We start from the raw sequence: 109,347 nt of genomic DNA on the forward strand, positions 1-109,347 counted from the left end.
CCCTGAGATTCTATGATTCTATGAACACGTTACCCCTGTGGTTTTGGCCCAGGTTAGTTGGTCTCACCCCACCAACTTCCCCGAGACCAGCGTGACAGCACTCCCAGAATCTATTAATGCTATTGTCTTAATACCATTCATTTTTACTGATCTTGTATACCCATGTGAGGTCATTGTGACCCCTACCAGGCCGATTAGGCCACATTGCTCCCCGTAATTCCCCAGATTACACTGCATAGGTTCTTCCCTGTTGGGGCATTGGGCTGCTATATGCCCCAATTCCCCACACTCATAACACTGCCCCCTTATTCCGGTTGTCACCCTCTGCCTGGGGCTATTTGGCCAGCCCCCCACCTCTCTTCCCAAACCCCCAGGTCCCTTCTTGGCCTCGAGCCATTCCTCAGTGTCTTTCCTCCCTGTTACAGATCTCCTGTAGTTCTCGACAGTCCACTGCCTTGGGTTTGGGGTTGGCTTCCTGGATGGCCGTGTCTCCCCGCCTGGGGTCTGGAACAGTTCACGGGCTGCCAGCTGTCTTTCCATGAGGGAGACCAACTCATCATAGGTGGAGAGGTCATTCTGGCCAACCCAAGCCCGGAGGCCTGGCGGTAGCCCCCTCATATACCGGTCCAGTACCAGGACCTCCATCATCTTTTTCCAGAGCTGAGGGTCTCAGGGCGCAGCCATTTCGGGGTCAGGTGGATCAGGTCAAACAATTGTGATCGGGGTGTCTTGTCCTCCATATACTGCCACTCATGGAACTTCTGGGCTCGCAATGCTGTTGTTACTCTGGATCTGGCCAGGATCTCTGCCTTCAGCTGGGCGTAATCTGCTGCAGTCTCTGCGGCCATATCATAGTAGACCTTCTGGGCCTCCCCACACAGGAATGGGGCAAGGATACAAGACCACTGATCTTGGGGCCAGGCCTCCCGCAGGGCTGCTCTTTCAAAAGCCAGGAGGTATGCCTCCACATCATCCTCCCGTGTCATTTTCTGTAGGCAATGGCTGTCCCGTATGGTCCAGGTCTCTTCACAGTTGCGGTTCAGTTCCATAAGGGCCTTCATCTGGTTCACCAGGTCTTTCAGTAGGGCTCAGTCCTGGGCAGCCTGACTCATCAACAGATAATTAGTCTCCTGCTGTATCTGAGTCGCTTCCTGTTGGGTGGTTGCTTGGACCCGGGTAGCCTCCTGCTGGGCCGTGGTGGCTTGTATTAGGGCCTTGACCACGTCGTCCATCTTAAGGACGGGAGGGTTTTGGCTAACCCTGGTTTGTCCCCAGCTCACAAATCCCACTTCTAGGACCACATGTGGCAAATTGCCGGCACTATTATGATGGGTCTCGCGCTTTTTCTTCTTTGGGTGGGGGGTTCAGGGTGCCATTTCTTGCCCCTAAATTGGAATATTAATTGCCCCACTAGTGTCCTAGAGGAGGGGAGTGGAGAGGGAGGGACCTGGGCCTGCCCTCTACTCCAGGTCCCAGCCCAGGGGCCCTGAGGATAGTGGTGAACCACTTGAACTGATGGTTCCTTCCCCTGGGCTACTTCCCTCTCCTGCCCTTTAGCTTGTGGGGGGCTTCCTGCCCTCCCTCTGCACAAGCCAGGTGCCCCTTACCTAGGGTCTAGGACTTCTTAGCCCACTGCAGCACTTCTCCAAACTGTCCTCTGCTTCCCTTCAAACTGTTCTCTGCTCCAACACCAATTCTTTCTGCTCCAACTCCTCCAAACTGTTCTCTGCTCCAACTCCCACACTGTCTGATTGAAGCAGGGAGTTTTATCATGTGACTGACTGCGGGTGCTCTAATTGGTTTCAGTGCTCTAATTGGCGTCAGGTGCTCTAGTTAATCTATAGCAAACTTTCTTCCCCTTACAGGGAATAAGGCTCCTGTTATATCCTTGGGGGCAGCCAGTTTAAGAAGAAATCACTTGAGGGCAGACAGCTAACAAAACTACCATTTTATTTACAGACACAGTGCTCACCCAACTGTCCGAAGCTGGCTGGGCTATCCCCTAATAATCTAACTCAGTAGCCATAGGAACAAAAACCATGACAACCAAATACACAACATATTCCTCCCCCACAATAAGAACATCCCCTAAATAAAACACATACTAGACTAGAGAAGGAGGGTAGACTGCCTCCATTCCCGGCTAAACCCTGGGAATTATTTTGCCCCATAACCATGGGTTCGCCCTAGCTAAAGATCCAGCCGATGAGGAGGCCTTCTGTCTTTAGGTGGATTACGGTGAACTTTTGGTGGTGTTGCACCCGAAAGTACCATGGGCTCAGGGTCCACAGCATGAACAGGTAAGGAGGTGGTATCAGCTCGTGCTGGGCAAAGGGGTATCTCAGCCGCTGGCAGTAATGGAGGAGAACAGTCAGGAACAGGTGATTCGGTGTCTCACCAGAAGAGGTGAAGTCAGACCGCTCAACTGCAGATGTGTCCTAAGGACTGGCATGACCTGGCAACAGCTGATCTACATGTCGCCACCAGGTAAGATTCTCTGCAGTCCGGACTGTGTAGGAAACAGGTCCTGTTTGAGTGATGATTGTGGCAGGGACCCATTTAGCTTTGGAAGTATAATTCCGAGCCAAAACTGGCTGTCCCAGGCTAAAGGTTGGGTCTTTTGCTCTGGGTGCCCATCTGATGACTTGATATTGCTGCTGATGTTGCACAATTTGTCGGGGTTCAGAAGGTTTCAGCAGATCAAAGCAAGTGTGCAGCTGTTGTCCCATCATTAGAAAGGCTGGGGATGCCTGGGTCGTAGCATGAGGTGTGTTTTTGTAGGAAAGTAAGAAGGTATCCAGACGCTTTTGAATGGAGTGTTGTCCCCTTGCTGATTTCAAAGCGTGTTTCACTGTCTGCACAAATCTTTCAGCTAATCCATTGGTGGATGGATGATATGGTGCTGAAAGTAACAATGCCCAACGTTGCATACGACTAGCAGCTAATGGGGGAATGCCTGTGTAGGGTCCAAAAATTGACATCAGAGGTCGATGGTCTGTGAGAAGAGTAAACTTTTGCCCAAACAGGTACTGATGAAACTTCCGAATTCCAAAAACAATTCCTAATGCCTCACGTTCGATTTGGGTGTAGTTAGTTTCTGCTTTGCTTAGAGTGCGTGAAGCAAAAGCAATAGGTCTCTCTTCTCCCGAAGGCATAATGTGTGACACGACTGCTCCCACTCCATAAGGGGAGGCATCGCAGGCCAATTGTAGGGGTAAGGATGGATCAAAGTGCATTAGAACTTCAGAATTTAGCAATGCATCCTTAGCTTTGTTAAATGCAACATCACAGGCTTCAGTCCACTTCCAGGCCTTGTTCTGCCCAAGGAGCTCATGAAGTGGTTTTAGCAGTGTGGCTAACTGTGAGATGAACTTTCCATAATAGTTCAGTAGTCCTAGAAACGAGCACAGCTGGCTTACATTTCGAGGTGGGGGAGCCTCCACAATAGCTTTAACTTTTGCAGGGGCCTTATGAAGACCTGCAGAATCAATGATGTGTCCCAAATATTCAACAGAGTGCTTGAAGAATTCACACTTGTCTTTGCGAACTCATAGGCCATACTCTTCCAGTTTTTGTAGGGTAGCCTCTAAATTCTTTAAGTGATCCTCTTCATTTCTTCCAGTGACCAGAATATCATCCAGATAGCACTGAACTCCTGACAAGCCACACAAGATCTGGTCCACAGCCCTCTGGAACAGGGCGGATGCAGATGTTGTTCTGAAGGGTAGGTGACAGTATCGATAAAGCACCTTATGAGTCACAATAGTCAACAGCTCTTGGGACTTTTCATCGACGTGCATCTGTAAATATGCTTGACTCAGATCAATCTTACTGAACTTTTGTCCCCCAGCCAGGCCTGCGAAGAGGTCATCGATGCGGGGAAGCAGGTATTGCTCTGCACACAACACTGGGTTGACAGTGACTTTAAAATCACCGCAAATCCGGAGAGAGCCATCTTTCTTCACTATTGGAACGATAGGAGTGGCCCATGAGCTATGGGTATTAGGTATTAGGTAACTGGTATTAGGACTCCATTGGTGACCAGGCACTCCAGGTCTGCTTCAGCTTTTGGCCTGATGGCATATGGCACAGTTCGGGCTTTCAGATATTTTGGTGGACTGTCAGGTTTAATGTTCAATGTCACAGTGATTCCCTTCATACTTCCCAAATCATCTCCAAAAACAGCAGCATGTTTCCTTAGTATAGGGGTTAGACTGGTTTCTTCTTTAGTCATCCGGTGCACTTCTGCCCAGTTCAGTTGAATCTTCCCAAGCCAAGACCTACCCACTAAGGCTGGGTAGTTAGCTCTCACCACAAACAGTGGCAATTTACAAGCCTGTCCATTGAGCTCCACCTTAACATCAATAGTGCCCAACATGGGCACAGCTTCTCCCGTATATGTCTTCAGAACAGTTTTTGTTGCCTTAAGCGGAAGATGCTGTAGCTTTTCTTTATACACAGTCTCGGAGACCAGCGAGACGGCTGCACCGGTGTCCAGTTCCATGCGTATAGGTTTGCCATCCAACAACGGGGTTACCCAGTATTCATGTGAGCCCATTGCCAAAGACAAAACATGCAGTGGCACTTCCTCTTGCGATGAGGTGTCACCTTGATCATCCTGGGTCTGCTCTAGGGTATGCAGGGTTCCTCTTTTTGTCGGCCAGACCACAGGCCTCTTTTTCTTTTGTTTACAGGCACACTCAATGTGTCCCTTTTTGCCACAGTGTCGACACACCAGGTCCTTACACCAGCATTCTGATGCCTGGTGACCCAGCTTACCACAGTGGTAACATGCTTCACTCTGCACAGTTTTGTGGGTCGGTTCTTGTGACACTTTTTGCACCCTAGGGGATGCACCGATGTATTGCACCTCCCTTGTAGCCAGTTCCATGGAGACAGCAATATCAACAGCCTTCTGTAATGTAAGCTGAGCCTCTGTCAGTAGGCGCTTCCGTATAGCTTCACTGTAGAGGCCACACACTAACCTGTCACGCAGGGCATCATTTAACATCTCTTTAAATTCACAGTGTTCTGCTAGCTTTTTTAAAATTGCTACAAATTGTACAACTGTTTCATCTTCCTTTTGGTCTCTTTTGTGGAACTTATATCTTTCAGCAATTACCAGTGGTTTTGGGGAAAAATGGGACCCCAGAATTTCCACAATGTCACTGTAAGATTTAGTCACTGGCTTAACAGGGTGTAGTAAGCTGCGTAGCGGGGAGTAGGTTTTAGCCCCTACAACACTTAAGAATATTGGCACCTTCTTCGCTTCTGTAATGTCATTTGCAATAACAAAAAGCTCAAAACACTCAGTATACACATGCCACTGCTCTATATTCTCATCAAAAGGTTCCAGTGGCCTGGTCAGAGTAGCCATGATTTTTAGTTTAACTTTCACAGTCAGTGTTTGTTTGTTCTTTACCTTGACTTCTACTTCCTTCTGTTACTGGAGCAGCACCGGAATCCCATCCATCGTCGCCACTTGTTATATCCTTGGGGGCAGCCGGTTTAAGAAGAAATCACTTGAGGCCAGACAGCAGACAGCTAACAAAACTACCATTTTATTTACAGACACAGAGCTCACCCAACCGGCCGAAGCTGGCTGGGCTATTCCCCTAATAATCTAACTCAGTTGCCATAGGAACAAAAACCATGACAACCAAATACACAACAGCTCCCTTCTAACCCTCTCCTGCTGCCCTCTGGCCATGCTGTATCACCTAATTCTAAACAATTTATTTTATAATTATATGGTAAAAATGAGAAAGTAAACACTTTTTCAGTAATAGTGTGCTGTGACACTTTTGTATTTTTGTGTTTGATTTTCTAAGCAAGTGAAGTGAAATTTGGGGTATGCAAGACAAATCAGACTCCTGAAAGGGGTACAGTAGTCTGGAAAAGTTGAGAAGATTTGCAGTGGGGAAGGAACTGAGATGGTGCCGGACCAGCACAGCCCCTTATGCTCTTGGTGTGGAGAACAAGGAGAGCAGGGGTGCATGTGCAGATCCTTCTAGGAAGAATTCTCCAGCCTCAGGCATATAGAACAGGTGCAATTTGAAGTGCAATATGCATAGGGACAACACATCGCAAAGACCTCCAGTTAGCACAAGATGAATAACTTTTCCTTTTTAATTTATTTCTAATATGAAAGTTTTGAACAGTTAGGTACTAAAGATCTAAAAAAAAAAAAGGAAGGGGGAAGCAAAATATCAATGTAAATGAGCATGGTGTCTGCTCTGTGAAACACCTAATGTACAGTAACTCCTCACAAGCATGTAAAAGAAGCAGAGAGAGATAAAAAGGCATCTTTTAAAAAGTGGAAGTCAAATCCAAGTGAGGTAAATAGCATAAACACTGCCAAATTAAGTGTAAAAATGTTACAAGAAAAGCCAAAGAGGAGTTTGAAGAACGGCTAGCAAAAAAATCATAATAATAAAATGTTTTTTAAGTACATCAGAAGTAGGAAGCCTGCTAAACAACCAGTGGGGCCCCTCGATGATTGAGATACAAAAGGAACCCTTAAAGACAATAAAGCCATTGCGGAGAAACTAAATGGATTCTTTGCTTCAGTCTTCACGGTTGAGGATGTTAGGGAGATTCCCAAACCTGAGCCGGCTTTTGCAGGTGACAAGTCTGAGGAACTGTCACAGATTGAAGTGTCACTAGAGGAGGTTTTGGAATTAATTGATAAACTTAACAAGTCACCGGGACTGGATGGCATTCACCCAAGAGTTCTGAAAGAACTCAAATGTGAAGTTGCGGAACTATTAACTAGGGTTTGTAACCTGTCCTTTAAATCGGCCTCTGTACCCAGTGACTGGAAGATAGCTAATGTAATGCCAGTATTTAAAAAGGGCTCTAGAGGTGACCCTGACAATTACAGACCGGTAAGTCTAACATCAGTACCGGGCAAATTAGTCGAAACAATAGTAAAGAATAAAATTGTCAGACACATAGAAGAACATAATTTGTTGGGCAAAAGTCAACATGGTTTTTGTAAAGGGAAATTGTGTTTTACTAATCTATTAGAGTTCTTTGAAGGGGTCAACAAACATGTGGACCAGGGGGATCCAGTGGACATAGTGTACTTAGATTTCCAGAAATCCTTTGACAAAGTCCCTCACCAAAGGCTCTTACGTAAATTAAGTTATCATGGGATAAGAGGAAAGGTCCTCTTAAGCTTTGACTTGAACCAGTTGCTTAATTTTCCAACAATTATTACAATATGGTAGGAATCTTTGTATATCGCTTTTATAATTGCAGTGGTCTGATCTGGAGCTCCAAAAAATCATTCCATAATGCCACTTTTTCTGGGGTGGGTTGCAGCAGAAGCATGGAGAGTAGGGAGGACCAGACCTCCTTTTTCTCCATAACAAGTTCCAGCTCCTCCTGGGGGATTCCCCAGCATTCCCAGGCCAGCCAGGAGCATGTCCTGGGTCAGCTTCGGGCCCTCTGCCCAGTGGGGGCATCCTTATCAGGTGCCTGAACCACATCAACTGGCTCCTCTCAATCCGGAGGAGTAGCGGCTCTACTCCAAGGCCCTTCCGAATAGCTGATCTCCTCACCCTATCTTGAAGAGTAAGCCCAACCACCCTGCAGAGAAACCTCATTTCCACCGCTTGTACCTGTGATCTCATCCTTTTGGTCATTATCCAAAGTTCATGACCATAGGTGAGGATGGGGATATAGAGCAACCTGTAAAGCAAGAGCTTCATCTGAGAACTCAGCTCCCACTTCACCACCACGTCTGCATCACTGCCACCACTGCACCGAACCACCGGTCAATCTCACACTCCCGCTTGCCATCACTCATGAACAAGACCCTTAGATACGTTAATTCGTCCACTAAGGGCAGCTGCTGCCCTCACCTGGAGAGAGCAGTCCACTTTCTTCCAGGAGAGGGCCAAGACCTTTGATTTGGAGATGCTGATTCTTATCCCAGCTGCTTCACACTCAGCAGCGAAAATGTTCAAGTGCGCATGCAGAGATGCCACTTCCAAGTCCCCATACCAGATGACGCCATGACCGGGCTGCACCTTGATATCCTGTCCATGAAAATCACAAAAAGGCCTAAATCGGGCCACAATCTGTTAATTACTTTCATTATAATTTTTCCCAGTATTGAATCATAGAACACATTAGGATTGGAAGAGACCTCAGGAGGTCATTTAGTCCAACCCCCTGCTCAAAGCTGAACCAACCCCAACTAAATAAGCTTGAGAATAAGCTTATACCTTTAATAATATTTGTAACCCCACAAAACATACCCAGGATACCACCACAATAGCTCACCTATTACCCCTTCCTGGATTTACCAGAGGTTCCCATCACTTGACTCATTTATCTGTTTTAGTAAGATGAAAGGGGACCTGCTTTAGAAAAATTGCCATGGTTTTGCAGGAAACGTAGGAAAAACTTCCTGCTACAGCTTAAACCTGCTGCCTTTGGGAGGACACTGATACAGCCCTCGGATATAATTGATTGACCTCCTGAGGTCTCTTCCAACTCTAATCTTTTTTGATTCTATGACACTCAGGCAGTATTCTTCCAAAACAAAGTATTTTCTTTAGTTAGTGTAACCAACCTTCCTTGATACAATTGTGACATTCTATACCTTGGGACAGCATCCTGTTACCCCCATATTGATTAAAATTCAAAATGATCTGGACAAACTGGAGAAATGGTCTGAAGTAAATAGGATGAAATTCAATAAGGACAAATGCAAAGTACTCCACTCAGGAAGGAACAATCAGTTGCAGACATACAAAATGGGAAATCACTGCCTAGGAAGGAGTCCTGTGGAAAGGAATCTGGGGGTCTTAGTGGATTGCATGGTAAATATGAGTCAGCAGTGTACCGCTGTTGCGCAAAAAAAAAAAAAAAAAAAAAAAAAGGCAAACATCATTCTGGGATGTATTAGCAGGAGTATTGTAAGCAAGACACAAGAAGTAATTCTTCCACTATACTTCATGCTGATTAGGCCTCAACTGGAGTAATGTGTCCAGTTCTGGGCACCACATTTCAGGAAAGATGTGAACAAATTGGAGAAAGTCCAGAGACGAGCAACAACAACGATTAAAGGTTTAGAAAACATGACCTATGAGGGAAGATTGAAAAATTGGGTTTGTTTAGTCTGGAGAAGAGAAGACTGAGAGGGGACATAACAGTTTTCAAGTACATAAAAGGTTGTTACAAGGAGGAGGGAAAAAAATTGTTGTTCTTAACCTCTAGGAGCATTGCCAGCAGATCGAGGGAAGTGATTAGTCCCCTCTATTCGGCACTGGTGAAGCCATACCTGGAGTACTGTGTCCAGTTTTAGTTCCCCCACAAAAGAAGGGATGTGGACAAATTGGAGAGTCCAGCGGAGGGCAACAAAAATTATTAGGGGGCTGGGGCACATGACTTACAAGGAGAGGCTGAGGGAACTGGGGTTATCTAGTCTGCAGAAGAAAAGGGTGGGGGGATTTGATAGCATCCTTCAACTACCTGAAGGGGGGTTCCAAAGAGGATGGAGCTAGGCTGTTCTTAGATGACAAAACAAGGAGCAGTGGTCTCAAGTTGCAGTGTGGGAGGTCTAGGTTGGATATTAGGAAATACTGTTTCACTAGGAGGGTGGTAAAGCACTGGAATGGGTTACCTACGGAGGTGGTGGAATCTCCATCCTTAGAGATTTTTAAAGCTTGGCTTGACAAAGTCCTGGCTGGGATGATTTAGTTGGTGTAGGTCCTGCTTTGAGCAGGGGATTGGACTAGAGGACCTCCTGAGGTCTCTTCCAACCCTAATATTCTATGATAGGACAAGAAGCAATGGGCTTAAATTTCAGCAAGGGCAGTTTAGGTTGAACATTAGGAAAAACTTCTTAACTGTCAGAATGGTTAAGCACTGAAATAAATTGCCTAGGGAGGTTGTGAAATCTCCATCATTGGGGATTTTTAAGAGCATTTGGACAAACACCTGTCAGGGATGGTCTAGATAATACTTGGTCCTGCCTTGAGTGCAGGGGACTGGACTAGATGACTTCTCGAGGTCCCTTCCTGTTCTGTGATCCTATGATTCTATATTCCTCATTTATATATAATTGTGATATTCCATGTAAAGCATGCCATGTGAGGTACCAGGGGAAAGGTTATGATCTGCTGAAAGTCATTGTTCTATCTAAATATGTATATCATTAATACATACAAAGTTATGAGAATGTTTTGTATGGTTGTCACTAAAATATGCTGTGAGTTTGGGAAGCACCCAGATACTAGCTCTCCAGAGACCATGACAAGGGAGGTAACCAACGCCCAGGTGTGTGCTGAACAGACATCACCAGCCATTGTCCCACAGAGGAGTTACAATTCACAGAAGTGACTCAGCAAGGTCCACGTGCCTGGACTCTCCAAGCACATGGACTAAGGGTATAAAACAGAACACCGTGGCCCTGTGCTTGGCCTTTCTCCTTCCCCCACCTATGCTGCAAGCAACAAGGATGTTGCCAAGCCTGCTCCCAGGGCGCGTATATTGGCTTCTTTGTGTATGTAATTGACTATTCATTTCTTTAAGTATCATGTTTCTTGTTTGGAGGCTTTTTCAGGGGTGTGGCTTCTGGGTTGTTGGTTGTTTTTTTGTTTTGGTTAGTTTGCTTTTGTTTTGTTTTTTTAAATTTCCTGCCGGAAAGTGTGATTGCGCAACTGGGAGCCAATCTGCTAAAAAAAGCTTTAAAAGACTGCTTGCATAAAGTTTAACATTCATGATAAACACACATCTTTAGTCGCACAAACATATAGACACATACTCATTAATCCTATTTCTAGCTATGTTTTACACTATAGCTAGCATGCTTATTCTTTTCCTGGCTCCCTATCTTCACTGACTTTTGCCTGCTGACTGCCTATTTTTTATTCAGTTTTTATCCGCCACTCGACCATTTCAGATTGGCTCGTTTCCCAATCTTGACATTAACATACTCTATCCTCCAATCACATTTAGAGCCTCTTTGATTAGTCCGTTCTTATAAACCAGGGGTTGGCCACTTTTCAGAAGTGGTGTGCCAAGTCTTCATTTATTCACTCTAATTTAAGGTTTTGCATGCCAGTAATACATTTTAACATTTTTAGAAGGTCTCTTTCTATAAGTCTATAATATATAATTAAAATATTGTTGTATGTAAATAAATAAGGTTTTTAAAATTTTTAAGAAGCTTAAAATGCAGAGCCCCCCCCCAGACCCGTGGCCAGGACCCGTGTAGTGAGTGTGCCACTGAAAATCAGCTCATGTGATGCCTTCGGCACGTGCCATAGGTTGCCCTACGCCTGTTATAGACCAATCATAACTGCTAAATGCCGTCTCTCAATCAAAGCAGTTGCACAACTAGCCTGAGTATTATGATCTGTTTACTATTATGGTCTGGTGACTCTTACCTAGTTTTGCACTGAGCATACCTGACTCACCTTTCCCTGCAATGGTGGAGTGACCTTTATCTGATCTCAGTTCACGTTTGTCCGCCTGCCAACAGACCTAAGGTCAAACTGCTAACTCATTTTTCTTGGCTATGCGCCAACATTCCACACACACCTTTTTCATCTTTGGACATTAGTCAAAATTGTAAAATATTCTTTCTCTGCCCTGTGCTGATTAGATGTTTGCTCAAACAGCTTCCCCTCCCTCCAAGTCTCTTTAGCTCAGCTTCACTACACACCAACCCCTCCTAAACTCTCTTCCTCTCCCCCCTCTCCTCCTTTCCTTCCCTTGTCTTGCTATTTAGCTGATTCTCACCTAACTAAATCCATGCCCCCCTAAAATCATGGCACTGACATCACATTCACTGCTATCAGATTGTTCACCCTGCTTGCATGCCTTTCTCTACCCTGTATCTTCCTTGTCTATTTAGAAAATTTGCCTCATTATTTCTTTGTACTTCTCCAGCTGCCTGTATCCATCTGTTGTCTCATACTTAGGGTTAGTCTACAGTAAAAGGCTTTGTCAGTACAGCTATGCCTCTAAAACTATACCCTAGACATACAGATTATGCAGGCTCTAGGAGGGAGTTTAGGTGCAGGCAGGGACTCTGGGGCTGGGGCCAAGGGGTTTGGCATGTGGAAGGGAGTGTGGGCTCTGGCGATGAGGGGTATGGGGTGCAGGGGTGCTCAGGACTAGGGTTCAGGGTGCGGGGTCCTAGCAGCACTTACCACTCCCAGAAAGTGGGCACCAGGTCCCTGCGGCCCCTAGACGTGTACTGCCCCTGCAGCTCCCATAGATCATGGTTCCCAGCCAATGGGAGCTGCTTAGCTGGCATTTGGGGCGCATGCACCGTGTGGAGCTTCCCTGGACACAGGGGCCGGCCACAGGGACCTGGTGGCCACTTTTGGGAGCCACATGAAGCCAGGGCAGGCAGGAAGCCTGCCTTAGCCCTGGGCCCTCCCTGCGCTGCCAACTGGACTGTAGCCATGGGGATCCCTTTTTGACACTACACTCTTTGGGTAAATTCTTCAAAAACACATCAAGTCAATGGGTCTTATGTCACTTGGGCCACTTTTTAAAGTTATAACCTTTGTTCCTAGATGTATGACCTTGCATTTGGCCACATTAAAAAAAAACCTGTTGCTTGAATGAACTCAGTTTACCAAGCGATCTAGACCACGCTGTAAATTAACCTATTTTTATAAGTATTTACCAATCTGCAAACTTTACAAGCAATGGTTTTATATATTTCCAGATGGCTAAAAAATAGCGAATAGCTCCCCGGTTCTGACTGTATTCTCTGCAGTATCCAACAGATGGTGATGCTGTATTACAAATATTTTAGTCCTTTTTTTTTTTTTTTTTTTTTTTAAAGCCAGTTTTGTGGTGACACCGGGCCGAAAGTCAGCGGGGGCGGGTTTCGCGGTGTCACTGGCGCCAGAAACCGGCGGCTTTTGCGACGACACTGGGCTAGAAGCCGGGATTTTGCAGAGACGCCGGGCCGGAAGCCGGAGGGGGGGGGAGGTTTGGCAGTGACGCCGAGCCGGAAGCCGGAGGGGGGGAGGGTTTTGGAGTGACGCCGGACCGGAAGCCGGAGTGGGGGGGGAAGGTTTTGCAGTGACGCCGAGCCGGAAGCCGGAGTGGGGGGGAGGGTTTTGCAGTGACGCCGGACCGGAAGCCGGAGGGTGGGAAAGGTTTTGCAGTGACGCCGGGCCGGAAGCCGGAGTGGGGGGGGAAGGTTTTGCAGTGACGCCGGGCGGAAGCCGGAGGGGGGAGGGTTTTGCAGAGACGCCGGGCCGGACGGGTGGGTTTTGCAGTGACGCCGGGCCGGAAGCCGGAGGGGGGGAGGGTTTTGCAGAGACGCCGGGCCGGACGGGTGGGTTTTGCAGTGACGCCGGGCCGGAAGTCGGCAAGGGCACGAGGCGGCAGCGGTTGCGGGTGGGGCGCTCCGCCATGGCGTTGCCGTTGCTGGGGGAGCTCTGGGCTGAGCTGTCCGTGGAGAAGCGGATCTTCTGCTCCGTGCTGCTCTTCTCCTGGGCCGTGTACCTGTGGGAGGCCTTCCTGGCGCGTCGGCAGGTGCGGGAAGGGCCCCGGGTCGGAGCACAGGGCGGCTGGCGCTGGGCAGAGCGGGCGGTGACGTCCCTCTGCGGCCGCCTGGAACACCGGCCGCGTCTGTCCGCCTCGTGCCTTGCCGAGTGGGGAGCGCAGAGGCCGAGGAAGCGGCGGCGATTCTGGAGGGGGGAAGGGGGAGCACACCGAGCTCCTGGCGCGGGAAATCAGGAGAAGCTCGTGAAGCTCCTAGCATGTGGTGGAAGGTGGGAATGAGGGGGACCCGGAGCTCTAACAATATGGTATTAAAGCGCTGGCTTAGGGCATTATTTAGGCCTTGCCTGTATGCATGGTTCTACTAGGGAAGTCAGTGGGATTAGTAGGCAGAATTTGATCCTCTACCTAGATTCTGCTCAGTCATCAGCATGGCTCCCCATGTCATGTTCTGTGAGACAGAGCATTCCTGGGATCTTCATAAACCGTTTTTTAACATATTGTAAAATAAGAGAAATAAATAAACAAGCAACTCCAATGTCAGCTTTTGGTCTCTGAAATAATAAATCACTCCGGCTTTACATTTGTCATTTGACAGGATTTTAAGAACAACAGTTATTCTAAAGAGTCTGTTGACATGTAGCTTTGATACATAAAGAATCACACAAACCTAGTACTGGACATTGTTTCATCTTTACTGAAATTAGAATAACAAATCTAATATAGAATTTTATTAGAGCATAAGAATGGCCATACTGGGTCAGACCAATGGTCTGTCTAACCCAGTATGCTGTCTTCTGACAGTGGCCAGAGCCAGATGCTTCAGAGAGAGTGAACAGAACAAGGCAATTTGTCGAGTGATCCATCCTCCGTTGTCCAGTCCCAGATTCTGGCAGTCAGAGTTAGGGATGCCCAGAGCATGGGGTTGCATCCCTGATCATTTTCACTATTAGCCATTGCTAGATCTATTCTCCATGAACTTATCTAATGCTTTTTTTACTCCAGTTGTACTTTTGGCCTTACAGTGTTCCCTGGCAACAAGTTCCACAGGTTGACTGTGTTGTGTGAAGAAGTACTTATGTTTGTTTTAAACCTGTGGCATATTAATTTTGTAGGGTGACACCCCCCACCCTTGGTTTGTGTGTCATGTTAAATAACACTTCCTCATTCACTTTCTGTACACCACTCATGACTTTATCCCCCCTGCAGTCATCTCTAATTCTAATGTATCTTTTTTTAGAGGGGTGACCACAACAGCATGCAGTATTAAAAGTACGGGTGTACCATGGTTTTATAGAGTGGCATTATTATATTTTCTCTCTTATTATCTATCCCTTTCCTGTTTCTAACATTCTGTTTGCTTTTTTGGCTGCTGCTGCATATTGAGCAGCTGTTGTCAGGAAACTATCCACAATGATTCCAAGATCTCTTTGTTGAGTGTTAACAGCTAATTCAGACCCCATCATCGTGCCCACTCAATTTTGTGAGATGCCTTTGTAATCCCTTGCAGTCTGCTTTGGACTTAACTATCATGAGTAATTTTGAATTGTCTTCAAACTTTGCCCCCTCACTGTTTACACTTTTTTCCAGATCATTTACGAATACACAGGTCCCAGTATAGATCCTTGGGGGACCCCCTCTATTTACCTCTCTCCATTGTGAAAATTGACAGTTTATTCCTACCATTTGTTTCCTATATTTTAACAAGTTACTGAGCTATGAGAGGACCTTCCCTCTTATCCCATGACTGGTTATTTGCTTCAGAGCCTTTGGTGAGGGACCTTGTCAAAGGCTTTCTGAAAGTTCAAGTCACTCTAGTCCTCCTGTTTGTTGATCCCCCTCAGAGAATTCTAATAGATTGGTGAGACATGATATCCCTTTACAAAAGCCATTTTGACTCTTCCGCAACGTGTTAATATTAGTATGTCTTTCTCTCTTTCAGAGGAAGGTGTATAGAACAACAACACATGTCCCATGGGAATTAGGACAGATCATGGATTCGGAAACCTTTGAAAAATCTCGTTTGTATCAGCTGGACAAAAGTACTTTCAGTTTTTGGTCGGGCCTGTATTCGGAGCTAGAGGGCACTGTAAGTACCATAGCTGCTCTATAATTTATACAATACTTTTCATTCGATCTGAATGTAAAATAATTTATATTTAATCCTTCAAATATAACTCCAGGGTCAATGCTGTTGCATGCCTTATAAGCCTCATACTGTGAGTGCAGTCTTTAGTAAGCTTTGGGTTATGTCATCACTGCCAAAAAAGTGAGTTTTTACACCAAGATTGCTATCTAATTGTCAAAAAAAAATTATTTAGTCAGTGTGAACATAGCAGTACATTACTTCTCTGTTAACAAGAAAGCCACTATGCTGACACAGAACCATGTGCAGATACAAAATTTGTATCTGCTTCTGATCCATAACCCACAGAAATGATCCATGGATATCCGCTTCAGTGGATGAAGATATCTGCAGATATAAAGTGGATATCAGAGGATTTGCTGGGCTTTAGATATAAAATTTGGATCCGCCTTCATCTGCGATCTACAAAAATGGTTTGCAAATATCCACGGATATAAAGTGGATATCTACGGATTTACAGTAAATTGCCCTGGGTAGTTTCCTTGCTAGGACAGCATGCAGACAATTGCCACATTCATCTGGTAGTAATTCATCAGCAGCAGAACTTGTACGCCTGCTAGACTTGGCGATCTTACGTTATGATTTTGCATTGTTCCTCTTTTCTTTTCCCGGGCAGTATGTGTGCATTTGTATTGATTATTTTTCCTTTTAAAAAAATACACCAAAAAAACCTAGAAAATATAATGCGAAATTTTGAATCTGCAACCATAGTTCTGTCCCCTTGTGTGGATGCACTATTTAAGTCTTCAATTACATGATCTGTTTCTTAAGTGTATAAAAAAACCACTGTAAATTTTCATATGGGTAGCATTTTGTAGTACTGTCTGCCAGTGTTCCTTCTAATTTTTCTCACCCATGTGCGGAATGAATTTTGTTATGTGCGCCAATATGGAGGTGATGTGTCACACATCACCTTCATATTGGTGCACATAACAAAATTCATGTGGTGGGGGTAGAGCCGAGGGGTTCAGAGTGTGGGAGGGGGCTCAGGGCTGGGGCAGAGGGTTGAGGTCCAGGGGTGTGAGGGCTCCAGCTGGGGGTGTGGGCTCTGGGGTGGGGCCTGGGGTGTAAGTGTGTGCTCTTGGGCTATGGTGGGGAGAGAGGACTCCCCTCAGTTCTCTCTCTCCCCGCAGCAGCCCCTGGGCTGGGGGAAAGGTGCCTCTCCCTGCCGTGGCAGCTCCATTGCTGGGGCTTCAGGATAGGCACCCCTTCCCTGGTCCCTGGGAGAGGGGTGCCTGGGTCTGCGCTGCCCCAGCTGTGCTTGGGGCTGGGCTGGGCAGTGCCTGAATCCACGCCACCGCAGCTGGGTCCGGGCTGTAGCAGAGTTGGGGACTGGTCTAGGTTGGGGCTGCGAGAGGGGCACCCCTCCTCCGTCTGGTCCCTGGCCATGGCAGGTCCACGGGCGGATTCCCTGAGTGCCTAAATAGATTGCTGCGCGGCCATGCAGCTTACAGGCAACTTAGCTGTCTTCTATGGTGGGAAAGTAGCGAGTGATGCACACAACAAAATACAATTCTACCCCGATATACGTGATCGTGGGGAGCCCAAAATCCCTACTGTGTTATAGGTGAAATGCCATTATATCAGGGTAGCGGTGGCAGGGTTGCAGTGGTGATTTAAAGAGCCTGGGGCTCCGGCCGCTGTGGGGAGCCCGGGCCCTTTAAATCGCCGTCCGAGCCCTGCTTCCGGAACCCCAGGGTAACGGCGGTAGGGCTCCGGCGGTGATTTAAAGGGCCCGGGGCTCCCCGCAGCAGCTGGAGCACCGGATCCTTTAAAGCGCTGCCCGAGCCCCACAGCCGCAGCCCTGGGGTAGCAGCAGCAGGGCTCCAGCGGTGATTTAAAGGGCCCGGGGCTCCCCTCTAAAGCGCCGCCAGAGCCCTGCTGCTACCACACTATATGTGAACCTGTGTTATATTGGGTCGCGTTATAGCGGGGTAGAGGTGTATACAGTAAAATGTAAGCAACATATAAATGCATTATAATAAAATATGATAAGACATCAGTTTTCATATGCAGTATCAATTAAAGTTCTGTAACTACAACATTAAGCACCTTAATATTTATGTAAATTTGTGTATATTTTTAGTATATTTTACTGTTCCTATTGTGCTCTGTACTTAAAACACTCCTTTACAATAATATTAACAGTTAAGCTAGAAACATACCTACATTTTAATGTCAGTTTTATGGGGTGGGATTTTAGTTTTCAGAATAATTTTAATTAGAAGTTAGAAAAATAATCATAAAGTGCAAACACCCTTCAGAGGTGTAGCTGTTTCCAAAGCAAGGTATGGAAAACAACTTACATGACATGTCTGTCATTAAAGTTATACCGCACAGTTATGATCATGAACCGTTATGTGAGAATGCAAAGCTGATCAATTATAAAACAAGATTGGGAAAAGAGCATCAGCTTGAAATAGTATAAGATCAGATAATTAGACTATTGTAAAACATACACACAAGGGAGCAGAGGTAAGAAAGTAAGTTCCATCTTGACTTGGATTTCTTCAGTGCTTTTCATGAACTTCAAGTTGCATTTGTGTTTGTGTGTATACATGTATTTTACAGTTCTTGATATAACACTCATGTTCGTGGTAGGTGAGTTAGGATTTTTCCAGCAGATTGTAAAATTGTTTTGACACAAAAACCATTTTTTTTTTTTTTGGACCAACTACAGACCTGGTTAGATTTTTTTATTTAAATTTAAAATAGCCTAATTTTGAAAACAAGAATGGAAAAAAATTGAAAAATTATTTGTTAAACTGTCATCTCTCTTTTTTCCCATCCTACATTAGTGGATTAGTGGACGGATGGTATCATGGCACCACCTACTAGAAGCAAAAAAGCAAGGAGTTCTGAAACCTCATCCTGATAATATTAGCCTCAGTCAGAACAGCCCCTCTCCAGTTTTGTGTTCTCTACGCAGAAAGTTGGAGGCTTCACTTCATCTCCTCTTTTTAGTCTCTCTGTCCCTCTTTCTTTGTCTTGTATGGACACTAAGGGTATGTCTACACTACGAAATTAGGTCAGTTTTATAGAAGTTGATTTTTATAAATTGATTTTATACAGTCGATTGCGTATATTCACACTAAGCGCATGAAGTCTGCGGAGTGCATCCTCACTACTGTGGCTAGCATTGACTTACAGAGCGGTGCACTGTGGATAGCTATCCCACAGTTCCCGCAGTCCCCGCTGCCCATTGGAATTCTGGGGTAAGCCCCAATGCCTGATGAGGCAAAAACATTGTCACGGGTGGTTTTGGGTACATGTCGTCAGGCCCCCTTCTTCCCCCCGCCTCCCCTCGCTCCCTCCCTCTGTGAAAGCAACAGCAGACAAACATTTTGTGCCTTTTTTTCCTGGGTTATCCATGCAGATGCCATACCACGGCAAGCATGGAGCCTGCTCAGCTCACTGTCACCATACGTCTCCTGGGTCCTCTTGGCAGAGCTCAGTGAGCTCGATCAGGGGTGCCTGGACAGACATGGCCATCCTCCTCTTAGAGCAGGGGTGTCCAAAGTTTTTTGGGGGAGGGCCAAATATAGAAAAATAAGGAAAGGCCCGGGCCACACACAAGAGGTGTACCGGAGCCCGGGGCGAGCGGACCTGCCGCAGGCATGACTGCGGCGGGTCCCGTCTTCCCGCGGCTCCGGTTGAGCTCCCGCCGGCATGCCTGCGGCAGGTCCACCGGAGCCGGGACGGCGAACCTGCGCCAGTCATGCCTGCGGGAGCTCAACCGAGCTGCGGAAGACGGGACCCGCCGGCAGGTCCCGGCTTCCCGCGGCTCCGGTTGAGCTCCCGCAGGCATGACTGCGGCAGGTTCGCTCGTCCCGGGCTCCGGTGGACCTGCCGCAGGCATGCCGGCGGGAGCTCAACCGGAGCCGCTGCGGGCCAATAAAAACTGACCCGCGGGCCGTAGTTTGGACACCCCTGTCTTAGAGCACTGAATGGGAGCCAGAGACTCCAGGTCATTCTCTTCTTTAAATTTCATCTCATGGAGATTCAGTCCTGCCTGGAATATCATGCGAGCTGGAGGCTTCTGCCTCAGGCTGCTCTCCCATCTGGCAGCACCGCGCGGTCGCACCTACCCCAGCCTACCCCTTGCTCCCATGGCTCATGAAGCCTGGACAGTAGTAAGGAGCAGTTCAACTATAGGCTGAGCAAGTGCAGAATGGTGGTAGAATGTGCCTTTGGACATTTAAAAGCTTGCTGGTGCTGTTTGCTGACTAGGTCAAACCTCAGCGCAACCATCATTCCCATTGTTATTGCAGCTTACTGTGTGCTCCATAATATCTGTGAGAGAGGGAGATGTTTATGGTGGGGTGGGAGGTTGAGACAAGTCGCTTAGCGTCCGATTTTGAGCAGCCAGACACCAGGGCGATTAGAAGAGCACAGCAAGGCGTGCTGTGCATCAGAGAGGCTTTGAAAACCAGTTTCATGACTGGCCAGGCTTTGGTGTGACAGTTGTGTGTGTTTCTCCTTGATGCAAACCTGCCCCCTTCGTTGATTTTAATTCCCTGTAAGCCAACCATCCTCCCCCCTTTGAAATAAAGTAACTATTGTTTTGAAACCATGCATTCTTTCTTTATTAATTAAAAAAAAAATGAGATAACAGATAAGGTAGTCCGGGTGGAGTGGAGAAGGAGGGAAGGACAAGGCCACATTGCTTATTGTAGCCACACTAAAAATCAAACTGTTTGAATGACAGCCTTCTGTTGCTTGGGCCATCCTCTGGAGTGGAGTGGCTGGGTGCCCGGAGCCTCCCCCTTCCCTTGTTCTTGGGCATCTGGGTGAGGAGGCTATGGAATATGGGGAGGAGGGTAGGCGGATATAATGTGGATGGAGCGGGGATCTGTGCTCTTGTTGGCTTTCCTGCAGCTCCAACAGACGCTTCATCATGTCCGTTTGCTCCCCCATTAGCCTCAGCATCATGTCCTGCCTCCACTCTTCGCACTCAGTTCTTTCCTGGCCTCTGCCACTGAATGCCTCCGTGCATTAAGCTATGCCCTATCAGTGTGGGAGGACTGCATGAGCTCAGAAAACATGTCATCGTGAGTGCATTTTTTTTTGCCTTCTAATCTGCAATAACCTCAGGGACGGAGATGATAGGGGGAGCATAGAAACATTCTATGTTCTATGATTCTGGTGGACTGCATGGTCACCAGTGCTGCTGAGTTCACCACGCTGACCAAACAGGAAATGAAATTCAAAAGTTCCTGGGGCTTTTCCTGTGTACCTGGCTAGTGCATCGGAGTTCAAAGTGCTGTCCAGAGCAGTCACAATGGAGCACTCTGGGATAGCTCCCGGAGCCCAGTACTGTCAATTTGGTCCGCACTACCCCAAATTCGACCCAGCAAGGTCAATTTTAGTGATACTCCCCTCGCCAGGAAGGAGTACAGAAGTCGATTTTAAGAACCCTTTAAGTCGATGGAATGGGGTTGGTTGCATGGACACATTCATTTTAAAATCGACCTAACACGGCTAAATTCGACCTAACCCCGTAGTGTAGACCAAGGCTAATGGAAAAACGTGAGGTTGTGTCACTGCATTAAATCAGTGAGTGTGTGTGGAAGGCAGAGCTCATAGCTCTTCAGCTGAGCAGTGCCCCAAATCAGGGGCTCTCAGCTGGGGTCTGCTATTCACAGATTGTGAATCCCACTGGTCAGAGGCATGCTGGTATGTCCGACCTTTCCAAATCCTTAGAAGTAACACCCCAGAAGAAACATGATGGTCATGAGCCCACCTAAGGGATGTTGGCGTGTTCAGTCTTCCCTCATGCTTGGAATTGTGGGCTGCCACAAAAGGGACACTTACAGCTCTATCAATCTGCCTGCCTGCTATCAACTTCTTCGAATGCTTGCTCATGTCCATTCCATGCTAGGTGTGTGCGTGCCATGTGCACAGTTGCTGGAGATTTTTCCCTCGGTGGTATCCATTGGGCCAGCTCTAGCACTCTCTGGAGTCGCATGCAAAGAGTGCCTCTGGCCTCACACCTTCTCAGTTCCTTCTTACCACCCAGGACGGTTGCTGGAACAGCCCCTCTTGCTGTAGCAAGGCTTCTTTCCCGGTGGTTTGGACTTTCTCTGTACATATTTTGTATAGTTATTGTAGTTAGCATATAGATCTTACAGTCAGAGTATATGGTAGTGTTAGTAGTTTTCCCTGTTGTTGAGGGACTTTTCACCCCAGGGGCTGGGCATGCTCTGATCCCTGGGCTTCAATCCGTGTACCTCCTGTGGCAAACTGATGCCAGTTGATGACCTGCACCCTAGCTGCCTAAACTGTCTCACATTAAAGAGACATGCCAGACCTGCAGAGACTTCAAAACCCACATGAGAAAGGATAGGGACATTTGGCTGAAGGCCATTCTTATGAAGGTGGCCCTCAGAGCCGAGCTGCTCTGAATCAGCACCAAGAACCTCAACATCCACGTGGAGTGCTCCCCAGCACCGCTCTCTATTCCTGGTGCAGAGGAAGAGGCATAAGAAACAACTCACCAAGAGAGGGCATTCTCCAGGGCAGAGGAGGGACAAGTAAGGAGTGACTAGCATAGTGAGACCCGCATCGGGCCACTCGTCCTCCCCCAAGTCTCTGATGGCGCTGCAAACTCTGCCTAGAGTGTTGAGTCCGGTATGGGACCGGCCACCGACATCCAGGAGCAGCTGTGGGATCAGACGTCTGCTGGTTCCTTCAATCCCAGAGGCTTTCCAAGCGGCAAAGTACCTGCTGTCACTCCCGATCCTGCTGGCCCCTCAAGCACCCTCATCATCCAAGACAACCAGGGACAGAAAGGAGCAAGGGTCAACAAGCTCCATGTGGCACCGTCCAGAGGCAAGCCCTCCAAGGCCCCGATGGACCGGTCACTGGCCTGTCCCCGGTTCCCCAGCACGCCTGGAGATAGAAGCAGGTATGGCACTGCTATGGTCTCCAGGGGAAGAATCCTCTTCTGAGTCTGAAGGGGAATCCTTGGCTGCGCCCAAAACCTACTGGTACACAGCCTACGTGCCAGACTTCGGTACCAGTCCTCCTGCTGGCGCGTGGCCACTGGGCCACTGGCTAATACAGTGACAGTATTGGAATCCTTTAGGGTTTCCCCTGGTACTGGGCCCCCCTTCCCAATGCTCATACTGAGTGGTGTCAGAAAGGTGAGCTACTCTCTCTTCCTATCTGACATTGGACCCTGATTTCAGTACCGACCCCGGTAAATGGCCCCAATGGCTCTGGTGGAAGGTGGAGTAGGAGGAGGGAGCCCATCCTCTGGCACAGGCCGCCTCCTTGTCATCCCCGGCAAGGCAGTTGCAGGCCCTAGTAACCCACTCCTGCAGGATGACGTCAGGGCCCACCAGGAGTTCCTGAAAATGGTCACTGCGAATTTGGGCCTGGACGTTGAGAAGCTTAAGAAGTCAGCACACAGCCTAATCAGCATCCTGGCTGCAGCTGCTTCCTCCAGAGTGGCCTTGCCTGTTAACGAAGCGGTCGATGGGCCCCATCAGAACACTGTGGCAGACTTCTTCTCTGCCTCTCACCTCAAAAAGGACAGAAAAGAAATACTATGTCCCAGCCAGTGGGTTTGAGTACCTTTACTCACCCCCCTTGCTGCCCACCGGGGTCTCTGGTAGTGTTGGCAGCAAATGAGCGGGACAGATGGGCAGTCGAGTGCTACCCACAAAAATAGAGTCCAGGAGACTGGACCTGTTTGGATGTATGGTTTCGACAAGCAACCTTTAGTTACATATCTCCAACCAGCAGGCCCTGCTGCGGAGGTACAAATTTAATCTGTGGGACTCATTGTCCAAATTTAAGGAGACTCTGCCATAGTAGTCAAGGCAGGAGTTGTTCACAGCCATCCTAGAGGAGGGCTAGACTGTGTCCAGGAGTTCCCTCCAGGCAGCTCAATATGTGGCTGACTCAGCAGCCAGTACTATAGCATCGGCAGTCATCAGCAATCATGTGGTTCTCCCTCTTGAAGTGCAGCAGTCCATCCAGGACCTCCCCTTTGAGGGCTCCTCCCTGTTCTCTGAACAGACAGACTCAAAGTTCCACAGCCTCAAGAACTGGAGGGCCACCTTTCTCTCCTTGGGCCTTTATACACCTGCAGCTTCCAGGAAGCACTTTAGGCCCCAGTAGCCTCTCAGGTTTGCAGTGTCTCCCAAATAGGAGCCCTACAAAAGAAAAGGAAAGGGTTAGAAGGGGCGCCAACACCTCACTCCTAACACAGCCTCCCAAATGGGCTCTCATAGATATCCCAGCAGGGCCAGGCAGACATTTTCAAGGTATGTCCGAGAGCGATATGCCAGTCTTGACTCCAGATCGATCTCTCCTTTTATTTTTGGACTGCCTGTCACCTTTCAACCCTGTGTGGTCAGATATAACGTCAGACCATTGGGTACTGAGTACAGTAACTGTCAGTTACGCTCTCCAGTTTTCATCCACCCCTCCCTCCCACCCTCCACCCCGTCTCTCTTCAGGGATGACTCTCACAAGCTGCTTCTTGTCCGGGAGGTGCAAGCCCTCCTATATGTGTGGTTCGCTCAGTTTTGCCTCAAACTATTTAGACACATGATGGCATGTACCTGCCTCGTGCAGTGTGTAAGGTTGTGCCTCATACCCCTCCAGATATGGCTGGTATCGGTCTACTCCCCGAGCAGACACCACCTGGATTCTACTCACAATTCTGCCTCCGGTCTTTGCTGACGTGATGGGGAGACCCAGGATTCGTAATGGAAGTGGTACCTTTTGCTGCACCTGAACTGTCGATAACCCTAGTCTCGGATGTGTCAGACCTGGGATGGGGAGCCCACCTTGTCAGTATCATCTTCCAGAAGTAGGGGCCTCCTCAGGTGGACCTGTTTGCCACCATACAGAACAGGAAATGCCATCAGTTCTGTTGGCTGCATGGGCACAGCCTGGGTTCCCTCTCCAATGCCTTCCTGCTCTCATGGGCAGATCACTTACTGTACGCTTTCCCACCGATCACCTTGGTTCATAAGGTCCTCCTAAACATCAAACAGGACAAGGCGAAGATTATCCTGATAGCATCGGTGTGGCCGTCCCAGCATTGGTTCGGTATGCTTCTGAACCTCTCAGTGGCAGAGCCATTCCTGCTTCCACTCCTCCCAGACTTGATTTCACAAGACCATGGCTAGTTGCTTCACTCAAACCTCACCTCGCCTTCCTGCTCCTGACTGTATGGTGGTTGTGTGGCTGAAGCCTGAGGAGCAGGCCTGTTCAGATCAGGTTTGACAGGTCTTGCTAGGTAGTAGAAAGCCTTCCTCCAGGCTGGCCAAGTGGAAACGTTTCACTTGTTGGGCCTCTGAACAGAATCTTTCTCCATTCCAATCTTCTCTGCAGTCTATCTTGGACTACCTGCTCCACCTAAAGCATCAGGATCTGGCTCTCTCATCTATTACGGTTCACTTGGCAGCCATCTCAGCCTTCCACCTGCCTGTGAATGGCAGATCAGTGTTCTTCCATGAGATGACGGTCAAGTTTCTCAAGGGGCTGGAAAGACTTTACCCTTAGGTTCATGAACCAACCCCCCGCCATGGGACTCACAGGGCCACCCTTCAAGCCATTAGTATCATGTCCCATACTGCTTCTCTCTTGGAAGGTCACCTTCCAGATAGCGATCATCTCAGCTAGAAAGGTCTCTGAGATTAAGCCTTATGTCAGAACTCCCTTATATAGTGCTCTTGAGATTAAGCCTTATGTCAGAACTCCTTTATATGGTGCTCTTCAAGGACAAGGTCCAGCTGTGTCCCCATCCGGCCTTCCTACCAAAAGTGGTGTCGCAATTTCACAACAACCAGGACATTTTTCTACCTGTCTTCTTTCCAAAACTTCACAATACTACTGGGGAACATTGGATGTTAGGTGGGCCCTCACAGTCTATAGTGAGAGAACTAAGCCCTTCAGCAAGTCCACACAATTCTTTGTAGCAGCAACAGAAAGGATGAGAAGGGTACCTGTGTCATCCCAAAAAAATCTCATCCTGGATAATTGCCTGTGTCCAAACTTGCTACAAACAGGCGAAGGTTCTGCCTCTGGCCATAGTGATCACTCATTGCTCAAGAGCCCAGGCTTTCTAGGCAGCATTCATCACACAGGTACCAATCCAGAACATCTGCAGAGCTGCTACCTGGCTGTTGGTTCATAACTTTGCTTCCTGCTACTCCATCATCCAAGAGGTCCGTGATGATGTCAGTTTCAGGAGAGCAGTATTGCAGTCAGCATGTCCATGAACTCCAAGTCCACCTCCAGGGGTACTGCTTGTGAATTACCTAGTATGGAATGGACACAAGCAAGCACTCGAAATAATTAAAAAAAAAGTTACTAACCTTTCGTAACTGTTCTTCGAGATTTGCTGCTCATGTCCATTCCAGAACTGATCCTCCTACCCCTCTGTCAGAATTACCGGCAAGAGGGAACGCGGCAAGGAGGCGTGGGGCTGGTGGTGCTCTTTATACCAGTGCATAACTGCACAACTCAGAGGCTGCTAGAGCTGGGCCAACAGATATCTCTGAGGGAAAAATCTCTGGAAGAACAACATTTATGAAAGGTTAGTAACTATTTTATCTTGCCTCAGCTTGCAGCTTGTCGCCATAGCTAATACAGCTCTGTGGTAGCATCTTTGCATCCACAAAGTCCAGAGCTGCAGTTCTGGGCTCTGTGGTAGCATCTTTGCAACCACAAAGTCCAGAACTGCAGTTCTGGTAAGTCCCACTTTGGGGAATAACTGACTAGATGGTAGTAGCGCTGAAAAGGATCTGGGGGTTAGAATGGGTCACAAATTGAATATGAGTCGTCAATGTGCAATTGCAAAAAAGGCTGGTGTCATTCTGGAGTACTGTGTTGAGTTCTGGACACCACACTTGAGGGAAAAATATGGACAAATTGGAAAGAACCCGGAAGAAAGCAAAAAAAAAAAAAAATTTAGAAAACCTGACCCCACTGGAATGGGTTGCCTAGGGAGGTGGTGGAATCACCATCCTTAGAGGTTTTTAAGACCTGGCTTGACAAAGTCCTGGCTGAGATGATTTAGTTGGTGTTGGTCCTGCTTTGAGCAGGGGGTTGGACTAGATGACCTCCTGAGGTCTCTTCCAACCCTAATCTTGTTTGATTCTATGACCTCTGAGGAAAGGAAAAAAACACTGTGGTTTAGTCTTGAGAAACAGAGACTGAGGGGGTATCTAATAAGTCTTCAAATAGGTTAAGGACTGTTATAAAGAAGCCCGTGATCAGTTGTTTTCCATGTCCATTGAGGGTAGGATAAAAAGCAATTGGTTTAATCTGGAACAAAGGAGGTTTAGGTTTGATATTAAGAAAATGTTTCTATTGATAAGGATAGTTAAACTCTGGAATAAGCTTCCAAGGGACGTTGTGGAATCCCCATCATTGAAGGTTTTTAAGAACAGGTTGGACAAACACCTGTCAGGGATGGTTTAGGTTTACTTGGTCCTGCTTCAGCACAGGAGCCTAGGTTAGATGACTTTTTGAGTTCCCTCTAGACAGACCTGCATTTCTATCATTCTGAGAGTTCCTTCTGTCAGTATTAGTGTGTCTTAAAGACCAGTGATTCATCTTGGGATCCCTCAGTATGGCTTGATCTTCATTAACAGGCTAGGATATGTACCTTTCTTTGACACTTTAGGGCAGACTTCTTTCCTTTAAGATACTTTCTTTGTTGCAGCAATCTCACAGTGATGAGGCAGTGAGCTCATCTTTAATCATCCCTTCTCCTTCACGCTCTGTTCTTTCCAGAAAGTTTTATTATTAGCTTACTCTTTGTCCCCAAAGTGAACACCCAGTTCCATGTGAGTGAACCCGTTGTTCTTCATCTGTCTGAATCCGGTACCCCCTTTGGACAATAGGCTGTGTTTTGTTAAGTATGTTCTCAAGTTCAATCTTAATAATTCTCAGGAATTTAGAAAATCAAAACAGCTGTCTCTGTTTTGAGGGTTTTAAAGGCTGCAACTAATGCCAGTGTTGCTTTTTGTGCTTTAGGCTGCATTCTTGCAGCATATGACCAGGTTGGTGGGCTGGGCTTGGCTTGGATTTATCAGGTGCTACTTGGCTAGAAAAGTCTCCTCTTTATGGGCAGTGAGCATTCATTTCCTAGGTATATAAGGTGGCAATGTGATCATCATCCTGCTTCTTGATATACCTCCTCATTAACTGGGCCTCTTTGCTTCTCAGGCTGTCTTTTGGCTCCAGGGCACTGCTAGCAACATGGTAAGGTAGGCCCCCTGCACCTCCTGTGACAACTGCTTGTTACATACACTGTCTGTCCAGTAATGCACTTTCATAGGTGGGAGAAGTGAGAGGCATATGACAAAGGAACATTACTTACTGGTAATTCTGTTTGTCATAGTTTCCTCTTCTCCCCTCCTCCCCCCCACCCCCTCTCTTTACAAGGTGCTTGCCTGTTATTTCTCTTGGTGTCTTACAGACTGACTTTGGAAGTTAGACTAGAGGGAGGCTTTCTGGCTGAAACTCATGTAATCAAGATTGGGTTTCAGAACTCTTTGACTCCTTTCTTCCAATAGGTGAAACTACAGCACTGTCTGGCCATTAATCCTGTGTAGTAGAATGATAGAAGAGGAGACTGCAACTAACAGAATTACCAGTACGTGATTTTAGTTTTTTTCCCTTTCATCTCGCTTTATTCATGATCTTTTACCGAAGAGGGTTAGCAACTTGTCTTTATATTACCTTTAGTCAATAACTAGAGTTCTCGGTGTTAGAGGCTACAAAAGGTTAGAGGGAACTTGCAAGGGCAGAAACCGTTTTTCTTGTGTCCTTTTGCCATCTTTTATGATGTCTAAACTTCAGCCTGAACGTTGTTTTTCTTTAAATAAATATATACATCCGCTTGTTAGGTCCTATCCAGGCTGGAAGATGCTCTAATGTAATGTAATAATTGGAGATATACCAATCTCCTAGAACTGGAAGGGACCTTGAAAGGTCATTGAGTCCAGCCCCCTGCCTTCACTAGCAGGACCAACTTTTGCCCCAGATCCCTAAGTGGCCCCCTCAAGGATTGAACTCACAACCCTGGGTTTAGCAGGCCAATGCTCAAACCACTGAGCTATCCCTCTGATTTTTGAGATCTAGTGCAAGGTGATATCACACTAGCTAAGGAAGTAAGTCAGACTACACCTCTACCCTGAAATAACGCGACCTGATATAACACGAATTCGGATATAACGCGGTAAAGCAGTGCTCTGGGGGGGCGGACCAGGGGGATGCACTCCGGCGGATCAAAGCAAGTTCGCTGTAACGCGGTTTCACCTATAACACAGTAAGATTTTTTTGGCTCCTGAGGACAGCGTTATATCGGGGTAGGAGGTGTATTTGAAAGTCTATTTTTATTTTTTATCAGCTATTTAACTTCACCGGTTGTCATTCTGAATAAGGAAGCCTTTGTTAAAGATGTATCACAAATCTTCAATTAAGGTAGTAGAGGCCACAGTAAACATGCCCTGAGATGTCCCAGCGTTTCCCAAGCAAAACCAAGGAAGGTCTGACTCGCTCTTCCTGATGTCTAAGGTTAAAGGGGGGAAGGGGGGGCAGCTTTCAGATGTTCTTTATATATTGTAAAGAAGCAAAAAGATGTTTAAAAAAAATTCCAGGTCACTTTTCAAAATTGGTCTTGTCCTTTTCAGTTGCTTTTTTCAACACAGAATGAATTGAATCTATTGCATGCTTTTTGTTGTAGTTGATTCTTCTCTGTGGAGGAATTCCTTTCCTTTGGAATGTATCTGGACAAATCTCTGGCTATGCTGGTTTTGAACCAGAATACGAGGTAAGCGTTTTTAACTGTTTGTGAAAATGATGGGTTCCTAAAATGTGTGTATAACAGAATTTATGGTAAAGCTCCCATTTAGTTTTATTGTACTGTAGAGTAAAAAAAATTATATATTTATAGTTAATTTTCCGATATGGTTAACTGGATGGTTCTGAGGACTGATAATAGTATATGAAGCCTTTTGTTACTAGGTCACTAATTCAAATCCTGCCTGGTCTCTGGCCATCAAACAGCTTTTTGTCACACAAATCAGTTGAGATGGTTATCAGTTTTTTAGTGGCATCCTTTTGCAGTCTCAGAATGGACACAAAGAGGGCTTACTCCTAGATGTGGTCTTTCCAGATCAGAGATGTGGGGAGGAAGTGTGAGGCTTCCTGGGTGATGTCTGTTTGGTGAATGAATTAGTGTTATTCTCAATGCTGGAAGCCCTGACAAGTAAGAAAAATTACTTACAGTGAATAATTTAAAATGGAAAGAAAAACTTTTTTTCCTTCTCTCATTTATTGCCTTGGCAGATCCCCATGTAACCACCATAGAGGGGGTAAATTACCTTTCCTTACCCATCTCTCAGTTCCTCTCTTTTCACTGGCCATGCTAGTCATGGATCCCAACCTCCCCTATACATGGTCTAAGGCTATTGCTACACTATGGGCACTATAGTGGTACAGCTGTAGGGTAGATGCTTGCTGCTGTTCCATAACTGTAGGAACCCACCTCGTCGAGTGATGATAGCTAGGTTAATGGAAGCATTGTTTCATCAACCTAGCTCTGTCTGCACAGGTAGGTTGGCATAGCTAGGGAACTTGGGATGTTGGTTTTTTCCCCAAACCCTGAGCACCATAATTACGCCAACTTAACTTTTAGGTGTAGACCAGGCCTTATTTTTACTGCTAAAATTAAACACTATGTAAAACTTATCTTTTGTTGAATAGTTCTTAGTATAAAAACTGATCCAAACCCATAGAAGTCAATGGGAAGACTCCCGTTGACTTCTGTAGACTCTGAATAAAGCCCCTAGTTAAGATTTGTTTTTGTAGCATTTAGGAGTCAGAATTTGCTGCTATAGTAGACAGAGAGTGCAGAATAGGAGAAGAGACTTTCCTCTTGCTGTTCAAGTAGGTCACGTTCAAACCAGCAATGCAACTTTAGCATTTTGTTTAGAAACATTTTAAGCTACAGTCCCACAATCAAGAAAGAAGGCCATATTGGATAAGAAACTTACCTGGTTTAGAGGGGATTTGAAGGAAGCTATTAAAACAGACAAAAAAGCAAATGGAAGAAAAGAGAAGTTGATAGTAATAAACATAAATCAGAAGCTAGGGATTGGAAAAAATTGATGAGGGAAGCAAAGTGACACAAGGATGAGACTACCTACTATGGCATTTAGCCAATCTGTCACTGCTAGCAGCAAATATCTACAGTGACTGATGATGGTACATTAGATGGGGAGGGCTCTGAGTTACTACAGAGACTTCTTTCCCGTGTGTCTGGCTGTGGGTCTTGCCCATGTTCTTAGGGTCCAATTGATTGCCATATTTGGGGTCAGGAAGGAATTTTACCCCTGTTCAGATGGTAGAGACCCTGGGTTTTTCACCTTCCTCCAGAGTATGGGCATAGGTCACTTGAAGGTTTTAACCTAGTGTAAATTGTGGTTTCTCTGTTACTTGAATTCTTTAGTTCATGATTTGAGGACTTCAGTAACTCAGCCAGAGGTTAGAGGTCTATTACAGGAATGGGTGGGTGAGATTCTGTGACCTGCAATGTGCAAGAGGTCAGATTAGATGATCATGATGGTTTCTTCTGACCTTATAGCAGAGGGGCCAGGGCCATGACCACCCCGCTCTTTAACAAAAGAAATCACCTTGGTGGCCAAGGGCAGGTAGTGCCGGATTTGCTCTGCTCCAGAGAGGCACTGCGTTCTCCTCATCATCAGCCCCATATCACCTGGGGCTGCTCTGCCTCCTACCTGCATCTCATGGGCAGGCTCCCTGTGTGGCTGCAGTTCACAGCCTGGCTCTGAAAGCAGCAGGTGCGTCCCAATCCAGGCAGAGGACGCCCAGCTCAGACTGAGGGTGGGTGGGGATGCCCACTGCAGTGTTGAGAGCGGGGAGGGGAGTCCATGGGTGCAGTTTGGGGGGCAGCAGGGGGTCATTGGCTCCCCAAACAGCGGCAAAGCGTGGTGTGTGAGGGTGCATGCTGAGTCACTGCCACAGCTTCCCCCTCTCCCCCATTTTTGTGAGCACAGAGCAGCTCTGCCTGAGGGAAAAGGGGGCTCTGTCCGTCTCACTCTGTGTCTCCCTACTCTTCTGCATGTTCCTGGCTCACTTAGTCCCTCTCCCCAGCATCCACGTCACTGCCTCTTGCAAGCTGGGGGCAGTGGGGAAGGGGGAAGGGATAAGGCGGGGTGGGGAGTGAAGGGGCTGGAAGGGGAAGGGCTGGAGCAGGGAGAGGGAAACTCAGAGCTATTAGGGGAAATCTTCTGGGCAATTATCAGAGGGTTAGCCATGTTAGTCTGGATCTGTAAAATGCCACTACATGCATCTGACGAAGTGAGTATTCACCCACGAAAGCTCATGCTCCAATACGTCTGTTAGTCTATAAGGTGCCACAGGACTCTTTGCTGCTTCCTGGCAATGCGATCTCTGCCTTAGGCTGTGGAATAGTCTCCCTTGGGACTTTTAAAAGGAGACTGGACAAAACATACCGTAAGGATCAGCCCTGCATTGGTAGGGGGAGAGACCGAGCCGGTATGATCAGAGGGCTTTTTTTCCCTGTAACTTCTATAATTCCATCCCACTATTCAGGGAGTACAAATTCTGGTACTAAAGGCCTGGGTGCCTGGATCCCATTGCACGGGGATTGTGAATTAATACCTTGACATGCAACTCCTACTGGGCCAGTAGTGCAAATCCTGCTGCTAGTAATGCTGTTTGCAGGTGCCCTTGTGTTTAGCTGAACCCTTGCACTCAGGAATTGAGTGTATCCCTACTATACTGAGAGCGTGCATTGTGACACTGCTGTCTTGCTGTGTGGCTCTCTATGTGCTTATACTGTGAATTTTCGACATGCTGCTATATTAATCTCATTGTGCTGGTAGTACTAGTTCTCTGGTGTAATGATGACATTATGCTAGGAATATGAATCCTGGAAATAGTGCCCTGGTGTGATGGTCACTCTGGGCTGTTAATGTGAATCCTCCATTTTTGTATGCAGTATGGTGAGAGAGACAAAATAAATACATAATTGGAGATATACCTATCTCCTAGAACTGGAAGGGGCCTTGAAAGGTCATTGAGTCCAGCCCCCTGCCTTCACTAGCAGGGCCAAGTACTGATTTTTGCCCCAGATCCCTAAGTGGCCCCCTCAAGGATTGAACTCACAACCTTGGGTTTAGCAGGCTAATGCTCAAGTCACTGAGCTATCCCTCTCCCTAAGCTTCTGAGCTTATGCAGAACTCTTCTTCAGGTCTGTAAGCCGAAAACTTGTCTCTCTCACCAATGGAAGCTGGTCCAATAAAATATATTATATCACCCACCTTGTCTCTCTAATATGAATCCTCTCATTATGGCCCTTTTGGATGCACCCTAACATACTGAGAGCATGAATCTTGGCTACTAGAGCAGGAGTGTAAATCTTGATGCTAGAAGCCTGCTGTGTAGCGCTCATGCCACTCTGAGCCTTGGAGTTTTAATTTTGGCATGTGTATCCTGATGCCAGTCCATGAAGGCAGTGGAGTTTGGAAATAAGGTGAACATGGGACCAATCTTATGGGGTGGGCAGTGTGGTCAGGGGGGCGCTGTGGTCAAGAGGCAAGGAGAGGGTTGGGCTTGGGATGCAAGGTCATGGAAGGGAACTCAGGGGAATGTGGGGAGGCAGCGGGGCCTGGGAGTGATGGGGGAGGGATTTCTCCACCACTTTGACTTTAGGCCCCCCCCCCCCGCACACACACACACTTTTACAAAGGTTCAGGCACCTTACCTTAAAGTCAATGAAGCTAATGGACGACATCAATAAGGCTGAGGTATTCAATGCCTGTTTTGCTTCAATCTTCACTAAAAAGGTAAATTAAAACCAGCTAAATAACACAATGAATATTAATTACCAAGGGAAGAAATGCAAGCCAAAAATATGGAAAGAACAGGTTAAAAAATATTTAGATAAGTGAAAAGTGCTCAAATCATCAGGGCCTGATGAAATTCACCCTAGGGTACTTATGGAACTAGCTGAAGCTATATCAGAACTGTTAAACCAGGAGTAGGCAACCTATGGCACGTGTGCCAAACACGGCACACCAGCTGATTTTCAGTGGCGGCCACACTGCCCTGGTCCTGGCCACCGGTCTGGGGGGGGGGGGGGGGAGGAGGGGGATCTGCATTTTCATTTAATTTTAAATGAAGCTTCTTAAACGTTTTAAAAACCTTATTTACATACAACAATAGTTTAGTTATATATTATAGATTTATAGAAAGAGACCTTCTAAAAACATTAAAATGTATTACTGGCACACGAAACCTTAAATTAGAGTGAATAAATGAAGACTTGGCACACCACTTCTGAAAGGTTGCCGACCCCTCTGTTAAACTAAGAACTTTTAAACTAAGAGAGGGGGATTGCTGCAATGGAGCATGTGGATCGGACAGAGACTTCTCTTAGAGGAGAGTCTATTGATAGAGATTCTCTAGGTTCTAGTCAGAAAGAGAGGATGGAAGAGGATAAAGTATGGGCCTGATCAGACAAGAAACATTCACATAATAAAGAATCTGACACATCAAAAAAGGGCAGACAAATAAACAGGGACAAGTTTTTAAAGTGCTTGTACGCAAATGCTAGAAGTCTAAATAATAAGATGGGTGAACTAGAGTGCCTTGTGTTAAAGGAGGATATTGATATAATAGGCATCACAGAAACCTGGTGCAGTGGGGACAATCAATGGAACACAATCATTTTGGGGGTACAAAATATATTAGAAGGACAGAACAGGTCCTGTGGGGGGGGGGGGGGGATGGCACTATATATGAAAGAAAATGTAGAATCAAATGAAGTAAAAATCTTAAATGAATCCACATGTGCAATAGAATCACTGTGGATAGTAATTCCATGCTCTAATAGGAATATAACATTAGGGATCTATTATCGACCACCTGACCAGGACAGTGATAGTGCCAATGAAATGATAAGGGAGATTAGAGAGGCTATCAATATAAAGAACTCGATAATAGTGGGGGATTTCAATGATCCCCATATTGACTGGGAACATGTTACCTCAGGACAAAATGCAGACACAAAATTTCTCAATACTTTAAATGACTGCTTCTTGGAGCAGCTGGTACAGGAACCCACAAGGGGAGAGGCAATTCTCAATTTAGTCCTGAGTGGAGTGCAGGATCTGGTCCAAGATATAAGTATAACAGGACCGCTTGGAAATAGTGACCATAATATAACAACATTTAACATTCCTGTGGTGGGAAGAACACCTCAACAGCCCAACACTGTGGCATTTAATTTCAGAAAGAGGAACTATGTAAAAATGAGGAGGTTAGTTAAACACAAATTAAAAGGTATAGTGACTAGAGTGAAATCCGTGCAAGCTGCATGGACACTTTTCAAAGACACCATAATAGAGGCCCAACTTAAATGTATACCCCAAATTAAGAAACACAGTAAAAAAACTAAAAGAGAGCCACCGTGGCTTAACCACCACGTAAAAGAAGCAGTGAGAGATAAAAGCATCTTTTCAAAAGTGGAAGTCAAATCCTAGTGAGGTAAATAGAAAGGAGCATAAACACTGCCAAATTAAGTGCAATAGTGTAATCAGAAATGCCAACAAGGAGTTTGAAGAACAGCTAGCCAAAAACTCAAAAGGTAATAACAAAATGTTTAAGTACATCAGAAGCAGGAAGCCTGCTAAACAATGAATGGGGCCCCATGACAATCGAGATACAAAAGGAGCGCTTAAAGATGATAGTCATTGCGGAGAAACTGAATGAATTCTTTGCTTCAGTCTTCATGGCTGAGGATGTTAGGGAGAGTCCCAAACTTGCGCCGTCCTTTGTAGGTGACAAATCTGAGGAATTGAAGTGTCACTAGAGGATGTTTTGGAATTAATTGATCAACTTAACAGTAACAAATCACCTGGACCAGATGGCATTCACCCAAGAGTTCTGAAAGAACTCAAATGTGAAATTGCGGAACTGTTAACTATGGTTTGTAACTTGTCCTTTAAATCAGCTTCTGTACCCAATGACTGGAAGCTAGGTAATGTAATGCCAATATTTAAAAAGGGCTCTAGAGGTGATCCTGGCAGTTACAGACCAGTAAGTCTAATGCAGTGGTCCCCAAACTTTTCGTCTGGCGGGAGCATCCGCCGAAATCGGCAGCATTTCGGCGGCGACGCCTCTTGATTACGTCACTTGGCGGCCAGCGGCGTCATCCAGAGGCGTCGCCGCCGAAGGTGGTATTTCGGCGGATGCTCAACCGACGGCCAGGACGCGGGTGCATTTAGATGCCCCCGCGGGCGCTATGGCACCCGCGTGCACCGCGTTGGGGACCCCTGGTCTAACGTCAGTACCGGGCAAATTAGTCGAAACAATAGTAAAGAATAAAATTGTCAGATACATAGAAGAACATAAGTTGTTGGGCAAAAGTCAACATGGTTTCTGTAAAGGGAAATCGTGTCTTACTGATCTATTAGAGTTCTTTGAAGGTGTCAACAAATGTGGACAAGGGGGATCTAGTGGACATAGTGTACTTAGATTTCCAGAAAACCTGTGACAAGTTTCCTCACCAAAGGCTCTTACGTAAATTAAGTTGTCGTGGGATAACAGTGTGGAAGCAAGGAAAGAATTAATAAGGATTTGAAGGGGATTTTAATGCATGTTAGTCAGTTAGCAAGAGTCAGGCCATACTGTGACCCTAATGACGTGAGACTTGTAGGAGCAAAGATAGTGCGAGGCGACAGGACAAGAACTGTGTACAAAGTTATTACGACCTTGCAATCACTAACCAAAATGCAGGTTTGCTTTTCTTAGGAGTGAGACAAATAAGATAAGCCTTTCTGCTATGTATAAACAAAATGTATTTGTTGCTTTTTACTGTCTCCATGATTGCTAGAAATTGTCTGTAACAAAGGTATAAAGGCTTAATGTAATTGTTTACCAGTTGAGAGACCTGTCCAGGACTGGGGCGACCCTGTGTCCTATGGCACTCTCTCCCTCCATTGTAATTACTGGAGAAATAATAAAGTATTTGATTTTGCTGCACCCAAACAAAAAGCGAGAACTGAGTTTTTCTTCGACAACAGGGAAGATCCTCTCATGGATTGAGAACTGGTTAAAACACAGGGAACAAAGGGTAGGAGTAAATGGTAAATTTTCAGAATGGAGAGGAGTAACTAGTGGTATTCCCAAGGGTCAGTCCTAGGACCAATCCTATTCAACTTATCTCATAAATGATCTGGAGAAAGGGATAAACAGTGAGGTGGCAAAGTTTGCATATGATACTAAACTGCTCAAGATAGTTAAGACCAAAGCAGACTGTGAAGAACTTCAAAAAGACCTGACAAAACTAAGTGATTGGGCAACAAAATGGCAAATGAGATTTAAAATGGCAAATGAGATTTAATGTTAAAAGTAATGCACATTGGAAAAAATAACCCCAACTATACATACAATATGATGGGGGCTAATTTAGCTACAACTAATCAGGAAAGAGATTTTGGAGTCATTGTGGATAATTCTCTGAAGACGTCCACGCAGTGTGCAGCAGCCGTCAAAAAAGCAAACAGGATGTTAGGAATCATTCAAAAAGGGATAGAGAATAAGACGGAGAATATGCCCATATATAAATCGGTGGTATACCCCCATCTTGAATACTGCGTACAGATGTGGTCTCCTCATCTCAAAAAAGATATAATGGCATTAGAAAAAGTTCAGAAAAGGACAACTAAAATGATTAGAGGTTTGGAACAGGTCCCATATGAGGAGAGATTAAAGAGGCTAGGACTTTTCAGCTTGGAAAAGAGGAGACTAAGGGGGGATATGATAGAGGTATATAAAATCATGAGTGGTGTGGAGAAAGTGAATAAGGGAAAGTTATTTACTTATTCCCATAATATAAGAACTAGGGGCCACCAAATGAAATTACTGGGCAGCAGGTTTAAAACAAATAAAAGAAAGTTCTTCTTCACACAGCGCACATTCAACTTGTGGAACTCCTTACCTGAGGAGGTTGTGAAGGCTAGGACTATAACAGGGCTTAAAAGAGAACTACATAAATTCATGGAGGTTAAGTCCATTAATGACTATTAGCTAGGATGGGTAAGGAATGGTGTCCCTAGCCTCCGTTTGTCAGAGGGAGGAGATGGATGGCAGGAGAGAGATCACTTGATCATTACTTGTTAGGTTCAGTCCCTCTGGGGCACCTGGCATTGGCCACTGTTGGTAGACAGGATAGTGGACTGGATGGAACTTTGGTCTGACCCAGTATGACCATTCTTATGTTATCAATTATCTTTGAGAACTCATGGAGGATGGGTGAGGTCCCAGTGGACTGGAGAAAGGTACTATGTTAGCCAGTCTTTAAAAATGGTAAAAAGGGGACCTGAGGAATTATAGACCAGTCAAATTAACTTCAGTACTTGGAAAGATACTGGAACAAATTATTAAACAATCAGTTTGTAAACACCTAGTGGCTAATAGGGTTATAAATAGTAGCCAGTGTGGATTTGTCAAGAACAAAACGTGCCAAACCAACCTACCTTCGTTCTTTGACATGGTTACCTTTTTAGTGGATGGGGGGAAGCTGGAGGCATGGTATATCTTGATTTTAGTAATGTTTTTGGTACAGTCTTACATGACAAGTCTCATAAGTAAACTAGGGAAACGTATAGAAAAAATTACTATAAGGTGGCTACACAACTGGTTGAAAGACTACTCTGAGTAATTATCAATGATTTGCTATCAAACTGGGGGGACATATCTAGTAGGATCTCACAGGGTTATGTTCTGGGTCCAGTACTATTCAGTATTTCCATTGACTTGGATAATGGAGTGGAGAGTATGTTTATAAAATTTGAGGATGACACCAAGCTGTGAGAAGATTATAACACTTTGGAGGACAGGATTAGAATTTAAAATGTTCTTGACAAATTGAAGAATTGGTCTGAAATCCACAAGATGAAATTCAATAAAGACAAGTGCAAAGTACTACACTTAGGAAGAAAAAATCAAATGCACAACTAAAAAATGGGGAATAACTGGCTAGGTGAGAGTACTGTTGAAAGGGATCTGGAGGTTATAATGAATCACAAATGGAATATGAGTCAATAGTGTGATGCAGTTGTGAAAAAGGCTAATATCATTCTGGGGTGTGTTGAGTGGTAACAGCTAATTTAGACCCCCCATCATTTTATATAGATAGTTGGGATTATGTTTTCCAATGTGCATTACTTTGATTTTCATCTGCTATCCTGTTGCCCAATCACCTAGTTTTGTGACATCCTTTTGTAGCTCTTAACCGTCTGCTCTGGCACAGAAGCTGATTTAAATGACAGCTTATATATCAAAGTTAGTAGTTCTGCAATTTCATATTTGAGTGCCTTCAGAAGTTTTGGGTGAATGCCATCGGGTGCTGGTGACCTATTACTGTTTAGTTTATCAATTTGTTCCAAAACATCCTGTAATGACACCTCAGTCTGGGACAGTTCCTCAGATTCGTCACCTAAAAAGACTGGCTCAGGTTTGAGAATCTCCCTCACATCCTCAGCCATGAAGACAGATGCAAAAGAATTCATTTATTTTCTCCACAATGGCCTTACTCTCCTTAAGTGCTCCTTTAGCCTCTCAATTGTCCAGTAGCCCCTCTGGTTGTTTAGCAGGCTTCCTGCTTCTGATGTACTTAAATTTTTTTGCTATTACTTTTTGAGTCTTTGGCTAGCTTTTCTTCAAATTCTTTTTTGGCCTTCCTAATTATACACCTCTACCCCGATATAACACTGTCCTCAGGAGCCAAAAAATCTTACTGCGTTATAGGTGAAACCGTGTTATATCGAACTTGCTTTGATGCGCTGGAGTGCGCAGCCTCTCCCCCCCCCCTCTCGTGGCCCTCCCGCAGTGCTGCTTTACCACGTTATCCAAATTCATGTTATATTAGGTTGCGTTATATCAGGGTAGAGGTGTATTTTTACACTGAGGGATAGCTCAGTGGTTTGAGCATTGGCCTGCTAAACCCAGGGTTGTGAGTTCAATCCTTGAGGGAGGCCACTTAGGGATCTGGGGCAAAAATTGGTCCTGCTAGTGAAGGCAGGGGGCTGGACTCGATGACCTTTTGAGGTCCCTTCCAGTTCTAGGAGATTGGTTTATCTCCAATTATTACATTAATTTGCCAGAGTTTATGCTCCTTTCTATTTTCCTTTCTAGGATTTAACTTCCACTTTTTAAAGGATGCCTTTTTGCCTCTCAGAGCTTCTTTTACTTTGTTGTTTACCCATGGTGGAACTTTTTTGGTTCTCTTACTGCGTTTTTTAATTTGGGGTATACGTTTAAATCGAACTTCTGTTAAAAAGTTTCCATGCAGCTTGAAAAGATTTCACTTTTGGCGCTGTACCTTTTAATTTCTGTTTAACTAACATCCTCATCTTTAAGAAAGATGTGGAGAAATTTGAGAGAGTCAAGAGGAAAGCAACAAAAATGCTAAAAGGTTTCGAAAAATCTTACCTATGTGAGAGGGTTAAAAAAGCTGGCCTCGAGAAATTGACTACAGGGGTGACCTTAAGTCTTCAAATATATGAAGGGCTGTTATAAAGAGGACTGTGATCAATTGTTCTCTGAAGGTAGAACAAGAAGTAATCGGCTTAATCTGAAGCAAAGAAGATTTGTTAGATATTTGTGAAAACTGTCTAACTATACAAGTAGTTAAATTCTGAAATAGGCTTCCAAGAGAGGTTGTGGAATCCTGGTTGTGACAGATACGGCAAATTTCCTGAAATGCCCTTTCGAGATCTTGAATTAAATATAAAGAGCTGTGTGGTAACTGGTAACTCCTGGCAATTACCAGTTACCACACAGGAGAGAAAGCAAAGTATAGATGCTGGCCTGTTTAGGCAGTCTGGCTTGCTGGGGATACCACAGTATAGGCAGAGAACAGTTCAGCCTGGAAAAACCATGGCCAGGAGGGAGGGAAGAGTGGGTGTCTTCGAGGGACGAGGGAGCGGGAATACAAATGTAATTGACCTAAACTGTCACAATGGTCATTGGAAGTTTTTAAAAACAGGTTAGACAAACACCTATGGTTTTTAACTATACAAGTAGTTAAATTCTGGAATAGGCTTCCAAGAGAGGTTGTGGAATCACGTTGTATGACAAACACCTCATTCATCCAACTACACTTAGACCTGCCTTAACACAAAGGACTGGACTAAATGATCTCTCGAGGTCCCTTCCTGACCTACATTTCTATAATTCCAAGTTAATAGAGTGGCTAACGTACAACTTGATTAATAAACCATTAGAATCATAGAATATCAAGGTTGGAAGGGACCTCAAGAGGTCATCTAGTCCAACCCCCTGCTCAAAGCAGGACCAATTCCCAACTAAATCATCCCAGCCAGGGCTTTGTCAAGCCTGACCTTAAAAACCTCTAAGGAAGGAGATTCCACCACCTCCCTAGGTAACCCATTCCAGTGCTTCACCACTCTCTGAGTGAAAAAGTTTTTCCTAATATCCAACCTAAACCTCCCCCACTGCAACTTGAGACCATTATTCCTTGTTCTGTTATCTGCTACCACTGAGAACAGGCTAGATCCATCCTCTTTGGAACGCCCTTTCAGGTAGTTGAAAGCAGCTATCAAATCCCCCCTCATTCTTCTCTTCTGCAGACTAAATAATCCCAGTTCCCTCAGCCTCTCCTCATAAATCATGTGCTCCAGCCCCCGAATCATTTTTGTTGCCCTCTTTCCAATTTTGCCACATCCTTCTTGTAGTGTGGGGCCCAAAACTGGACACACTACTCCAGATGAGGCCTCACCAATGTCGAATAGAGGGGAATGATCACATCCCTCGATCTGTTGGCAGTGCCCCTACTTATACAGCCCAAAATACCGTTAGCCTTCTTGGCAGCAAGGGCACACTGTTGACTCATATCCAGCTTCTCGTCCGCTGTAATCCCTAGGTCCTTTTCTGCAGAACTGCTTCCTAGCCATTCGGTCCCTAGTCTGTAACAGTGAATGAGATTCTTGCGTCCTAAGTGCAGGACTCTGCACTTGTCCTTGTTGAACCTCATCAGGTTTCTTTTGGCCCAGTCCTCTAATTTGTCTAGGTCCCTCTGTATCCTATCACTACCCTCCAGCGTATCAACCACTCCTCCAAGTTTAGTGTCATCTGCAATCTTGCTGAGATGTTTTCTCGGTCTGAGACAGGAGTCCTCCCCTCTTGCACTCTCCTGCTTGTGCTTCCTCCCAGTATCCCATTTTCCCACTTCCTCAGGGCTTTGGTCTCCTTCCCCCGGTGAACCTAGTTTAAAGCCCTCCTCACTAGGTTAGCCAGCCTGCTTGCAAAGATGCTCTTCCCTCTCTTCATTAGGTGGAGCCCATCTCTGCCTAGCACTCCTCCTTCTTGGAACACCATCCCATGGTCGAAGAATCCAAAGCCTTCTCTCCGACACCACCTGCGTAGCCATTCGTTGACTTCCACAATTCGACGATCCCTACCCAGGCCTTTTCCCTGCATAGAGAGGATGGACGAGAACACCACTTGCGCCTCAGACTCCTTTATCCTTCTTCCCAGAGCCAAGTAGTCTGCAGTGATACGCTCAAGGTCATTCTTGGCAGTATCATTGGTGTCCACGTGGAGAAGCAGGAAGGGGTAGCGATCTGAGGGCTTGATGAGTCTCAGCAGTCTCTCCGTCACATTAATGCTAGTCAATGTGGGTTTATGGAAAATAAATCTTGTCAAACTAACTTGGTATCTTTTTTGATGAGATTACAAGTTTAATTGATAAATGTGTAATAGTGTTGATGTAATATACTTAAACGTTCTCCACCCCAAACTCTAGACATTCAAGGGCATGGGTTTAAAAGGAGTGTGGTGCTCCAGCACCTCAGTTCTTTCAACCACCATCAGCTGGATGATTACATTCATGTTGTATGGTCCTTACAGAAACATAGTAACTGGATAGTTTGTATAGTGTTATAGTTTTAAGTTGAGATTGTTAAAGGATAACATCAGATCAGATGGCTAAGAAGTCTTGTTTCAAAAGATGTCTCATGCCTGGCATAAAATTCCCAGCATCCAATGCACATGCCAGATGCTTGGAATGTTTTAGGGAATGTTATCCTCCCTCTAAAATGTCCAAACTGCTCACTGTTTACTACAGGGGTGTAGAAAGAGAGACAACACAGGCTCTTGGCAATTTTATTTCAGGAAACTCTGACAGCAGTGGTGGCTCCTCTGAGACTGGCTTTGGCTCCAAACGATTCAGCTTCTGTGTCAAGTGCAGAATCTTAGAGAGTTAAGGATGCAGAAAAGAAGAAAAGGTTTGGTTCAGTGAAAGACTCTGTTCCCAGAACTGTCCTGTTTCAGAAAGATTTGGTTGCGCTCCTTGGTGTCGGCCTTATTACAAAGAGAGGAGAATTTACAGGGACAGACTCTTATTGTAAAGCCAGACTCCTGGATCTGCAGGAGTCTAAGGATCCAATTAAAAGAGCTGATGAGAGTGCATTAAATATAACAGCTCTGCATAGTATTACTGTTAAAGCAGTAGTTCATCAGACAGACCCGACTACAGCTCTGTTGACAGTTATGCTAGGTACTGCCTCTCCGGATGTGTCATGTGTTACTACAACCAATCAGGCTGTCTACTTCTCCGAGAGTCATCAAAGAATCGGAAAGAGTTGGAGCTCTCCGTTGCTGCCTCCCCCTAAGATTGCTTCTGGAGAAGAACTCCTCACCACTTTCCTTTTTAAGGAAGTTATGGTCTCCATTTCCATCAGAGCTGTGAATGGATTGGGGCCAGAAGAGAGATGCAGATCACAGATTAGAACCAGGAAAAAGTATTATCAGTTCAATGCAGCTTCACTGGACCTGCAAACACAGAAATATTTCCAGCCGGAACCATCACTGGGGTGGTTCTTCGAGCAGTGTCCTTATGGGTGCTCCACTGTAGGTGTATCTGCGCCCCTGTGCCTCTAACCAGGGATTTTAGTTAGCAGTGTCCGTTCAGCTGCACTCTCCCTCCCTCATGGTCTGCCTCAAGGCTATCTAGCACTATGCAGGGAAACCCCACCTCACTTCCTTCTCCACGGCCTTTGGCCTGGAATGGAGTGAGCAGTTGTCTCTTTGTTCTCTGCATCATTAGCATAAATAGTAGTTGTTTTTGGTTCTTTTTTTCTTCTTAATAGTTAGTGAGTGTTTCCATTTACCCTGTTGGGTTTTTTTTTTTAAATGAAAAAGAAAAGAACTTTAGTTTACGTTTCCCTCCCTTTTGGGGGGAACTCCCGTCTGCCCATCCCCCCAGGGGCATTAGGAGATGTTCTAACTCAGGGGTGGTCAACCTGGGGCTCGAGCCACATGCGGCTCTTCAGAAGTTAATATGCAGCTCCTTGCATAGGTGCTGACTCCAGGGCTGGGGCTACAGGTGCCAGCTTTCCACTGCTCAACCCCAGGACCTGCCCCCACTCCACCCCTTGATCCAAGGCCCCTGCCCCCTCCCCTCAGCCTGCTGCACCCTTGCTCCTCTACCCTCCATCCCAGAGCCTCCTGTACACTACGAAACTCTGACATCCATATAACATGAGCTAAGAGAGGTACAGATCACTGTTGGACAGACCAGTGATTAGTAAGATCAGTCATGTATCTGCAGCACCGCAAACACCCAAAGACTAAGCAAAAGTGGTACAACGTCAAAGCACTTCAAGACGAAGCCAGCAGCAAGACTTTCCAGTAACACCTGTCTGAAACACTCTAACTTGCCTGACAACATCATTGACATTCAAGAGCATTGTGATCAACTTAAAAATACTATTCACGGTGCATGCGCTGAAACCATAGGATATTCCACTCATCGGCACCAAGACCAGTTTGACAAAAACGAGGAAATCCTAGCATTAATTCAACAGAAAAGAAATACATTTTGTAACTGGCAAAATGATTCCTCTAACCAATGAAAACATGAGGCCTATCACCTGTTCTAAGCGGAAGTCCAAAGGAGGCTACATGACATCAAAAACAAGTGGTGGCAAGAGAAGGTCTCTGAGATCCAGGGTTTCATAGACCGGGATGACATAAGAAGCTTCTTTCAAGCAACAAAAGTTATATATGGTCCAAGCTCCAAAGGCCCAACCCCCTTACGTTTCCAGGATGGCTCCACCCTCCTCAAGGGTAATGCAGCTATTAAACAACACTGGAAAGAGCACTTTGAGAGCCTACTAAACCCGAATCCATGGTCTCTTAAGACACTATCAAGTTCATTCCACAATGCTCAGCAATGGAACACCTTGCTGATCCCCCATCTTCTGAGGAACTCTGGCATGCCATTACCCAGATAAAAATTCACAAGGCATGAGGCTGAGGTTTTTAAAGCTGGTGGAACAATGCTCCAGCACAAACTTTGCCAACTCCTCGACAAAATCTGGACCTGCAAAGAAATTCCACCTGACTTTAAGAACGCCAACGTTGTTACAATATTCAAGAAAAGAGACAAATCTTTGTGTGGGAACTACAGAGGTATTGCAGGGAAGATCCTTGCATGGATGCTACTAAACCGCCTCCTTCTCTTGCCGAGGAACTCCTCCCCGAATCACAGTGTGGCTTCAGACCATCCCAAGGCACAACTGACATAATCTTCCTGGCATGACATAGTCAGAAGAAGTGCAGAGAGCAACACCAGGAACTGCTCATAGCATTCATCAGCCTAACCAAGGTCTTGGACTCTGTCAGTCGTGAGGCCCTATAAGGTGCTGTGTAAATTTGGCTGTCCACAGAAATTCATTTATATCATCAGACTACTCCATGATGGGATGACTGCCACCATTCTGTGCAACCTCTCAGAGACTGAACCATTCTTCATTCGCACTGGTGTCAAGCAGCACTGTGATCACTGTTCTCCATTTACCTTGCCATGATCCCGATTCTCATCCGCAGCCAACTTCCTGACAGAATTGGGATTGAGTATCGTACAGATGGCCAATTCCTCAATCTCCGATGTCTCCAAACAAAATCTAAGATCATGACAATTGGCAGATAACGCACACACAAAGGTCGATCTGCAAAGCATCCTAAATCTGTTTGCAGATGCCTATCACAGCCTGGGTGTCTGTCTCAACATCGGGAAAACCAAGGTACTCTTATCAGCCCTCACCTGCACAAACTACTCTTGGGACTCCACAAATTACCATCAGCAGAGATCCATTTTTCCATGCCTTGGCAACCATCTCTCACCAACAGCCAGCATTGACACAGAAATTGAATGCAGGATCTGCTGTGCCAGCACATTCTTTGGAAGGTTACTAAAACGAGTCTTCAATTATAGGTATCTGAAAACAGGCATCAAAATCTTTGTTTACAAGGCAGTTGTCATCCCCACCCTTCTCTATGGATGAGACCTGGGCAATCTACAGATAACATCTCAAGTGGCTGGAGTGGTTCCAGCAGTGCTGCCTTAGGAAGATTCTCAGGATCAGCTGGGAAGACCAATGCACTAACATCAGTGGTCTCTCTGCAGCCAACATTAGTAGGGTTAGAAGTGCAGGTCATCAACCCTCAACTTTGCTGGGCTGGCCACTGTGTACGTATGCTTGACACTCGCCTCATAGAATCATAGAATCTCAGGGTTGGAAGGGACCTCAGGAGGTCATCTAGTCCAACCCCCTGCTCAAAGCAGGACCAAACCCAACTAAATCATCCCAGCCAGGGCTTTGTCAAGCCTGACCTTAAAAACCTCTAAGGAAGGAGATTCCACTACCTCCCTAGGTAACCCATTTCAGTGCCTCACCACCCTACTAGTGAAAAAGTTTTTCCTAATGTCCAACCTAAACCTCCCCCTCTGCAACTTGAGACCATTACTCCTTGTTCTGTCATCTTCTACCACTGAGAACAGTCTAGATCCATCCTCTTTGGAACCCCTTTCAGGTAGTTGAAAGCAGCTATCAAATCCCCCCTCATTCTTCTCTTCTGCAGACTAAACAATCCCAGTTCCCTCAGCCTCTCCTCATAAGTCATGTGCTCCGGCCCCCTAATCATTTTTGTTGCCCTCCGCTGGACTCTCTCCAATTTATCCACATCCTTCTTGTAGTGTGGGGCCCAAAACTGGACACAGTACTCCAAATGAGGCCTCACCAGTGCTGAGTAGAGGGGAATGATCACATCCCTCGATCTGCTGGAAATGCCCCTACTTATACAACCCAAAATGCCATTAGCCTTCTTGGCAACAAGGGCACACTGTTGACTCATATTCAGCTTTTCGTCCACCGTAACCCCTAGGTCCTTTTCTGCAGAACTGCTGCCCAGCCATTCGGTCCCTAGTCTGTAACAGTGCATGGGATTCTTCCGTCCTAAGTGCAGGACTCTGCACTTGTCCTTGTTGAACCTCCTCATATTTCTTTTGGCCCAATCCTCTAATTTGTCTAGGTCCCTCTGTATCCTATCCCTATCCTCCAGCGTATCAACCACTCCTCCCAGTTTAGTGTCATCTGCAAACTTGCTAAGGGTGCAGTCCATACCATCCTCCAGATCGTTAATGAAGATATTGAATAAAACCGGCCCCAGCACCGACCCTTGGGGCACTCCACTTGATACCGGCTGCCAACTAGACATGGAAGCATTGATCACTACCCGTTGAGCCTAACCATCTAGCCAGTTTTCTATCCACCTTACCGGCCATTCATCCAGCCCATACTTCTTTAACTTGCTGGCAAGAATACTGTGGGAAGCAAGTACTCCCGAAGCAAGTACTCTTCTCTCAGTTAAGTCAGGGAAGAAGGGCTTGCAAAGGGCAGTGGAAGCACCTCAAAGACATACTGAAAGTACAGCTTCAAAATGGAGGTGTCACTCCAACAAACTGGGAGGACTTGGCACAGAGCAGAACACAGTGGCTCCACACCATACACCAACTCCCTTAACAAACACCATCCTTGTATTGAGGGATAACCGAAGAAGAAGAGTTTCCTGCCGATCCTCTCATCCAAACTTCAGTATTTATTTCCAGTATGGATCCCAACTGTACCGCCCCTCTGACCACCAGCTCCTTGGTATGGGCAGGTGTGGTACCAACCTCCAGGGCCCTTCCCACCCTCTCAATGGCTTTACTGTGACCCATGGCGCAGGCACATAGATATCATTCCTTCCGTGGCTCGAGCTTGGCTTATCAGGAGCCAATGATACACCTCCCTTTGGCTGCTGCATCAAAGGCATTCAAGCCCCTGAACAGTTAGGAGAGGGTACAGGAGGCTGAAGTTGAGGAGGAGATTACCCCCCCCCCAGACTAATTTCTTGTCTTCATCACCAGACTAGACTATTGATGTCCCCTCCTCTGTCATAGGCAGGCGACTTCAAGCTTTTCCAGGAGCTAGCTCAGAGAGTGACAGATATGTTACAACTACCAGTACAAGAGATGAATGAGACACACCATAAACTTTTGGACATTCTACACCCCTCTGTCTCATTCAGAATGGCCATCCCTATTAACAAGGCCCTCCTAAACCCTGCCAAACTCATAGGGCAGACCCCGGCATCAGTCCCACCAACATGCAAGCAGGCCAATAAAAATACTGTGTGCCAGCAAAGGACACGGAATTCCTCTTCTCCCACCTGCCCCCTAATTTGATCATTCACATTCTAGCATATTATTCCAAGCCTTACCATGATAAAGGGGAAGCCATCTTCCATGTGCTTGATATAAGGAAACCCTTGGTCTTTTATTTGAAAATCTGAGACACTTTCTCTCCATCGTGGACAGAGTTAGGGGCACAGCTGTTTCTGCCAAAATACTCTCTAAATGGGTCTTGAACTGTATCAAACTCTGTTACGAGACTCGCAATTTAGCATCCCCATCCACAATCTGCACACATTCTACGAGATCAGTTTCCTCATTTATCGCCTTCTTCAAGGGTATTCCTATATCAGAAATCTGCAGAGCAGCTACCTGGGCATCTGCACATACCTTTGCAGAACATTATGCCATCCTGAGGAACTCTGCTGCAGATGCCAGATTCGGCGCTATGGTACTATCTATCACAGACTCAACTCCAAAGCCCCAGTCTCCAGTGCGGGATACTGCTCCAGAGTCACCTACAGTGCAGCACCCGCAGGGACGCTACTCGAAGAAGAAGAAGAGGAGGAGGAGGAGGAAGTTACTCACTATGTGCAGTAACGATGGTTCTTCAAGGTGTGTGTCCCTGTGGGTGCTCCACGACCCACCCACCTTCACTCTACTTTGGAGTTCTCATCACACACTATGTGGTAGAGAAGGAACTGGGGAGGTTTTGCCTGTGCAACATGGACTAGTTTCTTGGAAAAGCATGGTGGGGTCAGCTGAACCAACACTGCTACCAAAATTCTCTGGTCAGGAGTGCAGGGACGCCGACACACTCTACAGTGGAGCACCTATAGGGGGACACATCTCGAAGAACCATCATTACTGCACAAGATGAGAAACTTTCTCTTCCTTAAGGGCATTGGGAATTTCTTCCCACATGTAAGACCATCTGCTCTGACCTGGGATCTTAACCTAGTTCTCAGAGCTTTGACTAGACCTCCCTTTGAGTCCATGGCAACTTGCTCCCTCTTACACCTGTCCATGAAGACAGCATTTCTACCCCCCCCCCCTCCTTTTTTTTTTTTAAAAGACAAAGTAATCCTGAGGCTTCATCACAAGTTTCTCCCTAAAGTTGCCTCCACCTTCTATATGAATCAATAGCACCTTCTCCCTGTTTTTCCCCCCAAAACCACATTGTGACAACAGCGAGACAATTCTGCATATGCAAGATGTTCGAAGAGCACTAGCATTCTCCTTGGACAGAACTAAGGACATTAGGAAATCCCCTCAGCTCTTCCTTTCATTTGTGGAAAACGCTGAAGGCTCTGCAATATTGGCTCAAAGACTATACAAATGGGTCTCGAGTTGCATTAATCTCTGTTAGCAAGGATGCAACCTGTTGTCTCTGGAGTCCATACAAACTCCACAAGGTCAATTTCTACCACAGTCACATTCCTTAAAGGTGTCCCTATCTTGGAAATCTGCAGAGCAGCGACTTGGGCCTATGCCCACACTTTCGCAGATCATTATGCAATCACTGGAGATTCAGCTTCCAATGCCATCTTCAGCTCTTCAGTACCTTCTGTAGTAACAGACTCCATTCCTGAGTCCCAGCCCTCCACGGGGGATACTGCTGTGAAGTCACCTACAGTGGAGCACCCATAGGGACTTGAAGAAGATGATGACAACTCTGAAGAAGTTGTTACCTTGTGCAGTAACGATGATTCTTCGAGATATGTTCCCCTGTGGGTGCTCCACAACCCACCCTCCTACCTTCTACTTCAGAGTTCTCAATGTAGGACTCCGCAGTAGAGAAGGAACTGAGGAGAGTTTTAGACGGAAGGAATTTAGACTGAAGGAGTGAATGTTGCTAAGCAACAGTTGAGAGCACCTTTTGACTCCTCAGATACTTAAGCAAGATCAGTAGCTTTGGCTGTCTCACAAAAGAGACACACATGGTTAAGATTGGTGGAACTCCCTTGTGACAGACTCATAGACTTTAAGGTCAGAAGGGACTATTGTGATTGTCTAGTCTGACCTCCTGCACAACACAGGCCACAGAATCTCACACCCACTCCTGTATCAAACCCCTAACCTATGTCTGAGCTATTGAAGTCCTCAAATCTTGGTTTAAAGACTTCAAGGTGCAGGGAATCCTCCAGCAAGTGACCCGTGCCCCACGTTGCAGAGGAAGGTGAAAAACCCCCAGGGCCTCTGACAATCTGCCCTGGAGGAAAATTCCTTCCCGACCCCAGATATGGCGATCAGCTAAACCCTGAACATGTGGGCAAGACTCACCAGCCAGACACCCAGGAAAGAATTCTTTGTAGTGATTCAGATCCCACCCCATCCAACAACCCATCACAGGCCATTGGGCATATTTACCGCTAATAGTCCAAGATCAATTAATTGCCAAAATTAGAGTATCCCATCATACTATCCCCTCCATGAACTTATCAAGCTTAGTCTTGAAGCCAGATATGTCTTTTTGCCCCCACTGCTCCCCTTGGAAGGCCGTTTCAGAACTTCACTCCTCTAATGGTTAGAAACCTTCGTCTAATTTCAAGTCTAAACTTCCTGATAGCCATTTGTTCTTGTGTCCACATTGGTACTGAGTTTAAATAATTCCTCTCTCTCCCTGGTATTTATCCCTGTGATATATTTATAGAGAGCAATCCTATCTCCCCTCAGCCTTCTTTTGGTTAGGCTGAACAAACCAAACTCTGAGTCTCCTTTCATAAGACATTCCTTGGATCATCCCAATAGTCCTTCTCTGTACCTGTTCCAGTTTGAATTCATCCTTCTTAAATATGGGAGACAAGAACTGCACACAGTATTCCAGATGAGGTCTCACCAGTGCCTTGTATAACGGTACTAACACCTCCTTATCTCTACTGGAAATACCTCGCCTGATGCATCCCAAGATTGCATTCGCTTTTTTCACGGCTATATCACATTGGCGGCTCATAGTGATCCTGTGATCAACCAATACTCGGAGGTCCTTCTCCTCCTTTGTTACTTCCAACTGATACGTCCCCAGCTTCCATTTGAAGGAGAAGGTCTGTTTAGTATTCAGACTGATGAGATGCTGAAGAAGTATAAATATAAGATCTACTACTAGATCTTTAGGTTTCTTTAATACAAGGAAGAGGCCATATTCAACTCCATTAAACAAATATTAAAGAGCATACTCAACTTCTTAGTCTCCTTCAGTTCACAGGGGGTTGGACTAGATGATCTCCTGAGATCCCTTCCAACCCTGATATTCTATGATTACAATTATCAGAGAAGGGCATGTGATTTCCAACCTCAACGTTACACCCCAAAACACCAACTACAACACAGGAAGAAAATCAAACCTCACAATAATAAAAGGAAAGTGTTTTGTCTTTATCTTCTACAGTTCCTCCAAGATATCAGATTTGACATAAGGGCATGGAGCTTCAAGTCAGTCTATTTGCACATTTTGTCCATTATTTTGAAACTGGTTGTCCTGTTTTTATTACCAATGGGAGTTAATAACATCAGACAGATGGATTTTAAAAGTTTTCATATGTTTTACATAATTCAGTTCAAACCCGCCCACCCCCTCACACACACACACAACCAACCCACCTGCTTCATATCGGGACAGAGATCTCAATTTGTTAAAAAACATGGTTAGGTGCAATAGAGGTAGCCCTGCAAGATCAAGGGGGAAGGGTTGTACTTGTGTTGTTTTTCTAATTCCTCGTTCCCCTCCCAAAAGTGGGAGCCTTTGCCCTATTTTGGATTTAAGGAAATTTAAGAATTTAAGAACGTTTGGATTTAAGGAGAGACTTCTATAAAGAAATTTAACTTCGGCATTGTTGTCTCTAACTTCTGTAATACTGTCTCTTCCCCTCCAGGACTGGTTGCAGGTCTGGACTTAAAAGATACACATACTTCCATATTTTTATAAGACAGTGTAATTGGAAGAATCTGCATTTTGTTGTTAAAGAGGACTGTTTTCAGTACAAGGTCCTCCCTTTCAGGTTGTCCCTTGCACCCAGGATGTTTACAAAATGCCTCTTGTTGCAGCATATCTAAGAAGGCAGAGCATGTATATTCAGTAGAACACTAGAGTTATGAACTGACCAGTCAACCACTCACCTCATTTGGAACTGAAAGTACGCAATTAGGCAGCAGCAAACACACACACAAAAAAGCAAATACTCTACAGTACTGTGTTTAAACGTAAACTACTAAAAAAAGGGGGGGAAATGTTTTTTTAAAAAAAGGCAAGGTAAGGAAATTGTTTCTGTGCTTGTTTCATTTAAATTAAGATGGTTAAAAGCAGCGTTTTTCTTCTGTATAGTAAAGTTTCAAAGCTATATTAAGGGAGGGATAGCTCAGTGGTTTGAGTATTGGCCTGCTAAACCCAGGGTTGTGAGTTCAATCCTTGAGGGGGCCACTTAGGGTTCTGGGGCAAAAATCTATTGTATAGAACATGATATTTATCTAGTAGTAATTCACATAACAGGGGAACAGGACCCTCTTGCAGATCATCTAGGCAGGTCCTCAGGTCAGATGGACGAATGGTCTTTGAAGGATGAAGTGGTGAGTCACCTCTTCAGTTTATGGAGGAACCCAATAATAGACCTGTCTGCATCCAGCAACAACAGGAAATGCCAGAGATATTGTTCCAGGGCACGCAAAGAAAACAAATCTGTATTGGATGCTTTTCTAATACACTGGGGTCAGGGTCTAATGTATGCTTTTCCTCTGTTTCTCCTTATTTGGAGAATAAGATAAAACCGGACAAAACCAGGGTGATTTTAATAACACCAACATGGCCCAGACAACAGTGGTATCTGGATTTGATGCATCTGTCAAAAGGATTAGTTGAACCTCTACCACGGACACTGGTCTTATCATAACAAACAAGAAAGGTCTGTCATTTGGACCTTAGGTACCTTCACTTGACTGCATGGGGAATAGACCTTTAGATGAGCTAGAAGAAAGCCTTTCATTAGAAGTACAGAATTTACTGTTATACCCTAGAAATGAACCCAAATTAAAGTTCTATAGTCTTAAATGGAAAAGGATTTTGTTGTGGATTGCCATGTATAATGCAACTCCTTATATGGCACTCATTCCAAATCAAGACTCAGGAGGATATCCTGTTAGAAATTTGTGTATGTAAATTCCCTCTGTATCCTGGGCTCTAATTAGGGCATCCTATGTCTGTTACGTTATTGGGCTTAACATATTCGCTTTTTGCCCTTTATATTTCTTACCTTATCTTCAAATACTAATAAATGTGTGTTTATAGATTCATAGGTTTTAAGGCCAGAAAGGACCATTATTATCATCTAGTCCAAGCTGATGATTAGCATAAGCCAAAGAATTTTACCCAATAAATCTTTCATTAAGCTTAAATGTTGTGGTTAAGATACATCATGTTTTTGGAAAGGTGTCCAAACTTTATTCAGTCACTTGGAGTCTTAACCTGCTACATCTCCAGACAAGTTGTTCAATTGGTTAATGACCCAAGCATTAAAAATTTGCACTTTATCTCTAGCCTCAATTTATCTAGCTTTATCTTTCAGCCAGTTCCTGTTATACTGTTTATATAAATTTGCTTTATTGGCAATAAGATGTCTAAATTATGTTGTAAGAAGTTTATAAGTAGGAACTCTTTTTCTTGTGTATAGATTGCTCAGTCATTGGTGTTCCTGCTGCTTGCTACACTCTTCAGTGCGGTGACTGGCCTACCATGGAGTCTATATAATACCTTTGTCATAGAGGAGAAACATGGCTTCAATCAGCAGGTACTGTGAAATATACCTGTACAGAAATAGCTTTCCAAATTAAAGATAGTTTATGGAAAATGCCAGATGGACAAATATCTGTAAATACCTCCTGTTTGCCAGTAGTATTTCTTTTACCACATGCAATGTGACATCAATGTTTCTGTGGTAATCTAAATCTCTGAATGTTTTGACCATAATTCACAGATATGTCAGCTTCTTCTTTCCCTTATATCATCAGATCACTTTCTGTTCCAGACCACGAATTCTTAGTACTTAGTTCTTTCTGCAGCTGCCTTCACACAAACATCACACCAGCACCTACGAATGGGTCAGTCATGTCTTACATCAAGTTGTTCAGGGAAGATGGTGGCAGCTGTTGCAGCAAAGAGAAGAGGAAATATATACCCTAGGTGAGGCAGGAGAGATTATTGGCTCCACATCGTTTCCATTGTCAGGTCTTGTCTCTGCCTCGTACAGCCTGGTTCTCCTTACCAGTCCTGTGTTGAAGAGGTCTAATGAGTGTTCCTTTGCCAGGCGGCTGCTTACCCCTCCCGAGTCCTGGCACTTCATGTAGTTGATTGATTGGGATTGAGAGCACCATCTCTGGTTTACCTTCTTAATCTGCTTCATGAATTCCGCCTTCTGCTAAACCAGAAGAGTCACCTCTTCATTCTCACCTCCTACAAACTACTCACTTGTCTTGTAACAGCAGCTTCAGTTTCCTTAACCTGCCCCTTCCCCATCACCTGCATAGGTCTCCCTCCTACACTGGCAGGACCTTTCTCTTCAAAGAGCTTCCCCTTCTCAATTTCTGCCTTAGCTCTTGCTCAGCTAGGGATACCTCCTCAGGGTAAATCAGACCTGGTTCCTTCCTTCCTTCCTCCATGGCCCTAGTTCTTTTCAGTTCCTCTGAAGAAAGGGTTTGCTTCTGTGAGAGGGAAACATTCCTATCCTGATCATAATAGGCAATTTATTTCTGTGGACTTTGAAGCCTTGGCTGTAGCTGTCTGCACAGCACTATATCTCTCCCGGAAAAGACTGTAGGGCCCAGAGCCCACCAGAAAGTTCCAGTTTAACACAGGCTGAAAGTTGGGAAATGAGTCAGAGAAGCCCTTTCTCATATTGTAGACAATTTATCTGCTTCACTTGCAAGAGCACAGTACCAGATGCCCTGGGATTTTCTCATTTCTATTTGCAGTTTCCTAGGAACCAGGAGGACTGGGTCAAAGCTAGACCTAAAGTAACTGAGCTAGTTGTTTGTCACTTCTAGACATTTCCAACTAGAGCCAGGGTAACAGTTACTTCATCCTTACTGCAGTAGAACCAGGAGACTGTTTTGCTTCCATCAACCTACAAGGGGACTCACAAATGAAAAATAACTGAGGCTTTTTTTACTATGATGTATAAAGAAGGCCTGAAAAATTTCCTCCCATCTCCTCTCTGCTCCCCCGCACTCCGTTCTCCAAAATCTTCTTGGTTTCACACATTAGAATTACATGTCTAGCCTAGCAATTTTTTCCTGAAATTCCCTGTGGGCCATGGAGACAGTATGAACATGGCATCACAGATACTACAGATTAACTGAGAAAGGAGATGACAAATGTTCAAAATACTTAAAACTTCATGTTTTATTTCACTTCTTTCATACACACTTAAATGCCTGAGAAACATCTGAGGGAAGAATGTTGTGGGTTCAAAACCAAACCCCTTTCAGCCTTTCATTCATCTTCATAAAGAAGCAAAAAGAGGACAGACCCATTTTTCCCCTTTGCAGGACAGTATGTTCTCATGAAGCAGAAGTTGCCTGATGTTTGCTCTGGACCATGACTATTTCAATTTATTATCTTGTCCTACCATCTGCTCTGTGTGTATTCTCCAAAGTGGTTGTCATAGCAACACTATTTTGCTCACAGAAGATGCATATTGTACCAATGGCTGCTGATAGTTTCTAGATACTCCATTCTTCTTGGCAGGCAGACATCAAGTGTATAGGTCAGCCCAGTCATGGACTTTATAATCAACTCTGAGAAAAGTAATTTCCTTCTTAGCCCCACTTAGGCAATCCGTGGGCTTGTGGAAGCCTCATGCATCTAAACAAAAATGTGCCTCTCCACAACTTTTACTGGTCAGTCATTTCCAAAGCCAATGAGCAATGTTTATCTTTGGGTTGACTTACGGCACCTGGCCAAGGAGGCAAAGAAATGTATGGATTTTTTTCGAACTCCAGTCCATGCAGTTTGCCCTAATAGTCATTCAACTGGACAATATATAGTGGATTACTTATTTAGGCAAAGCAGAACTTGGAGCAAGGCACTAGTTTGTAGAAGCAGTTTTTATAATGTTTGCAAAACATTATCTTACCTCCCTCAGACCAGCTCATCTTGTAAGATTCTTACATTTCTAATGCCTTCCTGTCAAGGGAAAGGCTCCTGAACACATGGCCATTCTGCTGAAAATGGTGCTCTCCAGGTCTGGATCTGCTTTCCACAGCCAAGAACGCCTACCCAGTTTATGCTGATTTTTGTTGCGAGTTCAGAGACATTTGAACAATGGATGCCTTTTTAATCCCTTGGAATGGAGAGGGAAGAAGAGATTTGTAAATTTTCCTTACCCCTTTTTACTGAATTTGGAGGAATCTGAAAGTTGTAGAGGAAAGATAATCATCATTGATTCCCTTTAGGTGTTCGTTCTATGAATTGCTGATGCTGTTAGCCCAGGATCTGCTTGCCTTCCCCTAGTTCCATATCTACTGTCTCAAGGCCCAGTAGTTCACAAAGGCCTAGAGAATCTTCACCTCAAACCCTGTTTTGAGAATGTTTCCTTGAAATATTTTGGTTTCTTTGGTCAGGCAACTGATGTTCTCCTTAAGTTCTGCAGGCAGTCCCCTCCAAATTCTATTATAGTGTCTGGAATTTGTTTCTGCTTAGTATTTTTTTAAGAGATTCAGAACTCCCCTAGGCCTTGGATTTGTTTTCCCCAGATGTCTTGGAAAGTGGTCTAATCCTACATCACCTCAAGTGGCAAGCTTTTTTTCTTGAAACTGTTATTCAGCCAGTTAATTCACTCTTATCCTCTGCTCACTAGAGTCCAGGAAATGGAAAAGCTAGAGGGTAGACCTTACTTTCCTTCATTCCTCACCCATCTCATTCTTCGTTCTCAATCAGTGAGGCATTTGCCGTCTGCTTGCTGTCTCCATAGCCATCATCTTGTGGTGCTATGTCAGGAATGTTGATTCTTTTCTAGTGTTTTGTAATAAGATGCCCTTTTGTCGTAGAAACCTAAAACGTTACTGCCTTAGAACTCAAGACTTTACATTCTCCACATTTTTGTCCTCTGCCACAACCCCCAAAAAGGGACAAAAGGCCTCCAGAACAGTTTGAGCAAACTTGACTTGGATTTGTATCGAAGGTCTGTATTGTAAGTTGCAAATCATAGCTCAGCTTCCTGGGCCAAAGAAGAGCCTGGCTATGCAGCAGATTTGTCAGGCATCTACCTGGAGAGCCATTCACACTTTTATATACCATTAGTCTGTGCATGTAGTCCTTGGGTCCAGCATTCAGGTGGTGAGCATCAATCTAATGGGGAGAGGACTTCTCACAGAATCTTCATGCCCATGGGGAGTTTGCTGGTCCTCAGTGGTCATTTGGCCCTCCCTGGATATTCCTGAAGACTGGAGCCACAAAGCCCTGTCTGCCATAGTGAAAGCAGACATTGAATATTCCATTGTATCAGATGCATCTAGAGCAACTTTTGCATAGATGTTCAGGCCACTAGCTGCCCCTCACATACTATAGATCTTCTCTCTTCTCTTTCATTCCACAGTAAGCTTTGCTATGAACTGCAACACCTTGTCCCAGATAGAGTAGCACCTGCCAAGAAGTTGATGACGGATGCCACATACTCAGATGGGGAGCTCATCTGGACCACCTTAGACCCTTCTGTGCCTCTTGTGTCTCTCCTTTTCTCTCCCCGGAAATTCTCTCCACATTAATGTCCTTGAGCTCAGAGCCATACATCTAGAACATGTGGCATTTCAACCCTTGCTTCAGGGATCCACAATCCAAGTGATGACGGACAATACAACAGCAATGGTGGGGAGGAGCATGATCAACTTGGCTCTGTCAAGAAGTCATTAGGCTGGTGCATTGATCTTCAAATCTAACCTGTGGCTTTGCATCCTCCAAGCTTACAAAATGCCCCATTGGATCAGCTAGGATAGCTAGATCAGACAACCACAAACTATCTGTGAAACTCAGTTGTGCGGAGTATCTTTTGCGAGTAGGTCTATTTTGGGGGCTCCCTATTTGCCACAGTCCAGAACAAGAAATGCTGGATGTTCTGCTTCAGAGAGGTTTGATCCCAGGGTCCCTGTCATATGCCTTCCTCATCTCATGGACACCAGAGTTCATGTATGCCTAACCATTGATCCCATTAATACCAGGGGTCCTGAGGAAACTTGGACAGGATTCAGTCTCAGTGATTATGGTAGTTCCAGCTTGACTTAGACAGTTCTGGTACTCTCATCTGATAAATCTGTCAATACAGCTGTAGATCACTCCTGTTCTACCCAGTGTGATTTCACAAAAATGGAGGTTGTATCTTACACCCAAATCTAGCATCATTATATCTGGCAGCCTGGATGCTGGGTAGCTAGTGGTCATCAAATGAAGCTATTCTACGTAAGTCCAGAACACGTTGATATGTAGTAGTAAAATCTCTAATAAACATCCCCGTCTCCCTTAGAAGCCCTGGAACAGCCGTGGAACAGTTGATTTCTGTTATTCTGGTCTGTCTGCTTGCCCTAAAACATTCAGGGCTATCCATAAAGGGTATAGGTAGCAGCATTATGGGCACATCATCCACCTGTACAGGGCCATAGCATATCTTCCTACCCTATAGTTGTTAGATTCCTCAAGAAGCTCATTTATGTGCTTCCCCCAGTCTGGGAGCTCCCTCCTTTCTGGGACCTCAGCATAGTATTACTGGTTTGATGTGTCCCCCTTCTGATACCCTCAGAGCCTGCTCTTTATGCCACTTGTCTATGAAGACTACATAATATAAACATGGAGAGTAGAGGAAATTCATGTTTGGTCCACCTTAATTAGTCTTTGTGGAACACCATGTAACTCTTAGCCTCATTTGAAATTCTTTCTTTAAAAAGTCTTAAATTTTCATTTAGATCAGCTGATTCATCTTCCAGTTTTCTTTCCCCAGCTCTGTTAAAACCAGAGGGAAGCCAAACAGCACACCATTGTTTGAAAGAGGCCTGCCCGCACCGACTTAGAAAAAACAAGTGTCTCAGATCCACAGGATTCATACTATGCCCCAGCTTTTAAACAGTGTCTTGGAGAAATCCCTTCAGTAATAGACTTCCAAGGGGTTTCACTTTCTTCCTTCAGAATAGGCCATGCAGCCTCACCCACTCAAAGCCTGAGCTTTTGGCCTCAAGCACTCCTATTTCACACTGTGAGCTTTGCCAGCAAATCCAGCTGTGATAGACTCCTAATCAGAGGCTTGTGCATCTCAGCAAATACTTGCGGTGACATCAAGCAGTCTTTTCAAAATAGAGTAGGATTTATTAGTTAACTGGAATACAACATTGGAAGTCCTTAGTTTAGCACCGAGAAATAAAATGTGTGTCCATCTGGCCAAGCGAGAGCAAACCATTAGCCAAGCTGTAGTGGGTTCCATTATTGCTTTTGTCTCTGACCCTTTTGTGAGTCCCACATGAGAGCCGCCAGCCTTTTTGAGAAACCACTCTTAATCCCCTGCCAGTCACCTCTCTGTCCTTTGTCCTTTGTTTCTGAGCTGGTCTCTTCTGATCTTCCCTGCTGAGAGGTGGTGGGGAAAAAACACCTTTCTCTTGGTGATGTGAGTGTTTTGATCATTGGGGTTTCCCATTTTCTCATGCACTGATATGGGTCACTTTCAGCAGGTTCCAACCGATTCCTTAAGGACCTGTTCATTGTGGCCCAGACAGCAAAGCGATGCAAACACCTCATATCTGCTGTGCTGCCCTGAGAGCAGATTTCAACACCCCCCCCGGATAGCAGGAAGCTGAGGCACACATAGGCTTCATAAAAATATTACGAAACATTCCCATTTTGTTTGGGCTCCCTCTACTCTTTTTGTCTTTGAGTGAGGGGCGGGGGTGCAAGGACATCTGTGGTGCAAATGCAGCTCCATTGGATACTGCTGATCAAGAGAATCCTATATGGTATTCATGGGATGCATGTGCACCAGAGTGGAATCCATGTAGAGAATACATCTTGAAGAATCATAGTTCCTGAAAGGTAAGTAACTGTTCTTTCAAAATTTAATTGTTGCCTTTGCTGTGTTGCTCCATGGCACACATCAGTATTGCTGTATTCCTCTCACTTATAACCTAGAATAATTTTTGAACATTAGGTGAAAGACCAGTTCATTAACCCACAGTACCACTTAGCTATCTACAATATGAATATCATGAATGTTCTTTCTTTACAGACACTGGGATTTTTTTTTAAGGATGCCATCAAGAAGTTTATCGTGACTCAGTGTATTCTGTTGCCCGTGACCTCTCTTCTGCTTTACATTATTAAAATAGGGGGAGACTACTTCTTCATTTATGCCTGGCTGTTCACATTAGTTGTTTCCTTGGTGAGTATGGAGGTACTTTTTTATCCATTTTGAATATCCATTTGTTCTCGGAGTATAGTGCACAGAATTTTTTAAATAATATATTTCTTAAAATTGGAAGAAATTTAAGCTGGAAACCCTATCAGTCTTTACAATCTTATTACTATCATTAGTCCAGCAGCAGCAGCTCCTGTTTGTTATTCCTCTGAATGCTCATAAAAGCTTATTAATGTGACATTTAAATGAAAAATATATTTAATCTAATATTGAAGTGTCTTCTATCAAGAAGTAATAACAGTTTGACCACATGTGGATTTCTGTCAGCAGTATCTGACATCCTTTTTCAAACATCCAGCCACTGGTCTTCAGTTACATAGCACTTAGGGTATGTCTACACTTAAAATACTTCAGTGATGCGAGAGGTTCTCCCTTCGCTGTAGTGAATCCACCTTTCCACTTTTGGAGACCTAGCAGTAGCTAGGTTGATGGAAGAACTGGACCTGGTATTCCATGATGATCTCATGAATGTTGACAGAAGTAGTATCAAGTAGAAGTAGGGAAGGTATTATTTCCCTGCTTCTGTTTCCAATTGTTAGGGTTCGTTTTTCATTAGTGAAATGTCAGATAACTCAAGTCGGTTTATTAAACAGAAAAATCAGCACAGAGAGGGTCGTACGTTATCAGTCTCAGGGAAGTGGTCTCACAGTAATCACAGCTCACATCATCGGTGTCTGCTCCAAAGTGTGAGTTAATCTGACATATTTTTGTCCATTTGTTTACAGCAAGTAGAGGACTAATACACCTTACACCCTTTTCCTTATCTAGCTTCATATCTATTTTTCAGCATACAAAGACATCTATACCAACCAGACACCATAACTTTCCAGATGTTTGTGAACTGTAGAGTATGAGTAGCAGCAGACCATAGTGTCATAAACTGTTCTATACTAACGATACTTACCAACTCTTCATATATAACTCTTATGTATAACAATCCTTTACAGAACACATCTTACTCCTAAGTTCAGAAAGAATAAAGGTTATACGCAGTTCACCATAAGCTTAGCATAAGTGCAAAAGCATGCTAGGAGTTTGGTTTATAGCTATACAGCTTTGCATAAATACAAAATGTACAAAGCCTTCTAGAAAAATATATTGGCTAACATAAGGATTGCATTTACTGTCTTAGTCAATGCATCATACTGGGAGTTCATGTTCAGTTGGTTTCCACCATGACTGTCCTGTTCAGAGATGATGCTTTCCAAGATACAGGTCTTGATATTGTAAGTGTGACCTGTGCTCTTTGCTCCTAGATGTATGACATTTGGCTGCATTAAACCCCTTTTTAAGATGAGCCCAGCTTACCAGGTGATTTTGATCGCTCTGTGGAACTGTGTCCTTATCATTGTTTGCCTCTCCACCAATTTTTGTCACTTGCAGTCTTTGCCAGCAATAACTTTATTTTATTCCAAATCCAGGGTGGTTTGATTTAAATCAAAGATATTTAAAATAATTGACTTTAATCATGTTTTGTATTTGTACTTTTTAGTTCCCTTTTCCTTAAAAAAGGTTGGTAACCATTAAAACAGGTTTATTTGCAACTAAATGTACCCTTTGAACTAAATTTGCACTAAATTTGGTGCCTTTTACTAACCAGGAGGATATGTTATATCTATACACATTTATTTAATCAGTTATATAGCTTAACTCCTTACACTTATTCAAATTCTTAATTTATTAATTTTAGAAAATGGTGAATGACACATTTCTTATTTAATAAACATTTATTTGGATGGAAATTCAATTAAAAGTGCACAAAAACAGCATTTTAACTTTATTAAATAAAACTACCTTTAAATGTGCTGGAAACATAAGAAAGTTTATCAAAACACGTTTTGCCTTTAAAACTGATTAACTAAGCAAAGGAAGTATGATCTGTAATTGAACTGATTATTTCTGGTCAGTGTGGATGTGATCTGTGAAGGTACTTAGGTGTCTAAATCTCTGGTTTAGGCAGCTAAGTTCCATTTGTGATCCACAGAACTTTTGCTGAACCCTGTAGCTGCCTAAATTCACTCATTAAGCACACCCGGTGGATCAGGTCCCAATTCAATCCTGCTGGTAATGTGGCTGCCACCCACTTATAACCTTCCGCCCAGTGGTTAGAGTACTCACCTGGGTTGTGGGAGTCATAGGCTTATTTCCCACCCCAAGCAGAGGGGAGAGAAGATTTGAACAAGGGTCTCCCACGCCTCTAGAGAGTGCTCTAACAGTTGAGCTATGGGATATTCTGACGTGGGGCTCCTTCACTTTCCTGTTGAAGCTGTTTCACTGTAAGTAAATAATCAAAGAGTGATTGAAGCAGGGGGACTGGACATACGGTCTCCCACCTCCCAGGTGGGTGCCCTAACCGTTGGACTACATAGTCATATTCTCTTTGTCTCTCATCCAGTTGTCCCTGCTCCAATCACTCTTTAATTATTAACCCACCACACACCATGCCTCCCCATCTTGTGTGGAGTCCTGAAAGAAATGCCTTGGGCACCTAAGCTGTCTGACTCTGGGGTGGGTTCCTGTTCGTGGATTGCTAAACAGAATTAGGTGTCTTCCTGCAGCCTGGATTTACGTGCCTGTCTTTGTGAGAGGGGCAGGGCTTAGCACGTCGTCCTCTCCTTGGCATCTCCTATTGGCGAGCTTAGGCAGCTTCTCACCTAGCATACTGACTTTTGTGGATCACTTTCTTAAGCACCGATCTCTCCCCATTCATTGTATAGGGAGCCTAGGCATCTAACTTAGCTTTGTGGTTCCTGTGATTTTCTGGCTCATAAAAGTTAGGCACTGTGACACTCAGCATTCCAGTGCCCAAGTCCCTTCATGGATCTCACCCCGTGTCCTTCAAGATCTTAGAATAGTACATCTCACTCTCTGATACCTAGTTTTTGTTCATAAATTGGAAAAGGAAAACAGGCTTTCCTGCTTTTTTCAACTCCCAGTTGGTTTCTTAACTTCTGAATGAGTTAGTCATTGAACTGAACTAGTGGAATAAATTGAAATGAAGAAAATAGTCTCTCTGTACCCGGAGAAGAGTCTATGGCTGTCAAAAGCTGGTCTGGCGCTTCAGCAAACTCTGGTTCCAGATGTGTTGCCACTGACTTCCACCAGTTCAGTAGTTTGACTTTCCAACTTGGCAGCAAATAAGTATTACTTAGTATTTTTTGTATAGAAAGACATGGTGGATGAGGTAATATCAATATATTTGTATCAGATCTTAGGTTTACAGAAGAAGGAAAGGCAGTTCAAAAGTGGCAAAGGAAAAATATTGTGTACCGCAGGGGTTCTCAAACTGAGGATCGGGACCCCTCAGGGGGTCACGAGGTTATTATATGGGGGGTCGTGAGCTGTCAGCCTCCACCCTAAACCCTGCTTTGTATCCAGCATTTATAACAGTGTTAAATTTATAAAAAAATGTTTTTAATTTATAAGGGGAGTCTCACTCAGAGGTTTACTATGTGAAAGGGATCACCAGTACAAAAGTTTGAGATCTACTGGTGTACTGCATGTATCTCCGAAACAATTACAGCATTGCTCCTTGTGCTAAGTAATTAAAGAATAATGTTCTAATATAGCAATCCTTTGGGCCCATTTCTTAATTGCGTCCAAGCTATGAAGCACAACAAAGCCTGCAACTAGAATAATAATGTTCTTGTAGATTTCATTGATATGGAGAGCTATTTAAAGGTATTGGAATCCAGAATAATAGTGCATGCAGTCATGCAAAGTGGGCTATGAGTCTGCCCGTAGTTTGATGAAGGGTGAAAGTCCTAGAAAATTAGGGGAATGAATTTGAAAGATGGTGGAATATGGGCAAGTTGGTCCCCCTTAATGAGGATTTAGTCTCCTAAGTCACTTCATGTGAAATTTTGAAAACATCCTAAGATCATAATTTCTTCTGCAGGAGAAACTTCTGAATTTGCAAAGTCCTTTATAAAAAAATAATTAGGTGCTACAGATACAAGAAACTCCAGAAATGCAAATAGGGAACTGTAATGTTTAGATTCTAAATATTCCAGATAATTCAGATCTTGTACTCCAGGTCCCAATGATTTTCAGTAGGACTTAGGTTCCTAAGTCACTTTGTTTTCCCAAATTTAACCCTTGGCTTCAGTAGTTGTATGACTCAAACCAACCATGTTGGCTCCACACACTAGATGCTCTCCTGCCTGGAGTAGAAAGGAGTCATTGGAACACAGCTATGGACTGGCTGTGGAAACATGGACATGTATGAAAAAATTGCATGGTGAATGCAGGGAAAGGGGTACCACAAGAGTCAGCAGCAGTGCTGCATGAAAGCAAAGGAATTTCAGGCAGATTTAAAGTACAAAGGTTGATTGAAAGATCATAAGATACATATGGTACATAATCTGCAATAACCTAAATTTAGGTGAATAAATTTAATGATTTAGATATTAGCATCCAAATATTTGGGTACATCACTCATGAAACCTATCAATTTAACCTATCATTTAAATCAGCTTTTGTACCAAATGACTGGAGGATAGCTAATGTGATGCCAGTTTTTAAAAAGGGCTCCAGTACCAGGCAAACTGGTTGAATCTATAATAAAGAACAAAATTGTCAGATACATAGATGAAGATAATTTGTTGGGGAAAAGTCAACATGGTTTCTGTAAAGGGAAATCATGCCTCACCAATCTACTAGAATTCTTTGAGGGGGTCAACAAGCATGTGGACAAGGGGGAAAAAGTGGATATAGTGTACTTAGATTTTCAGAAAGCCTTTGACGCAGTCCCTCACCAAAGGTTCTCAAGCAAAGTAAGCTATCATGGGATAAGAGGGAAGGTCCTCTCATGGATTGGCAACTTGTTAAAAGATAGAAAAAAAGAGTAGGAATAAATGGTCAGTTTTAGAATGGAGAGAGGTAAATAGTGGTGTCCCCCAGGGGTCTGTTCTGGGACCAGTCCTATTCAACATGTTCATAAATGATCTGGAAAAAGGATTAAACAGTGAGGTGGCAAAATTTGCAGATGATGCAAAACTACTCAAGATGGTTAAGTCCCAGGCAGACTACAAATAGCTGCAAAGGGATCTCTCAAAACTGGGTGACTGGGCAACAGACTAGCAGAAGAAATTTAATGTTGATAAATGTAAAGTAATGCACGTTGGAAAACATTATCCCAACTATGCATATAAAATGATGGGGTCTAAATTAGCTGTTACCACTCAAGAGAGAAGTCTTGGAGTCATTGTGGATAATTCTCTGAAAACATCCACTCAACGTGCAGCAACAGTCAAAAAAGCAAACAATGTTGGAAATCATTAAGAAAGGGATAGATAAGAAGACAGAAAATATTGTATTGTCTTTATTGTATTGTCTCTATATAAATCCATGGTTCGCCCAAATCTTGAATACTGTGTATAGATGTGGTCACCCCATCTCAAAAATGATATATTGGAATAGGAAAAGGTTCTGAAAAGGGCAACAAAAATGATTAGGGGTATGGAACGGCTTCCGTATGAGGAGAGATTAACAAGACTGGGTCTTTTCATAACTAAGGGGGGATATGATTGAGGTCTGGTGAAAGTAAATAAGGAAGTGTTATTTACTCCTTCTCATAACACAAGGACTAGGGGCCACCAAATGAAATTAATAGGTAGGTTTAAAAGAAACAAAAGGAAGTATTTCTTCACACAACGCACAGTCAACCTGTGAAACTCTTCGACAGAGGATGTTGTGAAGGGCAAGACCATAACAAGGTTCAGAAAAGAACTAGATAAATTCATGGAGGATAGGGCAAACAATGGCTATTAGTCAGGATGGGCAGGGATGGTGTCCCTAGCCTCTGTTTGTCAGAAGCTGGGAATGGGGGCGGGATGGATCACTTCATGATTACCTGTTCTGTTCATTCCCTCTGGGGCACCTGGCTTTGGCCACTGTCGGAAGATGGGATACTTGGCTAGATGTACCTTTGGTCTGACCCAGTATGGCCATTTTTATGTTCTTAAAAGTTATACAGAGAGTTGGTTGTGGAAAGCAAATATAGCAATGAGTGAAGATTGTCCCTCATTAATTGAGAATTTAGGATAGTTTGTTCCTTAGAAAATACAATCCATCAGGGAAGTACTTTCAGTTACTTTTCAACAACACTCCAACTCATCTCTCATGGTATTGCCAATGTCTGGTGTTGTGTTCTAGATAGCTGTCCCTTGATCACCCAATGCCGTCCGACACCATGAGTGTAGCACTGACTGATTCCACATTCCTGCAACACTCAGTCATTACTGGGCTCTGATGATCAGAGTGTGTGTTTGAACCTTGTAATGTCTAGCTCTCAAATGATGGCCAGAGGAGTGTATTTCTCCACTTTTCGAGCTCAGGCATTGCGGAAGGCTGGGAACCTGTTCTCAAAGGACACTGTAATGTCCACCATGACGATCTTCTTCCATTCCTCATTGGTGGTGATGGTGTCCAGTCGCAGTTGGCTCTCCATTCCGGGAATGGCGGAGTTAACAGCAACCTTCCCCTTGGGTGGCATCTGATTAGGCAATTCTGGATGGTGTTGTGTCACAGCTGCCAGGCTCTGGAATGGGACTTGCAGCTACACAAGACATGGGGTAGCATCTCGCTGGCATAGCTGCATTTCCTGCATCACTTGTCCCATATCCCATGGCAGACGGCTCTGTTCAGTGCGACGCAGTTGAACTGGGCCCTGTGGATGAACCTCCTCTCGGCAAGTCAGGTGAAACTGCCCTTGCGAGGAAGTGGTTGCTGGCATCCCACTTGCACGTCACCTCAAAGGCCTTCCCCGGTCCAGTTTCTGTTTCAAGTTTTCAACATACTGGCAGCAGATGGCATTCTTCAGGGTCCTCTCCAGCATGGTTCTAGCTCTCGGAATGATGATTGTATGCTCTGTATTCTTCACCTGTGGCACCAGGACTCCCAGCTCCTGATGTTCCTCACACCACGTCCAGTGGCAGCTGATATGCTTCTCCATTTGTCACATAGCATTGGGGACACCGGTCCAGAGCTAAGCAAAGTTTCCCCCATTTCTTCCAAATCCGTCTTCCAGTGAGCCGTTCAGTTAGGTTGTGACATATTGGTTGGAGGGGGTCCTGGTGATTCGCTTCCTGATAACATCCTGCATAGCACTCTGCGATGTTCCTCATCATGGTGTCCAGGCACATCGGAAGGTGGAAGGTGTGAGTGATCACCGCAACGTTGCACAGATCACCCATTTGAGGGACGTTGGTGCCACCCTGCCTGTCTGAGATGTACTGTGGATTTTCCAGTTGCAAAATGGTTTCCCACTGACCAGTAGAAATCCAGTGTTTGCAAGCTTCTAGAATGTAGTTGCCACTTGTTTCTCCACTGTCAGTGTAGCTCTTAATGTGGTATTACTGCCCTGTAGTGCTGGGGTGAGCTTGGCATACAGATCCAGGAATCTGGCCTTTCACGTCTGAAAGTTCTGCAGCCACTGCTCATCATCTTGAACCTCCATTACCATATGATCCCACCAGTTAATGCTTGTTTCTTGTGTTCAGAAGCAGCGCTCATCCATCCGCAGCTACTCTGTAAATGTCACCAACAAGTTTTCACTGTGTCCCTCAGCAAACAGTCCTCGAAGAAATTGTCGTGTCTCCCATTGTTACTATACTTCCTGTGGGTCTGCAAAGCACAGGAGAATTGTGTAGCGTTCATGAGATTAGTGCAGAGGTCTGTGGGCTTCATGTTTCTTATTTCACATGTGCTTCACTCCCTTTCCATCTGCCTCAATGGTCAGCAATGAAATAGTTAATTTTGACTTTTAAAATGTCATCTTCAGGCTTTAGATTTACACCTCTGAGTGAGATTAATGGAGGTGGGGAAGTTGAGTCAGACTGTCTGCAGGTGGAAAAAGGCAACTTTGTTTTACACTTGGATCACATTTTGGAGACTTTTGTGCTAGAATGTTATTTTTTAAAAAGACAAACCAGCAGAATCTGAACATGTCATGTGGCTCTCCACGACATTAAGCAGGTCAGACATTTTGACTTAGCTGGACTACAACAGTCAACTTTCCTGTACTGTATGCATTGTTCCTGGATTAACATGGCTACAATGATTTTAGAGAGACAAGGTGGGTGATGTAATATCTTTTATTGGGCCAACTTCTGCTGGTGAGAGAGAGATTCTTTTGAGCTTACACAGGGCTTATCTTCAGGTCTGGGAATTGAAACTCTGAGCATATTTCCCATACCAGAAGAAGAGCTCTGTATAAGCTCAAAAGCTTGTCCCTCTCACCACAGAAGTTAGTCCAATAACAGATATTGCGTTCTCCACCTTGTGTCTCTAACTTTACTGTTACTGATTCTGTCTATTCTTAAGTTTATCAAGCATGGTAGAAATAATTTCTTTTGAGAAATCCTCTTCTGCTGCTGCAGTTTCTGAAGAACAAAATGGTCTCTCTGAATGGGGCACTCTGCTGCAGATGGAGCTATCAGTTTGGAGCTTTTTCCCATTTTTTTTAGTGCTCACTTCCCCCCTCCCCCCCATTTTCCAGTTGAAAAAAGTAAAGTGAATGTTGTCATCCAACTGTCTTCCCCCCCCCCACCCCCGCTCTGTCCCACTTTCTCAAACTTTAAACTTTTTTCTAACCTTTTCCATTGTCAGAAAAGTATATAAGGAAGGGAGAGTAGGTTTGTCTTGGTTTAACTTCCCCATCCTTTTTCAGCGGGGGTAAAGAGGGAACAGATGAAAAAAGAAGTCGGGGGGATGTAGAAAAATGAAAATCAACAACCAAAAAGTTCCAGTTTCTGAAAACTAAACTGGAAATTGAAATGAATGGAAATGGAAAATATGATAAGAGAATTAAATGAAAATTTTCATTTCATTTCAGGATTTCTTGCAAAAAATAAATTGTTCAGAAAAAAAAGTCAGTAAAATGCCCTGTTATTTTGACCCATTCTACCCAAGTCCTAGCTCCTTTTCCAGAAGCATAAGTTATACAGGATCATGCTAAATACCTGCTTTGTAATACTATATGATTGTTTGATCTCAGCTTGTACTCACTGTGATGTTATATGATTAAAACATGACCATGTGGATCATTGTTTCTACCACTGTTATATAATTGCAACAAATCTTATACAAAGTGTGTCAAGTAAGGTGTCAATGGAAAAGTAATGATTTGCTGAATATGATTATGCTATTTGTATGCATGTATCACTTTTGTATCTGAAGTTATGAATATTAACTATGTACCTGTATTTCAAATGTGTTTGCTCATGTAGTAACACCCACAAGGTATTCAGCCAGCACATTGCAAAGGAACTATATATGTTGAATGGCCCATCAAAGAACACTTAACTCACAATGGGCCATGGAAGATGCCTATCTACACTTAATGGGCTTTTCCTGAGGACATTCTAACTAGAGTGTGGGTAATGGCTTCTGCTATGACTAAGCAAAGCAGGCATGGACATGTGACTTGCACATGTGACTCCAAACCCCATCTTGTTAGCGGTAATTTTCCTCAAACTAGAACAATGGGTTTCTCTTCACTTGGCAGAAGCTATAAAAGGCCCTGGAAACATCTCCATTTTGCCTCTTTCCTGCTCTGCTCTCTGGGCTATGAACTTATACAAATGGGTGCATTCTAACCAAGGGACTGAGCACCTTCCAATGATTTGGAAGCAACCAGAGACTTGACTTAAGCCAGCAGTTTATTCCATCATTGCTACAGGCCTGATCCAAGAACTTTGCATTTATTGTATGTATTTGATGCCTTTAACTCTCACCTTTCCTTCTTTTTATAAATAAACCTTTAGATATTAGATACTAAAGGACTGGCAACAGCGTAATTATTGGATAAGATCTGAATTGTATATTGACCTGGGTATGTGTCTGGTCCTTTGGGATCAGTTCCCTTTGGTTGATGAAATTGGTTTTAGAAAAACCACTCATCATTAAGTCTAGTGTTTTTGGTGGTGATACAAAGACTGGAATGCCACAGTAAAAAGTTTAGCATGAGTTGGCAGACAAGAGAACACACAGACAGACAGATTGATACAGAGATATTTATAGAGAGAACAAAATGCAGACAGCAGACAGCAAGTTTGAAGGCAAGCAGCAACAGAGAGGAGAGTGAGAGAAAAATTTTGAGAGTGAGAGAGCCCATAGATACAGAAGGGTGTTTCAAAACACTCCTCACCTGGCTCTCCATATTTATTTATCAATCAAAAGTTTTTTTCCTCCCCTTTCTCATCTCTCATCTCTCATTGATTAGACTTGCTTTGTTGCATGCATACTTCTTTTTCTTGTTCTCTCTGTATATATATATGTATCTGTGTGTGTGTTCCATTCATCAGTGCAAAGAAGTGAGCAGCTGCTCAAAGCTCTCATGCTAAAATAAATTTGTTAGTCTTTAAGGTGCCACAAGTACTCCTGTTTTTTTTAAGGAGACTGCTTGTTAGCCAGTGTGGTGAAACAGAAGTTTACTTTTGTTGCTGGTTTGGTACATCTTATGGGAGAATAACCACCTGTTTAGGGGGGAGGGGTCTTCCCTATTTCTCAGCAGTTTGTCCTGAATTTGGTATTCTCAGTTGTGACCCTCTGAGGCATGGTGACACTCACCCTACCCTTTTCTTCCTCATCTCTCCACCCTCCTTTTCTTGCCTTAAAAATTAAAATATATATATTTTCCAGGTTGCTGGCACTCTGGGGCACTTGGGCCTCTAAAGTCTTAAATTTGAAAGAGTCCTGGTTTTATGGCTGGAGGCAGAAAAGTGCTCACCAGACCTGCAAGGCTTGTTCCCCTGACAATTGAAATGTTGGCAGTGGGGAGCACCATGAAACCTGACAATCTTCCCATGCTTTCAGAGTAAAGGTGCTATGCTAAAGAATGAGAGTGTTGTGTGGAATGGTCAGGGGAGGAATAATGGAATACTTCGTCTCCTTTAAAAAAAAAATTGAAAGGATAATTGCATCCAAGCTTTGACTAGTTAGTGGTTCCAATCAGAGGAAGTCTTCAAGGATTGCAAACTTTTGCTGTAATGGGAACAAGTCTGATTTTCAGTGCCTCACTTTGTTCTCTGCATGGTCTCCTTTCAGTCCCTCTTCTAAGGGAATGGCTCCTTAACGCCACCTTCTGCGGAAGGCTTCTTACTCCAAACTTGTGTTCTAAAATCTAGATACAAATGTTATTCTCAAGTTTTAAGATTTACTTTTGGTCTAGTTCACCAAGAATTTTTCTATGCCTGGTTTTAACACTTGTGTTTCTTTGCAGGTTCTTGTCACAATATACGCAGACTACATTGCCCCTCTGTTTGATAAATTCATTCCACTTCCTGAGGGAGAACTCAAACAAGCAATTGAAATGATGGCAAAAAGTATTGACTTTCCTTTGACTAAGATCTATGTTGTAGAAGGTGAGACTTTTAAATAAACACACAGATGGTGTTCATAAGCCCCTTACTTTTTAGTTTCCTTTTATTTTTATTGATTGGGGGGGGTATTTAAGTTTGCCAACTCATGTGCTTTAGGTCAGGGCATGTGCTCTAGTTATTTCCATGAAAGAACATAGAGCCGTTTGTGTCTTAGAGTCAGTAAAGTTATAATAAAGTTGCCAGAATGAAAGTAGCCTGTGCAACCTTAATTCAGCACGCCCCCCACCCCAATACGTGTGTATGTATTTTCAGCATTTCATAGGAAATATGTTGTAGAGCAAAGAATAAAACCAGGCCTCCTGGGTCCCAGTTCAGTGCATTAAACAAAGGAAAATCCTCTTGCAACCCCGTGCCTCATTGAATGTCCATTTTCTACAGTTGCTGAAGCAAGTATCCAATGGATGAAATTCTTTCATCGTGATTAAAGGCAATGCCATAATACATATGTACAAGGAAGTCAAATTAAGGTTACCCAGCAACTTTCATTCTGGGATTTCTTAACTTTTAAGAATTTGACATTATAACCTTAACATGCTTTCCTAGGTTTAAAACCCTCTGAAAATTCATCATGTGGAAACATATCAACCCCACACATGTCATCAACAGTCTGAATCTAAGACCTTTATTTCACAGCACAGATCTCTACTACTTGAGCTAAGGGAGTATTAGTTAGTAGTAGTAGACTGTTACCTTCTGTGTGGACCTGCCGCTAGAAGGGGATGTCATACCCTTTTGCCAGTGGCTTTTCACAACTATTTGTTAGAAGAATATTGCAAGTTAGGATTCCTGGGTTCTATTCTTGTTTCTGGCAGGGATCTCAAGTATAGTGGTTAGACGGTGCAGCAAAGCACATTTATTCAGAAAGGCAATGTGATCAATGTATGAGATTTGGGTTCTATTCATGACTCTTCCAGATGCCACCTTGTGTTACGTCTGCAAAATGGGGTGAATTATATTAGCATGTCTTGTAAGGTATGATACCATGCTTAAGAATAAGGGCTGTGGAATGCATAGAATTGTTAATACCAGTGAGTGGAAGCCTTTAGACTAGAACCCATGTTGTCTCTTAACTTCTAGCACAACACACCTTCTCTTAAGTCAAAAGGATATTTTGCAGCTCCTGTTTTGCCTGTATCCCATCCAGAACCATGTACGGCTCTCTAGAGTCTAGGAACAGGTACAGTGGAATTGCCGTGAAGGGAGCTGTGGGGGTGGAATGTGCTTGGTGAAAAAGGTCTATAATTTCAGCGGTGAGCCTCTAACAGGTTCTGCTCATCTTCTGTGAATGACAACTTTCAGAGGCCAAATACAGGTTAATTTTCATGGGGACAGCAAAAAGCACCTCTCTGACCTAAAGAGTATCCATCCAAATTTTAATTTCACATTACTGAGGCACTGGAGCTCTTTAAAGAAATAGTGGGGGTGGGGGGGTGTTTGAACATTTGCAAAACTACCTATTTTTCCCCCCAACATAATTCTTGGAAATAACTGAATTGTTGAAACGTACAAAACATTAGACTGAGGTAAAGAGCAAAAACGGCAAAAATTAGCCCAAATTGTTACAGTTTGGCAAAGTTCTGAGCAACTTAAAAAACAGGCTTACAATGGAAATGTTTGGAAACCTTGCCTGATCAGTATCATTATCAGCTCTTCCTGTTATAGTACTAACTTAAGATCTGATCCAAAGCCCCTTGAAATCAGTGAGAGCCTTTCCAGTATCTTCACTGGGCTTTGGGTCAGCTTTTAGTGTTTAAATCAGTCTTATTAAAACTTTAACAGAGTTAAGGTTGCCTGTTGATGAAACTCAGACTTCTGAAACCAGGAAATGCAGAGTTAAGGTAAATGCCCATACAACCTTAACTTTGCCCCCCTGGAGCTGGCAGTAGTCAATGGGAATTGGTGATGATTAATGATGGATAGAGGAAAGAGTGGCATCCTGTATGCAAGTGTAAAGGAGTTGTAAAAGGATATGAAGTGAAAGCTTGGTATTCTGTCAAGGGAGTAGTCTCAGTGTTTGAGCACAGGGCAAGTGCAGGTCACAGCTGTCCATTACAAGGCAGAGTGGGCGTGTATGTGTTATGAGTGTTGTGGAGCACTGCTCAAAGAGATACGGTTGTGTAGTCATCTTTAATTCTGTATTTCCTGATTTTCAGAAGTTTTAAGTTTTGCTGAACTTGATGTTCTGGAAAGGGACAAGGTGTTACTGGGCAACCCTTAACTCTGCGTTAACAAAGGATTTTCCCATTTAATTTAATTTTTTTAAACAAAACGATTAATGTTTTTGGTAGGAGCAGTGGCCATTTAGCTAGTTTTGCCTCTTACCTAGGTTTGCAGTTGTTATGCTACTGGGCTAGGTAATAATCACAGAATCATCATAGAATATCATGGTTGGAAGGGAACTCAGGAGGTATCTAGTTCAACCCCCTGCTCAAAGCAGGACCAATCCCCAACTAAATCATCCCAGCCAGGGCTTTCTCAAGCCTGGCCTTAAAAACCTCTAAGGAAGGAGATTCCAGCACCTCCCTAAGTAACCCATTCCAGTGCTTCATCACCCTCCTAGTGAAAAAGCTTTTCCTAATATCCAACCTAAACCTCCCCCACTGCGACTTGAGACCGTTACTCCTTGTTCTGTCATCTGCTACCACTGAGAACAGTCTAGATCCATTCTCTTTGGAACCCACCTTCAGGTAGTTGAAAGCAACTACCCCCTCATTCTTCTCTTCTGCAGACTAAATAATCCTAGTTCCCGCAGCCTCTCCTCATAAGTCATGTGCTCCAGCCCCCTAATCATTTTTGTTGCCCTCCGCTGGACTCTTTCCAATTTTGCCACATCCTTCTTGTAGTGTGGGGCTCAAAACTGGACACAGTACTCCAGATGAGGCCTCACCATGCCAAATAGAGGGGAATGATCGCACCCTTAGATCTGCAGGCAATGCTCCTACTTATATGCTCAAAATGCCGTTAGCCTTCTTGACAACAAGGGCACACTGTTGATTCATATCCAGCTTCTTGTCCACTGTAACCCCTAGGTCCTTTTCTGCAGAACTGCTGCCTAGCCACTCTATCCCTAGTCTGTAGCAGTGCATGGGATTCTTCTGTCCTAAGTGCAGGACTCTGCACTTGTCCTTGTTGAACCTCATCAGATTTCTTTTGGCCCAATCCTTTAATTTGTCTAGGTCCCTTTGTATCCTATCCCCACCTTCCAGTGTATCTACCACTCCTCCCAGGTTAGTGTCATCTGCAAACTTGCTGATCAAAAGGCCTAGCTTTTGTACAGTGCTTTTCTTCACTAGATGTCAAAGAACTTTTCATTATCTCGATTTTACAGGAAACTGAGGTACAGAGTTGAAGTGATTTGCCCAAGGTCACCAAGCAGACCAGTGGCAGAGCTAGAAATGGTTCCAGTCCAGTGATCTTTCCACGGGTTGCTAGGTGATTCCTCAGTGCTCCTTTCCCCCTCCTGTACATCTTGTTATAGTGCAGTGGGGATGATGGTCATGCTTTGAAATGTTTGCAGCATATAGTGGGTGACAGTGCCAGTGAGAGAAATCTCAGACATTGTCTGTGTCCCAAAATCTTGACAGTTTTATTATATGGTGCTTTCCAAAAGATTTAAGCATCTTAGGGCTCGTCTTCACTGGCAGCCCTTTAATATGGCTTGTGTAGTCACAGCATAGCACTGGGAGAGAGCTCTCCTTGCGCTCTAAAAACCCACCTCCATGAAGGGAATAGCTACCAGTGCTGGGAGCACTGCTCCTAGCGCTGGTGCACTGCCTACACTGGCACTTTACAGCACTGAAATTTGCAGTGCTCGGGGGTGTTTTTTCACATCCCTAAGCGAGAAAGTTGCAGCGCTGTAAAGTGCCAGTGTAGACAAGCCCTAAGAGAAGACTGGTGTGAGTGTCTTTCTCCTTCCTTTGCCCCACCATTCCCTGCCAACATTTCTAGGTCACCCTCCCCTTCCAGTCCAGTTAGCACCCAGAACACAAAAGCAGCATAGCAGGCTCAGAGAGATGTTAAGTGATCCATTCATCTCAATTAGATGTTCTTAGCTGAAAAAGCATACCCAGTGGAGCTAAATATAGCCTGAAACAGTAGCTCTGAAACATCAACTGCTGCATTCGTGGTGTTCTTTTCTCCCCTCCCTACTGCAGGAGAGTTTCCAATTTGTGTCATGCATTCCCAGTTTCAGCCATGTGTTCTTGGTGCCTGTTCTAAGCTCCCCACCCAGAGGGACAGGGCTTCCACAGATCGTGGCTCACATGGGGGATCATAAGGAAGAGTCAGACCCCTATAGAGGAGTCAGACCCCTATAGACTCTACTCCCCCATTTACAGAGGGGGAGTAGGCAGATGGGCTTAGACACCTTCGTGTCTCTTCCCCCCCCCCCCCCGAAAGGCAGGCTTCCCAGATCACAAGGAGAGCCAGGAAGAGGGGCCATACCCCATAGATGGTCTGGGGGTCCCCAGATTGGGGTGAAAACATGGGTGGGTAATATGGGGCTGGGAGGTGCCTCTGCTCCTATTCTCCCCCGTCATCCTGTCGCCACCAAGACCTCCATCCCAGTGTCCCACCCATTACCTGACTCCCCTTCCCCCATTAATCCAAATAACCTCTCTTCCTCTCACTGCGTCCCAATTCCCTCTCCCCCTATTACCACCTACTCTTCCACCACTAATCATGCTTCCCTCCCAGGGAAGTTACACATTTGCTCATGTAACTTATTTTCTTCTCAAAAAACAGTTTAATTACCTTCTGAATGTTCTGCTGTATTCAGATTGTATTTCCCTAAAATAAGCCCTCTGACAGATTAGAGCCCCTTTTCTTTTTATTTCATATTTCTGTCCTGGGTTAGATTTGAATTCACAGTGTCTGGAAGCTGTTTAGATTCAGTAATTGGTATATTCTCCCTTGAGTCATTCAGGTCCTGTGATGTAGAGTTAGTTTTCCAGATAGTTAGCCCCTCTCTCTCAGCACGTGCTTGGTGTAATTTGTTTGACATGCCATCAAGCATTTAAGAGGGTGCCTTTCCTAACAGAAGAACTAAAGTCTTTGGCTTATAAGGTTATAATTTGATTTCCCCCCAAAGGGCTAGTGGGTAGCTAACTCTCAAGCATCTGAGACCCTGGTGTGATCTCAGCTCTGCTTTGATCCCTGTGAGCAAAAATTCATTACTAGATATATGAACTTTAAGAAAAACTGTTTTTTGGGAGGGACTCTGTCTTGGGAACCCCTGGTTCAAATGATCCCAAATTTGGGTCACTGACCAAACCCCGCACTCCCATGAGGCATTCCAAGTAACCATACAGACTTTAGAGCACTTACAACAGTTGGGCTTTAATAATTCCTGAAACTAGCAAAAATTACTCCACATATTTATGAAACAGCGTTTTTGAACAATTCTCTGTTTGTAGCAAATAAAGGATTTAGTCCTCAGTGTGGACTATCCAAAAGAGGAAACATATTTCAAATGCAGTCATTTGAGTTTCCCAATAGCAAAAGGAGCCTTAGGGGTATGTCTACAATATGGAGAATATAGCAGTATCACTGTGTCATCGTAGCTGTGCCAACATAACCCTGTAGCATAGATGCAGCCTACACTGGCAGAAGGGGTTTTTCCATTGGTATAGAAACTCCATATTCCTGAAAGACAATAGCTATGTCAACAAAAGGATTCTTCTGTAGACATAGCTGCATCTATATGAGGGGAGGAGGGTCAGGTCGTCATAGCTATTCTAAAGTGGTTGTGTGCCAGTATCAATGTAATCAGGGTCCCTGGTCTCATACAGCTTAACTCTTTTGCAGCATTAATTACATAAATTTATAAAGCCAGAAGGCACCATTGTGATTATCTGTGACATCATGCATAAGCTTCTCCCATGCTGAAGAGTAGCCTGTACTTGTGGGAGAGGTGCAGGATCAGGCTATCAAGGCTGGCCTGATAGGCAATGCAATAAAATTATAGGGAAGATGATGTGAAGGGCTTTGTAGTTAAGAATAAAAGTTTGTGCTTGACACAGTGGAAGAGAACTAAGTCAAAGATTATGGACTTGAGGGATAGAAAGGATGAAGGTACCATTTCTTCACTGATTTAGAGATAAGATGTGCAGGGGAGAGCTTCCAGGAAAAGATCAGGAGCTCTATTTTGACGGTTAAGTTTTAGTTGCTGGCTTGATGCCCACTGAAAGGGGGATGGAAACATTAGTTTAGATAGAAGGAGATTGGTCTCTAGTAAAGAGGTAGATGTGAGTCATCAGTATAAACATGGGGACATACAAATTTCTTAGTTTCATAGAGATTAAGGTCAGGAGGGACAATGAGATCATCTAGTCTAACCTCCAGTATAGCACAGGCCATTAATTTTCACCAAAGACTTTAGTTAGACCAAAGCATTTCAGTTCTCAGGAGACTAAACTGTGTGCCACAGGGAGAGACCAAGGTGACACCAATGCCCGTGGTCCCTGCAGTGACAGGAGATTGATTAGGTGAGACATGCCCAGATGATCACAACAGGTGAGCCATACTCCAAGCTGCAGAGATAAAAATGCACCTCTTCCCCCAGATCCCTGCCAAATTGACCACGTGAAAATTCCTTTCCGACCTCAGATGTGACTATCAGTATCACCCTGAGCATGTGAGCAAGATACTAGTCAAGCATCTAGAAAGAGGATTCTCTATTCCGTCTTAGAGCACTGCCTACTACATCTAGCCTCCATTCCAGCTGTGGCCAATCTGATGCTTCAGAGGGAAGCGGGGAAAAATGAAAAGCAGACAGTCCTTCAGTGAGAGTTCCAATGCCCGAGATGATGGGGCGTCCAGGATTTCCAGGTTTGTGGATTTTGGGCAGTAAAAAAAAATCTCCACCAAGCATTCTCAAAACTACAGTACCCGCACGAGGAAATAAGGAAACAGATCAACAGAGCCAGACGTGTACCCAGAAGCCTCCGACTGCAAGACAAACCCAAGAAAGAAACCAACAGGACTCCACTGGCCATCACATACAGTCCCCAGCTAAAACCCCTCCAACGCATCATCAGGGATCTACAACCCATCCTGGACAATGATCCCATACTTTCACAGGCCTTGGGTGGCAGGCCAGTCCTCATCCACAGACAACCTGCCAACCTGAAGCATATTCTCATCAGTAACTGCACACCGCACCATAGTAACTCTAACTCAGGAACCAATCCATGCAACAAACCTCGATGCCAACTCTGCCCACATATCTACATCAGCGACACCATCACAGGACCTAACCAGATCAGCCACACCATCACCGGTTCATTCACCTGCACGTCCACCAATATAATATATGCCATCATATGCCAGCAATGCCCCTCTGCTATGTACATCGGCCAAACTGGACAGTCTCTAAGGAAAAGGATAAATGGACACAAATCAGATATTAGGAATGGCAATATTCAAAAACCTGTAGGAGAACACTTCAACCTCCCTGGCCACACAATAGCAGATCTTAAGGTGGCCATCCTGCAGCAAAAAAACTTCAGGACCAGACTTCAAAGAGAAACTGCTGAGCTCCAGTTCATCTGCAAATTTGACACCATCAGCTCAGGATTAAACAAAGACTGTGAATGGCTTGCCAACTACAGAACCAGTTTCTCCTCCCTTGGTTTTCACTCAACTGCTAGAACAGGGCCTCATCCTCCCTGATTGAACTAACCTCGTTATCTCTAGCTTGCTTCTTGCTTGCATATATAAACCTGCCCCTGGAAATTTCCACTACTTGCATCCGAAGAAGTGGGTATTCACCCGCGAAAGCTCATGCTGCAAAACGTCTGTTAGTCTATAAGGTGCCACAGGATTCTTTGCTGCTTCTACAGAACCAGACTAACACGGCTACCCCTCTGATACCATTCTAAAAGTGTGACTTAACTTCTTGGTTCCTAGATGTATGACTTATATTAGCCTATACTAAAATGCATGTTCAAGTTAGTCCAGCTTTCCATTCAATCCACGTTGCTGTGTAGAACTGACTCGTTCTTATTGTTTACCACTCCACCAATTTTTGTGTCATCTGCAAACTTTTCTGGCAAGGAATTTATATTTTCTTCCCTCTCATTGATTAAGTTTTCAAATAGAAGTGGACCAAGAATACATCCTTATAAGACCCCAATAGAAATGTACCCATTGCATAACTATTCCCCATATGGAATTACTCTTTGAGATATATCAGCTAGCTAGTTTTAATTCCATTGAATTTGATGCGTTAATTTTTGTATGGTGCTAAACTAAAACTAAATAAAATTTCACATTTAAAGGCTATTTTCATACAGAGAAAATTTTGTGCCACGTTGTAAGTCCTTTTCAGAACACAACCTTAACTGTGGTGTTACGCACAGTGCCTCTATAATAGGTTCTACAGTATGTATGTAGTACAGTAATAGATTAAACAAACCTAACGGGGTGTCTAAAAATATGCTTGAACCTGAGATTTAATGCATTTTGCAATGAATCAATGCCTACTGATCTCATGGTGGAGAGGAAATGCCCTTGAAAGACTTAAATAGAAGGTTGCACCGTTAGATTTTAATGCACACAAAGTACTTTGACCTATGTTTTTAATGTGAATTTTCACTCCCGCTAGGTTCCAAGCGTTCCTCCCATAGCAATGCTTATTTCTATGGCTTCTTCAAGAATAAGCGGATAGTTTTATTTGACACCCTCCTGGAAGATTACTCTGCACTGAACAAAGATCACCCAGAGGGAGAAGATGGTGAAGATGATGAGACAAAGTCCAAAGTCAAAGTGAGCTTTATTTTTGTTCTCCTGTCATGTAGTTTTCCTGATCCCCCAGCGAGAGTCACCCTTACATCTTCTCCATATTCTGTTGTAGGATTGTGAAGCTGTAAAAACAAAACCTTGAAAGTATTTGACACTTCATGATTTATTTACAAGAGACCCTCTGAGACATTGGTACAAATGCACTTTCTAAGGTTGTGGATGGGTGCAATACCAGGAGCTCAAGAATCTTGGCTAGAGGTTCCTAAAAACCTCTTGAGAACTCTGCTGGCCTCTCTTTCCACTTCAAAAGTTCTGGGTTCTACCTTCCTATACCATTTCTTCCCTCATTAGACCTTGGTATATCCCTCACCTGTATCTGTCTTCAGGTGGAGACCTGATAAATTTACTTCTCTCCCCATTCAAAAATCCTTTCCAGGCTGTCAGCAGCATGTTTTCATATTCAGTCTTGAGGGACTAGCAAAAAGATTCCTGACTTCAATCCAGGAAGGGCCTTCAGGGGCAGAGTGGGAGTGGGTTGGTCTCCTGGTTATATTTCAGCTGTGGGGCCAGATACAGACCTGTTCTGCAGAACAAAGTCTGCATCTTCAGAGAGTCAGGATAGCAAATGTAATCCACCAGACTGAATTTGTAAAACTGACTTGAACCAAAAAAGTGGATTTCAGTCTGCCCCAATTATAAAGGTTATAAAGGTTTTGGGGAAATAGTTCAGACTTGAACTGTTTGGAAGAACACATTTAAATGTCTCCAAATGATGTGTTCTTCAGTAGTATAAGCACATTTATTTTACAAAGACTGATTGCACAGTGATAACTTTCTCCACCATCCTGTATGTCAGACTGGACAGTGTCCTACCAGCAGAGAGTGGACAGGATAAAACAAAATCTAGGACATCCTCAGCATTATGAAGGTAGCTGGCTCAGCAGAGTTTTCTTCCAAGCAGCAGACAGTCCTTTCTGTGTCCACTAGAAAAATTCATGGAGGATAGGTCCATCAGTGGCCATTAGGTAGGATGGGCAGGGATGGTGTCCCTAGCTTCTGTTTGCCAGAAGCTGGGAATGGGCTACGGGATGGATCACCTGTTCTGTTCATTGCCTCTGGGGCACCTGGGGCATTGGCCACTGTCAGAAGACAGAATACTGGGCTAGATGGACCTTTGGTTTGACCCAGTGTGGCTGTTCTTATGTTCTTACCTGAACAAGAATTTTCCTCAATCTTCTCTTTTTGCTTCTGTCTCCTCCGTGGAGCACTCTGGGTAGGGCATTGCACCATCTCTGTGTGTCCGGCTTCCTTTTAGTTAATGTCTCCTGGTTTTCAATAGCTCATTTTGTTGTCTCCTTGCCTGGAGGCCAGAATTTTTATTTTAGAGGTATATTAAGGCCCCCAGACATAGCAAATGAGAGCAAACAGATAAAGCTCAATGGTTATTCATTATATTGTTAATTTAACTCATTCAGTTCCATTATAAGTGGAGAGACATTATAAAAGTTCTGTATAAAAGTGTGTCTATGTTGATAGAACCATCTGCTGGTAAATAAGACTATGTAGTATAATATATGGAGATATGCCTATCTCATAGAACTGGAAGTCCAGCCCCCTGCCTTCACTAGCAGGACCAAGTTCTGATTTTGCCCCACATCTCTAAGTGGCCCCCTCAAGGATTGAACTCACAACCCTGGGTTTAGCAGGCCAATGCTCAAAGCACTGAGCTATCCCTATCCCTATCCAGCTACCACTGAACTATTGTTTAAAAGTTTGTAGCTTCATTAATGGTTATTAGGCACAGTCCAGTTCCTATGAGTGAGTCCCTATAAAAAAAAAAGGGGTAGAATATTACAAGAGGTTAGTTTTTACTTGTATTCCTCTGCTTGTAAGAGGAAAATAACTGCTTTCTGAGCTGGCGTACCATGGAGTTTGGAGAAAACAGATCAGCAGGCAGGAAATTGGTTACTCATGTTATGTGAGATGTTTGAGATTTTTCTCTCGTTTTGCACAGAATAAGAAGCAAGGATGCAAAAATGAAGAAGTTTTGGCAGTGCTTGGCCATGAACTGGGTCACTGGAAGCTAGGTCACACTATCAAAAATATTGTCATCAGCCAGGTAAATAGTAGTATATTGATGGTATTCCTGGAGCATTACTATGTTCAACAATCCAAAATTGTCACACTTCATGGTTCACACACAATCATGCTGCCTGCAGCAAATGAACTCTTCTGGAAGGGGAGGTCTGTGGCATCCCTTGGGCCATTCAGATTTCCTTGTGTCCAATGTTCTACACTAGCATCTTCACAGCTATTTAGGGATGGTATTGTAAACCCATGGCAAAATGCCCAAGTTGGCACTTTACTCCTGTCTAATTTGTCTGGCTCCCCTACTTCTTTCTGAATCTGAAACAGGATTGATGCCTGTTTACAATTCCCATCTAGGGTTCTGCATCCTGCATGCAACTCCTCTACCCAGCACATCCAGTCACACTCTCAGGGAATGCACAGCTTAGTACAATCCAAACAAAGAGAGACAACAGCCAACGTTTTAGTCATCCTCTTACTACAAAACATCCCCATATCCCCCAAATTCTCAGCTTCTCTCATGTTCCCCAAATCGTTCCTCGACTACATCTTTTTGAAGTTCTGGATTCCCTGAGTGGGGTGTGTGTGTTGCATCTTCCATCATGCTCTAGAAGAAGGGTGCTCTACAAAATGGCAAATGAAATTTAATGTGGATAAATGTAAAGTAATGCACATTGGAAAAAATAATCCAAACTATACATACAATATGATGGGGGCTAATTTAGCTACGAGTCAGGAAAAAGATCTTGGAAGTCATCGTGGACAGTTCTCTGAAGATGTCCACGCAGTGTGCAGAGGCGGTCAAAAAAGCAAACAGGATGTTAGGAATCATTAAAAAGGGGATAGAGAATAAGACTGACACTATATTATTGCCCTTATATAAATCCATGGTACGCCCACATCTCAAATACAGTGTACAGATGTGGTCTCCTCACCTCAAAAAAGACATACAGGCACTAGAAAAGGTTCAGAAAAGGGCAACTAAAATAATTAGGGGTTTGGAGAGGGTCCCATACGAGGAAAGATTAAAGAGGCTAGGACTCTTCAGCTTGGAAAAGAGAAGACTAAGGGGGGATATGATAGAGGTATATAAAATCATGAGTGATGTGGAGAAAGTGGATAAGGAAAAGTTATTTACATATTCCCATAATGCAAGAACTAGGGGTCACCAAATTAAATTAATAGGCAGCAGGTTTAAAACAAATAAAAGGAAGTTCTTCTTCACGCAGCGCAGTCAACTTGTGGAACTCCTTACCTGAGGAGGTTGTGAAGGTTAGGACTATAACAGTGTTTAAAAGAGAACTGGATAAATTCATGGTGGTTAAGTCCATAAATGGCTATTAGCCAGGATGGGTAAGGAATGGTGTCCCTAGCCTCTGTGAGAGGATGGAGATGGATGGCAGGAGAGAGATCACTTGATCATTGCCTGTTAGGTTCACTCCCTCTGGGGCACCTGGCATTGGCCACTGTCGGTAGACAGATACAGGGCTAGATGGATCTTTGGTCTGACTCGGTACGGCCGTTCTTATGTTCCCTTCCACTTGGGGAGTAGAGCACTTCCCCATGGTCTCCAAAATGAGGTGACTGGACAGGCTGCAATGAAAGAGCCACCCCAACATTCTGAATTGAGGTTGTTACCCTTTTTTGGAACCAGTCAAGAAATAACCACAAACAAAGGTCGAACTGAAGTAGTACTGAGGGCTGATTTATTGCTTGCTTCCCTTATTTACGCAATTATACTCGCACACACATTCCATGCATACTGGTAACAGGCTGCAGACGCAGGTGCTGCTTTAGATCTTAGGTGACTGAGACTGACCAGGTTCCAGCTTCCCAGAGATCGAACCGCTAGGTGACGAGAGTCACTGAAGCCCCTTCGGGGCTGTGGGAGGGCTCTACTGCTTCTGGTCTGGTCCTGAGTTTTTGCTGTTGTGGGTTACGTCTCTCTGGCCACTACTGCCATAGGTTTATATACAGTCCCATATGCACCTTGATTATCCTTACATGGTAATATTTCGGTTTAAGCCTTGCGATTGGTTTCATACACTCATACTATCTCACTCACTCCTTACATATTGATTACATATTCATAAGCATGAATACAACTGGTAGTATAGCTTTAAACAAGCCCCTCACATCAGCGACGACTTCCGTTGCTGTTTGTGGTTCAGACAGAAAACTGCAAAGTGCACTTTAAGAGCATGGTGATGCTGGCATAACAGGAAGTCTACACAGACACATTTAGAAAAACAGATGCAGGGGGGCTATGGGCTGCCCCTCCTCCCTATGGAGCAGGAGCTGCTCCTGCCTGGCAGAGGCCAAGCCATGGACGGGGCTGCATCCGGCTACAAGGTCTGACAAAATAAGTTTACTCATGCAAGCCAGTCTAGACAATGCACAAGAGCTAGAGAAACATTCCCCAAATCTCCCTTGCGCTCCAGCATTGTCTAGTTCAAACAGTTTTCTGGCTCCATAGAAGATACCCAGTGTTCCATTCTAAACTGCTGTTGATTACCAGACTCTGGGGGGATTCATACGATCTAGCTGGGTGTGGGGCTCCACGTGCTGTTGTGCTGAGTGATCACAGGGCCAGGAGGGGTTTGCTGCTTGTCACTAGCAAGGCCTTGTGAGAGACAGCCCAGGCTGGAGAGAGAAAGGGGCACAGCGGTCCCACAGTCCCAGGCTGCACCCTAGGGATCCTGTTACATAAAGAAGTCGGAGAAAAAAGTTACAACAGTCAAGGGGGAGATGATGAGCACCTGGGTGAGAATTTTAGCTGTGTGGATAAAAATAAAATTCCTGAAAGGAAGAAATGGAGACTGATCCCAAGTGGTAACCTGTCAGTGACATCATAATGTGGAACATCTGTGGTTACCAAGATAAAGAAAGCAGCCAGTGTGCTGCACCCTGGGATGGGGACAGGAGACAATACCAAAGAATTCTCGGGAACTGTCATTTAGACTGCCAGGGAGCAAACACGAGCAATTTTGATGGATTAAGGGATGAATCCAGAACGTTGGGAAAGGAACTCAAGATAGGGTTATTGCTGGGATCTTCAAAGATTTTTCCAGCATCTCCCTCCCCTTGTGCATATGTATTATGATACAGTGTTTAATAATATGATCACATGCTGTTTTTTCAGCAGGACTCCTGCTTCTGAGCACCTCTGTAATAAGCATTTAAGCAATCATTTTGTGGATAGTTGAAAGGATCATATTAATGAGAATATTCTGTTTCCTCTCTTTCTAGATGAACTCCTTCCTCTGCTTCTTTTTGTTTGCAGTATTAATTGGTCAGAAAGAACTCTTTGCTGCGTTTGGTTTCTATGAGACTCAGCCCACCCTGATAGGACTGATGATTATTTTCCAGTTCATTTTTTCACCTTATAATGAGGTAAAACTTAGCTTTGTGAAATGGCCTCTGAAAAAGATATACATTTGAATATCATACTGTTTTTTGTTGATAATCACTTCGTTAATGTGTTATTATTTCAGGGAATAGTTTGAGGTTTCTGATTACTAGATTATTTCTCTTTGATTTATTCAGGTTAGTGATTTGTCATAGTAAATTGCAATAAGCCTCACAATCTCTGCCTGCAGGGTGTAAAGCACTACTGCAATTCAAATAATAAATAAGTGATCCCGCTGGTCAAAGTGAAAAAAGGGAAATCATGAATTTTTAGTAAAAATCCCAATGCACAGGTTGCATTATTCAAAATAGCCTGTTTTTATTTTCAGTAAAAGTAATTTACAATAATTTTCACATTTAATTAACAGTTAAGACTATTTTAAAATTGCTACTCTGGTGCCCATCATTGGAGCCTTTCAGCACCTACTGCATTCCTGACTCAATCCCTTGACTATTTGACAAAGCACTAGCGCTTTAAAGAGTTCCTGCTGTTTTAGTTTCCTCTGCATCCCAGTCTCTCACTTGGCAGTCATGTAGGTCTAGCTGTTACTATTGCATCCATCTGGTCACACACACCCCAAAGCATCAAGCTAGGGATATTTTTTTTAAATTGAAAGTCATGGAATCCATGACTCCTGTGACAATCAGTACAGAAATGCAGTTTCACTGATTTTGTTTTCTGAAACTTGAGAGCTGTTGCAAGAAAATGTTCTCTGGTAAAATGGCTGCTGGTTTGCTTTTTGTTTGTCCCATCTGTTGTTTTTTTTTCTCTCAATGTTTACTTATAGCTCAATGAGTTATGTTGTTTTCTGTTTAGACTTTAAGGCCAGAAGAGACCATCATAATCACCTACTCTGACCTGCACATTGTGGCCACCCACTCCTCTAATAGGCTCATAACCTCTAGCTGAGTTAGTGAAGTCCTCAAACCTACATTTAAAGACTTCATGTTACAGAGAATCCACCATTTACAATAGTTCAAATCAGTAAGTGACCCATGAGAAGGTGAAACCCCCCCCCAGAGTCTCTGCCAATCTAAGTAACGGAAAATTCCCTCCTGACCCCAAATCTGGCAATCAGTTAGACCCTGAGCATGTGGGCAAGACCCACCAACCAGATATCTAGGAGTAACTCAGAGCTGTTCCCTTCTAGTGTCCCATTTCTGGCTGTTGGAGATATTTGTTTGTTGCACTGTCATTTCTCTGGAGAGCACTATGTTTGCAGACACCAGAATGAAGTAAGATACAATAGCTGCAAAGGCTGTCAGAACTTGTAACTCCCTACATTCCTGCCTTACTTCCTACTATCCCCTTGGCCTTTCTGTCCCCTAGTGTGGGAGAAAGGCAGCAGGGCAGTTAAGTTTTAAATTGCCTCTTTCCTCCACCCCTTCAAGCCCTACTGACTTCTCTTGCTACTTTCAGCTCTCACTTTGCATTAAATTGACCGTAAGAATAGCAGTGCTTATATTTATGTAATGTTAGTGAGCATGGCCCCTGGATCACAAACTGTATTTGGAAAGGCAGCCAGGTTAATGGGGTTGGAAATGGTGGAGAAGTTTTTTCTAACAGTAAATATAATCAAAATATATATAGATTCCAACGGCATGTAAATATATTAATCTCAGAAGAAAGAATGTAGGCTTTGCCGAAACAGTGACTCTGAAAAAGCTTTGGGGGTTCTGGTAGATAGTCAACTGAATATGAGCTCCCAGTGCAATCGTGTTACACATTTGTCTGCTAGATAAGAGTCCATTATCAAATATTTGTTTCCCAGCTAGGTACTTGCAAAGAGGGTATTAATATCCTTTTCTCTGTTCATCTCACCTTTTCGCTGTGAACTAGCTGTCCTGAAACAGGCAAGTCCATTAAAGTAACTGAGACCCTACAGGCATCCAGGAAATCTCTTCATGCAGAATATGCCAAAAACTGGTTTAAATTCAGTGACTGGGTACAGTGCAAAAAACATCAACACAAAATTGGCAAAAACCCTTGCACTAGAATGACAGCAAGAACTGCTGGCCCTATACTTTAAACTGCTTTCCAGGAACAGCCCTCAGCAATCTCTTTTTGATAATAGGAGAGTAAGTAATTTTGTCTTCTTCATCCCAAGTGCTTTCTGAGAAAGTCATCTCTGATTAATCTTCAGAAAATGCTGAGCGGCACAGTGAAGCCTCATCATAGATATAATTGCCATACTACTAGTCAGACCGCTGTCACTGATTTTGCACTTTCTTTGTGTCCAAGTAGCCTTTATGATGGCTATAACTTCTGCATGTAGTGTCTGAAGTGGGCAACTTTTCTCTGAAATCGCAATATATTGTGCTGTTCTTTGTATCAGTCCAGACTTTACCCCCAAAGTACGTTCTTTGAATCATGGTACCTATGTGTATTCCACATGTGGGTGTGCATGCACACCGTGCACCCAAATCCAGAAATTCTTCAAAATCAGTGTCCGTTGACCCACACATGCACAGTAGCTCCCCTCATGCCCTCAACTGAGGGTGTACGAGGCAGTGCGGATTGATGCCTCTCTAGTTCCTTCTTATTGCCACATGGCCTGAGTCAGAAACATGTGCTCCTCCATTCTGTGCATAACCTGTAAAGTAGAAAGTATTTGTAAATAGTTTTCTCTCTTAGCTTAGCAGTTTAAATTTGTAGTTGGTAAAGAGTAGTTTCTCTCCCCTCCCTCCCGGTTGAGGGAAATTCAAGAATTGCATCTCCTGCCCTTGTTCCTTCTCCATCCGTGACGAACATCAATGGTGCCTGTACTGTCTGGGTGAGGTGTACAGCTTTGCTGAGTGCGGTATCTCTTGAGCCTTTCCACCCAGAACTCGAGAAGGCTAAGAGCTTCACCTAAGAAAGTACCTGATGGAGGAGGCTATGAAGCCCCACTCTGATCCGGGCCAGCGAGACCTCCCTGTCCATTGGCCTCAACTGACCAATAATGTCCCTCCAAGCATGTGCCTTGGAGAAGAACCTCTAACACTGAAGCCCCAGGACTCTTCCTCCATGGCTCCCCTTGAGAGTAGAAGATACTCTCATGGGCACAAGAATAGATCCCTACAGTGGACTGTCCATAAGAAACACAATCATTCCCCAAGCTGGTCCAAGTCAGGTCAGACATTGTGCTCAGAACCCATGGAACTGCCTCTGCCAAAGATCCCCAGGTTGGAGGGCAAGATGTGCAAAAGGAGAGATCCATCTGTTTCCCATGGTGACTGTGATACCGAAGCATAAGCACAAATGCTCGCCAATTCCATCTATGAGTGCTGGTCCAGACCTGTCATCACCACCACCTTGTTTATCTAATGATCATTCAGCTGCAACAGATGAGTAGGGTCCTTCAGGCATGACTGCTGGAACTTCTTGGACCCCAGGCTGTTCAGAGACTTACGTAACAACAGAGGATATATTCCTCCCCTATCCACAGTCTCCACTCCTTTCTGACCCTGTCCTCCTGAGAGAGATCTTTACTCCAGAGGAGGAATCTATATCAATGTCTGAGGAGCAGTTGCATTTCCAACCATTAGGAAGGAGTGCCCCAGTACCAATGGTACTGCCACTACCAATGGAACAGTCCTTGGAATCAGAGGAGATAGCTGTACCAGTATTTCCGTGGACATACGGGATTCCCAACTACAGTAACTCCTCATTTTAAAGTTGTCCCGGTTAACGTTGTTTCATTATTACATTTGTGCAATGCTCCCTGCTTCGTCCACTGCTTGCAGAAAGAGCAGCCCGTTGGAACTAGCTGGTAGGGGCTTGGGCTATCAATTGCTGGGTATTTCTATACTTGTATGACTTAGGCCGGTTTCTTGTGCAACTTCCCGCGCCCCTGTGCATTTGAATAAATGAAGAAAAGTCCATATTGTCACCCACAAGGACAATAAATTTTAAAGGAGCAAGAGCATTCCTCCCTGCAGACAGATTTTATGCGATGAGCAACCTGATTTCCTCACCTGCAGACCATGAACAACAGTGCAGAGGTCTCTCTTTCTGTTATACCACATTGCCATATGCACCTTTGTGATGCAGTTCGCCAGACTCCACTTGCAGTGTCTGGAAGTTTTGCTCCACTTGATTTACCAATCAAACAGGGATCACATTGACTCCAAGGTGACTGTTCCCTTTAGAGTTATCACCTCCCTCACTTGGTGATCAAGCCCAGAAAAGGTCATGGTGGGGACTTCTTTCAGCTCTCCCACACTCAGGAACACAACTGTGACCGATGCCTCTCTCATGGGGTGGGGTGCTCATTGGGACTACCACCTTGCTTAGGGTACCTGGAACCCACAAGAGGCCAGGCTACATATAAACTTACTGGAACTGAGGGCAGTCTGCCTAGGGTGCAAGGCCTTCCTTTCCTTCATACACTTGCTCCATGTGCAGATAATGTTGGACGATATTATCACAGTGGTGTTTATGATGTTCGTCCATCGTATTCGAAGAAGATCTTGACATCTAGCAGGTTGTGAGCTGTCCACAGTGCGTCCGCAGGTGGCTGGTAAGGCCAATACGGGCACGGAATGTTCTGCCACATGTCGGGCAGACCTGTGGGCACCACTGTTACAGCATTTACAGCTCTGGCTTTACGGAGTGCTCGCTTCTCTTGTGCTATGGTTATCCTTCTGGCTTCAGATGTCTGGCAGCCTTGGTGGATCAGCGTATGCCATGTCGATCGGTCTTGTGCCAGGGTTTCCCAGGAGGTGATGTCAATATCCAGGGACTTGAGAGGCTTTCAGCATGTCTTTGTATCGCTTCTTTTGTCCCCCGTGCGATCGCTTTCCTTGAGACAGCTCACCATAGAAGAGCTGTTTGGGGATGCGGTGGTCTGGCATCCTTACAACATGGCCTGCCCAGCGTGTCTGGGCTTTCATAAGCAGAGTGTAAACTGATGGTAGGCCTGCTCTAGAGAGGACTTCTGTATCTGGCACCTTATCCTGCCACCAGATCCTCAGGTGTATATAAACAAACAGGGAGGAGCAAGATCTTGTCCCCTCTACTTGTAAACTGTCAGACTTTGGAACTGGTGTGTCAGGAGCCACATCATGATACAGGCTGCTTTCCTCCTGGATATTCACAGCTCCCTTCCAGCAAATGAAGCAGAAGTTTCTCTACAGACTACGAATGGCAGATTCATGCACAGTCCTAACCATGATATTTACACAGTAGGGTACTCCGCTGTGGGACTTCTTTGCATCCCAAACAGAAAGCTTTCTATATATTATAGACTCATAGACTTGAAGGTCAGAAGGGACCATTATGATCATCTAGTCTGACCTCCTGCACAATCCAGGCCACAGAATCTTACCCAACCACTTCTATAACAAACCCCTAACCTATGTCTGAGTTATTGAAGTCCTCAAATTGTGGTTTGAAGACCTCAAGCTGCAGAGAATCCTCCAGCAAGTGACCCGTGCCCCATGCTGCAGAGGAAGGCGAAAAATCTCCAGGGCCTCTGCCAATCTGCCCCGGAGGAAAATTCCTTCCTGACCACAAATATGGCGATCAGTTAAACCCTGAGCATGTGGGCAAGACTCACCCGCCAGCACCCAGGAAAGAATTCTTTATAGTAACTCAGATCCCAACCCATCTAACATCCCATCACAGACCACTGGGCATACTTACCGGCTGATAATCAAAGATCAATTGCTAAATTAATTGCCAAAATTAGGCTATCCCATCATACCATCCCCTCCATAAATTTATCAAGCTTAGTCTTAAAGCCAGATATGTCTTTTGCCCCCACTACTCCCCTTGGAAGGCTGTTCCAGAACTTCACTCCTCTAATGGTTAGAAACCTTCATCTAATTTCAAGTCTAAACTTCCTAGTGTCCAGTTTATACCCATTTGTTCTTGTGTCCACATTGGTACTAAGCTTAAATAATTCCTCTACCTCCCTGATATTAATCCCTCTGATATATTTATAAAGAGCAATCATATCCCCCCTCAGCCTTCTTTTGGTTAGGCTAAACAAGCCAAGCTCTTTGAGTCTCCTTTCATAAGACAGGTTTTCCATTCCTCGGATCATCCTAGTAGCCCGTCTCTGAACCTGTTCCAGTTTGAATTCATCCTTCTTAAACATGGGAGACCACAACTGCACATAGTATTCCAGATGAGGTCTCACCAGTGCCTTGTACAACAGTACTAACACCTCCTTATCTTTGCTGGAAATACCTCACTTGATGCATCCTAAACCTGCATTAGCTTTTTTAACGGCCATATCACATTGGCGGCTCATAGTCATCCTGTGATCAACCAATACTCCAAGGTCCTTCTCCTCCTCTGTTACTTCCAACTGATGTGTCCCCAATTTATAACTAAAATTCTTGTTATTGATCCCTAAATGCATGACCTTGAACTTTTCACTATTAAATTTCATACTATTACTCCAGTTAAAAAGGTCATCCAGATCTTCCTGTATGATATCCCGGTCCTTCTCTGTGTTAACAATACCTCCCAGCTTTGTGTCATCCGCAAACTTTATTAGCACATTCCCATTTTTTGTGCCAAGGTCAGTAATAAAAAGGTTAAATAAGATTGGTCCCAAAACTGATCCCTGAGGAACTCCACTAGTAACTTCCTTTCAGCCTGACAGTTCACCTTTCAGTAGGACCCGTTGTAGTCTCCCCTTTAACCAGTTCCTTATCCACCTTTCAATTTTCATACTGATCCCCATCTTTTCCAATTTAACTAATAATTCCCCATGTGGAACCATGTCAAATGCCTTCCTGAAATCGAGGTAAATTAGATCCACTGTGTTTTCTTTGTCTAAAAAAATCTGTTACCTTCTCAAAGAAAGAGATCAGGTTGGTTTGGCACGATCTAACATTTGTAAAACCATGTTGTATTTTGTCCCAATTACCATTGACCTCAATGTCATAGAATCATAGAATCTCAGGGTTGGAAGGGACCTCAGGAGGTCATCTAGTCCAACCCCCTGCTCAAAGCAGGACCAAACCCAACTAAATCATCCCAGCCAGGGCTTTGTCAAGCCTGACCTTAAAAACCTCTAAGGAAGGAGATTCCACAACCTCCCTAGGTAACCCATTCCAGTTCTTCACCACCCTACTAGTGAAAAAGTTTTTCCTAATATCCAACCTAAACCTCCCCCTCTGCAACTTGAGACCATTACTCCTTGTTCTGTCATCTTCTACCACTGAGAACAGTCCTTTACTACTTTCTCCTTCAAAATTTTTTCCAAGACCTTACATACTACAGATGTCAAACTAACAGGCCTATAGTTACTCGGATCACTTTTTTTCCTTTTCTTAAAAATAGGAACTATGTTAGCAATTCTCCAGTCGTACAGTACAACCCTGAGTTTGCCGATTCATTGAAAATTCTTGCTAATGGGCTTGCAATTTCATGTGCCAGTTCCTTTAATATTCTTGGATGAAGATTATCTGGGCCCTCCGATTTTGTCCCATTAAGCTGTTCGAGATTGGCGTCTACCTCGGATGTGGTAATATCTACCTCCATATCCTCATTCCCATTTGTCATCCTTCCATTATCCCTAAGCTCCTCATTAGCCTTATTAAAGACTGAGGCAAAGTATTTATTTAGATATTGGGCCATACCTAGATTATCCTTAACCTCCATTCTGTCCTCAGTGTTTAGCGGTCCCACTTCTTTCTTTGTTTTCTTCTTATTTATATGGCTATAGAATCTTTTACTATTGGTTTTAATTCCCTTTGCAAGGTCCAATTCTACATGGCTTTTAGCTTTTCTCACTTCATCCCTACATGTTCTGACCTCAATAAGGTAGCTTTCCTTGCTAATCCCGCCCATCTTCCACTCCTTGTAGGCTTTCTGCTTTTTCCTAATCACCTCTTTGAGATGCTTGCTCATCCAGCTTGGTCTACAACTCCTGCCTATGATTTTTTTCCCCTTTCTTGGGATGCAGGCTTGTTCCTGCAACTTTGACTTGAAGTAATTCCAGGCCTCCTCTGCCTTTAGATCCACAAGTTCTTCAGTCCAATCCACTTCCTAACCAATTTTCTTAATTCTTCAAAGTTAGCCCTTTTGAAATAAAAAATCCTAGTCCCAGATCTATTTTTGTTTATCCTTCTATCTAGTTTGAACTGAATTAGCTCATGATCACTCGAACCAAGGTTGTCCCCTACAACCATTTCTTCTATGAGGTCCTCACGACTCACCAAAACCAAATCTAAAATGGCATCCCCTCTTGTTGGTTCTTCAACTACTTGGTGAAGAAATCCATCAGCTATCACATCCAGAAAAATCTGAGCCCTATTATTGTTACTAGCACTTGTCCTCCAGTCTATATCTGGGAAGTTAGTCTCCCATGATCACACAATTCCCATTAGTGTTTACTTCATTAAAAACATTAAAGAGGTCTCTATCCATATCCAAATCAGATCCCGGCGGTCTGTAGCACACCCCAAGCACTATCTCAGGGGAGGCTCTAGTAGCTTTTTTCCCCAGTGTGATTTTTTCCCAGACAGACTGTCTTATCCATTCCATCCCTTCTTATTTCTTTACAGTCTACCTCATCATTGATATACAATGCTACTCCACCACCTTTGCCTTTATTTTTGTCTTTCCTAAACAGCACATAGCCTTCAATACCTGTACTCCAGTCATGACTACTATTCCACCATGTTTCTGTTATCCCTATAATATCCGGTTTCACTTCCTGCACCAGTAGCTCTAGTTCCTCCATTTTGTTACCTAGGCTCCTCGCATTAGTGTACAGACATCTTAATTTTTGCCATTTGGCTTCACTGACATTCTTTACCCGGTTAGGCACAGACATTCTACCACCGGTATCACCTATAAGACTGGTATATTGTTCCAGGGGAGCAATGGGTCACAACTCCGAGAGTGGTGATCTCTTAGTTCTTGGATGGATGGCCCCAGATACGCCTTTGCTTCCATCTGCCTACACCCACAAGTCATAGGGAAAGTAGCCCACAACAAAGCCACCATCATTCTCCTAGCACCCTACTGGCCCAGACAGTTCTGGTTCACCAAACTTCTAATGATGTCCACCCACCAGTCTATCAGGATCTGCCCATTTCCTGATCTCCTAACCAAGGACAAGGGGAAAATCAAGCAACCGAACCCATGCTCACTTCACCTCACGGTCTGATGTTTGGATAGGCATTGGAAATAGAATGTTCATGCTCTGCCGCCATTCAGGAAACCCTTAACCAAAGTAGAAAAGATTCTACTAGAACCTGCTATCTAGCCAAATGGAGACACTTTTTGGACTGAGCACAACTCCACCAATGTTTGCTAGGTACCATGGGCACTCCTAGCCTTGAAGAATACATGTCTAGCTCTTAGTTCAATGCAGGTACATCTAGCAGCGGTTAGTGCCTTCATCCCTCTGGAGAAGAGTTCCATCTTTACACTCTCAACTCATATATTTATGAAGGGCTTTATCAGAACCTTCCCACTGATCCTTAAACCTACTCCTCAGTGGAATCTTAACCTTGTCCTGTCAACGCTCACCGGTCTACCCTTCAAACCAATGGCAACATGTGCCATGGCCTAACTGTCCATGAAGGTGGCCATTCATAGTGGGCATTGCTTTGGTCAGGAGAGCCAGCGAGCTGGGAGCCATCATAGCATGCCTTCCCTAGACAACATTTCACAAAGAGAGAGTTCAAGTGCTTCCTCATGTCCATTCCATGTTAGAGTGTGTGCACACCGTTGCCAGAGATTTTTCCCTCACTGGTATCCGTTGGGCCAGCTCTTGCACCCTCTGGAGCCACATACTTGTGCACCAGTATAACGGGTGCTGCCGGCCCCACACCCTCTCAGTTCCTTCTTTCCTCCCGTGATGTTTGCTGGAACAACCCTTTTTGCTCCTGCAAGTCTTTCTTCTCAGTGTTTCATTTGCAGTTATCATAGTTTAGTGTATATATTTTTTTGTAATCAGTGTTAGTGTATATAATTAGTAAGTTCGTATTGTCAAGGGACTTCTTTGCCCCAGGAGCTGTGCATGCCCTGGTCCCTGGGCTTCAAACCTTGTGCCTCCTGTGGCAAGCGTTTGCCCATGAGAGATCCACACTCCAGCTGCTTAAAATGCTTGGGGGAAACTCATGTGAGGGACAAGTACCAGATCTGTCAGGACTTCAGACCCTGCGCTAAAAGGGACAGAGACATTAGGCTGAAGGCTATCCTCATGAAAGATGCCCTCAGACCAGTCTCAGAGCCAAGCTGCTCCCATTTGGCACCAAGTACTTCAGCATTGGTGCAAAGCACTCCTCCGGGACGGAGCTCTTCCCAGAATGGTTCACCATCTCTGGTGCTGAGGAAGAAGCACAAGAAGCTTCACAGGCCCTGGTTCTCATGGGTGACTTTAATCACCCCAATATCTGCTGGGAGAGCAATACAGCAGTGCACAGACAATCCAGGAAGTTTCTGGAAAGTGTAGGGGACAATTTCCTGGTGCAAGTGCTGGAGGAACCAACTAGGGGGAAAGCTCTTCTTGACCTGCTGCTCACAAACAGGGAAGAAATAGTAGAGGAAGCAATAGTGGATGGGAACCTGGGAGGCAGTGACCATGAGATGGTCAAGTTCAGGATCCTGACACAAGGAAGAAAGGAGAGCAGTAGAACAGAGACCCTGGACTTCAGAAAAGCAGACTTCGACTCCCTCAGGGAACTGATGGGCAAGGTCCCCTGGGAGAATAACATGATGGGGAAAGGAGTCGAGGAAAGCTGGCTGTATTTTAAAGAATCCTTATTGAGGTTGCAGGAACAAACCATCCCGACGTGTAGGAAGAAAAGTAAATATGGCAGGCAACCAGCTTGGCTTAACAGTGAAATCCTTGCTCGTCTTAAACACAAAAAAACAGCTTACAAGAAGTGGAAGATTGGACAAATAACCAGGGAGGAGTATAAAAGTATTGCTCAGGCATGCAGGAGTGAAATTAGGAAGGCCAAATCACACTTGGAGTTGCAGCTAGCCGGAGATGTTAGGAGTATCAAGAAGGGTTTCTTTAGGTATGTTAGCAACAGGAAGAAAGTCAAGGAAAGTGTGGGCCCCTTGCTGAATGAGGGAGGGAATCTAGTGACAGAGGATGTGGAGAAAGCTAGTGTACTCAATGCTTTTTTTGCCTCTGTCTTCACAGACAAGGTCAGCTCCCAGACAGCTGCACTCTGCAGCACGGTATGGGGAGGAGGTGACCAGCTCTCTGTGGAGAAAGAAGTAGTTCGGGACTATTTAGAAAAGCTGGACGAGCACAAGTCCATGGGGCCGGATGCACTGCATCCGAGGGTGCTAAAGGAGTTGGCCGATGAGATGTCAGAGCCATTGGTTAATATCTTTGAAAAATCATGGTGATCGGGGGAGGTCCCGGATGACTGGAAAAAAGCTAATGTAGTGCTCATCTTTAAAAAAGGGAAGAAGGAAGATCCAGGGAACTACAGGGCAGTCAGTCTCACCTCAGTCCCTGGAAAAATCATGGAACAGGTCCCCAAGGAATCAATTCTGAACCACTTAAAGGAGGGGAAAGTGATCAGAAACAGTCAGCATGGATTCACCAAGGGCAAGTCATGCCTGACTAACCTAATTGCCTTCTATGATGAGATAACCGGCTCTGTGGATGAGGGGAAAGCAGTGGATGTGCTATTTCTGGACTTTAGCAAAGCCTTTGATACAGTCTCCCACAATATTCTTGCCAGCAAGTTAAAGAAGTCTGGGCTGGATGAATGGACGGTAAGGTGGATAGAAAACTGGCTAGATGGTCGGGCTCAATGGGTAGTGATCAATGGTTCCATGTCTAGTTGGCAGCCGGTATCAAGTGGAGTGCCCCAAGGGTCGGTGCTGGGGCCGGTTTTGTTCAATATCTTCATTAACAATCTGGAGGATGGTGTGGACTGCACCCTTAGCAAGTTTGCAGATGACACTAAACTGGGAGGAGTGGTTGATACGCTGGAGGGTAGGGATAGGATACAGAGGGACCTAGACAAATTAGAGGATTGGGCCAAAAGAAATATGATGAGGTTCTAACAAGGACAAGTGCAGAGTCCTGCACTTAGTACGGAAGAATCCCATGCACTGCTACAGACTAGGGACCGAATGGCTGGGCAGCAGTTCTGCAGAAAAGGACCTAGGGGTTACGGTGGACGAAAAGCTGAATATAAGTCAACAGTGTGCCCTTGTTGCCAAGAAGGCTAATGGCATTTTGGGTTGTATAAGTAGGGGCATTTCCAGCAGATCGAGGGATGTGATCATTCCCCTCTATTCAGCACTGGTGAGGCCTCATCTGGAGTACTGTGTCCAGTTTTGGGCCCCACACTACAAGAATGATGTGGATAAATTGGAGAGAGTCCAGCAGAGGGCAACAAAAATGATTAGGGGGCTGGAGCACATGACTTATGAGGAGAGGCTGAGGGAACTGAGATTGTTTAGCCTGCAGAAGAGAAGAATGAGGGGGGATTTGATAGCTGCTTTCAACTACCTGAAAGGGGGTTCCAAAGAGGATGGATCTAGACTGTTCTCAGTGGTAGAAGATGACAGAACAAGGAGTAATGGTCTCAAGTTGCAGAGGGGGAGGTTTAGGTTGGACATTAGGAAAACCTTTTTCACTAGTAGGGTGGTGAAGAACTGGAATGGGTTACCTAGGGAGGTGGTGGAATCTCCTTCCTTAGAGGTTTTTAAGGTCAGGCTTGACAAAGCCCTGGCTGGGATGATTTAGTTGGGTTTGGTCCTGCTTTGAGCAGGGGGTTGGACTAGATGACCTCCTGAGGTCCCTTCCAACCCTGAGATTCTATGATTCTAAGCAGTGCACCGACAGAAGGCGCTTGCCAATACAGAAGAAAGACAAGCGGGAGAAGGCAGCACAGTGAGACCTGTGCCAGGCCACTCTTGGGCTCACAATGGCACCGTCATCTCCGCCTAGAGCGTTTAGTCTGGTCCGGGACCTTCTGCTGATACCTGGAAGCTACCGTGGTGCCAGCAGTCGGATGGTTGCATTAATACCGGAGGCTTTCCAAGCAGCTAGGAATCTTCTTTCTCTACCGGTCCTGTCAACTCCAGTGGGACACCTGCTCGCTCTGGTGACTGGAGGCAAGGGAGGGAACAAGGAGCATTGGGCTCCTTTCCCAGCACTGGGCACCTTGCACCCTGTAGGGTCAAGCTTTCCCTGATCCTGGCATCCCAATCGCCAGTCCATCTCTGGAACCCCAGCACTGCATGGAGGCAGAAGCGAGTACCGCTCCACTGTGGTTTCTGAGAGGATTCCTCTTCTGAGTCTGAAGGGGAACCTTATATGCCATCTAAAGCCTACCAGCTTATGTGCCACCAGACTTTGGTGCTGATCCCCCTACCAGCACCTGGCCAGCAGGTCAGTGGCTGATGCAATAGCCTTACTGGAACCCCAGGTGTTTTCCCCCAGTATTGGGCCCTCCCTCCCATTGCTCCTACTCAGTGGTTTCCGAGAGACGGGCTACCACTCCCTCCTGCTCAGCAGCAGACCCCGACTCGAATATTGACCCCAGTACCAACGTCCAGGAGATGGCTCCAGCAGATGTAGTTGAGCCAGAGGAAGAGGAAGGAACCTCTCCTCTGGTGCAATCCTCCTCATCCTCCCCAGATGAGGCTGTCATGGGACCCAATAGCCAGCTTCCACAGGATGACTTCAGGGCTCATCAGGACCTGAATGAAGCAGTTTGCTGCAAAACTGGGTCTGGACATTGAGGAGCTCAAAAAGACATCTCATGGCCTTATTGATATCCTCCCTCCATGGTTGCCTTGTCCATCAGCGAGGTAATGATATGACTGGTCAAGGCCCTGTGACAAAGTCCTTCTTCTCTGCCCCTTACCTCAAAGAAGGCAGAGAAGAAGTATTATGTGCCAGCAAGCGGGTTTGAATACCTGTACTCACATTCCCCCACAAGAGTCCCTGATGGTGTCTGTAGCAAATGAAAGGGACAGGTAGGGCCAGTCGAGCACTATCCCTAAACAAAAAGACACCAAGAGCCTAGATCTTTTTGATGGGTGGCCTTCAACTACATATCTCCAACCAACAGGCTTTGCTAGGGAGATATGATTTTAATCTGTGGAACTACTTGACTAAATTTAAAGACTCCCTGCCCAAAGATTCAACAAAGGAGTTCGCTGTCCTCTTGGAGGAGGGTGAGAATCTGGCCTGGATTTCTCTCCAGGTTGCTCTGAATGCTGCCGACTCGGCAGCCAGGACAGTGACCTCTGCTGTCACCGTGAGGTGGTGTTCTTGGCTCCAGTCGAATGGCCTTCCTCACAAGGTTCAACAGTCTATCCAGGACCTCCTCTTTGAAGGCTCCCCTCTTTTCTTGGACACAAGACTTCACAGCCTGAAGGACTCAAGGGCCACCCTATATTCCTTAGCCCTGTACACTCCGTCAGCTTCCAGGAAGCAATTCAGGCCTCAGCACCCTCATTAGTTTTTGGCACCTCCAAGGCAAGAGCCCTACAAAAAAAAAAGGGTGGAAGTTATAAATGGCACCAACCACTCCCATCCACCTCAGCCTTCCAGTTGGGGTCTCAGATGCAGTGGCAGGCCCAAGCAGGCCTTTTGAAGGTGTGCCCAAGGGCACTGTACTAGTCGCTGTTTCAGATCTGCCTCCCCTTTTATTTTTGGACTGTCTATTCCTCTTCAGCCCAGCATGGTCATACATAACATCGGCCCATTGGATCCTGAGTATAGTGACAGTCAGACTATCCTTCAGTTTTTATCCATCCTCTCATCCCTGTCCCTTTTCAGGGAGTCTTCTCACGAGCAACTGCTCATCTAGGAGGTGCAATCCTCCTACGTATGGGGGCTGTGGAGGAGGTTCCTCGAGATTTGAGAGGGAAGGAGTTTTATTCCTGGTATTTCCTAATCCCAAAGGGGGTCTCTGGCCCATCTTGGACTAGCGATGACTCAACACATATCTCAAGAAACTGAGGTTCCACGTGGTCTCCCTGGCCTCCATCATGCCGTCCCTGGATCCAGGAGACTGGTACACGTCCCTCAACTTAAAGGATGCATACTTACACATTTCTGTCTTCCATGAGCAGAAGATTTCTCAGGTTTATAGTGGGTCAATGCCACTACCAATTCACCACTCTTCCATTTGGCCTATCGACAGCTCTAGATTTTCACGATATGCATGGTGGTCATAGCAGCTTTCCTCAGGTGGTGAGGTGTACAAGTCTACCCGTACCTTGACGACTGGCTGATCAATAGCATCAGCACAGTCCAAGCCACCTTCCAAGCACTGGGATTGCTAATAAAAAAGCAGAGGTCAACTCTTGTCCCAGTCCAGAGAACAGAATTTACTGGGGCAGTGCTTGACTTGACCCAAGCTAGGACCTTCCTGCTGGAGGCCCAATTCTGGACCATGTTGGACCTGATATCCAATGTCAGTGTTCACCCAATCATAACGGCTCGGATTTGCCTCAAGCTACTGAGTCATATGGCGGAATGCGGTTATGTGGTTCAGCGTGCAGGGCTGTGCCTCAGGCCCCTCCAGATGTGGCTAGCATCAGTTTACTCCCCGAGCAGATGCCACTTGGACTCAGTGCTCACAGTCCCTTCTCTGGTTCCCTGGACTGGTGGAAAGACCTGAGATCAGTAATAATGGGGGTGCACTTTGTTACCCCTCAACCATCGGTAACCTTAATCTCAGACATGTTGTACCTAGGGTGGGGAGCTCACGTCAACAACCTCAGGAATCAGGGCTTCTGGTGCCAAGAAGAACTCTCCCCGCACATAAACGTCAGGGAGCTCAGGGTGGTACTCAGTATGCCAGGTGTTCCTTCCCCAGATCTCAAGCAGGGTGGTGTGAGTCCTGACAAACAATGAACAAACAGGGAGAGGTTCAATTTTCAGCCTTGTGTCAGGAGGCCATCCATCTGTGGGACTTCTGCACAAATCACTCCATTCATCTCAAGGTGTCGCATCTCCTAGGAGCCCAGGATGTACAGGTTCAGCAGATCTTGCTAGGCAGTAGAAAGCCTTCCACCAGGGCAATGTACTTGGCCAAGTAGAAGTGTTTCTCTTTGTGGGCTTCTGAACGTGCTCTCTCTCCATCTTGATCTTTCCTATCTTGGACTGTTTGCTCCACTTAAAGCAGCAGGGCCTGGCCCTCTCGTCTATTAAAGTGCACTTAGCAATCATCTTGGCCTTCCACCCTACAGTGAACAGCAGGTCAGTCTTCTCCCATGGAATGACAGTTCGGTTTCTCAAGAGGCTGAAAAGGCTCTATCCTCAGGTCTGTGAGCTGACCCCCCTCCCATGGGACTTAAATCTGGTTCTGTCAAAGCTCACAGGTCCTCCCTTTGAGCCATTAGCATTGTGCCCCCTGCTACTTTTCTCTTGGAAGGTTGCCTTCCTGGTGGCGATCACCTCAGCCAGAAGGATCTCTGAAATCAAGGCCTTTATATCAGAACTACCCTATAAGATGTTCTTCAAGGTCCAACTCTGTACCCATCTGGTGTCACAATTCCATAACAGCCAGGCCATTTTCCTACCAGTCTTCTTCCCGAAACCTCACAAGAACTCTGAGGAATGACGGCTTCACTTGTTGGATCTTAGGCATGCCCACGCCTTTTATATTGAGAGGACTAAACCCTTTTACAAATCCATGCAACTCTTCATAGCAATAGTGGAAAGGATGAGAGGGCTACTTGTGTCAGCCCAGAGGATCTTGTCCTAGATGACCATCTACATCTGAGCTTGCTATGAGCAGGCAAATGTTCTGCCTCTGGTCATCTTAACTGCTCACTCCACAAGAGACCAATCATTGTCAGCACTGTTCCCCTTGCCCAGGCCCCAGTCCAACTGTTGTTCTTCGAGATGTATTGCTCATGTCCATTCCATGACCCACCCTCTTACCCTTTTGTCAGAGTTAACCGACAAGAAGGAACTGAGAGAGTGTGGGGCTGGCAGCGCCTTTTATACCGCACATAAGTCTTCAGCTCCAGAGGGCACTAGAGTTGACCCAACTGATACCACTGAGGGAAAAATCTCTGATAACAGTGCATGCGGCGCACATATACCCTAACATGGAAGGGACATGAGCAACACATCTCAACAATAGTTACGAAAGGTTAGTAGCTGTTTTTTCCCTTCAGTTACACCTCAGATTTCTCCCCAACATTGAGTTCCGCATCAATCAAGCACTACGCTTACCTGTATTGTTCCCTAAACCCTATGCTTCCTCTAAGGACAAGAGATTTCACTCCCTCAACATCCAGCATGCCCTGGCTTTGTACCTGCAAAGAACCAAACCCATTAGGAAATCTCTGAGGCTTTTTGTTGCCATAGCAGAAAGAGCTCATGCCCAAGCCTGATCCTACCAGAGGATTTCTAAAGGGGTTTCAGGATGCATCTTAGGGTACTACAAAATAGAAAGAATTCTTCCCACTAGGGATATCAGCTCACGCCATGTAAGCACAAGCTGTGTGCACGGAATCCCTATCTGATGTCCCGTTGCAGATCATTTGCAGGGCTGGAGTTCTGTCCACATGTTTGCAACACAGTATGCTATAGTTCAGGCATCGGCTGCAGTGGCAGTGGTAGGAATGGCAGTATTGCAAACATCTTTGCTGCCAGCTTCCTCACACCCTGATCCAGTCTGAACACTGCTTGCCGGTCACCCACATGTGGTATACAGATAGGGATCATCAGTCGAAGTAGTAGTGAAGGTTACTTACTTTTACTGGATGTTCTTCGACATGTGTGCTCCCTATTTGTACTCCTCTATCCACCCTCCTTCCCCTCTGCTTCATATCCTGTTATTTGCAGTAAGAAGAGGAACTGGAGAGGCGTCAACCTGCACTGCCTCTTATACCTTTTGTGACAAAGTTCCTCCTCTGCCTTGGTGGGTCCTGTGCTTATTGGTGGATTTGCTTGCCTCACAGATTCATCCTGTGGGTCGGGAAACAGCCCAGAGACCTTCCTCTCTGGTAGAAGCCACAGTCCAGGTCAATTCCTCCTGTGTTTGATCAGGAGTTGGGAGGTTTGGGGGGAACCCGGGCCCGCCCTCTACTCCAGATTCCAGCCCAGGGCCCTGTGGACTGCAGCTGTCTAGAGTGCCTCCTGGTACAGTTGCGCAACAGCTGCAACTCCCTGGGCTACTTCCCCATGGCTTCCTCCCAACACCTTCTTTGTCCTCACCACCAGACCTTCCTCCTGATGTCTGATAACGCTTGTACTTCTCAGTCCTCCAGCAGCATGCCTACTCACTCTCAACTTCTTGCACACCTCTTGCTCCCAGTTCCTCGCACACACTTCCTCTCCTCTGGCTCCCTGGCTCCCTTTGGCCTGACTGGAGTGAGCCCTTTTATAGCATCAGAGGGGCCTTAATTAGCAGCCTCACTTGACTCTTAGCAGGTTAATTGGAGTCAGGTGTTCTCATTACCCTGGAGCAGCCCCTGCTCTGGTCACTCAGGGAACAGAAAACTGCTTATCCAGTGGCCAGTATATCTCCCTTCTACTACTCTGCTGTTCCCACCTGGCCTGGGTCTATCACACTTTGTTCAGGAGCATGCGAGGCTCTACTGTGTATATGTGGGTAAATGGACACTGTTTTTGAAGAATTTCAGGACACAGGCGCATGACACACATGTGTACCCACTTGTGGAATACAGATAAGGACCACACATCTTGAAGAATCTCTAATACAGTAAGTAACCTCCACTAAGGCTATGTCTCCACTAGCACTTTTGTCAGTTAGGGGTGTGAAAAAAACCCATCCCTGACTGAGATACATTTCACCAACATAAGTGCTGGTGTGGACAGTGCTATGTCAACAGGAGACTCTCTTCCACCAACATAGCTACCCTGCCACTCATTCGGGGTGGTTTAAATAGAGCAGCTACAAGGGAGACCTTTCAGTGGTGCAGCTGCAGCAGTACAGCTGTGCTGTTGTAAGGTCTGTAGTGTAGACATAGCCTTAGTTTGGTAACATTTCACAGGTCTCTAGTGGTGGCCGTCCCATTACTCTACACAAAGTTGAAGTACCCAAAATAGAAATTCAGGGTTGATGTTTCTAGAATGTCAGGATAGCCTTTCCCAAAACTCAGCTATAAAAAAACAGCCACACATTAAAAACAAGCAAAAGCAATGCAAAAAGCACAAGAAGAGAGCAAAAGTAAAGTTAAAAGAAGTACAGAAAAAGAAAAGAAAAAGAAAAAAAAAATTAGCTACTTATTAGACCCAAAAAATATTACCCCATTAAAAAAAACAAAAAAAAGTGGCAAAATAAAAAATTAAAGGAAAAGAAGTCTTGTGTGAAAGTGTGTGATCAATGTGTGTGTGTAATGTGTGTGTGTGTTTTTGTTTTGTTTTTCTTTTTTTTTTCTTCTTTTTTCATTGTTTTTGTTTTTTTTTTTTGGTTTAGTGGGTGTAGGGTATGGAACTCACTGGTGGCATGGGTGTGTGTCGGTGAAGCTACTGGGTGGGGACTGGCCCGGCTCACGGGCGGTGTGCTGGCGGGAAAGCCCTCCCCGGTCAGCCCAGTCCCAGCGGTACCAGGCAGGCTAGAGAGGGAGCAGGGGCTGCACTGGTTCCACACACTCCACACACCCATTGACCAGAGAGAGAGGGGAGCAGGCAAGAGGTGCAGCAGCTGCGAGGCCTGTGCCTTGCCGCCACCTGCTGCTGGCCACTGCTGGCTGGCCCTGGCCACCACCTGGCTGCTGGCCCACACAGGCAGGACAGGCAGGAAGCCTGCTGACAGCACACTGCTGGGGAGGACTGGGAGTTAAGCGAGATAAGCCTGCCCCCCCAAACCTGAGCCCCCCCCCTGCACCCCCCCCCCCCCATCCCCCCCCCACCCCCCCCCCCCCCCCCCCCAGACCCACCCCTCCCCATACCCCAGCCCGGAGCCCCTCCCCCCCCCCCCCACCCCCCCCCCCCCCCCCCCCCCCCCCCCCCCCACCCCCCCCCCACCCCCCCCCCCCCCCCCACCCCCAACCCCACCCCCCCCCCCCGACCCCACCCCCCCCCCCCCCCCCCCACCCCAGCCCAGGGCCCGGGCCCCCCCCTGCCCCCCCCTCCCCCCCCTCCCCATCCCAGCTCCATTTTGGTCATCACATCAATTCATTTTCTTCAACTGGGTCAAAAGAAAAAAAAAAAAAAACCAACATTGTAGAGGAAGCTGAAGCTGCTGAGCTAGAGCTTCCCATGTGACCATGTACAGTATTCTTCCATTAGTAACCAAAAAAATCTACTAATCTTCCAACCTTGCCCCCATTTATGACACCATCATTCCAAAAAAAATGAAATGAAAAATGATGAAAAAGTTTTTTTTTTTTTTTACATAGTTTTTAAGCTATCAAGTCTGTTTTTGTTTTTTTTTTTTTCTCACTCTGATTAATTAAATAAAGCAGTCAGTTCTCAGTCAGTTCTCACTTCTCTCCTCAATCTCCCTCCTCCTCAGCTGTGCTGTGTTGAAATCTTACTGCCTCTGAGCAACAGAAGTAGTTGCTGTGTAGACTAACCATAGACTTGACTTACTCTCTTTCTGTGAGTAATGTTGCTAGACATGAGTAGAATACTGGAGAATGGAACTCTGATTCTTCTCCTTCTGATTGTGATCTGGCGGTTAGAGATGGAATAACCAATGCCTACTGATTTGGCACTTTTATTTTGAGAAGTGTGACTGATTGGATAAGATGTGTGTCTGCCATATTAATGACCTAGATTCTACTCCCAGCAGTGTGTGAAGAGGCCTTGTGCATCCTCTGTTAACTTATTTGTAAAATGGGAGATTAATATTTGACTATCTTCTTGGGTTGAGGGTGCAAGGTTTTCAGTGTTAAGAGCTATGAAGTGCACTGAAATATTAGCTCACAGTAGAGGTGAGATTTGAATTTGTCTACTAATTTCAAGATCAGTGAGCTTCCCCTAGGTTACAGGGTACTTGGTTGGGGACTCTCCTGGAACACTTCCCAACTTGGTGGTATGGGAAGGTGGACTGAGCTCAAATGCAGAATGATGCACAGCCCTGATGTTAAAACTTTCCAGCTGGTTTGCTGACGGATGTTTATTCCTGCTGGATGATTTACTGACACTATAAGGAAACTGTAGGCAGCTGAGATTTTATACCATTTTCATCTATTTTTCCCACTACAGGTTCTCTCCTTTTGCTTGACTGTGTTGAGCCGACGATTTGAGTTTCAAGCTGATGCATTTGCCAAGGAGCTTGGGAAGGCCAAAGACCTATACTCTGCTCTGATCAAATTAAACAAAGATAACTTGGGATTTCCTGTTTCTGACTGGATATTTTCAATGTGGCATTATTCCCACCCTCCCCTGTTAGAAAGACTTCAAGCCTTGAAGGATGCAAAGCAAGACTGATTGGAATCATTGTTGGTTCAGAGACAGTGCTTCCGTCTCAGAAGCAAAATTCAGAGCTGTTTTTTATTTTTTTAAAGTAATCCTTCCAATATTCCCTGATCTGAATGCAGTTAGCTTCTGAAATGTGTGTTAAATTTACTGAACTGAATTTTTAAGAAAATAACTTGTGGGACTGAATTTGGAGACTATATTGTATAAAGGCTTTTCCTTTTCACTAAATTTTATCTTTAAATGACAGAACACTTTGAGGGAAAGCAATTCCCCTCGTCCCCAGAAGCAAACACCCCTTGAGTTTGTGTAAATTTTGAATGTGGCCTTTGACAATTTCTCAGTTTTTTGTAAGGTGAACTGTAGCTTTTTGCCCTCATCAGTTTGATTGGCAGCATCTCAGCCCTGTGCTCCTAATTCACAGTGAAAAAGGTTTGGGTGACTTAACTCCTCATGTGACAAATGCTTATGCTAGTTAATCACTGTTCAAATGTATTTAAAAAGTGGCTGTATTGGATAGAAGGCTCACCTTTTCTATGTGCAATGAATGAAAAAGCTACTTTCCTAGGTATAATAAAACTGCCTCTTCTTTCAATGGAGGAATAACAATAAATTCCATCTGCAGAATGTGTGGGATCATTCTTGATGAAGTCATCACTTGTGCACTCTATACTGGCGCTTGGTGTCGGCTCCAGTGACAGCTTCTCACCCTTCATTGGGCCTGTGGACAATGGAGGAGGGGCTACAGAAAGGCAGCAAGAAGATCCATAGAAGAAAGCTGCCAACTTTTTGTCATCCCTGTGTCCCCCACCTCCCCAAAACTCCTGTTGCTTCCAAGGAGTGGCAGATGCTCATAAGAATACTGGGTCAGACCTGTGGTCCATGTGGCCCAGTATCCTGTCTTCCAATAGTGGCTAGTGTCAGATGCTTCAGAGGGAATGAACTGGACAGGGCCCCAGCATCTGGCAGTCAGAGGCTAAAGAATACCCGTTGTCCCCCTGGCCATCTTGGCTAATAGCCATTGATGGATTAATCCTCCACAAACTTACCTAAAGTTGTAAAGCCTGCTGCCTATTAATTTCATGAGGTGACCCCGGTTCTTGTGTTATGTGAAGGGATAAATAATACTTCTTCGAGTGATTGCTCGTATCCATTCCAAGTAGGTGTGTGTGTGCTGTGTGCACGATTGTCGGATGGTTTTTCCCTAGCAATATCCATCGGGTCGGCTGTGGAGCCCCCTGGAGTGGCACCTTCATTGCGGTGTATATAGCTCCTTGCCGACCCACCGCCTCTTCAGTTCCTTCTTACTGCCAGTGACGGTCATTGGAGCAGCTCCTCTCTTGCATTAGCTGGTATCAAGTGGAGTGCCCCAGAGGTTGGTCCTAGGGCCAGTTTTGTTCAACATCTTTATTAACGATCTGGGTGATGGAATGAATTGCACCCTCAGTGAGTTCACAGATGACACTAAGCTTGGGGGAGAGGTAGATATGCTAGAGGGTAGGGGTAGGGTCCAGAGTGACCTAGACAGATTGGAGGATTGGGCCAAAAGAAATGTGATGAGGTTCAACAAGGACAAGTGCAGAGTCCTGCACTTAGGAAGGAAGAATCCCATGTACTGCTACAGACTAGGGACCAACTGGCTAAGCAGCAGTTCTGCAGAAACGACCTGGGCATTACAGTGGACGAGAAGCTGGATATGAGTCAGCAGTGTACCCTTGTTGTCAAGAAGGCCAACGGCATATTGGGCTGTATTTGTATAGGAGCATTGCCAGCAGATCGAGGGAAGTGATTATTCCCC

The 109,347-nt window shown here is 44.8% G+C and overlaps 1 protein-coding gene across 2 annotated transcripts; it reads left to right on the forward strand.

Annotated features, from left to right (window-relative positions):
- The first annotated feature begins 13,303 nt into the window (after positions 1-13,303).
- On the forward strand, positions 13,304-108,180 carry ZMPSTE24 (zinc metallopeptidase STE24). Of its 2 annotated transcripts, XM_039511828.1 has the most exons (10): positions 13,305-13,521; positions 15,431-15,577; positions 29,352-29,438; positions 53,861-53,977; positions 60,446-60,598; positions 71,859-72,000; positions 80,624-80,784; positions 82,775-82,879; positions 86,098-86,241; positions 107,337-108,180. In XM_039511828.1, the coding sequence occupies exons 1-10, from the start codon at positions 13,399-13,401 to the stop codon at positions 107,559-107,561; spliced, it is 1,404 nt and encodes a 467-aa protein (XP_039367762.1). In that variant the 5' UTR covers positions 13,305-13,398; the 3' UTR covers positions 107,562-108,180. The 2 variants fall into 2 exon arrangements, with proteins under 2 accessions (XP_039367763.1, XP_039367762.1); XM_039511829.1 differs by lacking the exon at positions 29,352-29,438 and having other exon boundaries at positions 13,304-13,521.
- Positions 108,181-109,347: the final 1,167 nt, after the last annotated feature.

This window comes from Mauremys reevesii, linkage group 23 (genome assembly GCF_016161935.1).
Source record: "Mauremys reevesii isolate NIE-2019 linkage group 23, ASM1616193v1, whole genome shotgun sequence".
Taxonomy (NCBI): Eukaryota; Metazoa; Chordata; order Testudines; family Geoemydidae; genus Mauremys; species Mauremys reevesii.

Excerpts from the sequence above, each read along its gene's own strand:
- ZMPSTE24 (XM_039511828.1), top strand. The coding sequence starts at position 13,399 with ATGGCGTTGCCGTTGCTGGGGGAGCTCTGGGCTGAGCTGTCCGTGGAG. Across the intron at positions 72,001-80,623 it reads TAAGATCTATGTTGTAGAAG|GTTCCAAGCGTTCCTCCCAT; the intron begins GTGAGACTTTTA and ends CACTCCCGCTAG. Across the intron at positions 86,242-107,336 it reads TTTTTTCACCTTATAATGAG|GTTCTCTCCTTTTGCTTGAC; the intron begins GTAAAACTTAGC and ends TTCCCACTACAG.